The sequence below is a fragment of the Pongo abelii genome, chromosome 16 (genome assembly GCF_028885655.2).
Source record: "Pongo abelii isolate AG06213 chromosome 16, NHGRI_mPonAbe1-v2.0_pri, whole genome shotgun sequence".
Taxonomy (NCBI): Eukaryota; Metazoa; Chordata; class Mammalia; order Primates; family Hominidae; genus Pongo; species Pongo abelii.
Window position 1 is genome coordinate 78,061,699 of NC_072001.2, and position 101,381 is coordinate 78,163,079.

Sequence of the window (101,381 nt, forward strand, 5' to 3'; positions counted from 1 at the left end):
GAGGGAGAGAGGAGGCAGGAAGGAGAGAAGGATGGGTGTCCAGATAGACGTGCCATCCATGCTGGGGGACACAGGCAGAATGTGGAGGCCTGTCTTCCTAACTGGGAGGGGAGGCCAGGGCTGCTGAAGGATGGGGCCCAACCCTGGGCAACCCCCCTCCCCCCATCCCCCCCTCCCCCCCTCCCCCACATCCAACTGCTGGAAGTGGTGGGAGACAGAAAGATGGCCTGAGTCGGGAGCAGGGGCAGAGCTCAGGTTGTCGAGGGGTCCCGCTGCCCACGTCAGACTGGAGGTGAGGGACGGGCGGGGCCTGACAGCAGGCCTGGAAGGAACAGGATGTCTACGCTGGAGAGGGAGGGAGAGGACAGTGCCAAAACCCAGCTCCTGGCCAGTCCCCAGCTCCTCCCTGCCTGGCCCTATCCCAGGATCCCCTCCCCAGCCTCCCAGCTATGATGTACCCCAGGGCCCAGACTTCAGGCGCCCTCACAATGCCGGCGGTCAGAGGTCCAGGTCCCTTGTTCTGCCTTGTCCTCCTGCTCCTAGACCCCCACAGGCCTGAGACGGGGCGTCCTCCTCTGCGCAGGTTTGAGTACAAGCTCAGCTTCAAAGGCCCAAGGCTGGCATTGCCTGGAGCTGGAATACCCTTCTGGAGCCATCATGGAGGTGAGGGGCAGGGGTGGGGACCAGCCATGCCCAGGGTCCCTCAAAGTGCTGGAGGGGCTGTGACTTGGTGGGGAGTGGGTCTGTCACAGCCATATCTCTGTCCAGGGTGGGGCAAGGCCTGGAACAGTGCCAGGCACCCCAGGACCCCTTCCAGGCTTGTCTGCTGCTCCACCCCCTCAACACCCCCCACCCCTGCCCAGGCTGTTTCTCCTCTGCCTCTCTGCTTCCCTGCCCCAGGACTTCTCTCTTCTCCTCTGCCTCTCCTTGGACCCCTGCCCTTCCTCTGCCTCTGACCTGTGAACACACAGACACATGCTCACACACTAAGTCTCAGGCACACAGAAGGCAATGTGGACCAGCACAAACCTCCACTGTCCCGGCTCCATCCCAGCAGGCCTGTGGCTGACCATGAGAACTGGGGGTTACCTGGAGGGAAGCATCCTCATCCCAGGCGAGTGAGCACCAGCCCTTCCCTGTATGTGTGTTGTGAGTGGAAGCAGGCATGAGAGCATCTTAGCCCATAGGTTTGTGTTCAGGGACTTCCAAACCCAGACCTACAAAGAGTGTGTCTTCTACCAGATCTTGTTCCAAAAAGGATTTGTGATGATGGAACTACACGATAGAGGGAGTGAGCAAGAACAATGAGGATTAGAGTGGAGCATGAAATAGTCTAGGAGCAAGGCTTCCAAAACATATGCTGTGAGGTCTGTCCACCTCAGAGTTGGGCCATGGATTTAATTCTGAGCCTCTTAGCAGGCAAAGCAAAGATAGAAAGCAGATCGGCTGTGGATTTCTGTCTATAAAATGTGAGTTCTTGGCCAGGCACAGTGGCTCACGCCTGTAATCCCAGCACTTTGGGAGGCCGAGGCGGGTGAATCACAAGGTCAAGAGATCGAAACCATCCTGGCCAAAATGGTGAACCCCGTCTCTACTAAAAATACAAAAATTAGCTGGGTGTGGTGGCATGCGCCTGTAGTCCCAGCTACTCAGGAGGCTGAGGCAGGAGAATTGCTTGAACCTGGGAGGGCAAGGTTGCAGTGAGCTGAGATCCCACCATTGCACTCCAGCCTGGGCACAGAGCCAGACTCTGTCTCAAAAAAAAAAAAAAAAAGATGTGAGTTCTGAGAAATGGCACGATTCCTAACGATTCCTAACTAAAGCCAGGACAAAATATCCCTCTTTTTTTTTTTTTTTTTTTTTTGAGATGGAGTTTCACTCTTGTTGCCCAGGCTGGAGTGCAGTGGTGGGATCTTGGCTCACTGCAACCTTCACCTCCCGGATTCAAGCGATTCTCCTGCCTCAGCCTCCTGAGTAGCTGAGATTACAGGTGTGTGCCACCACACGCAGCTAATTTTTGTATTTTTTTTTTTTTTTTCGAGATGGAGTCTTGCTCTGTTGCCCAGGCTGGAGTGCAGTGATGTGATCTCGGCTCACTGCAAGCTCCGCCTCCTGGGTTCATGCCATTCTCCTGCCTCAGCCTCCCCAGTAGCTGGGACTACAGGTGGCTGCCACCACGCCCAGCTAATTTTTTGTACTTTTAGTAGAGACGGGGTTTCACCTTGTTAGCCAGGATAGTTTCGATCTCCTGACCTCGTGATCCGCCCGCCTTGGCCTCCCAAAGTGCTGGAATTACAGGCAAGCCACCGCGCCCAGCCTAATTTTTGTATTTTTTAAGTAGAGACGGGGTTTCACCATGTTGGCCAGGCTGGTCTCGAACTCCTGAGCTCAGATGATCCGCCTGCCTTGGCTATCCAAAGTGCTGGGATTATAGGCGTGAGCCACCGCACCCAGCCCAAAATATCCCTTTAAGATGATAGGCCCTGTCAGTAGGGTTTCTTCCAGTCCTCCTTCATAGAGACACAGGAAGTAACAAAAAAGTGGGCTGTTTCTCACAGCACCAAGCTGGGCCCTGCTTCAGGACCAGGATGGCAAAGCTTATACAACACTCACTGCTCTGGGCCTTGGCAAGTCTGGGTGTCACAGATCATGTGAGGGAGCAGAGGCACCTTCTCCAAGATCACCCAGTGATGTGTGCATTGTCTGTTCATTCATTCGTTCACCCTGATGCTCCTCTGTGCCCAGCCCAGAGATACCAGGCAGAGTCAAGCTGAGGGAGCCCATGGTCTGGGGCAAGGTCTCACCCACAGGCCTCGTAAGGCTGAAAGCCTTCTGCAAGGATTTCAGAGGCAGTGACAGCTTCCAGAGGCCCTGGGACTTGTGGCCTTGCAGCTCTGAGCCTCCCTACCCCCATCCCTGGCCTTTATAGAGCAAACAGTCTGGATTAGCAGCCTCCAGAACGTCCTGGCAGAGTCTGGGCCCTGGGCCAGGTTCCAGGCTGGCAGGTTGGAGGGTGGGGAGCGAGCTGGAGTAGGGCCTCTGAATTCCCTGCCCCCAGTTCCTGCCAAGACTGCCTCAGTTTCTCTCCCATTCCTTCTTCCTACCATGCAGGGCTCCTTCCTCCCCGCCCCACCACCACCAGTGACAATTCTCACACACACACTCCATCCTGCACTCTTTCATCGCCGTCCTGTGGGCTGGTTCTCACCTTCACACCTTTGCTTTCCTGCTTTCCTCACCTTGGAATGCCCCCTAGGTCCTGTCCACCAGGAAGCTCTGGCCTCATTTGGCCACAGCCTAGAGTCTTGGGCCTTCTTGCAGTTACTCCCTCCTAAAGTGCTCTCCTGTGTTCTGTGGTCTCAGGCACTTCCTTTTTTGTCACAAGGCCTCAGTTTCCTCATCTGAGAAATGGGAAGAGTTAGACACAAATCTCTCTCATGGTGGAAAAAGCTTGTGCTTTGCAGTCATATGGAGCTGAATTCCATCCAATCCACTTAGTTCCTTAACTTTTCTGAGCCTCACTTTCCTCATCTGTTAGATGGGTTCTTATAAAAACAGACAACACACACTGCGGTGAGGCTTCGCTGACGACGTGGATGGTGCTGGCATTCACTGCCCTCCCCAGCAAAGGCCCCTCCAGCTGTGCTGGGCTCTGACTCCTGCTTCCCTGGCTGGCCGGTTATTTAATGGCAGGCCTTGTCGTTGTCTCCTCCTCTTCTGGGAGCCTAGCCCGGGCCAGTGAGAGAGTGAAGGGGGAGCTGGGGTGTAGTGGGGCCTGGGGCTTGAGCTGCCCTGGTCCACAGACGCCATCCTGGGCCTGGAGGAAGTGCGGCTGACGCCATCCATGAGGAACCGGAGTGGCGCCGTGTGGAGCAGGGCCTCTGTCCCCTTCTCTGCCTGGGAAGTAGAGGTGCAGATGAGGGTGACGGGACTGGGGCGCCGGGGAGCCCAGGGCATGGTGAGTGTCCTCTCCCAGAGCTGACAGAGCGGGGTGGGTCAGGGAGGCGGGTGATGAGCCCCGGGGTCCCAGTATCCCACACGGTTCCCTGAGCTGAGGGGCTGGGGACCTGCAGGCCGTGTGGTACACCCGGGGCAGGGGCCATGTAGGCTCTGTCCTTGGGGGGCTGGCCTCGTGGGACGGCATCGGGATCTTCTTTGACTCTTCGGCAGAGGATACTCAGGTGCGTAGTGGTCTCCTGCCTGCCAGCCTGCCTGCCCGCTCACACCCTCCCCCTCCCGCCATGCCCGCGGCTCAGGCTGCTTCTCACCTCCCTGCAGAACAGTCCTGCCATCCGTGTGCTGGCCAGCGATGGGCACATCCCCTCTGAGCAGCCTGGGTAAGGGCCTGTCTGGACTGACCACTCACCTCCATTTTTGCATTGGAAGGGGCCCGTCCCCCCGATTCGAGCCCCTGCCCCAGCCTCCTCCAGCAGGGGGCCCACCCTCCCGGGCCGCCATACTTGCTGGACTCTCTCACTCAGCCAAAGTCCGCCCCCCTGGGGCTTGATTCCTTCGACCCAGCAGCCCCAGGTGAAATGACACAGGCTGGGGCCTGTGATGAGTATCTTTGCTCCCGTGATCTCATCCCATCTCCAACACCCTCCATAAGTGGGGGGTTATTCGTCCCATTTACAGGTCAGGACATTGAGCCCCAGAGAGGGGAAGGGATGTGCCGTGCGCAGAGCTGAACTTTGAGCCCATACTTACCCCGGGAGGGTCCCCGCCCTTCCCTGCATAGCTGTCCCTTCCCTTTCCCCTGATGATTTGGCTTCTGTCCCTCCCCGGCCCCGCTGCCTCCTCAGTAGCTGGGCCTGTTTGTCAGTGTCTCTCAGCAACCTTCTCTCGGCTCATAACAATTAGAGTAATTGCGTTTATAGAGTGAGCTGATTGCATGCCAGGCACAGCACCAAGCCCTTCTCATTTATTGTCTTAGTTAACCCTCATAACATTGTTATGAGGTCGTTCCAATTACCGTCCTCGTTTTAGAGATGGGAACACTGGGGTTTGGAGAGATGAGATGGCTTGCCCAAGGTCACACAGCTCGGGGCACGAACCCAGGTGGCTGCTCTGGTGCTGGCTTCTCCTCTGCTCTGTGCTGCCTCCCTCTTGGCGGAAGGCGGCACTGTCAGACGCTCTGCTGTGAGTAGCCTGAGGTGTCCAGAGACACTCAGCGTTTAACACTCTTCTCCTGATTCCCCAGAGCCTGCCGAGCCGACCTGTCAGGGAGGCAGCCTGGTCACATTGTCCTTGGCTGCCGGGACATGTCCAGGTCATCCGTCCTGAGTCAGCTGCATTCTGAGCCTTGGCAGCTGGGAGAGGAAAAGGAAGTCAGAGGCACAGGGGACTTGGACTTTAAAAGAAGGAGGAGGGAGAGGCCAGGCACAGTGGCTCACGCCTGTAATCCCAGCATTTTGAGAGGCTGAGGCGGGCTAATCACCTGAGGTCAGGAGTTTGAGACCAGCCTGGCCAACATGGTGAAACCCTGTCTCTACTAAAAATTAAAAAAATTAGCCGGGTGTGGTGGCAAGCACCTGTAATCCCAGCTACTTGGGAGGCTGAGGCAGGAGAACCGCTTGAACCCAGGAGGCAAAGGTTGCAGTGAGCCGAGATCGCGCCACTGCACTCCAGCCAGGGCAACAGAGCAAGACTCCATCTCCGAAAAAAAAAAAAAGAGAGAGAAGAAGGAGGGAGGTAAGGGTGATAGGACGAGGGTGATAGGTGGGTCGGGGGAATGGAGGGCAGAAACTGCATTGTTGGTCCAGGCCTTTGTCCCCTTAAGGAAGGGCCACAGGGAGGCCCCTGGCCCCTTCTGTAAATCCAAGTCCCAACATTCCGTCAGGCAGGGCTTGCTCCCCCTGCCCTCTTCTGCCAAGGGAGCAGGCTACAACAAGAGAGACTCAAGCTAGACAAGGTACATGTCCCATGCCAGCTCGCCCAGCGGAAAGGGAGGTGGCACAGCAAATCTGGGCAGAGTGGCTTCTGGGACTGCCCTCACTGTCCAGGCCTTGAGTCCTGTATATCCTGGCTGGATTCCAACTGCCCACAAGGGCCAGGCATGGTGGCTCACGCCTGTAATCCCAGCACTTTGGGAGCCAAGACAGGTGGATCACTTGAGGTCAGGAGTCTGAGACCAGCCTGACCAACAATGTGAAACCCCATCTCTACTAAAAATACAAAAATTAGCTGGGCATGGTGGTGCATGCCTGTAGTCTTAGCTACTTGGGAGGCTGAGGTGAGAGGATCACTTGAGTCCAGCAGGCAGAGGTTGCAATGAGCCACAACTGCACCATTGCACTCCAGCCTGGGCAGCGACTCTTTCTCAAAAACAAACAAGTGAACAAACTGCCCACAGGGATGGAGCCAGCCAAGCGCTGGGCTCCTGTCATCGGGACTTCCGGAACCAGCCACACCCCTTCAGAGCACAGATCACCTACTGGGGTCAGAGGCTGCGCGTGAGTCACCCTTCCTGCTTCTGACAGGGCTCTGAGTTACAGAGCTGCTATGTGTGCGTGCCCACGGCCCCAACACACCAGTGCCTGTGACACCACGTGAGGTCCCTGGCGCACACGGGCCAACATCCACAGGGGATCCTACATCCCTACACAGAATCCTAACACTCACCCAGAGCACATACATGTAAGGGCTCACATGAGACCAGGAGTGCGGGTCACCTCCATGCCATTCTGATACCAAGCCCTAGGGCCACCTGCCGTCCCACGGCCAGGGGAGCCAGGGAGTCAGAGGTAGAGACATCCCCCCACTGCTCACTCCCTCCGTGTCCCTCAGGTGTCCTTGAACAGTGGCCTCACTCCCAGTGATCCAGATGAGTTCTGCATGGATGTGGGGCCCCTGCTTTTGGTCCCTGGAGGTTTCTTTGGGGTCTCAGCAGCCACCGTCACCCTGGCAGGTGAGGATCCCACTGGGCAGGTAAGAGCAGAAGGGCAGTGACGAATAAATCACCCTCAGCACACCTTCTAAAGAGCACTGGGGTGGCGTCAGCCACTTCGCCACGGACCTGGGCCTCCATGACCCTTCGGAAAAGTAATGTCTGCCTTGAGACTTGCAAGTCTCAAATGGGATAAAACAAGAGAAGCTTTGATTTCAGTGCTGGCCATATAAGTACTCCTAGCTGTGAGCTGCAGGACAAGTGGAAGACAGACAGCAAGGAGGGACATTTAGGAAAATGGAGCAAAGAGATGTGACACCATGGAGAGTCCACGGAGGGTCCCACAGCGGGAAAGCCAAGGGCAACCAGAGCGTGGGAGTCCTTGAATGCCAGGACCTTGGTCTGGCTTCTGAGGAGGAGAGTGACATGGTCAGAGCTATGCTGGAAAGGTGGCCACGGTGCAGTTGCTACTACCAGTAGCAGCTGTGCTCTGGGGGCCTAGAGAGTGTCCGTTGGTCTGCTGCCATGGCTCTAGCCCGGGATGTTTTGGGATCATCCAGTTCTGCCACAGGGGCCTGCCTCTGACTGAGTGTGAGGTTCAACCCTCACCACCCACCCATCTACCTGTCAACCCTCACACCTTCCTATGAAGTGAGCAAGACAAGCATCAGACGGTGGCCCAAAGTCTCCCCTCTTGCCTCGGTGGGATATCATGGCAGTGAGGGTGAAGGCTGAGCGAGGGGGCTGCTGGGTGGAGGGGTCTTACTTCTCCTTCATCTGTCCCCTTCCAGACGATCATGATGTCCTGTCCTTCCTGACCTTCAGCCTGAGTGAGCCCAGCCCAGAGGTGATGCCAGCCCTGGCCTACCTGAGAATGGCAGCCCAGGGACCCTGCCCTCACCCATGTCATGGTGCCCTCAGACCTACCATTCCAGCCCTTACCTCCACCTGGCCTCTGAGCTCTGCTCAGGCCAGACCTTGTGTAGGGCAGTGCTGCGGGCCAGGCCCGGTCTGCGAGTCCTCGCAGGCTGGCTGGCTCAGGCTGTGACATTACAGTTCAGAGCAATCAGTGCCAGGTCTCAAAAGGTGCAGGGGGCTGTGGGAGCACAGAGGAGGGGTCCCAACCAGCCAGTGGCTCAAGGAAGGCTGCCTGGAGGAGATGAGCTTAAAGGAGCCACGGATCAGCACATACAGGCTTGAGGCCACAGCAGGGAGAGAAGACGGTGGGGATCTGCGTGAAGGCAGAACTCAGAGGGCTGGAAACTACAGGGCCAGATGGCCAGGGAGGAAGGCTGGGCTCATGGGGAAGCCTGTGGGAAGGCTCCCCTCACCTCTGGATCTCCCATGGGTTTGGGGCCCGACTTTCTGTCTTCCTCCCCTAGGTTCCCCCTCAGCCCTTCCTGGAGATGGAGCAGCTCCGCCTGGCGAGGCAGCTGGAAGGGCTGCGGGCAAGGCTGGGCTTGGGCACCAGGGAGGATGTAACTCCAAAGTCAGACTCTGAAGCTCAAGGAGAAGGTAGGGACCGAGAGATCGGGCAGATGGCACTCATCTGAGTGTCACAGCATCCTCCACCCTTATGACCAGGAGTCCTTTAATCAGTAGGGAAACTGAGGCCTGAGGAGGCCACATCTAAGCAGGCCCTGGACCCAAGGGTTCTGTCCTATTCCCACCTTACCACTCAGACTCATTTTCCAGGAGAGGATCTTGGAGGCAGCAGCCACACCTTCTGGCACCCCTCTCCAAGAAGCCCCCCCAAAGATAAGATAGGCTGTGTTACCCCACCATGGCTGGCTGCCTATCCCAGCTCTGCCCTAATCCCCAGGGGAAAGGCTCTTTGACCTGGAGGAGATGCTGGGCAGACACAGCCGGATCCTGCAGGCTCTGTGGGGTCTCTCCGAGCAGCTGGCCCAGGCTGAGAGACAATGGAAGAAGCAGCTGGGGCCCCCAGGCCAAGCCGGGCCTGATGGAGGCTGGGTGAGAAGCCCCACAGGCATCCAAGGCTCCACCTGCGGGCCTGAAAGAGGAGCAAGCACTGTAGTCAGCAACTAGTCGCCCCTAAGGCCTGGAGGGAAAGGAGGGCAGGGATGAAGTGCTGCAGGTCACAGGATGGGGCAGGGCAGCATGCAGGATGGCATCTCTGCACAAGCAAATGCGCATGGGGCTGGGGCTGAGGCTGAGGCTGAGGCTGAGGCTGAGGCTGGGGAGAGGAGATGCCAGATATTTGGAATCAGCTCTGTAGATGAATGACAGAAATAGACTAGGTGCTAATTTGCATGTAGCTTCACATGCGATTTGCATAGGGCTTGCTTAATGCTCAGTTGCACCAGAAGCCTCATTTCATCTTCATTGCCATCTGGCTCCTCCCCCAGGGAGTCATGCTTCGGGTCATGCCCAGCCTGGGGGCCTGAGAGCTAAACTCAGCCAAGGTGTTAGATACTGGGCAGAGGAGGCCAGCAGCTCTTGTGGGCTTTGCTGGGCTCTGACAGCTCGAGGTTTTAATCTTGTGTCAGAGCAGCTTAGGCTGGGCTGCTAGTGTGTGTGGGGAAGAGGGGAAGGGACTTACACTCCAGGGCCAGGCCTCTCTCATCCTACCCCCAGGCCTTGGACTCTTCCTGCCAGATTCTATCCACCCCAGGGAGGGGTGGCCACCTCTCCATGTCACTCAATAAGGCAGGGATCCAAACACTGGGTGTTGACCAGCACTGGCCCCAGCTTGGCTGGTGCTCTGGGCGAACCGGGGCAGAGAAGACTGGGCTGGGCCTCTGCCTCCTTCAGGGGACAGAACCACTTTTAGAAGGGAGAGGTATTTTGGCTTGGCGTGGTGGCTCACACCTGTAATCCTAGCACTTTGGGAGGCCAAGGCGGGCAGATCACGAGGTCAAAAGATCGAGACCATCCTGGCCAACATGGTGAAACTCCGTCTCTATTAAAAATACAAAAATTATACAAAAATTAGCTGGGCGTGGTGACGTGCATCTGTAGTCCCAGCTACTCGAGAGACTGAGGCAGAAGAATCACTTGAACCCGGGAGGCAGAGGTAGCAGTGAGCTGAGATTGTGCCACTGCACTCCAGCCTGGCTGCAGAGCAGGACTCCATCTCAAATAAATAAATAAGAAGGGAGAGGTATTTTGAGAAAACCCTAAAGTGGCCACTGTCAGGAGGAAACAACCACCCCTGGGGAGAGAGGTGTGAGTGGAGGGAGAATGCAGAAGCCCTTATGGATGAGGTCAGAGAAACACAGTGCGTCCAAATAAGGAGGCCCTGGTAATCTGGGAAGGCCTCTGGAAGGAAGAGGCTGCAGTGCCACTGGGAAGGTGGGCTCTGAGAAGAGAGGGGCTATGTCCTGGGCCCTAGACAAGAGGCTGCCCCTCCTGCAGGACTCTGCCAAGGTCGGTGCCCTGCTCCATGGACAGTGGACTCTGCTCCAGGCCCTGCAAGAGATGAGGTAAGGGACTGGGTGGGGACCCCTCCACCACCTTGTTTCTCTGCCTGAAGTTCCTCCATTAGCCCTTCATCCCTTCCATCATTTCCTGAGCGCCAGCACACAGCCTGTCAATTGGAAGGGCTGGGGGTGGAGTTAGGTTTGTTGAGTTGACTTGAATTTAATTCAATCAAGTTCAACATTTTGCAAGTCCTAGTTGAAAAGCAATTCTCTCCCGGAGAAGCCCATCATGAAGGCCCCCTCAGACACTCCCACCCTCAGGAGGCTTAAGAAATCTGAGCATTCCTTCAATGGAAGCTCCTGGGATGAGGGGCATTTTGATGGGGGCTTTGGAGAGGGAGCACAGCCAAGATCAGACCAGTTGGAGGAGACAGTCCCTGACTTGGTTTTGTGCCCCGATTAACTTCCCGGTATCCCACTCTAGGCCGGGCCTCTGGAGCCCTGGGGGCTGGGGGTGTCCTGGGGATGCTGTGGAGGAGGCATGCATCCCAGCCTGAAGCCTAAAGCCCCTCTGTACACACACAGCTAGATGCCTAGGGTTGGGGGTGGAGAGGCACCTAGATGAGAAGAAGGAAAGGAGTTAAATCCCCAGGGACTGGGGATGGAAGGCAGAGCTGGGGAGCCTGGGGTTGACACAGATAGCTTTAGGGAGATCTTTATCTGAGCTAAAGTCTCAGGATCTAGGAAGAAGGTTGGAGGTGAAAAGACCAGCCCCCAAGAAGGGGCCCCATGGATGGTACCTGTTCCCCATCCATGTGCTGCCCCTGGGGAAATGGGAAATGATTAGGCCATTTGGGTGGAAGCAGAAGAGGTAATGAGTCATCTTACTTGGTTTCCACCCCTGATTAGGGATGCAGCTGTCCGCATGGCTGCAGAAGCCCAGGTCTCCTACCTGCCTGTGGGCACTGAGCATCATTTCTTAGAGCTGGGCCACATCCTGGGCCTCCTGCAGAAGGAGATTCGGGTCCCGGCAGTGAGGGGGAAGTAGTGGGGAACATGGGGTCCCCAACCTTGGCATCTGGGATCAGCCACCCTTCTTCCAGCACTTCAGCAGCCCCAAGCCCTCCTGCCTTTGCCCGCCCCTCCCAGGACTGCTGGCAAGCACATCTGTGCCTGCGTCAGTGTCTGTGTGTGCATGCATACGTGCCAGCACACATCTCATCTTTTCTCTGTCCTCTGTCCTCTCTGGAGAGTCCCACAGACTCAGCACCAGCAGGGCCCTGGACACCCCTCGATCCAATATCCAATGACCAGAGGGGAAATGGGGTGGGCTGTGTCCAAGATCATTCAGAGTCCAGTGGTGGAGTCAGTGCTTCCCCATGCCCTGTCCCATCCTCGTTCCCTTGCTCTCACCTTGCTCACCCTATCTTTGGCTTTCTACTTCTCTCTTTCTCTTCTCTTGAGCCCTGGGCCCCTTGATGATCCCAGGCCCCAGGCCTTCCCAGCTGTTCCCACAGATGCAGCCATGGGAGCTGGGGTGGGGGAGGCAGCTTTGTACACTGCCCCCTCTCCAAGTTCCCTGGATGAGAGCCAGGACGCCCCAAGCCTGGGGAAAGAAAACGGAGCATGCACATGGCCTAGATTCCAGGTCTCCCCCTCCTTCTGGGTAAGAAGCTAAGCTAGGACCTTAGACTTTCCCCTTTCAGAAGGCAGTGGCCAAGGCCCCCCGCCCACCTGGCCAGCCCCCAAGGGCCTCCTCGTGCCTGCAGCCTGGCATCTTCCTGTTCTACCTCCTCATTCAGACTGTAGGCTTCTTTGGCTACGTGCACTTCAGGTGGGCCACCCCGTGAGCAGGACTTCCCACAGCACTGGCATCTCTTGGTTCTCAGCTATAGCCATTGGATTTAGGAGAGGGGACACTTCAGCCCAGAGGGGACCTGCCGAGTCCCCAAATCACAAAGAGCACAGTGCAGGATAAGGCCCATTCTCTCACCAAGCACTACTGACCACCTCTCTCACCAAGCACTACTGACCACTAACCCCATCTGGGTCCTGCTCTCACGGAGCTCACTCACACAGGTCTAACTGACCCTGTGTAGTCAATGCCATGATGTCAGGAAGCTGAGGGGCTATGAGAGTGCAGGAGAACACACTTGACCCCCCTTGGTTAGGGAATCAACCTGGAAGGGACATTTGATATGGTCATTAAGGTGACTACGAGTTTTCCACCCTGACAAGATAGGTAAAGGCATAGAGGCAGAGGGAACAGCATGAGAAAAGGCAGGGAGGCATGAGAAAAACATAATATTTTAGAGAAAAAGTGGCAAGTTCAGTAGTTTTGGAGCAAAGGGCAGGACTAGTTTGTGAAATTGGGCAAAGAGATCTAAAAAAGTGAGAGGAGGTCACTAGTTTTGCTTGGTGTGTGTTTGCTGAATGAACGTGCACCATTTAGAGATGTGGGGTGTGCTAAAGGCTTCAGCAATGAGACTGACAATCTTTGTTGGTGGAATTTCAAGACAAGAAGAGTCCGTGTGGGCTGGGATGGTCCTGGAGGAGGAGTAAAATGAGCTAAGCTTTAAAAAGCACAAGGTGGAAATGCTCACAGGCTTCAGCGCATGCACAGGAGTGCAGTGGTGGCAATCAGCCTGGAGCCACTAGGGCAGACCTTACATGCCCAGGGGGAAAGTGTGGACCATATGCAGCAGGCCAAAGGAGCCACAGAAAGTCCAAGAACAGCGGAAGTTGTGGTGCAGTGAGTGTAGCAAGGCAAGCATGAGAGTCTTGGTTTTTCAAAAGCCCATAAAGAAGAGACGCAAGTAACCTGTAACCTTCTCTCTGGCAGCAGGCAGGAGCTGAACAAGAGCCTTCAGGAGTGTCTCTCCACAGGCAGCCTTCCTCTGTGTCCTGCACCACACACCCCCAGGGCCCCGGGGATTCTGAGGAGGCAGCCTCTCCCTGCCAGCATGCCTGCCTGACCCACCTCAGAGCCTGCTTTGCATCACTGGGAAGCAGGCAGTGTCTTGGGTGGGGGCTTGGTCAGTATCCTCTCTGTCTGGGTGCCCAGCTCCCACCCACACCTGAGCTTTCGGCATGCTCCCACCTTATTAAAGGTAATTTCCCTCTCCCCATGCTGTGATATGCTGGTCTTCTTTCCAGCCTCACCCTAATCTCTGTGAAGGCTTCCACCCCTTCTGAGTAGCTGGCTGGGAGTGGACTCCAAGCAGGCAAGGAGGCCAAGGCCTGGCTTAACCTCCAAAAGACCAGATACCCCACAGGCTTTGAACCTTCGACTATGGAGGGAAAGAGAGCCATGACTGTATATAATGCTGTCCTCAAATTCACCCATAACAGAGAGCAGTGTCTCCCAATGTCCCTCCTGGCCCAGCTCAGCCAGCATCACTGAGCAGCTCTCTCCCTCCCCATTCCTAGCTGCTCCAGGGGCAGCAGGGGAGGCGCGTGACAGAGCAACCCTGAGAGGCCAACTCGTGGAACCATAACTGGGATTCCCGCTCACGCCCTCAGGTCTCCCTTCCTTTTCCAGCGTCAAGCTCTTTGGGCAGCTGCTGGGTTCAGTGACTTGGGTGGGTAGGGAGAATGGGGGGCGCCCAAGGCTGGGTTTTTACCCCTTGCTGCTACCTGGATCTCCCAGCTGAAATCCCAGTTATTAGTGGCCCAGGAGAGGAGAAAGTTGGAAGAGGCTACGGAACAGGGTTCCGGGAGTGTATGAGCTCAACCCCTCTCCCGGGAGAACGACCCCACCACCGCAGGCCCTAATCCGCTGTCAGCAGTGCCCAGCGGAGCTCGGCGTTGAAGGAGGCACGTGGGGGAGGCGGGAGTGGGGAGCGGGCACGTGGTCCAGCCTTCTCAGCCCCGTGCTGCCCCCCGCCCCCCGTGAGGAGGGGTTTGGGGAGGTGGGGGCGGGCCCGGGCGGGGGCGGGGGCGGGCGGCGGGCGGCGCCAAGCGTGGGGCGCGGGCCCGCGGCGGGAGCTGTCCGTGAGTCCTAGTGCTGAAGTAGGCGCGGACGTGCCCGGTGCCTGGCGCGTGGTAGCAGGCGCCCAGTGCCCCGGCCGGCGAAGACCATGGCGTTCATGGTGAAGACCATGGTGGGCGGCCAGCTGAAGAACCTCACTGGGAGCCTGGGAGGCGGCGAGGACAAGGGGGATGGGGACAAGTCGGCAGCCGAAGCTCAGGGCATGAGCCGGGAGGAGTACGAGGAGTATCAGAAGCAACTGGTGGAAGAGAAGTGAGTGGGATCCCTTCCTGGCTCCAACGACCTCCCCTCCCCACCCCCACAGCTGCTCAGTCCATCCCCGGGCCAGCCTTAGGTCCCAATCCCTTCTCCCCTACTTTCCTAGACACGGTAAGAGACCGGGAGGTGTCCTCTACACTGCCCCCAGACCCATCCCATCTCAAACCCGAAACCCCGCTCCAGCTTCATACTCCGGCCAAGGGGGAGTGGGGGGGAGGGGCGAACGGACGAGGGACGGACCCGAGCTTGGGACGAGGAGGGGGGTGCACGTGCGTTTCTGACGAAACAATAATCCCTTAATCCGATCTGGTCCCAGCCGCCTATGTCTTCCAACTGGGGCTCCTCTGAACTTGAGGCTCTGAAAAAAGTGGTGCAGCCGCTCAGAGTCGCGGAGGCAGACCCTGAGATGGGGGCAACTCACAGACATTGAGCACTTGTGGGCCCGCGGTGCTGGGACAGAGTTTGGGGCTGGACTCTGCTGCTAGGCTACTTGGGTTCAGAGCCTGGCTTTGCCTATTAGCTGGATAACTTTAGGCAAGTTACTTAACCTTTCTGTGCCTCTGTTTCCTTTTCTGGAAAATGGGGATGGTAATCATAATACATGCCTTGTATATTTATGAAGATTAAATGCCAATGCATGTAAATTGTTTAGCACAGCACCTGGCACATGATAAAGTCTCATAAATGATAGCTATTATTTCGCTCAATCCTGATAACAGTTTTGTGAGTTGCAAAATTTTATCCCTATTTTACAGAAGAGGAAGGTAAGTGACTTACCTAAGGATATACCTAAAATGGTAGTGGAGCTGTGAACCCAAGTTTGGCCTAAATACTTTTCCCCACATGACATAGCTTGTCAGTGAGGGAACAGCAGACCAAGTTGGAGGCCATGAGGGACAAATAATTAGGATCTGCAGAGACAGCCAGACAGACTGCCACCTTGGCTCCCTAGTTTCATCCAGTGGCAGAGATGACAAAGGGCACTGTGATGGGAAGAGGCAGCAGAAACCTGGATGTCCAGGTTGGAGCGCTTTTGCTACACACAAGGTCCAATGCAGCAGCTGCCAGGTCTCAGAACCCCTTCTGTCCTTCCCTCGAAGACTTCAACCCCCTTCTCTCAGCCCTCGTGGTGACTCTGCCCCCGGTGACCCTGCAGGATGGAGCGGGATGCACAGTTCACACAGAGGAAGGCAGAGCGGGCCACACTGCGGAGCCACTTCCGAGACAAATACCGGCTACCCAAGGTAAGCTGGCCCCGGCTGCGAGGCACATCTGGGACCCTGAGCTCTGGGTTCTGGACTCCTTCGCCCCATTCTGGGCACCACAGCCCTCAGCTATAAGACTCACAGCGTGTTTGGTTAGATCCTTCCTTCTCATTCATTTGTTCTTTTATTCATTCACTCACTCATAGTTAAATCTGTGCCCACCAAGGGCCAGGGCTTTGTGCTGAGGGGACCCCAGTCCTCATGAGACTGACAGGTCTGTATTTCTGGAGCCAATCTAAGCCTTTTCTCTCCTCCACCCCCTGTACCCCCACCAAACCTGGGCCAGGCCTGGGCAGAGGAAGACACAGCGGAGGTAGAAATCAGTAGATTCGACTGCAGAGGTGAGTGCTCTGGGGGTTTCTCAACCTACTGAAGGGCAGAACTTAAGGTGGGGGAGAGAAGCCCTGTGTGTGCCAAGTACTTGACCTTCATGTCCTCATCAAACCCCCAATAATGCTGCCAGGCAGCTATCACCCACAGCGACAAAAGATGAAACTGAGGCTCAGAGAGATGGAGGGACTTGGCTAAGATCATACAGCCAGTGAGCCATGGAGCTGGGACCAGCCCTCAAGCCGGTGAATATGAGCCTGCCTTTGCTCCAGGGCCCCAGGCTGCTTTCCAGGGTATGGAGTCTGCCCGTAGAGAGCCAAGTACCCCCTTGGCCGGCCAAGCAGCCAGAGAGTATATCTCAGGAGATCCTGCCCCCACGATCCCCTGGGCAGTGCAGCACCAGAAGGGCATATAAGTGTGCTGCTCCCGTTGTCTAAGGAGGGGACTGAAGCACAAATCTCTCCCAGAATATCACCCTAGTGCATCCAGAACTGTGCTGGACTCAGGGAAAATAGCACAGGGCTATAGCGCTCCTGATTTTGATCTTCCACTTGAATTGAATGACCAAATGTATGAACATCACATTCACTCATTCAACAAATATTTACTGAGTCCCCAGCTGCTTCTGACTCCCCACAGGGCACCAATCTTTTGGAAATCTGTCACGGGGAAAAACCGGTCCAGAATGCCTGCCTCACTGCAAACTCTCCTAGGAATAAAGTCATTCCTCAGATGCTTGCGCTAGGCATATAAGAGACACCTGCCATCAGGGAAGTCAGAGTTGAGCAGAAGAGCCAAGACTTGGATGCAACTGAGTAGGACATAAGGCGCCCCCCAGAAGAACAGTGAAGGGCAATGGCCATCGTAGGTGCCATGCAAAAAAACATAGATGTTGGAATCAGTGACATAGGTTTGAATCTAGCTCCCCAACATCCTACCTGTGTGATCTTGAATAATTTAAGTTACTTAAGTTGGTTAAGTAACTTAAATTTAAAGTAAGTTACTTAAATCCTGTAAGCCTCAATTTCCTTGTTTGTGAAGTGGAAATAACAATACCTACCTACCTCACAGGGTTATTGTGAGAATTAAAAGCACCCAGCTCAACATCTGCCATGTAATAGATATAATAGATGTTTGATAAATGGTACCCATCACTATTTTTGGTTACACCCTTAAGCATAACAAGAGTCAAAACATGACTTAGCTGACTGTAACAGTGTGACTCATAGGTATTTTCATTTTGTCTTTACTCACTGTGCTGGTCCTTCAGTATCTCAGAGTGAAATAAGGTAATATGAAAGGTCTCCATGTCCAGGCATCAAACGCTTGATCCTGGGATGTGGGGGTGGGTGCTGAGCTCACTGGAACATGGGGCTCAAGAATCTAGGGGGCCAGGCACGGTGGCTCATTCCTGTACTCCCAGTACTTTGGGAGGCCAAGGTGGGCATATCACTTGAGCCCAGGAGTTTGAGACCAGTGTGGGCAACATAGGGAGACCTCGTCTCTACAAAAAAAAAAAAAAAAAGAATCTAGGGGCCTGGAACCCAGTCCAAGCCTTCTGCCTGTCCTCTCAACTCTGGGTCCTCACAGACTTCTACTCCACCCCACCCTCTCTTCCCTTCAGAACGAGACAGATGAGAGCCAGATCCAGATGGCAGGTGGAGATGTGGAGCTGCCCCGGGAGCTGGCCAAGATGATCGAGGAGGACACGGAGGAAGAGGAGGAGAAGGCCTCAGTCCTTGGGCAGCTGGCCAGCCTTCCTGGCTTGGACCTGGGCTCACTCAAGGACAAGGCCCAGGCCACACTGGGGGACCTCAAGCAATCAGCTGAGAAGTGTCACGTCATGTGACCACTTCCCCAGGGTTACCCACTGGGCTGGGCCCCCATGAGGGCTAAGAGTCTGTCAACTTCCAGGGACCCACACTCCATTTGGGGCTTTGTTTTCCTTGCCCCATCCTAGTTCCAAGACCTTTCCCATCCATGCCCCAAGCCTGTCTTCTGGTTTCTTCCTCTGCTGGGAGTAAAGTCCCCATCTTCACTCTACCCTTCAGGACCCTCCCCACCAGCTCAGCCTGTGGAGGCCTCCTAAGATTGTAGGAATAGGCCCATCCCTCTCTGGCCATGGCCCCAAGTTCCTGCACACAGGAGCACCCACAGAGAGACACACACAGGACACAAAAACCCTGGCACGTTCAGAGACAGAAGCCACAGATGCATCCCGGCACACACAGACACGCATGCACAGGCCAGCTCCCTTGCATGTCCAGCCCCTCCAGACACCACCACTCAGAAACTCTGAGAGAGAACGTGGGCAGATACCCTCGGCAGACAGAAGGCCTGAGTTCCAGTCTCCACCTTTATTGTTCTTGAAAGCCCCTGCTCTCTCTCAGCCTTATTTCATCATCTGTAAAATGGGAATGGCCTGAATGACTTTTAAGGCTCTTTCTGGCTTGGCCTCTCAGAGCCAAGCCCACACCCCTCCTTGGGCAGGGCAGCAGCTGCCGCCACAGCCTCCAGTGGCTGCCACTGTGGGCTCTGGGAGCCGGAGCGATGCTGTGTGAGAGGCAGAATGCCAAGGATGAAGCTGGCACTGAACAGTAAGCGGCTCCAGGCCTCCTCTGGGCCCAGGGCCCAGCCAATTTCTGTTCTGTTCCTGTAGAACGCTCTCTGGATTCCATAGCTGGAATCTCCTCTCTTAGCTCAGTGAAAAATAAAAATCCCAAATGGTGTGCCTACCTTCCCACTTCTTACTGGCTTCCAGGAGTCTTGGAGTTCACAGCCCCCCGAGCCTGCCTTAAAGGGGTGTCCTCCACCCCCCACCTACAGCTTCACAGGAGGGGAGGAGGCATCCAGTGCTAGGAGTGGAAGTGTCTCCAGCTCTGTTCTCTTGGGGCCCTGGGTGAAGGTGGGGTCTGGGGCCTATGAAATAGGTCTGGGCTTTGAGGAGGATGGAGCAGCCTCATTATGTGAGGAAGATGGGGCCTCTGGGGCATCACTGAGACCACAGGTGGGGCCAGGGCTGGACCGCAGCTGTCTTGGGTGCCTATGCCTACACCCCTCCTCACCCTAGAGACGGAAGATGTGCAAAAAGAAAGAAGGTAGGGCAACTGCATTCCAGCCCCACACTGTGATGACTTTGAGCCTGTCCTTTCCCTCCTTGAGCCTGTCTTGCTTGTCCCTTGTAAAATGAACAGTCCCCCTCTCCCCCAAATAGTAATAATACGTTTCAAAGGGTGACCATTTATAAAGCATACGACAAACCATATCAATAAATGTAACTCATTCTTTTAAAAAAATGAAGAGCCCAGATCTCATCCCGCTCACCTGTGGCAGGGGCTGAGGGGCAGGGGTCAGGGGAGGTTTAAGAAACCAGCCAGGAAGCTCCCCAAGCAGGTCGCCCCCGGGGCCCAGGCAGGAGGAAGGTGCTATGGGGCCAACCCCAGGTGCCCCACCCCGAGGTCCAGGGCCCGGCCTGTGGGGAAGCCAGCCAAGGTTCACAGGAAGGAGCGGCTGTCTGAGGATTGGGTTTCAAGGGCAAAGTTTCCATGAGGTCTCCTTTGTAAAATAAGAACAAGGCATATAGAACCTGTACAGGAGGTCATGCGGGGCTGGAAGAGGGGAGACAGGGCAGGGAGAGACACAGGCCCAGCCCTGGTATCTGCTGCTGAAGCTGTCACTCTTGGTCTCACTCTCCTGAGTGTCCCCAGGGAATGGGCCTGGGCCTCTGAGCTGCTCCTGGGCTGCCCCCAGGCCAGGGCCTCCTCCTGACCTTCTCAGAGCTGAAGGAGACCCAAGCCAGAGCCCCAGGCCGGGTAGGGGGGTCATGGGCTGCCTCCGCAGCATCAGCAGCAAGGCCCACGTCAGCACTCCGCCCTCCGGGGCCTTCTGCCTAATGGGATTCGACAGACCCCTTCCCCCTCAGTGCTTCGCAGGGCTGAGAGGGAGAGGCAGGGGTGGTGGGCAGTGGGGGCTGGGGGACTTGCACTCGCTGAACCCTGTCAAAGCAAGGCTGGTTGGAACCTGGATTAAAGATAGGGAGGGAGGTGAGTCACCACATTAGTTTCCCCTTCACCCTGGGAGCGGAACTCCAAGAAGCCCTGACCGGTTTGCACTATCCCTGGAATGGGGTGGAGGAGGCTGTGGGGCTCAGATAAAGATGGACAATGAGGGTAGGCTGAGGGGTCCCCAGCTCTGTTGGACATGCCTGCCCTCCCTTCTTCCTCCCCCCTCCCCATCAGCCCTGCAATCTGGGTCTCTGTCAGTCTGCACCCCTCTCACCTGTGTGCCCTCACGGCCCGCTGCTCTGCTGGCTCAGTGCCTGTCCTATATCTGCCCGCAGCTGGGGGCTGACTTGGCCCACCTGGAGCTCCTCTTCTGCACCTGCCCCCAACTCCCAAGCCCTCAAGCCCTGAATACATCAACTACTACTCTCTTCCCAAGCTGTTCCTACCCTCTCTTATTTAGACAATCCAATGTCTAACTAGGATATTTACATATTTGTCCTATAACTGGTCCACCCACCTGGTGTGATGTGAGGGCCACAGAGTCATTTGCCACCAAAACTTCCCATTTCACCCTCTGCCTAGAACCCCATTAGTACCCCGTAGTTAGGACTCTGATGTTTCAGGCCTGCTCCTTCCTTCCCTCCCTCCCTCCTTTTCTTTTCCCCTTTCCTTTCTCCTTCATACCCTTGCAGGAAGTCTGAGCATACACGAAATGTTAAAAGGTAGTTAAGACAGCCCCTCCAACTTCCCCAAACCCCTTCAGCAGGAGGGAAGAGGCAGAGATGGTTGCCTGTCCCACCAACTCTCACCCTCAGGGGCTCTGGTTCCACAATGCAAAAGATTTCAGGGAAACCCTGCCCAAAGAGCCTGCAGTCCCCTGCTCCTACCTTCTACCCACCCGGACAGCTCAGGCCCAGTTGCCAGCAGGAAGAGGGTGCCAAGAGAACAAGTGACTTTCCCAAGGCCAGCTGGTCCCCAGGGAGGAACTGGGGAGGGTGACCAGGGTTTGGAGCATGGAGGATCTCCTGTTCCCTCAACAGCCAGATGGTTCCTCCTCAGACACCGGAGGCCCCAGGCAGGCGCTAAGGACACCTGGGACATGCTTGTTAGCTGAGCCGAGCTGCTGACATTGCCTGTTGACCCAGCTGACACTCAGCCGTGAGGCCGGAGCTTCTGTCCTCTATCCCACAGACCTGAGGTGGGGCTGGGGGTGTAGTTACAGGGTCCACTGCCGTGCCTCCAACCCAGTGCCTGCCAGGCAGAGCTGTCCCCAGAGGCCATTTGAGGTTTGAGATCAGGGGAGCAGCAGCAGCACTGAGGCAGCCTCAGCCTCATTCAGCAGGAGCTGCACCTGCATGTGTGCTCATGAGCGTGTGTGTGGGGCCTGCGGGGGTTTGTGAGCCTGCACACGGCTGTCTTGTGTCTGTGGGATCTGCTGTGTGTAGGTGCAGTATGAGTTCCTCTGGGGAAGCTGTCATTGGTGTGCTCCTTCCCTTGGGCCCCAGCCTCGGTGTTGGGCCACTGCCTTTTCAAGGAGGGCTGTGACAGCAACCCAGCCTCTGGGGACAAGAGGCCCCTTCTAGATGACCTTCCGCAGGAACAAAGGTTCTATGTCCTTTCCCATATCCCAGGTAAAGAGGGTAAAGAAAGGCCAGCTGGACACCTGGGTCCCTCTATCTGCTTCTGAGGCCCATGTGCGTCTTCCAGGGCTGGCCCCGTGGGAGAAGACTTGGGTGCTTCCCCTAGTTTGGCCCAGGGCTGGCTCTGTGCTTAGGTGACTGGGATGGAGGTAGGAGGACAGGGCAGTCCCCTGAACGTTGCTAGGAGGTAGCCATCCTGCTTTGGGCACCTACAGAGTGTTGAAAGTGAGAGGCAAAAACAACTCTGTCTCCTATGAAGGAAAACATGACCTTTGGAAAGTGGATCTGCTCGTTTCCTACAGGCCTCTGCCGTTAGAAGCAAGCCCTGTTCCCCTCGCCGCAGCCTCCGACTGGGCTGCCTCCCTGCTTGGCAGGCGGCTTGGACACAGGACCAACCTAGAGACCATCTAGATGTTTTATTCAAGAAGGGCCCCCTCCCAGGGGCTCCTCCAGCAGCCTCAGTCTCCAGGCCTTTCGAGTACTGAATCCTCCCTGTGGGGGCCCACTGCTCTCCACACCTACTTGCCTAAGAACTTCAGGCCTCTGTTCTCAGCCAGCCAATATAGTGATCACAAATAAGCAACTGGGGTCGATGGGCCAACCCTTTCTCTATTGCCCTTCAATTCTCTCTAGTCTTCCATCTCGTCTTCCATTTCCACTCTTCCTCCCATCTTTTTTTTTTTTTTAAGACAGAGTCTCGCTGTCACCAGGCTGGAATGCAGTGGCCCGATCTTGGCTCACTGCAACCTCCGCCTCCCAGGTTCAAAGTGATTCTTCTGCCTCAGCCTTCCGAGTAGCTGGGACTACATGCGCCCGCCACCACGCCCGGCTAATTTTTATATTTTCAGTAGAGGTGGGGTTTCACCATGTTGGCCAGGCTGGTCTCCGTCTCCTGACCTCGTGATCCACCCGCCTCGGCCTCCCAAAGTGCTGGGATTACAGGCGTGAGCCACCGCACCCAGCCCCTCCCATCTTCTCAATTCATCCACTCAACCAGGTCCATTCATTCCCCTCCTGTTCCCTCACTTTATATATTGAGGCTTTTTTTTGTGGCCCATTTCCAGAGATAATCTGAAGTACATTCCTCTCCTTAGATCTCAAAGTCACATTTTATTGTATTCTTACTGTATGCCATGCCCATGTGCAATATCTCATTACAAATTCCCATGGGGCCCTTATCCTCAACCTCATTCTATGAAGAAATAGGCTAATCGATGGATCCCAAACTTCAAGGCCAAGTAGCAGAGCCAGAATTCTAGCAGTTCCTCCAGCCCTCTGGGACTCTGCTCCACACTGCCCCCCGATGGCCAGGCCAGGGGCTTCAGGGAGAATAGTTCCCAGGGTCTGTTCCCGTCCAGGTATGGGAAACCCCGGGATGACTGAGCAACCCGGGCGCATGGGTAAGTCTAAGGAACTGCTCCCCTGCTGGCTGCCAGGGGATGTGCTCCCCTCCTACTCCCAACAAGTGCTGATCAGATTGACACCTGGGGCGTACGTGGGGTTGGGAGAAGGCCAGGGTACAGAGCCTGCTGGAAATGGAGTCCCTGGGGGCTGGGTGTGAGCATGATACCTCAAAACATGCCCTTTCCCCCAGTCCAGCTCACTGCTCCCTCAGTGGCCCAGGGTAAGGGAGGGAAGGAAGCCAAGAGATCCTGTCTGGGATGAGACAGTGCGCGGTGTGGAGGGCAGAGCATTGTGGAAGATTGCACTCCTGGAGCTGAGCCTTCCCAGCTCCCAGGCCTGCGCTCCTCTCCCCACCGATCGCCTGGGTGTGGGCAAGAATGACCCTGGTCAGCCCTTCTCCTGGATCCCTGGGGGCTGAGGGCAGTGTGGCTATCATTCTCAGCATTCCCCTCCACCTCGCGACCTCTCCGGCCCTACCTCAGCTTCCCCAGCTTTTGTTGCAGTCCTTCTTGCCCTAGCCTGTGGGCAGCGGCCACCTCTCCTGTTGTTCTTAAGGCAAGAAGAGATGCGCAAATAGAGAAAATAATTTAATAGAGAAACAATGAATGATACTCTTCACACTCAGCCTCCTGCAGGGAGGACAGACAACTCTTGCCCAAGGAAGCATTTAAGGGCAGAAGGGCTAGAAATCACCAACACCCGCTGATTATTTAAAAGAAATTCTCAAATACATTCTTTTCCAGGTTAAATTCCTTCGTCCTCATAAGTGCCCATGCTGTGGGCTGTGAAGGTATCAGCCCCATTGAAGAGATGGGGAGACCCAGGCCCAGAAAGGGGAAGGGGCTTGCCCAGGGCTCCACAGTGGCAGAGCAGGCCTAGAAGTGGGTAGCCTGGAGTGCACTGGGTCAGACCGTCTCCAAGCCTCCCTCTCTGTCCCAGGCTCAAACTCCAGCACAAGGCCTGCACTGTGGCTAGTGTGGGGCCCAAAGAGGAATGGAGGTGGGAGAGATGAGGACCAAGGAACCCTCCTGAGTGCTCCCTAGGCCAGGACAGGAACAAGGCATGGGCTTCTTAAACCACAAAAGACACAACTTTCATGCTTGAAGGATTAACTTAAAGTACCAAGATGGCGGGCAGGTGTGAGTTCCCAGAAAGACTGGTGGGTTCTGTGGGGCCGTGTGCGTACTGTGGGGAGGGTGGTCCCTGAGGGGTGTTGGAGTGCCCCATTCCAGTGCAAAGAGGAGCTAAGTTGGAATAAGGGGTCCCGGGAAGGGCAGGCCAGGGGCACAGCTGCCTGCTGGCAGGGCGAGGGCAAGCACAGAAGTGCCCTGCAGAGGCCCCTTGCCCTCTTCTCGGAGCCAAAAACGATAGACGGCTGCATGCCCCAAAACAGACAGGCACAGGACCCAGTAACCACCAAGTAACAAAGGTCTCATGAAAGAAGTGCTGTTCTCCCAGAGTCCTGCCCTCCCCTCCAGTATACAGCACAGCCATCAAACCATCTGTGGGGTGCAGAGTAACCTGAGGGAGGCTGGGGACTCTGGGATGTGGGGGTCTCAGCTCTGTCCATCTAAGAAGCCTGCTCGCCAGGGCTGCAGTGGGCCACTTCATTCTTGGCGTCAGCCTGGGTTAGTGTCCCTCTGCTCCAGATGGCTCACGTCTGTCCAATCATTCTTCTAGGGTCACTGAAGGGTGCAAGCTATGTGGGGAAGGGGGACAATGGGGGAGGGTCAGTCTCAGGTCTTTGGTAAGGGAAGCAGAACCCAGGGCCCCCAGCCTTCACCCCTCCTTGGATGGAGGATCGACCCCAGGGCAGGACTCACAGCTACGAACAGATTCCGACAGTCCCTCTTTGTCCAGGGTGTCAGCTTCCCAGCGAGATTCCCTCATCTGTGGGATGTGAAGGCAGCACAAGGGATGAGAGGCAGACACACGAGCCACAGCGCACAGTGCCGAGCAAGTGAGAGAGTGAAAGACGGGGACACGAGCCACAGCGCACAGTGCCGAGCAAGTGAGAGAGTGAAAGACGGGGACACGAGCCACAGCGCACAGTGCCGAGCAAGTGAGAGAGTGAAAGACGGGGACACGAGCCACAGCGCACAGTGCTGAGCAAGAGAGAGAGTGAAGGGCAGATACAGGGACAGGGAGGCCTGCAGAGGAGGCGGGAGAGCAGACATACACCAGCAGGGTGGGGACGACAGCCACAAGCAGAGAGCAACAGAACCCACAGACCCTAGCCCCAGCATGGCCCCCATGTGTCCACCTTGGCCTGCTCCTTCAGGTATTCAGCTCGGGCCATGAGGTTCTGAACCTGCCAAGGAAAGATACGCCCTTGGGTGTGGGGGAGAGTGGTGGGGGCTGGGTTTCAAAGGGAACTCCTCCTCACCCCTGATGCTCTCCAGAACCCTCTGCCCCATCAGAACAACTTGCCTCCTGAATCTCTTATCTGCTCCTTCCTCCAGGAAGCCTTCCCAGACTTTTTGCTACTGGGTTCCCAGATCCCCCACTGCCCTGTCTGAGCACCCCAGCCCTATGGTTTGACTTCCAGACTTGGAACACCCTGAGAGTGGGACATTCCAGAGGGAACCCAAAGAGGTCTCCACAGGTAAGGGCAGAGAAAGGGGAAGAGGAAGCCCCCCAACCCTCTCAAGCTGAGTGGGCACCTCAGTGTGAAGCAGCTCTCGCCTCCGGCCTGGGGGCTCCGCTGTAAAGAGAGGGCGTGTGGTGAGGGCAGGGCGGCCAGGGGCCCTGTGGGGGGCAGAAATGGGGGCCCTCACCTGCCAGCAGCAGCAGCAGCTCCCCCAGGCTGTGCTGGTACAGGTCCAGGGCATCCTGCTCCCCGCCAGCGGCCTCCTCCTGCAGCCACAAGGACACCAGGCTGCTTAGGGTCATGGCCTGGGTATCTCCCCACCCTGCCCTGACCCACCTGGACCCCTCCCACTGGCACAAACCTTGGCCATGGCAGCTGAAGCCACTTCCAGGGCAGCTAGGAGGCGTGGCTTGTCCCGGGCCATCTCTGAGATGAGGGGAAAGGCTCAGGGTGAGGGAAGCAACCTGCCTGTTCGCTGCAGGATGCCTCTCCCCACCCGCCTCCCCCTCAGGCTGTGGGGAGGTTTCCTGGGGGCACTGGGGTCAGCCAGAAACCAGAGTCTACCTCTGAGCAGGTCTCGGGCGGAGGTCCCCTGCCTCAGCAGGGCCTGATTGGAAGAGGAGACGATGGCCTTGAGCTCCTCAGCCCGGGACACGTACTGCCCCACCTGTAGCAGGGAAAGGGCCTGAAGAAGGGCTGTCTCACCTGCTACCCTTGCCAGAACCCACCTCTAAGTTCTCTCTCTGCATTGTTAGTGACTGCCTCAAGCTATAAACATGTCAGGGGGCAAAGGAGGCTGGCCTGACCCATTCCCAGCTCTGTGTTGCAAGAGAAGAAGTTCCAATTCTAAGAGAGCCATTCCCCAGGGCCCCCCGAGATCTCCGAGCCTTACCCCCTGCCCCCCACTTCCTCATGGGGACTCTCACCCACCTTTGCCTTAATTGCCTCCTTCCGCTGGGCATCCACTTCATCTGCAGAAAGTGAGGTCATATGAGGAGTCTGGGCGAACCCCTGCCCCACAATGAACCCTCTGAAATCCCTCAAAACACAATATTCCAGGTTTATGCTCTGCTTTATCGCCTACAAAATTCTAGATAGAGAACTTCTGGAATCCACCTACTGCAGCCACAGATGACTCCCATCCCTGCCGCACCCACGGGCTTCAGGCATGGCCTGGGACTCACAGTGCAGGGCAGGTACGAAGAAGTCCAGAGCCTTGCAGTAGAGTGATAAGGCGGCTGCTGCATCCCCCTCCTGGTCTTTCTTCACAGCCTGCACCACCAGGGCGGTCTGGGGATGGGCAGATCAGGGGTCAGGTCCACCTCCCTACCCTCCCACGCTCACCAAGATGGGAGATCAGCTCCCCTGAGCCTGCCCTCTGTCTCTGTTGGGTGAGTCACCAATTCACCACCAACGGGGGCAACGAGACCTCCAGCCCACCCTCAGCCCACCCCAGCCCCAGCCGTCTGCTCACTGCTCGCCCCAGACTCTCCCCACTGGGCATGTGCTCCAGGTCCACCCAGGGGTGCGCAAAGAAGTCCTGGAAGGAGATGCGACGGCTGGGGTCCCGCTCCAGGAGCCGCTGCAGTAGGTCCCGGCAGTCTCGGGAGAGCAGGGGCCGCAAGGGGAGCTGCAGGGAAGGGAACGGCAGGGACAGATCACACTGGGCTCCAGCCCCTCCACCCCTACCCCTAGCCCAGGGGTCTGCGAGGAACCCAAGAGGTACGCGTTGGACAGGTGGGGAACCTGAGACCGAGGAGGAACAGGATGGGTCAAGATGATGGAGCCAGTGGGGAGCCAGGCCTCCATCCCTGAGCTCCCGGTGCACCCTCGCCGGAGCCCTGAGCTGAGCTAGAATCGTGTTTCTGGGTCCTTATTTCCCTCCCTGGACTATGCTCCTGGGAAGGCTGGGCCTGGCTCTGCTTTGCATTCTCCCCACAAGGGCCTGCAAAATGGGCACTGTGATGCCTGCTGTGGGCTGACCTGAGGCCCTGGGACAGCCTGGCACCTCGACTTCCAGCCTAGAGCATGCCCCTCCATCACAAAGGCAGCCTGTAGCCCATACTCCAGTCTCTGCAGGTCAGAGCGAGGTCTAAACCCTCAGGGCCCTGACTCCCTCTGCAACCCCAATGGTCACTAAGGCCCTGCTAGACCCACCTCAATGACCCGGTTGCTACGGATCTTCTCTTCCAGCTCTGAGAACGACCTGGAGGCAAAGGGGGGCTGCCCGAAGAGGGCTTCTGTGGAAGGGAGGCAGAGCGAAGGCTGGGATGGAATGGGTCAAGCCTGGCCTGACGCCCCTCAGCAGGGGCCCTGGGCCAGCAGTCAGTTTTCATCAGAACCCTTCAGAAGTGGCCTAGAGAGGCCTTGCCTGAGGAAACAGTGTAGGCCTCAGGGTGAGAAGCAGGGAAAAGAGGTCTCACCATACAGGATGACCCCCACGGACCAGAGGTCCACGCGGGCGTCATACTGCCGCTGGCACACCATCTCGGGGGCCATGTAGAGGGGGGAGCCACGGAGCACGTGCTTCTCATCCCACGGGGACATGTGTTGTGCGAAACCAAAGTCTGCAGGCAAGAGGCGAGGCAGCAGGGCTTGAATTCCAGTTGCTTCAGCTCCTGGCTTGTAAAGCCTCACCCCAGGCTCCTCTCCACCCTCCAGACCCGCCAGCATCAACCCTATTTCCAAGCCTCTGCTCATCATTAGGCTGGAACACCCTCCTATATCTGTCTCTGGGGTATAAAACCTACCCATCCTGCACAGCTGCCTTGGGCACCTTTTCCTAGGAAGCCCACCTGATCACACCAGCTACATGCGTAAGCCCCCACCCTCTCACTGTCCCCCCAGGCTTAGGTTCTATCACAGTCTCTGGCTTCCAGTGTCAATTATTACCCAAATCTTATCAAGGGTCACCACCTCCTACTCCCCCGCCACACACCCTCCTATGTGGCCACAGATGGAGTCACAGACTTGAGCCCCAATTCTGATGACAGACCAAGTCCTGTCCCTGCCCACAGAGGGATCCCTGATGCTGGTCACACACTGAACCCTGGCACTGTTCCCAGACTGACCCCTAAACCTGGACACACAGTGAGTCCCAACTCTGGCCACAGACTGAGCCCTAACTCCACCCATTATGCTGCTGGACTTGAGCATGGGTAGCCTGAGAAAGGTTCCACCTTTTGATGACAGGGCCCAACCCCAGACTTCACAGCCTGTCACTCTTTGAGGACTCTATAGAGGGCTCCATAAGAACCAGGGCTGCTGAGTGAGCCCAAGCAGAGGGAGGCCTCTGCACTCTCCAAACCTCATCCCTGCTGTTTCAGACACAGACCTGCCAGTTTTAGGTGGGGCTTCTCCAAGGAGCTCAGTAGAATGTTCTGTGGCTTCAGATCCAGGTGAGAGATACTCCGTTCATGCAGGAATTGCAGGGCGCTAGCTGAGGAGTGGGACCCACGAAGAGAGACAGTTCAGAGCCCATTCCCACCTGCCTCTCGCCTCCCCGGCTCACATCTGCCTCCTCAAGCCTGCACAACCCCAGTTCCTGCCTGGCTGGTCTAATGTTTTCCATATAAGTACCAAGATCACACCACTTCTAGGAGTTTGCCACCCCACCCGAGTGCCCACCCTCCTTCCCTCTGCCCCTTCACAAGTCTCCCCGCCTCTCAGAAGCTTCTCTGGATGCCCCAGCCCTTGAGATCCTGCTCTTTTCCTTGGCACAGCACTTGAGTCCTACCTACAGGACTCTGGAATGTTCTACAAGGTCCTTATATTATGTTCTGTGTATGGAAGCCTGAACACCCCACAGACGGGGGTTACTCCCGCATCTCTCCCACAGCGTCCTTGAGCAAGGGTTGAGTGTATGAGATAAACAGGACTCTAAAATTTCAGGCTGTGCAGGAGGCAGCTGCAATGCGTGCCAAGGCTCGAAGCCTGGGGGAGGGGTGGGACGGTGTGGGGCAGAGAACAAGGGACGGAGTGTCAGTCTGGGGTCACAGGCCTTTACCTAACTGCTGCATGAAGACACGCGCCACCTTCTCAGGCAGAATCCTGCGGGTATGGATGAAGCGAGACAGGTCGCCCCCTGCGCAAAACTCCATGATGAGGTAGATATTGTCACTGTCCCACTGTGTTTAGAGGTAGAGAGGCGGCCTGAAGAGAGTGTCCCTTCTCCAGCTCCCTTTGGCAGCGGGCCCCGCCCCAGGCTCACACCTGAAAGTCTTTCAGCTGCACAATGTGGGGATGTCGAATGCCCTTGAGGATCTCAATCTCCGTGAGGAGGTTCTCCACCGATGCCTTGTTCAGACTTTTCTTGGCTACACACTTTATGGCTACCACCTCACGAGTGTCCTTCTGCGGGACAGGAGATTTGGGGACTCTGCCTTGAGGGGGCCAGGACCCTTGTCTGACTGGAAAGGCTCTATCTGGTACCCTCTGTTCCCCGACCCCGCCCCTCCCCGGGTCTACCTACTGCACACCAGCACCGGGCTTCCCAGCTTTCCCTTGTGAGGCCAGTGAGGAATGCTGATTCTGGAATCCTGGCTTCCCGACACAGCCTCAGCCTGGTCTTCTCCAACCCTCGGCTAGATGATCCATTTCTTTGCATTCTGGAGTGCTCCCGGCAGAGGCATGTCACTCAGGGTTCTAGAACCGCCCACTCTGCCTCCTAACTGGCTCCAGTCCCAGACTCCTCCCAGCCCACCAGGTAACCTGTTTTGAGCCTGTTCTTCAGCCACTGACCCTGCAGGTGGGTGCAGGTGTGCTCTTTAAGACCTAAGCGTGGCGGTCGGCTCCAACCTCCGCCGAGGGTCAGGCTGGGGTGAGGCTGGCCTCCCGCCCCTAACTATTCCCACACTGTCGCTAACCTCTGGGAGTCTCCCCGGCCGGCACTAGCCGGGCTAGCTCGGGGGGGGCACGGGGCCACCGGCCGGCACCCACCTTGGCGTAGGCCTTGTACACCGTGGCGTACGTGCCGCTGCCCAGGCGCTCGGTGAGGATGAAGCCGTCCAGGCGCGGGGGACCCCAGCCGGGCCCCGCCATCCCGGCCGCCTGCGCCCGCGCAGGCGCTTCCTCTCTGCGGGCGGCGGTTCCGGCGGGTTGGGGGGTGGGCCGAGCACGGGGCGGCTCCACGCTGCCCCCAGCGCCGCCCGCCGGAAATGCAGCGCGCATCGGGGACGCGGATCCGCCCCGCTCCCGGCGCCCCTCCCCTGTCCCCGGGCCTCGCCGGGTCACGCGCCCCGCCAGTTCCTGCAGGGCCCACGTGGGGACACGGAGGCCCCGCGAGCCTAGAAGTTAACAGAGGACGGCCGGCGTGGTCTCCGGGGACTCCCAGCGGGCGCAGAGGCGTCTAGAGATCGCCCACGTGAGGGCGCAGGCGGCGGAGCCCGGCGGAGCGGGCGTGTGTTGGGGCGACGGCGTCCGGGAGGCTCCCAGGGCCCCTCCCCAGGACCCGCAGCTCTGAAAGGAGAGCTACTGGCACGAGAAGGCGCCTTTGGAAGAGGCCGCGTTGGCTTCCCAGGCCTCCCAGCTGCTTTTCACTTTTCTGAGGAAGGGCCTTGACGACCTATTTATTGCGTCTTGACTGTCCTCCCTCTCCAATCTTAGCAGCAGCGCCCAGCCCTTAATCCTGTGGGCTTGCCCCATCCTCCCAAGTCCACCAGACATGTGGACCAGTGTTGTCTGAAAATGTTTTTATTTTTATTTAAGCACAAAAATTGAGACGTAACATATACATTTGTACATAGAGGGGAAAAAATACCAGAAAGGAGTTTATAAAACCCCAGCCGCTGCCAGTATCATTCAGTGGCTGGGGCCTGCGGCTGCCTCGGGCCCAGAGCTGGAGGCTAGTTTTGTGGGAAGGCCCCCTAGTCCCCACACCCACTCGGCAGCCTCGAGGGACAGGGTGCTGGTTTTAAGGGTGGACTCCTAGGTGTCCATCACAGTGACACACCCCCCGGGGTGTGAGCCAGTCTCCACTGGGTATTAGGGGGCCCTCCGAGAGATGGCTCATCAGTCCCCGCTGAGGGATGCGGTTCTGGACTGGCTGGCCCTGCCCTTCCTGAAAGTCTGGATGCTGCTGATGGGGAGCATGGGCGGGGCAGGTGGCATCTGAGGCAGAGACAAAGGCAGCCGTCCCTCGGTGGGGGGGGGGGAGAAGTCACAGCAAACAAGGCCAAACCAACCACACCAGGACAGGCAGACCCCACCCTCCTAGAAGACGCTGGGCAGGACAGCTTGGGATCAGTGTCCTTGGTCCCTTCCAGTCCCCAAATCCCAACCAACGGCATTGCACATTCAGAAAGTCTGAAGAGAGTAAGGCTCAGCAAGGGAGGGCTCCAGAGGGCTCAAAGTGCCATCCCCTGCAGGAGGGTGCAGGGGGCGAAAGGGCTATGAATCCGTTTCTGAGGAACACGAGGCAGGAAAGAGCTTAAGGCAACCGGCCTTCTCTGGATCCGTTTATGAGGCAGAGAAGAGCTTGAGGCAACCAGCCTTCTCTGGAAGCCTGGAGACCACTGGAGTGACCTGGGGAACAGATCTGTCCACCAGAACCTGTGAGAGGCTTTTTCCCAGCCCGGGCAGGAAGGGCTGGGCTGTGTCTGAGAAGCCAGATTCAGGCCAGGCCTGCAGGGTGGGGGAGTCAAGGCCCAGGACCCTGGTAGAAAACTCCAGCTGGGGTGGGCCCAGGTCAGCCTGTGATCCCAACTGTGTGGGGGTGTCTGTGTGTGCACAGGACGAAGGGAACTTCAGTCCCACTGCTTCCAGAGACAAAAGAATCCTACCAAACCATCACCAGAGAAGGAAAGAGAGCTTTGTTTTTTTTGTACATAGAGGGGGAAAAAAGTTCCTGTCCCTCCCGTTCCAGGGAGAGCTGGTCGCTGAGGGAGGAGGAAGAGCCACGGCAAGAACCCTGCCAGGTCTGTGCTGGGCACAACCACCACCACATAAGGCACCCACGGAAAGTGCAGCTCAGAAGGCAGGTGAGAGAAAGGCTGAGGGGGAGAGAAGAGAGAGAGAAGGACTAATTCCCCTGGAAGGCTCCTTGGGCAGCAGATGAAGCAGCTCTGTGGAAGGTTCTGCTGCTGAAGATGCCCTGGGAAAACTCCTCCTGGGCCTGCTGGAAGCTGGCCCCTGTCCGGCGGTAGAGGGAGTGCACCTGGCGAAGAGGGGTGGGGTGAGAGAAGCCTGCCCTTTGGGCCCACCAGGAAGCCAGCCATCGAGGTTATACTCCCAAAGGGGTCACCAGAAGCCCGGCACTGCCTGACCCCCCACTCAGATCCCTGGAGAAAGGTACTGGACCTTTGGGGGCCTAGGAGGCCCAACTGCAGTGGTGAAAAACATCTCGTGGCAAGGGCAGGAAACAGTTGCCTGCTTCCTCCCATTTGCTGTCAGCCCTGCCCACACCACTCACCCGCTGCAGGAGGAAGACTGAGAGCACGGCACAGAGGGTGAAGAAGCCAGCCACCACCATCATGATGACTGATATGGCCAGGGACTGATTATCCAGTGTAGACAGGGCTGCAATCCAACCGCTATAAAGGGAAGAAGAGGCCAGAGGGAGCAAAGTGGGAGTGGACTCCAAGAGTCAGCATAAGGGGCTCTTCTCCAAGTGGCCGCTGTGTCCTGACCATCACCTTGGCATCTCCCCACAGCACAGGGAGCCCTATGAGCCAGAAGCCCTTGGCCTGTGAGACCAGACCTCCGTGAAGGCTGACAGGCCCACACTACCCCATTCACAAGAATCTTCTGGTTATGTGAGGTCTGAAAGGGAGGATGTGGTTGCTGCCTTCACAGAGTCAGAAGTAGCACTGGGGTGGGTGCTATGGCTCTCACCTGTAATCCCAGCACTTTGGGAGGCTGAGGCAGGAGGATCGCTTGAGCCCAAGAGTTCAAGACCAACCTGGGCAACAGACGGAGGCCCTGTCTCCATAAAAAATAAAAAAAGGCCAGGTTCGTGCCTGTAATCCCAGCACTTTGGGAGGCCGAGGAAGGCGGATCACTTGAGGTCAGGAGTTTGAGACCAGCCTGGCCAACATGGTGAAACCTTGTCTCTACTAAAAATACAAAAATTAGCTGCACGTGGTTGCACATGCCTGCAATCCCAGCTACTCGGGAGACTGAGGCAGGAGAATCACTTGAACCTGGAAGGTGCAGGCTGCAGTGAGCCGAGATCATGCCATTGTACTCCAGCCTGGGTGACAGGGCGAGTCTCAACTCAAAAAAAAAAAAATTAGCTGGCTGTGGTCATATATGCCTGTGCTCCCAGCTACTTGGGATGCTGAGGTGGGAGGATCACTTCACTTGAGCCTGTGAGGTTCAAGGCTGCAGCGAGCTGTGATCACACCACGGCACTCTAGCCTGAGCAACAGAGTGAGACCCTGTCTCAAAAAAATAAAAAAAAAAGAAAAAAGAAAAAGGGCTGGGCACAGTGGCTCACGCCTGTAATCCCAGCACTTTGGGAGGCCAAGATGGGCGGATCACGAGGTCAGGAGATCGAGACCATCCTGACTAACACAGTGAAACCCCATCTCTAGTAAAAATACAAAAAATGAGCCAGGCGTGGTGGCAGGCGCCTACATAGTCCCAGTTACTCTGGAGGCTGAGGCAGGAGAATGGTGTGAACCTGGGAGGTGGAGCTTGCAGTGAGCAGAGATCGCGCCACTGCACTCCAGTCTGGGCAACAGAGACTCCATCTCAAAAAATAAATAAATAAATTAGTTAATTAATTAAAAAGGTAGCACTGGGCCAGGCCTTTTTCTGCTGCTTTGGGGGTGGGGAGTATGGAAAGCGTGGCTGCTCACTCCTGAGGACCCACCTTCTGGGAAGGAGGATCACTGGCCAACTTGCTGTCACCTGTCTGAGCCCCATGTCCTCATCTGTAAAAGGGATATCCTCATATTTCTTGACATCAAAACTTACTACAAAGCTACAGTCACTAAAATAGTGTAGGACTGGCATAAACATAGACATATAGATCAATAGATCAATGGAATAGAACTGAGATTCCAGAAATAAACCCATACACCTATTGTCAGTTAATTTTTCTTTTTTTCTTTTTTTTTTTTTTGAGATTGAGTCTTGCTCTGTAGCCCAGGCTGGAGAACAGTGGCGTGATCTCGGCTCACTGCAACCTCCGCCTCCCGGGTTCAAGTGATTCTTCTGCCTCAGCCTCCCGAGTAGCTGGGATTATAGGCACCTACCAATGCGCCTGGCCAATTTTTGTACTCTTTCTAGAAACGAGGTTTTGCCATGTTGGCCAGGCTGGTCTCAAACTCCTTCCTGACCTCAGGTGATCCACCCACCTTGGCCTCCCGAAGTGCTGGGATTACAGGTGTGAGCCACCGCGCCCAGCCGGTCAATTAATTTTTGACAAGGGCGCCAAAACCATTCAAAGAGAAAGAATAATCTCTTCAACAAATGGTACTGGAACAACGATATCTACATACAGAACAATGAAGTTAAATACTTATTTCAACCATATACAAAAATTAACGTAGGCCAGGCATGGTGGCTCATGCCTGTAATCTCAGCACTTTGTGGGGACAAGGCAGGAGAATCACTTCAGGCCAGAATTTGAGACCAACTTGGGCAACATAGCAAGACCCCATCTCAACAAAAAATTTTAAAAATTAGCCAGGCATGGTTGTGCATGCCTGTAGTCCTAGCTACTCAGGAGGCTGGGGCAGGAGGATCACTTGAACCTAGGAGGTCAAGGTTATAGTGAGCTATAATTTTGCCACTGCACTCCAGCCTGGGTGACAGAGCAACACTTTTTTTTTTTGAGAGAGAGTCTCACTCTGTCGCCCAGGCTAGAGTACAGTGGCACAATCTTGGCTCACTGCAACCTCCACCTCCCAGGTTCAAGCGATTCTTCTGTCTCAGCCTCCAGAGCATCTGGGATTACAGGTGCCCACCAAAACACCCAGCTAAATTTTTTTGTATTTTTTGTAGAGACAAGGGTTTGCCATGGTGGCCAGACTGGTCTCGAACTCCTGACCTTAAGCGATCCACCTGCCTTGGCCTCCCAAAGTGCTGGGATTACAGGCGTGAGCCACTGCACCCAGCCAACTCAAGCCTTCTGATGCCCAGTACAGGTGCAAACGGCAGTCATGAATCACAGCTTTTCTAGCAGGGTCTTACTTAGGTAATGAGTAATGAAATTGGGTCACTGGTCGAAAGGGACCAGATTAACAACAGCAGGGCAAGAAGCATGAGGGGTGGTGGGAGGGCAGTGTGCCCTTGTTTGGAGGGCAAGGGGAGGCAACCTTTCTCTCCCCACTGCTCTGGACTTGCCAGCTCTGCCAGAGGGAGGGGACCAAAATAGCACCACCCTTCCAGGCTCAGGCTGTCAGCCAAGTGCCAGTCTGACCTTTCTGCAATGCTCCCTGTGCCCTGGGGCAGAAAGGAAAACATCAGCCATCAGCTTTTCTTTTGAGATTAATTTTGAGCTGAGGACTGAGGTACCCTGGAAACTCAAACCAGCCGTATGCCCAAAGAGGGCGGCCAGAAGAAGCCTGTCCAGGGGAGGTGAGGGACCCGTCTCCTTAAGTTACAAGGCATCTGGAAAAAGTCGCAGCTCAGAGTCTGCAAAGGCCTAGGCATCCATCAGCTTCCAGGAGGGTGTGGCAGGAGAAAAGGAAGAGGCTGCAATCCAGTGCAGGACACTGTCATGGTAGCCTAAAGAGTAAAGCCAAGTTCACCCACAACACCCTGGAAAGTGGAGAGCAAGGAAAGATAGTGTCTTTTTTTTTTGATACAGGATCTCACTCTGTCACCCCGGCTGGCGTCCAGTGGTGCAATCACAGCTCACTGCAGCCTCAACCTCCTGGGCTCAAGTGATCCTCCTGCTTCAGCCTCCCAAGTACCTGGGACTATAGGTGAATGCCACTGCACCAGGCTAATTTTTTTTATTTTTGGTAGAGACAAGGTCTTCCTGTGTTTCCTAGGCTGTCTCGAACTCCTGGGCTTGAGCAATCTGCCTGCCTCGGCCTCCCAAAGTACTGGGATTCCAGGCATGAGCCACTGCACCTGACCAATAGTGAGTGTCTTTTGATGCCTTTAGTATCAAGGAGAAAAAAAAAAAGTGAGTGGCTACTGATGAAGAACTGGAGAGAAGGCCCAAAGCAGATCTGAGCTGGCCCACTCACCCACTCCCCGCCATGGGAAAAGCAGGGCACTGCCAGGGCTCTGTGGGAGCTAGAAAACAGGGCAAGAGAGGCTGAGTCCCATATCCAAAGCCTAATTCCCTCTGTGATACCCAGGTCTCACCTGTCCCCCAGGCCAGGGATGCCAACCAACTGGATGATGTAGATCCCTATTTGACAAAAAAACACAAAGAAGAACACAAAGAAGCTGAAAGAGTTGTCGGACCTGTGGAGAGATAGGGAAATGAGAAGTCACAAGAGGGCTTGGGCTGTGTTCCTCAGCATCCTTACTTGGTGTGACATCCCTCCTCACTAGGAGCCAGGAGGCAGCATGGGCAAGAGACAGAGCTCCAGGAGCCCAGCCACACCATCCATAAGGACACACACACACCCCCCACCATAATCAAGAAGAGCTTGCCTTTCACTGCCTTCCAATTTAAGGGGTCAGTGCTTGACCTCTTCCTCAAAGAGCTGATAAAGTTGCTCCCCCAAAGGACAATATAAAGAGCCTAACACTCCTGCAGTGAGCCAAGATCACGCCACTGCACTCAGCCTGGGTGAGAGTAAGACTCTGTCTCAGAAAAATAAGTAAATAAAAAATAAAGAACCTAACACTCCATCTCCTGGAGTACTTGCGTTTCATAACAGGCAAGAAAAACTAAGCCAAAGGTGTAAATCTCTTAATAATAAAACTGTATGAGGCCAAGAATTTGAGACCAGCCTAGCCAACATGGCAAAACCCTGTCTCTACTAAAAACACAAAAATTAGCTGGGCGTGGTGGTATGCGCCTGTAATCCCAGCTACTTGGGAGGCTGAGACAGGAGACTCACTTGAACCTGGGAGGCGGAGGTTGCAGTGAGCCGAGACTGCGCCATTGCACTCCAGCCTGGGTGACAGAGTGAGATTCTGTCTCAAAAAAACAAAACAGGCCGGGCACGGTGGTTCACGCCCGTAATCCCAGCACTTTGGGAGGCCAAGACAGGTGGATCACTTGAGGTCACAAGTTCAAGACCAGCCTGGCCAACATGGGGAAACCCCATCGCTACTAAAAATATAAAAATTAGCCAGGTGTGATTGTGTGTGCCTGTAAGCCCAGCTACTCTGGAGGCTGAGGCAGGAGAATCACTTGAACCCAGGAGGAGGAGGTTGCAGTGAGCCAAGATCCCATCATTGCACTCGAGCCTGGGCAACAGAGCGATACTCCCTCTCAAAACGAAAAGACAAAAACGATAGAACTTGAGGATACGTGGTAACAAAGAACAATGAGAAAAAAACAAAACCTGTACATCTGACTGGAAGAAAAAAATATTTGGGAAACAGGGGACACCAGACAAAACTCTCTCACGAGCTGAGGACTTCCATCTCTGTGTCCTTGAGAGCTAGATCACAGTGAGGGTTCAGGGCCTCCAATGGTACAGGGATGGTTCAGCCACTACCCTAACCCCTCTTCCCAGGGCCTGCTGGGCTCCCAGCCCTGAAAGCATAAACCCTGAGGTAAAATTCCAGAACCCCTGGGGGTCTGTAAGGTGTATCCAGCTATGTTCCCAGTATCTAGCTTAGGTGCTGGCACTCTGAGTTATTGGGAAGCATCAATAGTCATGGAGAAAGAGCTCTGGAGAGCACTCATCTGACACTACCAGAGAAGCACACCTTAGAGCCTGAGAAGGGAGTTCCCAAAGAGCATCCCCTCCCTCTTCCCAGTAACAGCATCAGCCAGACTGGGAGCAGTGGGATGGCAAGTCCCTTCTCTAGGTCTCCTGTGCCTGGTCCAAGGACAGGGCCCAGAGCAGACCTCAGGTACAGAAACTGAGGAACAGGGCCCCCAGTCTCTGCTCTGGGTGGGAACAGAGGAACAGAATGTAGGGAAAGTGGATTTCCCTACATTCTATTCTGCTCTAAGACTTGGATGGGGTCCCAGGGCCTATAGCCCTTAGCCTGCTACCTGGGATGCCAGCCATAAAGTCTCACCCCTTGCCCCGGCCTCACTCACCTAAAGGCCTTATAGATGGGTCGGTACCAACAAAGGAAGGCACAAGGAGTGAAGATCAGAAACCACAGGATGGAGAGGCCAAAGTCCACTCCCTTGGAGCTGTTGCCCGAGAACCAGGCCAGGCAGGCAAGCAGGTTCAGAAACAGAGTCACTGAATGCACTGGGGAAGGGGACAGGACAGAGTTAAGACTTGTGCCATGGTGGCTGAGGGGTTCCAATGTGGCAGCCACGCCCTAGGAGAGGTGAGGTTCATGCTGCGAAGGCAGCTGCTGAGACAGAGGAGCCCGCTCTCTACTTAGGCAGGGATAGTTCCCAAATCCTGGTTTTCTGGGACCTCAAAACCAGGGATCAAACTACGTTCCTGAGAGGTGATGGGACAGCCCGGGTATCTGAGGGGTGTGGAGGGAGGATGCAGCCCCAGGGCTGGCCCTTGGGGAAGGAAGTCTTTCTCCTAGCAATGCTTTTTCCTGGCCCTGGATGACTTCTGACGGAGTGGCAGGGGGAGTCTTCTTCCTCACCCCTCAGAGTCCACAGGCCTGTGGGAAGGGAAGGCCTTCACCTAAGGAGGGCCTTTTAGTTCAGTGAGCTCTGAAGGAACTTGGAAGCCTCTAGTTAGTCCCACCCTCCCTGATCTGTGGTCTGGACTGCCCCTTTCAAGGAGGTTTCCAGACAGCGGGCAGCCTGTGGGCAGAGGCATCTCCCCAACCCAGCCCAGGCACCGAGGAAGGCTGGAGTCTGCTGAAAGCCTGTATACCAGGGAGGAGCAGCCAGGGCCAAGATGGGGCTCTCAAGTCACACCCAATTCGCCCTTGCACTTGGAAGGCAGGAGTGGGACTCACACATCCACAGATAGTAGAGCATCTTGCATATCCGCTGGTAGTCGGCAGGGATCTCTGTGGAGAAATCTTGATAGAAGCAGGGCTTCACAGGGCACCACGAGGGCAGGGGGGGCCAGTTGTTCTGTCTCACTGGGTAGGGGAAAAAGAGTGACGAGGTAAGGGCCCAGCCTCAGAAGGGGCATCGAGGTGCGTGCACGCAAGCATAGTGTATGGGCCAAACCAGGGTTCCCAGAGGGGCTCCAGCAAGCAGGGCTTGGAGTCTGCATGGAGCATGGAGTGGGACAGAAAAGGATAATGGAACCCAAAGAGATACCAACAAGCTCACATGGAGATAACAGACCCCAAATGCACTGGGAAATACAGAGAGCTAAACGGCCTACAAGCAGTCCGTAAGTGTAAGAACTCAGTTCATCATCATTAGCAAGGAATTGTGGGACCAATGCCCCTATGCTATCAAAGAATCAAGGAATTTTAGAGCTAGAAAGGAGTGCAGAAGTAATCTACAGCGATTACAACTACACTGCAGGTCTCCTGACTTGCAACTTACTGCTCTTCCCAGGACCAGCGTCCTGCGATGAGAAGAGCCCCACAGAACTCTAAGGCAGCTCAGGGTGAACGCTGGGAGGCCCTCCGCACAGGGTTCAGGATACTCTTCTATGCCAGGCAGGGCAGCCCCAGGCCCCAGCAACCTCCCTTACCCTGCAAGTTGGCTACAGTGTTCTGCAGCTCCCGCTCCTTGCGTTCCAGCTCGGCAGCTTTCCTGTCCAGTTCTTCCTGCTGCCGGAGCAGGCCTGCCTGGGCCGCAGACACCACAGCCTGGAGAGAACAGGGGAGGTACAGGGACAGCCAGACACAACAAACAGAAACAGTGTCAGCCTGGGTAGGCAGGCAGAGAGGCCATGCCCCAGGCAGGGGCAGCCAGCAAGGAGTCCCAGAAACAGTTACCACCCCACAGAGTATCTTAGGTACCAGAGACCACCTTAGAGAGGCCAACCTGTCTTGCACTGCCCCCACACCTTCCTGACCCTTTGGCCATGACTAGGCTCTCCTCCCCTCATCCCTAAGCTTGAGTTGGGAAAACTATCCCCAGTGGCTTCTCCACCTCTTCCCCGTACTGTATCAAGGCAGAGCTCAGTGATTGTGACCTTTGGGAAAAAGACCTCACAAGAAACTAAACTATAACAAGAAACCCACAGACCCAAGCCTCATTTGAAGAGCCTGGTGTATGTGTGAGAAGGAAAACAGTGCAAGCCTGCTAGCAGTGAGTGGAAAGGGGAGACATGTGAGGGCAGATGGCGTGTGCCTGAGCCTCAGGATCTGTACAAGCACCCTGCCCCATGGCCTGCCCCCAGGAGCTGCCTCCTGAGGTCCCCCTAAACTACCACTGGCTACACCCCAGGATAGCCCCTTAGGTGTGGCCCTGCCCTGCCTGGCTTTAGTGGCGTGCAGAGTCCACACTTATCTCCTCTCCAGGTGGGGTAGAGCCTCTGAGTAACAGTAAGGGACTGACTGTATGTGAGGCTGAACAGACCTGGCCCCATGGCCCTGCACCTGCTGGCAGCTGCTGCCATTTGGGCCAGGTTCCTCCTGAAGGATGAGACTACAGTCCTTTTTAGGGACAGATCTCAAACTGGTCATCTCACAGGATGACAAACCAGGCACATGTGTACACACACACATGTATACACACACCAACCTCTCCAAAAGCTCTTCAAAGACCTAAGGCTGCCTTGGAGAGGCAAGTTTCAGGCACGGGGGGCAGAAGCAGGAGCAGAACTGACCCCGCTGTGCCACGCTGGGGGTCTTGGCCTCCTCCAAATCTGTGACGTCAGTTGAGAAGGACCCAGCTCCCTACAGCCCACCACCCAGCTGCACAGAAAGGCACCTCCGCATGTAAGGCCTGCCTCACCTCCACAGGCTCTGGGGCCTGGGAGGGGTGCGGGGCAGGCTCCGGGTGCCCTGCCCTTCTTCCTGCTCATCTACACTAGGCCTACCTTCGGAAGCTTTCGCATGTAGCTGTCTCTGAGAATACTTTCTCCTCCTAGGAGCATCTGCCTCTCTGAGAGCTCGCTCACTGCCAGGAATTGGGCAGGCGGGAACTTGCTGGCCTGTCTAAGCAGGAGCTGCAACACACAACTCCACCATGGGTCACGCTCATAGGGGCAGCGAGGAGCGCGGCGGGAGGGCAGTGAGGCGGTGCAGTGGAGCACCAGGCACAAAGCAGGCAAGATCCACAGTATTTGGTGAAGGGACAAAGGAAGACAGGAAGGAAGGTGAGAAGTAATGAAGTTAAAAAAAAGAGAGATTCTGGGCCCCAAGGAAGAGAGAACAAGCCAAAGGCCCGAGGAGGACCTGGAGGGGTACAACAGGGACAAATGCCCTCTCTGGAGGCACCAAGGAGCCCGGCCTGGTGAGTAGAGCTTATTTCTCAGTGGTGGTGGTGGGTGGGATGGAGGGAGTAAGGATATTAATTGGCAGAGCAGCCCCTCTACTTGTAGGTGACCAGCTCCGAACAAATTAGCAAGAGGGCCCTTAGGGGGCCAAAGCTGAAAGCTCTCTGCTTGCCCCCAGCCTCAGGGCTCAGCTACTGGTCTGGGTGATTCCCTCACTGGAGAGAAAAGGCCAGAGTTCTTTATCAGCAGTACCTGGGGGGTCGGCTGGGTTGGTTCCACTGATGGCTGGAGAACCGCTGGCTGCGAGGACCCAGGGAGTTGTGTGACAGGAACTGTTGTCGCTGCATTTGTCTACATGGAACAAATCAAAGGACACAAGTGAGTGGGACTCCATTAGTTGGTGACGAGGGGGCAAACCCACAGCAGGATGAGTGATGTGCCCCTGCCCGTGAGGGGACTCCCTCGGGGCCTGCACTGGGCCTTCCCCTGTGGCTTCCCAGCCAACAAGCCTCAGGTTCAAGCTATCTGATCCCTAACCCAGCACCCCTGGGCTCGGTGGGTCCAGCACTCTTGGGCACTGCCCTGACCTCCTTGGGGAGGGGCCCCGGTCACAGATCCCACGGGGAGAATTTTACAGAGCGTTTGGTGGCTTTCCCATCCTTACCCTGCCTCCCAGGTTCATGTTAGTACTGTCCCTTTGAGGACTGCCGCTTCTCAGAGCTGCTTCTGTCCTTGCCAAGGATCCCTGCCCCGGAGACCCCAGACCACCCCAGAGGGCCATGGGACTTGGAAAGAGGGCCTGCTCACCAACCTCTGAGAAGGGGTTGAATTCCGCCAGGCCGCCCTGCGGGGCATTGGTCAGCTGGGTCACAGAGGGATCCTGAGAAGGTGAAAAAGAGCCCTCAGACACAGTGGAGAAAACCCGGGCCAGGGGCCGGCGGGTGAGCCGGTGACGCCTGACTGAAGCAGGGCAGCTGATCACCCTCCCGGGACCCTGAGAAGCCTCTCTGGAAGGGTCCTGTGCCTGCCCCTGCCACACCACAGCTGCAGTCCCTTCTCCCTTCCTGGAAAAGGTTCAGCCCAGAAGAGACCCAGAGCAAGCTTCACCCAGACGCTTGAGAGTACACACCACACTGGCTCCTGTTGGTGCCCCATACAGATTCAAAATGGTTCATAGTATTTACCTCTAGGGAGTGGCTTTTTTTTTTTTTTTGCAGGGTGGGGTGCTGAGGGGCAAGTGAATGGGGTGGTGAGGGTAGACTTATAAAGTCAATAGACTTTAAAACCTTTCTGTACTGTTTTACTTATTATTCATTTATTCCTCTTATTTTATATTTTTTTATTTTTTCAAGACAGAGTCTTGCTCTGTCACCCAGGCTGGAGTGCAGTGTTGCAATCTCGGCTCACTGCAACCTCCGCCTCCTGGGTTGAAGCGATTCTCCTGCCTCAGCCTCCCGAGTAGCTGGGACTATAGGCGCCCGCCACCACACCCGGCTAATTTTTGTATTTTTAGTAGAGACAGGGTTTCACCATGTTGGCCAGGATGGTCTCAATCTCTTGACCTCGTGATCCGCCTGTCTCGGCCTCCCAAAGTGCTGGGATTACAGGCGTGAGCCACCGTGCCTGGCCATTCCTCTTATTTTGTAAAAGACAGTCTAAGGTAGCCGGGCGCAGTAGCTCATGCCTGTAATCCCAGCACTTTGGGAGGCCGAGGTGGGTGGATCAGGAGCTCGAGACCAGCCTGATCAACATGGAGAAACCCTGTCTCTACTAAAAATATAAAATTAGCTGGGCGTGGTGGCGCATGCCTGTAAATCCCAGCTACTCCAGAGGCTGAGGCAGGAGAATCACTTGAACCCGGGAGGCAGAGGTTGCGGTGAGCCCAGATCGCGCCATTGCTCTCCAGCCTGGGCAACAAGAGCAAAACTCCATCTCAAAAAAAAAAAAAAAAGATAGTCTAAGATTCTAGAACAAAAACATGCTGCTGGCTGCCAGTACTGATTTTATTAAATCAGGCACACTTGCTAAGAGCAGAGATATGATGAGCTGAGGTGAAAATCCAAGAAAGTGTTTTTGGGTTTTGGGGGTTTTTTAAAGTCTTTTCATAAAATCCAAGAATGTCCTCAGAACACAACCTTGTCTCCCTTTCCCATCTGATCTCTGCATGGGGCTCTGCCATCCTCTTTACTGTGCCCCTGTTGGCCTGGGGCAGTTGTCTTCACCCTGCCCCGCCCCAAGGAGAGCTCCTCCACACCTCCCCTTCCTGGTAACAGATGCAGGGCTCAGGTCCAGCTTCACAGCCATGCCTGGGCTCCATGAGGAACAGCCCTGTGGGTGGCCAAATTCAGGGCTGTTCCTGCCTGTGGAGACACCACTCGGGTTCCACACCTCACCCCACACCCCTAATTATTAAACCAGATGCTCCCATACTTCAGGCCCAGCCTCACCTCCACCAGAAGCCTCTGTAGAGCCAGTTCTTTTTTTTTTTTTTTAAGACAGAGTCACGCTCTGTCACCCAGGCTGGAGTGCAGTGGCATGATCTCGGCTCACTGCAGCCTCCGCCTTCTGGGTTCAAGCTATTCTCGTGCCTCAGCCTCCTGAGTAGCTGGGATTACAGGCGCCTGCCACCACGCCTAGCTAATTTTTGTATTTTTAGTAGAGATGGGGTTTCACCATGTTGGGCAAGCTGGTCTTGAACTCCTGATCTCAGGTGATCCGCTCACGTCAGCCTCCCAAAATGCTGGGATTACAGACGTGAGCCACTGCACCCGGCCTCCAGTTCTTTTTTTTTTTTCTTTTTCTTTTTTAGAGACAGGGTCTCACTCTGTTGCCCAGGCTGGAGTACAGTGGTGCAATCATAGCTCATGGTAGCCTCAAACTCCTGGGCTCAAGCATTCCTCCCACCTCAGCCTCCAGAGTAACTAGGACTACACACATGAGCCACCAGGCCTGGCTGTTTTTTAAAGTTTTTTGTAGAGATGGGGTCTTGCTTTGTTGCCCAGGCTGGTTTTGAAGTCCTAGGCTCAAGTGATCCTCCCACCCTGGGCTCCCAAAGCGCTAGGATTACAAATGTGAGCCACCTCGCCCTGTCTAGATCCAATTGTTAAATACAATGCTAATATTAGACGTACCCACAGAGTGACCCCCTCAGTTTACAGATGTAGAAACTGATATTCACCATGATCCTAGGACCCAAAATGGGAGCTCTCTCCTTACTCTGAATATTTATAGAGCTGAGGGTCAGCACTGAATATGTTCTCTGGTTTTATCACAGATACTTCCTCTTATCTCTTATCTTCCCACCTGAGCCACGAGTTCATAGAGGGTATGACTGTCTGACTGCCCCCAGGCATACAGCCAGAACTCACTGTGTCTGGACGGGCCTCATACTACAGCCTCCACCCCTTCCAACCTCCTCTGAGACAGACTGTGGCTATGTCCTTCCTGCTGAACACCACCTCTGCCCTGATGGCTCCTGCAACTTGGACAAAGTGACAAGGTGAAGTTCAGGAGGCTCTGTGTTGCTGAAGAATTGGCCCTGAGGTTATTTCATGCCTGAATGACCAGTGGTTTACTACCAGAATCATCTGGCTTCCTGCAAGGAAGATTTGGGGCTTGGTATCTGTTCCCCTCTCAGACTCAGCAGACACCTAGCCACCGCTGAAGTCACTGAAATCGGATCTGCCTTCCACAGAACTGGCTCCTCGAGTCTGAGTCACCAGAGGACAGAGGAAGAGGGGCCGCTCTGGTAGCAGTTTCAGGTAATGGCATACAGACATCTGGCCAAGGTGCACATGTTTAATAGGTGATCTCCAGGCCCACAGAGAAATGCCATTTCCTTTATGAATGGCAGACAGAAGGGGACTGTGATGGGGATCATAGGGTGACTGCCCTGTCCACTCTGATCCCTCCCTTTTTCCTAAAATCTTAAAGACATGGCCTTGGACCCCTCGCCGGGCTCCTCATTAACAAATCTGATCTCCATTAGTAAGTTGGAAACTCCCTGCAGCCATGTGCATCTGTGTCTAGTTCATATTTTAGTTCCTTGGTGCTTGGTGAAGGGCCTGTGGCAGCACGGCAGCTCAGTGGTTTGAGAAGACACGCAGCACACTGCAGGGCCTCCCTCTTTTTAGGAAGCACTGCCCAAGTGCCAGGGCATAGCAAACAGGAGGCACCTGCATCACAGCAGTAGCCCAAGGGCCTGGAAGCACATTGCCTAGGAAGAGCAACCTAAAACGCTGAGACAAGTGGATATTTTCCCATCTAAGAAAACCTAGGCTCTTTCTGAAAGATGTGCGTGGCTTTAAGACAAGCTGAGCCCTGGCAAGAAAGGGAGGGAGGAGGAGGGACTGGGGAAGGAAGCTGACATTTACTTAGTGTCTACAGTGTGCCAAACTCACCACACAATGATGCTACTGTGAAATTCTAGTCACCCCAGAACTAGCCACTGTGTCGAGTTGTCAGAAAAGAGGGTTTTACTGGCCTTCCTTGACCTGGTTCTTCAAGAGACTTATGACCCCCTAATCCACTATTTATAATGACTTGACTTCTCTCCTGGTACCTAGGGTGGTACTAGTTATACTCCATACTTGAGAGAGCTGAGAGAGTCACTCCAATCAGCTTCTCTGTCCTGTGGCTCAGCTCAGGACCCTGGCTGAGAAAAGCTACAATACAGCTCCTCATTTAACCCTCACAACAGCCTGATGAGGGAGGAATATTTATATTTTGCAGCTGGAAAAGCTCAAGCTCAGAGAGGGGAAGTAGCTTGTCTTAAGATCTCACGGGTAGTGGCTCAGCCAGATTTTGAATCCAAGTCTGTCTCCAGGGACACAAGATGGTAAAGCTGAGTGGGCAAAGCATCTTGAAGCCTGGTACAGAGCCTGACAAATTGAAGGTGCTCAGTGAATATGTGGCGGGATGAATGAGCCCCACTCCAGGAGGACACTGACAAGGGCTTCTGCTTGTTTCCTTGCTTCCTTCTTTCCTTCAAAGAGCTGGTTCTTTTTTTTTAATTTTTGTTTTTTGAGACAGAGTCTTGCTCTGTTACCCAGGCTGGAGTGCAGTGGCGCGATCTCGGCTCACTGCAAGCTCCGCCTCTCAGGTTCACACCATTCTCCTGCCTCAGCCTCCCCAGTAGCTGGGACTACAGGCGTCCGCCACCACGCCCAGCTAATTTTTTTGTATTTTTAGTAGAGACGGGGTTTCACCGTGTTAGCCAGGATGGTCTCGATTTCCTGACCTTGTGATCCGCCACCTCAGCCTCCCAAAGTGGTGGGATTCAGGCATGAGCCACCATGCCCGGTCCTAACTGGCTTTTAAATGGGTCAAGTAGGATGGTGAGGGCTAAGTTTCACCTACAAGGAGGAATAACCTAAAACTCCCCTGCAGTGCCACTCAGACTGGCTATTGCCCTTTACTGAATTTATAACAAATAAAAGGCTCTTAACCTCCGTTCTTTTCATTCAGCAACCAGCTACAGTGTGAGGAACACACCACAATGCATAAGACACAGCTCTCGCCCTTCTGGAGTCCACAATCTGGTATCTGAGACAAGTGGACACCCCCTGAAGGGGTGCTGGGGACCACGGCAAAGTGCAGAGCAAAAACAGGAAGAAGGGGAGACACCTCGGTGGGCTTCAAGAAAGGCCAGGTTGCAGAAGGAAGACAGAGAGCAAAGGCCCAGATCAGCAAGGCCCCCCACCACTGCAAGGCAGGGGGGCACTTCCACATAGCTGGGGGATAAAGGCAGTGAGGGAAGAGAGGCAGGCAGAGTTAGGCTGCAGCTCTCCCGGGAAGGGCCATGAAAACCACACTTTTTTTTTGAGATGGAGTCTCGCTGTGTTGCCCAGGCCGGAGTACAGTGGCGCAATCTCTGCTCACTACAATCTCCACCTCCCAGGTTCAAGCAATTCTCGTGCCTCAGCCTCCTGAGTAGCTAGGATTACAGGCACATACCACCATGCCTGGCTAATTGAAAACCACACTTGTCACTGGTTTGGAAACCTCATTCCATGTGTTTCACAGGTGCTGGCTGTCTGAGCTCTCTGTGACTTTTCCTTGCCTTCCCTTCCTGTATTCCACCCAGGCTCCCAGTGTGAGGTTTATTTCAGGCTCCAAATAAACACATTAAATATCTTATCTCATGGACTAAAAAAAATTCAGGGCCAGCCAGGCACAGTGGCTCAAGCCTATAATCCAGCACTTTGGGAGGCTGAGGTGAGAGGGTTGCTTAAATCCAGTTTGAGATCAGCCTGGGCAACATAGCGAGACCTTGTCTCTTTTTTTTCATATTAAAAATAAAAAATAAGTTTAGGCCTGGCGCAGTGGCTCAGGCCTGTAATCCCAGCACTTTGGGAGGCCAAGGCAGGCGGATCACCTGAGAACAGGAGTTTCAGACCAGCCAATATGGCCAACATGGTAAAACCCCATGTCTATTAAAAATACAAAAATTGGCCGGGTCTGGTGGCTCACACCTGTAATCCCAGCACTTTGGGAGTCCAAGGCAGGAGGATCACCTGAGAACAGGAGTTCTAGACCAGCCAACATGGCCAACATAGTGAAACCCCATCTCTATTAAAAATACAAAAATTGGCCAGGCGTGATGGCTCACGCCTGTAATCCCAGCACTTTGGGAGGCCGAGGCAGGTGGGTCACCTGAGGTCAGGAGTTTGAGACCAGCCTGGCCAAGATGGCAAAACCCCGTCTCTACTAAAAATACAAAATTAGCTGGGCGTGGTGGCAGGTGCCTGTAATTCCAGCTACTTGGAAGGCTGAGGCAGGAGAATCACTTGAACCTGGGAGGCGGAGGTTGCAGGGAGCCAAGATTGTGCCATTGCCCTCCAGCCTGGGAGACAGAGGAAGACTCCGTCCAAAAAAAAAAAAAAAAAAGCCAGGTGTGGTGGTTCATGCCTGTAGTCCCAGCTACCTGGGAAGCTGAGGCAGGAGAATCACTTGAACCCAGGAGGAGGCTGCAGTAAGCCAAGATCGCAGCACAGCACTGCACTGCAGCCTGGGCAGCAGAGCAAGACTCTGTCTCAAAAAAATAATAAACAATAATAATAATAAATAAATTCTGGCCAGGCACGGTGGCTCATGCCTGTAATCCCAGCACTTTGGGAGGCTGAGGCGGGTAGATCACCTGAGGTCAGGAGTGTAAGACCAGTCTGACTAACAAGGTGAAACCCCATCTCTACTAAAAGTACAAAAATTAGCCAGGCGTGGTGGCGGGTGCCTGTAATCCCAGCTACTCAGGAGGCTGCGGCACGAGAATCACTTGAACCCGGGAGGCAGAGGTTGCAGTGAGCCAAGATCGTGCCACTGCCCTCCAGCCTGGGCAACAGAGCGAGACTCAACTCAGGGAAAAATAAATAAATAAATTTTAAAAAATTAAAAATTCAGGGTCATGCTAAGAGGCAGAGAGTCAGCAACACTCTGGAACCTCTGTGAAGTCCTATTGGCTTTGGAGATGAGGCTGAGTGTCACAGAGCAAGAAAAAGCAATCATCCCCAGAATGGCTAGCTGGGTCCCAGTGCACAAAGAGCCACAGTTGACCTTGGTGCTCTCTGACCTGATACCTGAGAATCTGTCCTAAGAAAATATCACAAAAACATGTAAAAATCTGTACCTGCAATGATATTCATAGGACCAGGACTTACAATAGGAGAAAAAAGCAGGAAACAAACATCCAATGACAGAGACCACAGGTATGTTTTGGTACGCATCCCTTTGAAGGCCCACAATGCCACTAAGCATCACAGCTATGAAGATGGTGCAGCAATACAGAAAAGGCTTTCTGGTCAGGCATGGTGGCTCACGCCTATAATCGCAGCACTTTGGGAGGCCGAGGCGGGTGGATCACGAGGTCAGGAGATCGAGACCATCCTGACTAACATGGTGAAACCCCGTCTCTACTAAAAATACAAAAACAAAATTAGCCGGGCGTGGTGGCGGGCGCCTGTAGTCCCAGCTACTCTGGAGGCTGAGGTGGGAGAATGGTATGAACTCAGGAGGTGGAGCTTGCAGCGAGCTGAGATCGCGCCACTGCACTCCAGCCTGGGCGACAGAGCAAGACTCTGTCTCAAAAAAAAAAAAAAGAAAAGAAAAGGCTTTGTTACATCAATACCAAATTATGGGCCAGGCCCGGTAGCTCATGCCTATAATCCCAACACTTTGGGAGGCCAAGGCGGGCGGATCACTTGAGGTCAGGAGTTTGAGACCAGCCTGGCCAACAAGGTGAGAACCCCTGTCTCTACCAAAAAAAAAAAAAATACAAAAGTTAGCCAGGTGTGGTGGCATGTGCCTGTATTCCCAGCTACTTTGGAGGCTGAGGCAGGAGAATCGCTTGAACCTGGGAGGTGGAGGTTGCAGTGAGTCGAGATCACATCACTGCACTCCAGCCTGGGTGACAGAGACTCTGTCTCAAAAAAAAAAAAAAAATACAGGCCGGGTGCAATGGCTCACACTTATAATTCCAGCACTTTGGGAGGCCAATGTGGGCAGATCACTTGAGATCAGGAGTTCAAGACCACCCTGGCCAACATGGTGAAACCCCTCACTACTAAAAATACAAAATTTAGCAGGGTGTGGTGGTGCATGCCTCTAATTCCAGGTACTTGGGAGGCTGAGGCAGGAGAATCGCTTGAACCCAGGAGGCAGAGGCTGCAGTGAGCCGAGATCACACCACTGCACTCCAGTCTGGGGGACAGAGTGAGACTCCATCTCAATAAATAAATAAATAAATAACAATGGTTGCAAATGACTGGTAGAAATATGGAAGACTTATTTTCTGTTTTCCAAATTTTCTATAATGTGATCATGTTATTTTGATTTTAAAAACACACATACATAATCCCAGCTACTTGGGAGGCTGAGGCAGGAGAACTGTTTGAACCCGGGAGGTAAAGGTTGCAGTGAGCTGAGATCATGCCACTGCACTCCAGCCTGGGTGACAGGGCGAGACTCCATCTCAAAAAAAAAAAAAAAAAAACACCATACACACACATACACACACACACACACACAAACACATTTTTAATAAGAGAAAGAAAAAAAAATAGGCTGGACACATGGCTCATGACTGTAATCCCAGCACTCTAAGAGGCTGAGGCGAGAGAATCACTTGAGCCCGGGAGTTAAGACCAGCCTGGGCATCATGATGAAACCCCGTCTCTACAGAGAATACGAAAATTAGGCTGGGCGCAGTGGCTTCTACCTGTAATCCCAGCACTTTGGGAGGCCGAGGTGGGCGGATCACCTGAGGTTGGGAGTTTGAGACCAGCCTGGCCAGCATGGTGAAACCCAGTCTCTACTAAAAATACAAAAATTAGCCGGGTGTGGTGGCAGGCGCCTGTAATCCCAGCTACTTGGGAAGCTGAGGCAAGAGAATCACTTGAACCTGGGAGGTGGGGAGATTGCAGTGAGTCGAGATCACGCCATTGCACTCCAGCCTGGGCAACAGAGCGAGACTCCATCTCAAAAAAAAAAAAAAAAAATCAGCCAGGTGTCGTGGTGGGTACCTGTGGTCCCAGCCTGTGGTCCCAGCTACACCGGAGGCTGAGGCAGGAAAACTGCCTGAGCCCTGGAGATCGAGGCTGCAGTGAGCCATGATTGTGCTACTGCACCCTGGCCTGGGTGACACAGACAGACCCTATCTCCAAAAAAAAAAAAAACAGTAAGTGAGCAAGGTACACTCTCAGGCCTCGCTCCCTGCCACCGGCTGCAATGTGTGGAACCCTTCAGAAAAGCAAGTCTGAGTCATCTGACCTGGCATTCAAGGCCTTCCAGGACCTGGCACCACTCCTTTAAAGGAATCTACCCTCAAAATGGGACACTTACTATCTCCTCCCACCTCTGTGTAGTCTCTCCATACACAAACCGTTCCATGCCAAGCACTGGGCTAGGGAAACTAAGAAAAAGCCTTGATTCCTGCCTTCGAGAAGCAAATAGTACAGAGAATCACACAGAAGCCAGGGCAAGAGGTGATGGCACATGATGAGCACTGTAACAGGGTGAGGGCAGACACAGGGTGAGACACAATGTGATCATAGAGGAGAGAGTAATTAAGCTGTCTGGGAGAGTCAGGGAAGGCTCTACTGAGCTGGAATCTGAGTTGGATCTTGAGAGATGAAAGAAACCTAGCAAACAGTAAAGAGGAAGGCAAGAACCACACTTGCAAAGCCACAGAATCTTTATTTATTTATTTATTTTATATATATATATATATATATATATATATTTTTTTTTTTTTTTTTTTTTTTTTGAGACGGAGTCTCACTCTGTCGCCCAGGCTGGAGTGCAGTGGCGTGATCTCAGTTCACTACAACATCCACCTCCCGGGTTCAAGTGATTCTCCTGCCTCAGCCTCCTGAGTAGCTAGGATTACAGGTGCGTGCCACCATACCCAGCTAATTTTTTGTATTTTTAGTAGAGACAGGGTTTCACCGTGTTAGCCAGGATGGTCTTGATCTCCTGACCTCGTGATCCGTCCGCCTTGGCCTCCCAAAGTGCTGAGATTACAGGCTTCAGCCATTGCACCTGGCCGACAATCTTTAAAAAGAGCTTGCATGTGTTCAGAAGAGAGAAGGTTATGGAGGCTGTGGAGGGGTGTGTGGAGAGAAGAGTCTGGAGTATCAGGGAACCAGTCTGAAGAGGGTGGGGCCAGACTGTAGGACTTTGGATGTTGCTCTACAGGCAATGGGGAACAACTAGAGATTTGCAGCAGGGGTGACATGATCATTGTAACAGCAGTGAAGGGAGTGCAACAGCATGGGAGGACAACAGCGGGAAGACTGGCTAGGACACAACTGTCAACATGGGTGAAGTGAGGACCAAATTGAGGGACAGCAGCTGGGGATGGAGAAAAGGAACAAGAGGGAATTCAGAGACCTTCCTCACATCAATCCCACAGGCTCAGCAACTCTCTGGGTTGGCCTGGGAATGGAAAGACTACAGGGCAGGAAAGGGAAGGGAAAGAATAGAGTTGAGGCCAGGCACAGTGGTTCACGCCTGTAATCCCAGCACTTTGGGAGGCTGAGGCAGGTGGATCACTAGAGGTCAGAAGTTCGAGACCAGTCTGGCCAACATGGTGAAACCCCGTCTCTACTAAAAATACAAAAATTAGCCGGGCATGGTGGCACATGCCTGCAATCCCAGCTACTCAAGAGGCTAAGGCAGAAGAATCGCTTGACGAGGAGCGCCTCTGCCCGGGCGGCTCCGTCGGGGAAGTGAGGAGCGCCTCTGCCCGGCCGCCCCGTCTGGGAGGAGAGGAGCGCCTCTGCCCGGCTGCCCTGTCTGGGAGGTGTACCCAACAGCTCCGAAGAGACAGCGACCATCGGGAGCGGGCCATGAGGATGATGGCGGTTTTGTTGAAGAGAAGGGGAGGAAGTGTGGGGAAAGGAAGGAGAGATCAGATTGTTGCTGTGTCTGTGTAGAAAGGGGTGGGCATAGGAGACTCCATTTTGTTCTGACTAGGAGAAGTTCTTCTGCCTTGGGATGCTGTTGATCTCCGGCCTTTCCCCCAGCCCCGTGCTCTCTGAAACATGTGCTGTGTCAACTCAGGGTTAAATGGATTAAGGGCGGTGCAAGATGTGCTTTGTTAAACAGGTGCTTGAAGGCAGCATGCTCTTTAAGAGTCATCACCACTCCCTAATCTCAAGTACCCAGGGGCACAAACACTGCAGAAGGCCGCAGGGTCCTCTGCCTAGGAAAACCAGAGACCTTTGTTCATGTGTTTATCTCCTGACCTTCTCTCCACTATCATCCTATGACCCTCCCATATCCCCCTCTCCAAGAAACACCCAAGAATCATCAATAAATACTTCATAAATTAAAAAAAAAAAAGAAGAATCGCTTGAACCCAGGAGAGGTGGAGGCTGCAGTGAGCTGAGATCACACCACTGCACTCCAGCCTGACTCTATCTCAAAAAAAAAAAAAAAAAAAAAAAAAAAGGCCAGGCACAGTGGCTCATGCCTGTAATCCCAGCACTTTGGGAGGCTAAGGCAGGTGGATCACCTGAGGTCAGGAGTTTGAGACTAGCCTGGCCAACCCAGTGAAACCCCGTCTCTACTGAAAATACAAAAATTAGCCGGGCGTGGTGGCATGCCATGCACCTGTATTCCCAGCTACTTGGGAGGCTGAGGGAGGAGAATAGCTTAAATCCGGGGGGCAGAGGTTGCAGTGAACCAAGATAACACCACTGCACTCCAGCCTGGGTGACAGAGCAAGACTTTGTCTCAAAAAAAAAAAAGAAAAGAAAAGAAAAAAGAAAGAAAGAAAGGAGTGCCCAAAATAAGTGACTGTGGCAGAGGAGGAACAGGTTTTTCAAGGGTGGGTGTGGTGGGGTAGGGAGAGGATCCAAGAAGATATTGAGTCAGGTTGGAGATAGCTGTGGAATATTTCTGGATGGAAGGATTGGGAAGGTGCAGGTGTGAGTTTGAAACAGTGGTTTGAGCTCAGGAGGAAGCTGAGAACTAGAGATCTAGATCTGGGATCGCTGAAATGTGGATGCTATTCTGAAGCCATAGAAATGAAGGTATAAAGTGAGAACAGGGTAATCCCAGCACTTTGGGAGGGTGAGACAGGATTGCTTGAATCCAGGAGTTCGAGACTAGCTTGGGCAACAAAGTGAGACCTCATCTCTCCAAAAAAAAAAAAAAAAAAAGCCAGGCATGATGGTGTTTGCCTGTAGTCCCAGCTACTTGGGAGGCTGAGATGGGAGGATTTCTGGAGCCTGGGAGATTGAGGCTGCAGTGAGCCGTGATTGTGCCACTGCACTTTGGCCTGGGCAACACAGTGAGACTCTGTCTCGAAGGAAGGAAGGAAAGAAGGGAGGGAGGGAGGGGAGGGGAGGGGAGGAAAAGAAAAGAAAAGAAAGAAAAGAAGAGAAAGACAAAGTTTAAGTTCTGAACTTCCAATAGCATGAATAAAAACAAAAAAAGAACTCTGGAATACTCCTAAATGTATGAGACAGGAAGTGAAAACAGGCTGAGGAAGGTGAGAATGATCAGGATAAAAGAGGCCAAGGATGGAGAGAATTTCAAGAGACTGGCCAAACAAGCATGTGAGTCACAAGCAGCAGACGCATCCCAGGCCCATGACTCCCCGAGAGACCATTAAGATCTAAGAGTGAGGACATGCCCGGGGGTGCAGGGGTGAGAGTGGACACAGGAGTACAGGGATGACAGCAAGCAGGAGCGACTTTTGGTTCTTGGCACTCCTTCACCCAAAAATACTCTTTTCTGGCCGGGCGTGGTGGCTCACACCTGTAATCCTAGCATTCCGGGAGACCGAGGTGGGTGGATTACCTGAGATCAGGAGTTTGAGACCAGCCTGACCAAGGGGGTTGAAACCCCACCTCTACTAAAAATACAAAAATTAGCCAGGCGTGCTAGTGCACGCCTGTAATCCCAGCTACTTGGGAGTGAACCTCTGTCTCAAAAAATAAATGAATAACCCTGTTTTCCCATCTGCCAGGCTTTCTGCTTTCAGCCCAAGCCCTCTGTGCCATAGGGCTCTGGCCCTTCCTCCTGAGAGCCCTCCCAGCTCCTTTGGACACTGCCCTGATCCCACTTGTGATGTGCTGTCACTCTCAGTGAGCATTTATTTTCTTTTTTTTTTTTTTTTTTTTTTTTGAGATGGAGTCTCGCTCTGTCATGCAGGCTGGGGGGCAGTGGTGCAATCTCGGCTCACTGCAACCTCTGCCTCCCGGGTTCAAGCGATTCTCCTGCCTCAGCCTCCCGAGTAGGTGGAACTACAGGCGCCTGACATCACGCCTGGCTGATTTTTGTATTTTTAGTAGAGATGGGGTTTCACCATATTGGCCAGGCTGGTCTCAAACTCCTGACCTTGTGATCCGCCCGCCTCGGCCTCCCAAAGTGCTGGGATCACAGGCGTGAGCCACTGCGCCCCGGCCTCAGTGAGTATTTCTTAGCTCTCCTGCCAGAAGCCATTGATCACATACTGTGCTTATTTACCATGCTCTCCTGCACAGGCCTGCAGAGCAGCATGACCTCAGTGATGTGCAGTAACACGAACATCTCAAAGCAGCACTTGCTGGATGGGTCACAGCTTGCAAATGTGCACAGCACTCTTCTCTGAATGAATAGCAAGTACCCCTTGTTTGTCCTGGTTAAATATTACCATTTCTCTGAACACAAGATTATCTTACCCCAAGTGTTTCCAAAGAAGACTTAACAGAAGAGTCAAAGTTCACCTATCTCTCTACCCAAGTTTTAACACCCAGCCTGGCTCCAGGTGCCAACCATAAAGGCAGGAATCCTCCTATCTGGGCAGCTGTCTGCAGTCACAGTGAAGCTGTAAGAACCCTGCCATTTTCAAATTTCTTGAGACAATGCTCTGTTACACAGGAAAGTTCTACCAGGTCCATCTGGTTGTTCCAAGAATTCCCAAAGTTATGGTCAAGCTGGGGCCAACCCTCTCTGGGAAGGTCCCAGTGTCTGCACAGGGAAATTCAAGTAACTTTGTTCACACCCAAATCACGTTTCTGCCACCACTTTCTCCTTCCACAGGAGAGAAATATTTCAAATCCTTGGGAAGCAGCCACAACACCGAGATTATCTTTTAACTGCGAGGAGGCAATGTGTGAAAGTGATATTGTGTGACTTGGCAACATACAAACACTGAAAGGTTTTTTCTGTTCAATGCCACCACCTATTCCACTTCCTCTCCTTGAGATCAATGCTGTCTGCCTGGGATAATCTGGCAGAAGTGCTGAGTGGGAAAGCAGCCCTAGGCACTTGCCTGGGTGGTCTGATTTTTAGCGGACTGCTGAAAAATGGATGGTACAATGACTCCCTTTAGCTTTCCACCCCTTCATCACCTGACAAGACTTAATGAGAAACTTTTGGGAGCAGACACCCTGGATCATTCCGAAGCAGAGACTGAAATACTCAGAAGGTACAAAGCAGCTGCCATAACCAACAGAAGAATTAGGGTGTGCCAGTGGAGGCTGTGAAATCAACAACACTTGGCTTGCAGTTTCCTGCTTCCTCCTAGGAGGTGGGCAAACCTCTGTGGCACACTCATATCTTAACTTCCCATTCACAGCTCTTTCTGTGCAGGAAGTTTTCTAATCATCCCGATTATAACCACACACAAGGAAGAGGTCATAAAAGCACATGCCCACAGTGCGGGGTGGAAGCAGGCACTTAATAAAGAACCTTGGATGAGGAAGTCAACTAAATGGTGCACTGGAAGTTTCAAAGGACATAACGAGTGAGCAGAAAACAGATTCCATGGTAGAATAACTGTGAGAAATGCTTGGTCAAATAAAGCTGAGCCAATGTCTTTTTGTAGGATTTCTCAGAGCCTTTAACAAACTAACAAGCCTTGTGAATCTTTATTTTGGTTTGTTTGTTTTTTGAGATAGAGTTTCACTCTATTACCCAGGCTGGAGTGCAAAGGCACTCCTCACCTCACTGCAACCTCCACCTCCCAGGCTCAAGTGATCCCCCTGTCGCAGCCTCCCAAGTAGCTGAGCCCACAGGTGCATGCCACCACACCCGGCTAATTTTTTGTATTTTTTGTAGAGACGGGGTTTTGCCATGTTGCCTAGGCCATTCTCAAACTCATGACCTCAAGTGATCCACCTGCCTTGGCCTCCCAAATTGCTGAGATTACAGGTGTGAGCCACCGTGCCTGGCCAAGCCTTGTGAATCTTTGAAAAAATAAACAGGCTGGGCACAGTGGCTCATGCCTGTAATCCTAGCACTTTGGGAGGCTGAGGCGGGTGGATCACCCGAGGTCAGGAGTTCGTGACCAGCCTGGCCAACATGGTAAAACCCTGTCTCTAGTAAAAATACAAAAATTCTGAGCGTGGTGGTGGGTGCCTGTAATCCTACCTACTCGGGAGGCTGAGGCAGGAGAATCGCTTGAACCCAGGAGGTGGAGATTGCAGTGAGCCAAGATCGCACCATTGCACCCTAGCCTGGGCAAAAGAGCGAAACACCATCTCGAAAAACATAAACAAAGAAACAAAAATGAAATAGGTAGCAATTCTCAAACCTATTTGACCACAGAACCATGAGCACCTTTCAGGACTGGCATTACTCAGAATATATATTGCTTTAAAGAACTGTCTTAAAAAGCCCAAGAATTGTTCTCCAGTGGAAAATAAAAATAAAAATAAAAAATAAAAAAATTAAAGAACAAAAGCACAAGATCTGTATTATTCCATCCCCTCACACTGGAGAAAAAAGGTAGCTTAGCTAATACTAATTTGTTACTTTCACCACTCCCGGTACTCTCAAGAATGGTGACAATGTGATGATGTTACATTCCATTCTTTCCTTAGCCAGCCTAAAATAGCCCCAGTGCAGTTTAACACCAATGTCTGAGCTTCAAAACCTTTAAAACAGCCCAGTCCTGGGAATGAGACCCAGGTCAGCACCTTCCTGCTGCTAAACAACTGATGACTCTGGCACATACCATCCAAATTGAGGTCTTGGTTTCCTCATCTCTAAACTGAAGAGGTGAGAATAGAGTTCTAAGAATGTTCTCAGCTCTTAACAGTCAACTATGGGCTCTGAACACTAGGTATATTTTTGCAATCCACCATTACACTGCATGACGGAAATAAAAACGACTGTTCTGGAGTGTGACTAGGTGTGACAGTTTCTGAGTCTATCGCCTCTCCACCTGCTCTCTCCTGAGCTTGGTGCCAACACCCTGAGTAAATGAAGCTGGGCTCACACCCAGGCACCCAAGGGCTACACCTCCCAACGTCCTAGCCCTGGCAGTCAAGGAAGCAGACACCACCGTCTCAAGGAAAAGGTGGGCAGCTCTGACCAGGAGAAGGTTCAGAGGCCTCACATCCAAAGCTGTTTCATCCCAAACCACTGTGTGCCAAGAGGAAAAGCCCAGCCCAGGATGAGGAGGAGCAAATCGCAGCCAGCCAGCCAGCTCTCTTCTTCCCACCTAGGACTCCCCACCAGATGTGGCTGGTTGACAGGACCACAGCTGCTTCCTGTCATGCCATATCCTGGGGCTTCCTGATGGACAGACTGTCTCGCTAGAATGCAGAAGTTACTTATACCACAGTTTGCACCGTCATTTTTGGAGCCAGAGATGAGGTTTAAGACTTTCAAGCAGCTATTAATACAGGGTAGAACTATCTTGCCCTCTGCTAACACTGGAGCAAAGCTCTCTGCATCTTTAGACAACTGACTTCCTCTCTGTCAGACAGCAGCAGACTTTTTATTTCTGATTCTGAGAGGACAAAAAAACACACATAAAAAATGGAAAATCATCACATACGACATACACCATAAGGCTACAAGATCCTACTAAAAAACCCAAACCCCAGTATTATACAGCAGTTTTGTAATTAAAGTCTGTTACCAGAAGACATTGGCAGAAAAAAAAAATGCAAATCTTCTTTCTTTACTCAATCAATAGAGATGACTGTTTGCCTTACATAAGAGACAAGGTCCTTGCAAACGCTCTGTCAAGAAACATTAAGCTTCTGAACATTAAGAGGAATGTTCAGAATTCCCTGATGTTCTAAGGAACAAGCTATCAGAATTTGCCCTGAGGGCTCCTGTTGGCTAAGACACCTTGAGACCAAGAAAGAAGCAAAACATTTTCACTCTCCTGACAGCGTATAATTATTTAGTTCAAGTCTCCTTTGATTTTGCTCTGACCCTTGAAGCAATTCAAAGTGGGAAAACTCATGCTGTGAATGACAGGAAGGACTCCTTCAAGGACTTCTCTGACACCTGCAGGAAACTTAAAAGCTGCCAATGACCAAAATAAAGGACAAGCAGGGTGAGTTAATGTGCCTGGTGACATCCAGACAGAGCAGAATATCAGGGCTCATAATTCACCAGTCAGCACAAACAAGCTTCCCTAGAACGGGTTTTGAGCAGACGTGAAACAAGAGGCATAGGAGCTCTGGAGGTAACAGTTCAGCCCCTCATGGTGGAAAAAGATCATCCCTGTGCTCTCAGCTTAAAGGCAGAAAGGTGTGGGCTTTAAGTAGGAAGACTGTCCTGTGGCTTATGCCTGTAATCATAGCACTTTGAGAGGTTGGGGCCAGAGGATTGCTTGAGACCAGGATTTCGAGACCACCTTGGGCATCACAGTGAGACCCCTTCTCTACAAAAATTTTTTTAAAAAGGAGTCAGGCCCAGTGGCACATTCTTGTAGTCCCAGATACTCAGGAGACTGAGGTAGGATTCAAATAATCATTTGAATCCTGGAGGTCAAGGCTGCCATGACCTCCACTGTGCTATAGCCTGGGGGACAGAGTGAGACCCTGCCTTAAAAAAGGAAGAAAGAGGGCCGGGCGCAGTGGCTCATGCCTGTAATCCCAGCACTTTGGGAGGCCGAGGCGGGTGGATCATCTGAGGTCGGGAGTTCAAGACCAGCCTGACCAACGTGGAGAAACCCCGTCTCTACTACAAATACAAAAACTGGCCGGTCGTGGTGGTGCATGCCTGTAATCCCAGTTTCTCGGGAGGCTGAGGAAGGAGAATCACTTGAACCCAGGAGGTTGAGGCTGCAGTGAGCCGAGATCGCACTACTGCACTCCAGCCTGGGCGACAGAGCAAGAATTGTCTTAAAAAAAAAAAAAAAGGAAAAGAAAAGCAGGAAGACGGTTTCTTCCTCGATTGCTGTTCAAAAGGTCAGGCCAGGCGTGGTGGCTCACACCTGTAATCCCAGCACTTTGGAAGGCCGAGGCGGATGGATCACCTGAGGTCAGGAGTTTGAGACCAGCCTGGCCAACACGGTGAAACCCCGTCTCTACTAAAAGTATGAAAATTTGCTGGGTGTGGTGGCACACGCCTGTAGTCCCAGCTACTCGGGAGGCTGAAGCAGGAGAATTGCTTGAACTCGGGAGGCAGAGGTTGCAGTGAGCGGAAATCGTGCCAATGCACTCCAGCCTGGGCGACAAAGCGAGACTCAAAAAAAAAAAAGAGTCAGGCCAGCTTACACGTCAGTGCATCTCAACTATGTTGCTACCACACACAGTTCCATCAGACAAACGTTCCCTGTGGGTCCAGACTTTTTCACAGCCCCCCGCACCTCTCCTCCCTCCCTAACCCGGGCTCTCCTATCTGGTCAAAACCCACTCCAAACTAGACCCATGGCCAAAATGTGGAATTCTTATCAAGGCCATTTTTCAACTTGGGCTACCTTCCCGCCCTCTCCCATCTTTCTTTCCTTGACAAATCTCAGGGGCTCTCCTGTACTTTATACACTAGTTTGGCTGGTGGTGGAGCGGTGGCAGGTGTCCTGGGCTTTTCCCACATTTTTCCCCTCCCCCAGAGGCTTCACCACATCCTCATATGTTGCTGTCACCCCCTCTTCTAAAGTGACTCAAGACAGGTGTCTATCCAAGAATGAGGGAATGAGATAGCCACATTTCGCTTCTCCCTGACGCTAGAAGACTTCCCTAAGGGTCCGACCGTACCTGCTCCAGTCCCCTTCCCTAGCACACCCCAGCCTCCGGGTGCTAGAACACCCTCCCTACTCTCTCCAAGACTTCAGTGCCCCGCCTCCTCTGCAGTTCCACCTGCTGCTAGTCGCGCCCCTCACGCGTTACGATAGGCCAGGCCTCAAAGCCCGCTCTCCCATTGGGCAGATGACCCGTCCCTCCTACGCCACGTCTCCCGGCTCTAGCGAAAGAGGCCCGGGCGGCGGCCGTGGGCCCTAGGGAAATCTGAGAGCTGGATGGCGGGAGAGGGGCTCTACCTGGAAGGGGTTTACATCCACTGGGTCCGCGAAGGGGTTGGTGTCGAAAGCCGACATGGCGATCGGGGGCCAGCGGGCGAACTCCGCGAACGCTGCTGCCTCCGGGCACCCAGACCCAGCGGCTCTTCGTGTAGACCCTCCACTTCCGGGAGCGAGGCAGCGGTTCTGGCGCAGGCGCGGTGCCCTCCCCCGAGGGCGTGGCCCTATGACGTCACCGAGGTCCGCTCCGCCCCCTGCCCAGCCCACAATAGTGCGGTGGGTGGGCATTCGGCTTGCGTCCGCATCTTCGCTCTGCTGGGGATTCAGGGGTCTTGACTGCGCGGAGGGTCTACGGAGCCAGAGGCGTGGCCGGAGTCCTTCCCAACTGCCTATCAATCTGACACCTTCCAATTTTATGTTTCTAAAGCAAACTCTCAAAAGTGGGACAGGAAACAGCCCCTTCACTTCTCTGTAGACCAAGTTTGGGAAGAAGTCCAAAGTGATCCCTGGGCAGAGGACAGGGGTGACAGGTGAGGCCAGAGGCCTTGGGAGAACTAGGAAAGCGCTTCTTCTGCAGAACGTGCTCGGGGAAAGAGAAGTGCCAGGACCATCCAGCAGTCCTCCACCCGAGCTGAGCCTGCTTCTTTTAGGGCTGCTCGCCCTCTGATGTCGTTTCATCGTTTTAGGGACGAGGGTTCCTGGGCCCATCAGCTTTGGGACCTGAATTGAGACTTGAACCTGGACATCAAGCATTTATAAAGTGAATGAAGGGATTCAGCAACAAAGCCTCAATAATGGGGGAGGTGGCTGCTTCACTCTCCACAGCTCCGCTTTTTTTTTCCCGCCGACAGGGTCTCACTGTCGCCCAGGCTGGAGTGCAGTGGCGTAATCATGGCTCACTGCAGCCTCGAGCTCCTGGGCTCAAGCAATCCACCCACCTCAGCCTCCTGAGTAGCTGGGACTACAGCTGGTCACCACCATACCCAGCTAATTTATGGATTTTTTGTTGAGATGGGGATCTCACTATATTGCCCAGGCTCGTCTCAAACACCTGGGCTGAAGTGATCCTCCCGCCTTGGCTTCCTAAAATGCTAGGATTATACTCATGAACCACTGCCTGGCCAAATCCACCTTATTTATTTGGATCTATCTGGTATTATTCATCTCTGCTGTCACCGAATCCCAGCCACTGTCATTTTTACCCTGGATTAATACGGTGCTGTTAACTGGTCCATTGTTCTTCATGTTGTAATCAAAGATCTGTTTAAAGGGGGCAAAATTATCACAGAACTTTGTTAAAATTTTTCAATTAATTTCCATAAAGGGCTGGGTGCGTGGCTCATGCCTGTAATCCCAGCACTTTGGGAAGCAGAGGTAGGAGGATCACCTGAAGCCAGGAGTTCGAGACCAGCCTAGGCAACATACCAGGACCCTGTCTCTACCAAAAAAAAAAAAAAATTATATATATATATATATATATATATATATATATATATATATATATATATCACACACACAATTAGCTAGGCATGGTGGCCTGCGCCTGTACTCCCAGCTACTTGGGAGGCAGAGGCAGGAGGACTGTTTGAGCTCAAGAGGTCGAAGCTGCAGTGAGCCATCTTTGCACCACTACACTCCAGCTGAGTGACAGAGTGAGACCCTGTCTCAGTTAAAAAAAAAAAAAAAAAAGGCCAGGCAAGGTGGCTCATGCCTGTAGTCGCAGCACTTTGGGAAGCCAAGGCAGGCAGATCACCTGTGGTCAAGAGTTCGAGACCAGCCTGGCCAACATGGTGAAACCTCATCTCTACTAAAAATACAAAATTAGCTGGGTGTGGTGGTGCACACCTGTAATCCCAGCTACTTGGGAGGCTGAGGCAGGAGAATCGTTTGAACCTGGGAGGCAGAGGTTGCAGTGAGCTAAGATTGCAACATTGCACTCCAGCCTGGGCAAAAAGAGTGAAACTCTGTCTCAAAAAAAAAAAAATTCATAAAGGCCCAAATTCTTAGTTTGTCTTCAAGGTCCTAAAGGATCTGCCCCTACCTTTCTCTCCTTCTGACCCCTTCTAGCACCCAACCGCCACCCGCTGTTCCAGCCATGCAAGTTCTTTTCAGTTGCTCAAACCTTCCTTGTGCCCTCCCGTCTCAGGGCCTTTACACATGTGTTCCCTCTACCTGGTATGCACTTAACCCATGCCCCACTATCATCCTCTGGTTAACCTCTCCTTACCCTTTAAATGCAAGTTCAGATGCCTTTCTTCAGGAGTAGCTTCCCTTCACTCTCTTGGTTACATCATCACCTCACACCCAACATAAGCTCTCCTATTACCCTGTAGTTCTCCTTCACAATACCTATTGCAGATTGTAATTAATACAAGTATAGGTGGTTCTTTATGCCTGTATCCTCCACTAGACTAAAAGCTCCATGAGGGTAGGGCTGAGGTCTGTTTTGCTCACTGTTGTGTTTCTGTCACTAACATAGTATAAAGCACATGATACACATTTATTTATTTATTTTTTGTGGGTTTTGGGTTTTTTTTTTTTTTCCAGACAAAGTCTCACTCTGTCACCCAGGCTGGAGTACAATGGCATGATCTCAGCTCAGTGCAATCTCTGCCTCCCAGGTCCAAGCGATTCTGCTGCTTCAGCCTCCCAAGTAGCTGGGATTACAGGCACTCACCACCACACCCAGTTAATTTTTTTTTTTTTTTTTTTGTAATTTTAATAGAGACTGGGTTTCACCATGTTGGCCAGGCTGGTCTTGAACTCCTGATTTCAAATGATCTGCTCGCCTTGGCCTCCCAAAGTGCTGGGATTACAGGCGTGAGTCACTGTGCCCAGCCCACATGCATGATACACATTTAGTAACTATTTTACTGTTCCCCTGCATCCATTTATTTTGTTTGTTTATTTAGAAACAGGGTGTTACTTTGTTGCCCAAGCTGGTGTTGAACTCCTGGCTTCAATTGATCCTCCCACTTCGGCCTCCCAAAGTACTGAGCCTACAGGTACACACCACTGCCCCTGGTCATCTGTTTCTTTCACCTTCCTCTCCCGTCTAAATCCTGACTATCCTTTAGGGTTTAACTCAGCTTTACTTCAGGAAATATCTGCACACAAGTGGGAGGATGGGGAAGGATCCATTTTGTATCTCCTTAGAAACCGCCTGTCCCCAAGCCTCTATGGCCACCCCTCCAAGGGCAGCAGACTGATCTTTGCTGTCTGCTGTCTGCAGCCTCAGAGGAGAATAGTCCACACCCCACAAGGCAGTCCTGCCTGCTCTGGGTCTGCTGCAGCCAAGTACAATGCTGGGCTGGAGAAGAAAGAATGAAACTTAATTACAACCAATGTAGTGGCTGCCCATCTATCTGTCTAATTCCCTACGAGAGACATCATTCATTTATTCTACAAGAGAGGAGGTATAGAGAATGCAGCTCTTTGCTTTTGAACCAGTTATTTCACCTCTCCAAGACCCATTTTTCTCATCTTGATCTTGAAACCACCTTTGCAAAAATTATAACTGAGGAAATTATGACAGTGGAAGAGATTAGACCTAACCTACTCCATCTTGCTTCTGACCTTTAAGTGCTCCTTGTTCATTCCTGGGTGTAGGCTGAACGAACCTTGGGAAGGAATTTATAGTTTAACTCTGAAACAAAATTGATTATAGCCCTTTTCCAAAAAAAAAAAATCCCTTCTTGCCTGGGGACCAGTCTGCCTTTCTGGATTAATAAATTAGCTACAAGATTAGAAATTATGGTTTAGGGCCATGCAGCCTTCAGCTGTGAGTCTGAACCTCCCCAGATTGCTCCTGAGAATAACATCACTATTGTAAAACCTAAGATCAGTGCTTGAGATATTTTGCAGACCCTGCACTGGATGGATCAGCTGACACCACCTCCAACAGTAATGTAGCTCAGACAGTTCTGCCATCCCACTCAGGAACAGAAGACAGCAAGAAAAACTCACTTCGACCCCCTATGATTCCATCTCCAACCCGACCAATCAGCACTCCCTACTTGCCTAGCCCCTACCAGCCAAATTATCTTTTTTTTTTTTTTTTTTTTTTTTTGAGACGGAGTCTCGCTCTGTCGCCAGGCTAGAGTGCTGTGGCATAATCTCGGCTCACTGCAACCTCCAATTCCCTGGTTCAAGGGATTCTCCTGCCTCCGCCTCCCAAGTAGCTGGGATTACAGGCATGCGCCACCATGCCCGGCTAATTTTTGTATTTTTAGTAGAGATGGGGTTTCACTATGTTGGCCAGGATGGTCTCGATCTCCTGACCTCGTGATCTGCCCGCCTCGGCCTCCCAAAGTGCTGGGATTACAGGCATGAGCCACCACACCCGGCCAAGTTATCTTTAAAAACTCTGATCCCAGAGGCCGGGCGCAGTGGCTCACACCTGTAATCCCAGCACTTTGGGAGGCCAAGGCAGGTGGATCATAAGGTCAGGAGTTCAAGACCAGCCTGGCCAAGATGGTGAAGCCTCGTCTCTACTAAAAAATACAAAAAAAAATTGCTGGGCATGGTGGCAGTCGCCTGTAATCCCAGCTACTAGGGAGGCTGAGGCAGATAATTGCTTGAACCCAGGAGGTGGAGGTTGCAGTGAGCTGAGATTGTGCCATTGCACTCCAGCACAGGAGACAGAGCAAGACTCCGTCTAAAATAAGTAAATAAATAGGCCGGGCACGGTGGCTCACGCCTGTAATCCCAGCACTTTGAGAGGCTGAGGCGGGCGGATCATGAGGTCAGGAGTTCAAGACCAGCCTGGCTAACATAGTGAAACCCTGTCTATATACTAAAAATACAAAAAATTTGCTGGGCATGGTGGCGGGCGCCTGTAATCCCAGCTACTCCGGAGGCTGAGGCAGGAGAATTGATTGAACCTGGGAGGCAGAGGTTGCAGTAAGCCGAGAACACATTGCACTCTAGCCCAGGCAACAGTATAAGACTCTGTCTCAAAAATAAACAAACAAATAAATTAAAATAAAAACTCTGATCCCTGAATGCTCAGGACGACTGATTTGGGTAATAATAAAACTCCGGTTTTCTGCACAGCTGGCTCTGCATGAATTTACTCTTTCTCCATTGCAATTCCCCTGTCTTGATAAATTGGCTCTGTCTAGGCAGCAGGCAAGGTGAAGCCGTTAGGTGGTTACAATCTCACAGGGTTGTCTTGAGAATTGATGAAAAAAGCAGTGTTTTTTTCTCCCTCACAACTACAGACTCCCTCAACAGTCATTCATCACAATACTTCTAACCCCTGACGTGTGTGGGTTGTTTCTCCACACATCAAGCAATTCTGCAGCAAACACTAACTGGGTGTCCTTCAATTTAATTTAATTCCAACACTTTCTACCTGGAGATAGTGTCAGATTGTAACTGCAGTAAGTTCATTGCCAGATATGCAAATCAATACGCTGAGGCACCGGGTTGCAGCAAAGAAAAAGGTTTGTTTAATTGTAGGGCGACCTAAAGAGGGGATGGGAGAAAACCCCAAATCTATTTCCCCAAGGTGTTTAGGGTTAGGGATTTTTTTTTTTTTTTTTTAGATGGAGTCTCACTCTGTCGCCCAGGGGCGTGATCTTGACTCACTGCAACCTCTGCCTCCCTCAGGTTCAAGCCATTCTCCTGCCTCAGCCTCCTGAGTAGCTGGGATTACAGGCGTCTGTCACCGTCCCTGGCTACCTTTTGTACTTTTAGCAGAGATGGGGTTTCGTCATGATGGCCAGGCTGGTCTTGAACTCCTAACCTTAGGTGATCCGCCTGCTCAGCCTCCCAAAGTGCTGGGATTATAGGCATGAGCCACCGTGCCAGGCTGGGTTAGGGATTTTAAAGGTTTTTTTTTTTTTTTTTGAGACGGAGCCTCACATTGTCGCCTGGGCTGGAGTGCAGTGTCGCGATCTCAGCCCACTGCAACCTCTGCCTCCCAGCTTCGAGCGATTCTCCTGTCTCAGCCTCCCAAGTAGCTGGGATTATAGGCGCCCGCCACCACACCCACCTAATTTTTTGTATTTTTAGTAGAGAAGGGGTTTCACTATGTTGGCCAGGCTGGTCTCAAACTCCTGACCTCGTGATCCTCCCACCTCGGTCTCCCAAAGTGCTGGGATTATAGGTGTGAGCCACTGTGCCTGGCTTGGTTTTTTTTGTGTTTTTTTTTTTTTTGAGACAGGGTCTTTCTTGCTCTCTGGCCTAGGCTGGAGTGCAGCGAAGCAATCTGCAGCTTCAACCTCCCAGGCTCAAGCGATCCTCCCACCTCAGACTCCCCAGTAGCTGGAACCACAAGAGAACGCCCACCATGAGTGGCTAATTTTTGTATTTTTTGTAGAGATGGGGTTCCGCCATGTTGCCCACGCTGGTCTCAAGTTCCTGGGCTCAAGCCTTCCTCCTTCCTCAGCCTCCCAAGGTGCATGAGCCACTGTACCTGGTCAGGAGTCTTTAAACTGTTTGGCATCACTTGTTCCCCCAGAATTAAGGATCTGAAAAACATCTTAAGCAATTCTTTTTTTTTTTTTTTTTTGAGACGCCCAGGCTGGAGTGCAGTGGCGCGATCTCGGCTCACTGCAAGCTCCGCCTCCCAGGTTCACGCCACTGTCCTGCCCCAGCCTCCCAAGTAGCTGGGACTACAGGCGCCCACGACCACACCCGGCTAATTTTTTTGTATTTTTTAGTAGAGACGGGGTTTCACCCATTAGCCAGGATGGTCTCAATTTCCTGACCTCATGATCCACCCACCTCGGCCTCCCAAAGTGCTGGGATTACAGGCATGAGCCACCGTGCCTGGCCCATCTTAAGCAATTCTTAAACAAAAGCTTTATGATTCTAATGTCAGACATCCTATTTATAGGAACAGTGTGGATGCAGATGGTCAGTATCTAGGGCTGCAGTGACTTTTGGTTACAGGGAGGTGGCCCTAAGTGCAGCCTGAGTAATGCTTAATTTTATTTTACTTTATTTATTTATTTATTTTGAGACGGAGTCTCGCTCTGTCACCAGGCTGGAGTGCAGTGGCGTGATCTCAGCTTGCTGCAACCTCCGCCTCCCGGGTTCAAGTGATTCTCCTGCCTCAGCCTCCCAAGTAGCTGGGACTACAGGCGTACAACACCATGCCCAGCTAATTTTTATATTTTTAGTAGAGACAGGGTTTCACCATGTTGGCCAGGACGGTCTCAATCTCTTGACCTGGTGATCCACCCGCCTTGGCCTCCCAAAGTGCTGGGATTACAGGCGTGAGCCACCGCACCCAGCCCAGCCTGATTAATGTTTAATTTTAAATATATTTGTCTTTTTTATTTATTTATTTATTTTTTTGAGACGGAGTCTCACTCTATCGCCCCAGCTGGAGTGCAATGGTGCAATTGTGGCTCACTAACAACCTCCACTTCCCGGGTTCAAGCAATTCACCTGCCTCAGCCTCCTGAGTAGCTGGGATTACAGGCATGCACCACCACACCCAGCTAATTTTTGTATTTTTAGTAGAAACGGGTTTCACCATGTTGGCCAGGCTGGTCTCAAACTCCTGACCTTAGGTGATTCACCCACCTTGGCCTACCAAAGTGCTGGGATTACAGGCGTGAGCCACCATGCCCGGCCTAATGCAAATTCTTCGTAAACAACATAGGAACTGCCTCTTCTTTTCCTTTAAAAACCCATTAGTGGCTGGGCACAGTGGCTCACGCCTGTAATCCCTGCACTTTGGGAGGCTGAGGTAGGTAGATCACCTGAGGTCAGGAGTTCGAGACCAGCCTGGCCAATATGGCAAACCCCGTCTCTACTAAAAATACAAAAATTAGCTGGGCATGGTGGTGTGTGCCCGTAATCCCAGCTACCAGGGCGGCTGAGGCAGGAGGATCACTTGAACCTGGAAGGCGGAGGTTGCAGTGAGCCGAGATGGCGCCACTGCACTCCAGCCTGGGCAACAGAGTAAGACTGTCTCAAAAAAAAAACATTAGTAACTGTTGCTAATTGGAGCATATATTAAGGGCAACTTGAATCCATGCTCCTGATCACAGGCCTCAAATTTGGCCCAAATAAACACTACTTATATTAAATTTGTCTAAGTTTCTTTTCTCTTTAGGTCAACAAAAGATATTACAAATGATACAGATAGACAGCCAGATGGAAGAGATGCATGGAGCAAGGCCCGTGGGAAGGGATGTGGTGTTTCCATGCCCTTTCTGGGGGACCACCCTCCAGTGACCTCCAGGGACCATGTGTTCAGCTATCTGGAAGCTTTTTTTTTTTTTTTTTCTGAGACGGAGTCTCATTCTGGGTCCCAGCGATTCTCCTGCCTCAGCTTCCCGAGTAGCTGGAATTGCAGGCACGCACCACCACTCACAGCTAGTTGTTTTTATATTTTAGTAGAGATGGGGTTTCACCATGTTGGCCAGGCTGCTCTCGAACTCCTGACCTCAAGTGATCCATCCGCCTCGGCTTCCCAAAGTGCTGGGATTACAGGGATTACAGGTGTGAGCTACCACGCCCAGCCTTGGTGTTGTTTTTGTTTTTTTTTTTTTTGAGACAGGGTCTGCTTTGTTGTCCAGGTTGGAGTGCGGTGGCAGGGACATGGCTCACTGCAGCCTCGACCTCCCTGGGCTCAGACTAAACTCCCACCTCAGCTTCCTGAGTAGCTAGGACTACAGGCATGTGCCACCATGTCCAGTTAATTGTTGTATTTTTTTGTAGAGCTGGGGTTTCGCCATGTAGCCCAGGCTGGTCTTGAACTCCTGAGCTCTAGTGATCTGCCCACCTCAGCTTCCCAAAGTGCTGAGATTACAGGTGTGAGCTACCACACCTGGCTGACATATGCCCTTGAGTTGTCTTCCAGAAACCCAGACCCCTAGCAGATGGAAAACACCCACTGCTGTCACATAGACCCCAGATAAAGGGGAACTGAGGACTGAACTCTGGCCTTACCTAGTGTATAACTGAGGCAGGATTTTTCTCGGCCCCTTTGTCAGCCAGAGGTCTTCAGCTGGCGACACCCCTGCCCGGGCCTTGCTCAAGCCTGGGCTTGCTGCAGGAGATGCCCCATCTACTCAGGTCACTGGGCCACGCCAGGCTTCCACTCCAATGCAGTTCCCTGCACTCAGCCCCTGGAGGGAGGAGGTGTGAGCAAGTGTGGGGTCTGGCCACCACACCAGGCACAAACACAGGAGTGGGTTCCATGCAGGGCTTGTGGCCGGACCAGGCGTGTTGCACTGAGGGGAAAGTGGTGGTGTATGAACAGGGATGCCTGTGACCCCAAAGCCCCAGAGTGGGTATTACAGCATGCTAATAGCTCTTTTGGTCCCATTGTCTGCAGCCTGATGGACAGTGGCTGGTGTGTTAACAGCTCTGTCAGTCCCATTGCCCCATTCCAGCCTATGGCTCCCGTACTGGCTTGGCCCTTCCACTCCTTCCCATCACATGAGGCACCTGACCTCAGCCAGTGGAAGGCAGAGGACCAGTGTTACAGCCTCTTTTTACCCATGTTCGGTAGTCCCAAGTTCTTGTCCCGTGTCCAAGAAGAATGAGGTTATGTTGACAATTAAAGGGTGAGGGGGACAAAGAGCTTTACTGAGTGACAAAACAGATCTCAGTGGAGAGGAGGATGCGAGGGCTTCCCCCACCTGAAGTTGGGTGGTCTCTTACTCGGTGTGGCTGCGTCTGGGGCTTTTATAGGCTCAGAATGGTGGAGTACATGCTGATTGGTTTGTGAGTATACAAAAAAGGCTAAAACAAAGGCATCACTCAAAGGTGGACACAACAGTGTAAGAAACCAATTAGGGAAGGGTAGGTATATGTAAAATAGGTGAGGGGTGGGGATCAATTAGAGGAAAGTGCACCAAACAGGAAGAGAGGTTCTCAATCCAGTCCATGGATTTACCCAGGACTTGTAGCTTGGCTTTCAGGCTTTAAACTGTCTTTGGTTTGAAGGTTGGTTTTCACCGGGGACCCGTCCCTGTCTGCCTAGGATTTGTCTGCCTCCTGCCACTATCATAACAATAAAAGTTAGCTGCAGCCAGGTGCAGTGGCTTATACCTGTAATCCCAGCACTTTGGGAGGCTGAGGCCAGTGGACTCCTTGGGCTCAGGAATTCGAGACCAGCTGGGCTACGTGGCAAAACCCTGTCTCTATAAAAAATACAAAAATTAGCCAAGTGTGGTGGTGTGTGCCTGTAGTGCCAGCTACTCAGGAGGCTAAGGTGGGAAGATCACTTGAGCTCAGGAGGTGGAGGTTGCAGTGAGCTGTGACCTTGCCACTGCACTCCAGTCTGGGAGACTGTCTCAAAAAAAAAATGCTGCTATTATAGCTTGAACCCTCAGCTGGGCACAGGCAGAAATGTGAAGCTGAATTAGACATATGGTCTAGAAGGGAAAAGAGAGAGGAAAGTGTATTGTCACTAGATAATAGAGTGTGATCAGTTCTACTAGAGATTGTTAACCTAAAAGGAAGAGGCTGAGTCACAAAATTAAAGTTATTTGATTCACAGTGAGACAGCTGTCCATAAGACTCAGACCCAAGTAACCTTGGATATGAGCTCTGTTAGGCCTTTGTTTCAAGTTTTTTTTTTCTATTTGTTTGTTTGTTTTTCCGATATGGAGTCTCGCTCTGTCGCCCAGGCTGGAGTGCAGTGGTGCAATCTCAGCTCACTGAAACCTCCGCTTCCCAGGTTCAAGCGATTCTCCTGCCTCAGCTTCCCGAGTAGCTGGGACTACAGGCACGCGCCACCACGCCCAGCTAATTTTTTTGTATTTTTAGTAGAGACAGGGTTTCACCATGTTGGCCAGGCTAGTCTCGCACTCCTGACCTCGTAATCCTCCTGCCTTGGCCTCCCAAAGTGCGAGGATTAAAGACGTGAGCCACAGTGCCCAGCCACAAGTATATTTTTAAAGGTAAAATGCAGGGACAAGGAGTGGGCTAATACAGTCTTTTGTCAGGAATTCTCATTGGTTTACTGAATTAGCACTGATTAGTGATTGGTGATACATTGCTAAGCTGTAGGGTATGGGTTACAGTGTGCATTGTGGTATTATTAGGTTAATTTATACCTAGTTGTGGCAATAGCAAGCAGTTTCAAGAGATAAATAAATAGCTCAAAAGGAAGGAAGTAGAATGTGGTTGCTGTCTCATTTTAATGTTGTTACTGAATTGACCTCAGGTCTGCTTTCCTAGTGTGCAGAAAAAGCCAAACACTGGCCAGGCACAGTGGTTCATGCCTATACTCCCAGCACTTTGGGTGGCTGAGATAGGAGGATCATTTGAGGCCAGGAGTTCAAGACCAGCCTGGCCACATAGTGAGACCCAATCTCTTAAAATAAAAAATAAAAAATTAGCAGGGCGTGATGGCATGTGCCTATAATCTCAGCTACTCGAGAGGCTGAGGTGGGAGGATCACTTGAGTCTTGGAAGTAGAGGCTGCAGTGAGCTGTCACTGTGCCACTGCACTCCAGCCTGGGCGACAGAGCAAGACTCTGTCTCAAAGTAAAAACAAAACAAAACAAAACAAAAATGCCAAACAGTGACAGCGGGACTTGCAGCAAAAGAAAGTGAGATAATTTATTGCAGGTGCCAAGCAAGGAGAATCAGGCAGCTAATGCTTAAGACCTGAACTCCACAATGGCTTACAAGCAAGGGTTTTTAAAAGAAGGGGCACATTTCAGGAAAGCAAAATTGTAAATCAATACATAGAGGTTACACATTGGTTTGCCCCGAAAAGGTGAGATATCTTGAAGCAGGCGCTCATGTGAATTCAGAGATTCTTTGATTTGTAATTGGCTAAGGAAGCAAGGCTTTGTCTAAAAACTTGGGGTCAGCAGAAAGGAATGCTGGCCCATGGGTGTGACTCTCTCCACATCCCTCAGGAATAATTTGGAACAAAGGATGGTGGTCAGAGTTCAGTCTTCAGTTCCCCCTTATCTGAGATCAATGTGACAGCAGTGGGCATTTTCCATCTGATAGGAGTCTGGAATCCCAGCACTTTGGGAGACTGAGGCAGGAGAACAGCTTGAGCCCAGGAGTTCAAGACCAGCCTAGGCAACATAGCAAGAACCCCCGTCTTTACAAAAAATTTTAAAATTAGTCAGGTGTGGTGGCATGTGCTTATAGTCCTAGCTACTCAGGAGGTTGAGATGAAAGGATAGCTTGAGCCCAGGAGTTCAAGGCTGCAGTAGGCCTGGATGACACAGAGAGAACCCATCTCTGAAAAAAAAACAAAACCAGAAGACATGTCAAGGTGTTATTTGTTTTTAGAGATGCAGTCTCACTCTGTCACCCAGGCTGGAGTGCAGTGGTACAATTACAGTTCACTGCGGCCTCGACTTTCCAGGCTCAAGCAATCCTCCCACCTCAGCTGGGACTACCGGCATGTGCTACCACACTCAGCTAATTTTTAAAGTATGTTTAGAGACAGGGTCTTGCTATGTTGCCCAGGTTGGTCTCGAATTCCTGGACACAAGTTATCCTCCGCCTTGGCCTCCCAAAGTGTTGGAATTACAGGTGTGAGCCACAGCACCTGGCCAAGATATTATTTTAATTTTTTTTTTTAAATAGTAATGAGATCTTGCTATGTTGGCCAGGTTGGTCTTGAACTCCTGGCCTCAAGCAATCCTTCTACCTCTGCCTCCTAAACTGCTAGGATTACAGGCCTGAGCCGCTGCACTCTTTAGTTGTTTTTTTTTTTTTTTTTTTGAGACAGAGCCTTGCTCTGTCGCCCAGGCTTGGGTGCAGTGGCACGATCTCCACTCACTGCCATTCTCCTGCCTCAGCCTCCTGAGTAGCTGGGACTACAGGCGCCTGCCACCATGCCCGGCTAATTTTTTGTATTTTTAGTAGAGACGGGGTTTCACCGTGTTAGCCAGGATGGTCTCGATCTCCTGACCTCGATCTCATGATCTGCCCGCCTTGGCCTCCCAAAGTGCTGGGATTACAGGTGTGAGCCACCATGCCCGGCCCCTATCTTTAGTTTTTATAGAGAACTAAACATCTTGTGACTCTGGCTTACTTGGGTAGCTGCTTAAGTTACTATTACCTTCTTCCTAGTGGGTTATTCATTTACTTCCCTAATTGCTGGGTGCAGGGCTAGCTAGTTCCTGAAATCTCCCTTGAAGGGACTCAAAATTTTCCCTTTATCTCCATACTTGCGGGCCAGACGGGCACCTAAGAAGGGTCTGTCCTCCATATCAATGTCTGTCTGGGCCTGATAATATAAAAGGATGCACATTCCTCAGATAAAATCTCTTTTCTCAAGATAGACCAGCAAGAGGGAAGAAGTAGAAGGTTCTAGGTTCTCCAAACACCCTAGTTTCCCTTACAGACAAGTTTTTCTGTATTGGGGGAGGGTGGCATGGGGTTGGGGGGCGGTCTGTATCTCCCAACAATCTAAGTTCTTCCTTCACTTTGCAGGGATACTATGAGCAAGTAACCCTGACTCTTTTTTCTGTGGTAGTGATAGTGGGGAGTGCTCCAAGAACTCCTTGAGCCTCATTAATCCCTCATTCTTATCTGAGAAGGTTCCTATTGCTTGGTGTATTAGTCCATTTTCATACTGCTATAAAGATACTATCTGAATTGGGTAATTTATAAAGAAAGGAGGTTTGGGCCAGGCATGGTGGCTCATGCCTGTAACCCCAGCACTTTGGGCGGCTGAGGTGGGTGGATCACCTGCAGTCAGGATTTTGAGACCAGCCTGGCCAACATGGTGAAACCCCGTCTCTACTAAAAATACAAAAATTAGCCAGGCGTGGTGGCACGTGCCTGTAGTCCCAGCTATTTGGGAGGCTGAGACAGGCGAATCGCTTGAACCCGGGAGGCAGAGGTTGCAGTGAGCCAAGATCGTGCCACTGCACTCTAGTCTGGGTGACAGAGTGAGACTCCATCTCAAAAAAAAAAAAAAAAAAAAAAAGGAGGCTTGGCCTGACGCGGTGGCTCATGCCTGTAATCTCAGCACTTTGGGAGGTCAAGGCAGGTGGATCACCTGAGGTCAGGAGTTCGAGACCAGCCTGGGCAAAATGGTGAAACCTCGCCTTTACTAAAAATACAAAAATTAGCCGGGCATGGTGGTGTGCACCCAGCTACTTGGGTGGCTGAGGCAGGAGAATCACTTGAACCTGGGAAACGTAGGTTGCAGTGAGCTGAGATCACGCCACTGCACTCCAGCCTGGGCAATGGAGCAAGACTCAATACTCAAAAAGAAAAAATAAAAAAAAAGAAAGGAGGTTTAATTGACTCACAGTTCTACATGGCTGGGGAGGCCTTAGGAGCTTATAATCATGACAGAAGGCAAAGGGGAAGCGAGGCACATCTTAGATGGCAGTAGGAGAGAGAGCGAGAAAGTGCCACACTTTAAAACCATCAGCTCTCGGGAGAACTCACTCACTATCATGAGAAAAGCATGGGGGAAACCACTCCCATGATCCAATCACCTCCCACCAGGTCCCTCCCTCAACATGTGGGGATCACAGTTCGAGATGAGATTTGGGTGGGGACACAGAGCCAAATCATATCACTTGGGTAGTGGAGATGAGGGAAAGGAGTGGTATTCCAAAGCAGGAAGTATTGAGTACATTGTTTTATAAGTCTTGTATTACCCATTTTATTATTCCTTAGTGCATGGTAAAGCTTCCTTTGAAATGCAAGCTGATTTATCTGAGCCAGAGGACCCCAGGGGAGGTGAGATAGATACCCACACCTGGGCAGAGGATTACAGGGAAAACAGCACCCGCTCTTTCCCCTGGACCCATGTGGTAGAGGCTGTGGGAATCAGGGTATTGCAGGGGTGATGAGGGTAGAGTCTATATATTGCAGGGGTGATGAGGGTAGAGTCTATATATTATAGTCTTATAATGAGGACTCCTCATTCCATGTTCCCCGGAGCTTTGACTGCTGTGCTCCTGGCCTCAAGCAATCCTTCTGCCTCTGCCTCCTAAGGTGCTAGGATTACAGGCCTGAGCCACTGACTGTCCTCCTCCTAGGAGGCTGTTGACTGAGAAGGTCTGGATGTCAAAGCCTTTCACCACAGGATATAGCCAAGATTACTGCAGAGCCAAGGCCCAAGGCCATCCTTCCCTATGCACAGCTCTTGGTAATTCCCCTGACTTCTGTGTGTGCAACTTGTAAGCAGCTCAGCCTGGAGTAGGAGTTGGGGTTCTGACTTTCTACAGCACCTGGGACAGGAAGGATCAGAGGAGCACAGGGTGCTGACTGCCTTATAGGTGTCCCTCGTCATCCCATTTGATCCTCCAACAAGCGTGTGAGGCTGGCATTATTCACCCCATTCTACAAAGCTCAGAGCAGTGAAGGGCCTTGCATGTGACATTTACCATCATCATCACTAGTATGTCCCTACTCACATGACAGCAATTTTTGCTCAAATCTCTAATTGCTGAGAGACTCGAAGTAAAACCCAAAGTCCTCACAATAGCAATAGCCTGCAAAGCTCTGCCCCCCGCCTCTCTTCTCTGACCTCCTCACTGTCCCTGTCTTACTCACTCTGCTACAGCCACAGTGGCCTCCTTGCTAGCAGTTCCCTCCCCAACACGCCGGGCACAGTCCCACATTCCCGCCTTGCTCTGGCTTCCGCTGTGGCTGTTTCCTCCCCGCAGAACACTCCTGCCTTCCTCACCGCCAAGTCTGGACTCAAACCTCACCTCCTCAATGAGGCTTGCCCAGACAGCCTTTTAAATTCTGCAAACTGCCTCCCACTCCCACCTGCCCCCTTACTTTTTGTGGCCTTGACCTTTCAACATACTACATGATTTGCTTACAATACTTGTCTTGCCTTCACCAGAATGTAAGCGCTCTACAAAGGCAGAGGGAAGGCTATCTTGCTCTCTGATGTATCCTCCAGCCCTTACAACAGTCCGTGGTACTTAGGAGGTTTTCAGTACATCTGTGCCCGGCGATGGAAAGAATGAATGAATACTGAGACCGACGATCGCGGCCGTAAGCCTCTGGGCATGGGCCTGGCGGAACGCTCAGGGAACTACATTTCCCGTGAAGCTCTGGGCGCAGAGGGCCGCGGGGGCTGCCGGGAAAGGCATACGTGTTTAATCCTGGTGCAGGGGGCGATCATGGCCGCTCCGCGAGGTGAGCCATTGGCCGGGGTGTCGGCGAGTGTGTTGGTGGGGCGCGTCCTGGGGACGACTCCCGGCATGATCGGCCAGGTTGAGTCCGCTCCTGGCGCTCCGCGGAAAGATGGGTGGGTGCCGGGCAGAGGTGGTGCCACCTGCGATAGGGATTGACCTCCAAGGGGAGGGGGCCCTTCTAGACGTCGTGCCGTGGGATAGGTACCTTCTGCTCCCTCCCCGCCACCCTGCCTCAGATCAGCACAAGGTCCTTACTGCTGCCCATCTGACAGTTGGGAACATCGAGGCCTGCAGCGGAGGGGGGTCTCATCCAACAGCCTACAAAACCCCTTATTTGACTCTGTCCCCAGTGAGCACCCCCAGCTCTTGCCTGGTTTCCCGGGACACTAGGGTGGGGCCTGAGGAGTGCAGTGGCAGCTGACCCTGTCTGTGCCCCTAGTATTCCCACTTTCCTGTGCGGTGCAGCAGTATGCCTGGGGGAAGATTGGTTCCAACAGCGAAGTGGCGCGGCTGTTGGCCAGCAGTGATCCACTGGCCCAGATCGCAGAGGACAAGCCCTATGCAGAGGTGAGCCCCGGGCTGTATTTCAGCCCACTTTACCTGCAGGTCAAGAGAAAGGGCCTGAGGCAAGTCATAAGAATCAGCTGGGAAGGGTGAGGCAGCAAGGAGGGAGGAGACCCACTTGGCTCTTCAGGCTAATGGACTAGATAGTGTTATCAAAAAGAAGAGAGATTTTGTCATAATAGGCTGGGATTTCCAGCACTCTCCTTCCCCCAACCACTCTTAGCACTTAGTGAATTTCAATTCAGCCCTCTTTGACAATTAAGTTTTTTTACTTTGACTATTTTTTTGCATTTTTATTAACCTAAAATATTTCTCCTGCCTATTTAGTGGAGAAAAAGCCAAAGCATAGGAAGGCTTTCGCCTCTGCTTCTGAAACTGGAAGATGTATGTTAACCCCTAAAAGAATCATTTGAGAGTCATAGTTTTTCTGCTACCTTGACAGTGCAGATGTCATTCTCCTCTTTGGACAAAGAAGATACATCTAAAGAAGGGAAATAACTAGTCCAAGTCTCCACAGATGGCTAGAGGCCGAGTCTGGACGAGGGCCTGGGTCTGCTGCCTCCCTGTATGTCCATGATGGCATGAACATTTGTATCCAGACCTGGGAGGCCTTTCCCAGGACTCAGTTGCCCTGTGGGGAGCACAGCATAACGGATTGAGACAGGCCAACTCAGGGTGGCAGGTTTCTTCCCCCTTCCCCTCCCAAGTTTCCTGTCTTTCCAGTTGTGGATGGGGACTCACCCCCGAGGGGATGCCAAGATCCTTGACAACCGCATCTCACAGAAGACCCTAAGCCAGTGGATTGCTGAGAACCAGGACAGCTTGGGCTCAAAGGTCAAGGACACCTTTAATGGCAACCTGCCCTTCCTCTTCAAAGTGCTCTCAGTTGAAACACCCCTGTCCATCCAGGCACACCCTAACAAGGTAAAGGACAGAGTGCGGTGCAGAGGTCAGGGTACAGAAGGGCTTATGCTAAGGCCCTCCCATGACTTTTACTGCCACTTTTACCCCACCCATGCCAGGCTCCTGCCCAAGGCCAAATCCAGGCTGACAACTCCCAATTTAGCTCTGCAAAGCCAGATGGTAGTGACACATGCAGCAACTAAGTCTAAGCAAACAGCTCACCGGCCTGTGCCAGGAGAGTTTCTCTAAGCTCATTCCAAGGGGCTTGTTCCTGGTCTTCCCTCACCCAACTCATGTCTATTCATATCTGCCATTTACTCATCTGCTTTCAGGAAGAGTTCAACTTGCAGGGCAGGGCAGGTACCCTCAGCTCCACTCCCATGGAGTCTTCCTACACAAGCCTGAGTCCCATCCTAAGCAACTGTGGATCAAAACTCCTTTTTTTTTTTTTGAGACTGAGTCTTGCTCTGTCACCCAGGCTGGAGTGCAGTGGCATGATCTTGGCTCACTGCAACCTCCTCCTCCCAGTTCAAGCAATTCTCCTGCTTCAGCCTCCCAAATAGCTGGGACTACAGGCACACGCCACCACACCCAGCTAATTTTTGTATTTTTAGTAGAGATGGGGTTTCACCATGTTGGCCAGGCTGGTCTTGAACTCCTGCCCTCGTAATCCGCTCATCTCAGCCTCCCAAAGTGCTGGGATTACAGGCGTGAGCCACTGTGCCCAGCCAAAACTCTTTATTTCTAGATACACAAAGTAAGACCCAGAGAAGGGAGGGATTTACCCAAAGCCACACAGCTTGTTAGTGTCAGAGCTTGGCCTGGTATTTGGGTTTCCTGATTCACAGGCCAAGCCTCCTTAAAGTCTGCCCCAGTTTTTCCCCGGATTTGCCCCTGGGTTGCCCCTGATTTGCCCCTGCCCTGGGTTGGCTGAGCCCCAAGTTTCTGCATCATGCTTTGACTGGGCTCCTTGCTAGAGGTAGGTAGCCACTGCCATCCTGTAACTGGGGAGGGTGGACAGCAGGGGCTAGGTGGCACTGGTGTCCCTGCTAGGTAATGGCTGTACCCTCACCATCCTCCTCTTCCCCTGGCCACCCCACAGGAACTGGCAGAGAAGCTGCACCTCCAGGCTCCGCAGCACTACCCCGATGCCAACCACAAGCCAGAGATGGCCATTGCCCTCACCCCCTTCCAGGGCTTGTGTGGCTTCCGGCCAGTTGAGGAGATTGTAACCTTTCTGAAGAGTAAGTTGGGCAGAATGCTGAAGGCATGCGTATTGGGCCAGGGATACCTGGGGAACCAAGATGATAGGAACAGTGGCTGAGAACAGGGGTCACATGTCACAGGCACTGAAGGGCCTCATGAAGCAGTTTTTGGAGCCAGTGGGCCAGGCCAGTGAGACCAGGCTCAGGTGTGGTTGCCAAGGGCTGGTGGTGAGTGATTGGTTTCCACTGCAAAGTTTACTTAGCATTGCCGGCTCTTTGGTTAGGGCTGGGATGGGAAGGTGTCCTCCAACTCCCCACTTGTGTGGGTTCCATCTTACCATTCCTGATATGGGCCCTGGGCCTGGCCTTCCTGTAGAGGTGCCTGAGTTTCAGTTCCTGATTGGAGATGAGGCAGCAACACACCTGAAGCAGACCATGAGCCATGACTCCCAGGCTGTGGCCTCCTCTCTGCAGAGCTGTTTCTCCCATCTGATGAAGAGTGAGAAGAAGGTGGTGGTGGAACAGCTCAACCTGTTGGTGAAGCGGATCTCCCAGCAAGGTGGGCATGGTTATATTCCTGGTTGGGTGCAATGCTCTGGCCTGGGCTTCCCGGCAGACACCAGACTCTGGGGACAGTTCTCAACCCCCTTGCCCAAGTGGAACACTAAAAGGGGCCCAAATTAGATGACCTGTTGGCAACTTAGCATTGCTTGTCTAGTCTTTGTGGAGCAGGGCCCTTCTTAGTTGAGTGCTGCTTCCCAACTGGTCATCTGCAGATGGTTGGAGGCAGACTGGCATAGAAGACTCTTAGGATGCCTTCCACCTAGGCATTCTGAGATTTTCCCTAGCCCTGCAGCTGCCCTCCATGGATAGACTTGTATCTGGGGGCTAAAGAGGCAGGAATGGGACAGGAGCATCCTCCCTCTCCTGGAAAGGCCTGATGCCTCCAGCACTCAGTCATTTGATCTTTCCTTTACCTGCTGTGTGCCCGACCTTGTGCTAAGAAGAGTTCAGGAAATGACTGTGACGGGTGTGGTCATGTCACCCCAAAGGTGGGGAGTCAACACAAGCAGTAAGAAACCCAAAACAGAACAGACTCCCAGCAATGAGCTTATGTGGTGCAGGCGATGAGGTCTCAGCTTCTTAGCCTGGCAGCCACAGCCCCTTCTCTAGGTGGCCCAGAGCTCTCTTTCTATTTTACCTCTCCAGGTTTCCCATTACCTTTGAGCCTTAGGGCATTATTTATTTTACCCAAACATATTTTTTTCTGATCAGTGTGCGTGTGTGTGTGCGCGTTTTGAGCCAGGGTCTCTTTCTGTTGCCCCAGGCTGGAGTGCAGTGGTGCGATCTTGGCTCACTGCAGCCTCTGCCTCCCGGGTTCAAGCAATTCTCCTGCTTCAGCCTCCTGAGTAGCTAGGATTACAGGCATGTGCCACCACATCTGGCTAAGTTTTTATATTTTAGTAGAGACGGAGTTTCACCATGTTGCCTAGGCTGGTCTAGAACTCCTGAGCTCAGGCAATTCACCTGCCGCAGCCTCCCAAAGTGCTAGGATTACAGGTGTAAGCCACCACGCCAGGCCCTTTGCCTCACTTTAAAGGAGCCTGGCTGGGCACGGTGGCTCACACCTGTAATCCTAACACTTTGGGAGGTTGAGGCGGGCGTATCACTTGAGGTCAGGGATTCAAGACCAGCCTGGCCAACATGGTGAAACCCCATCTGTACTAAAGACACAAAAATTAGCCGGGCGAGGCAGAGGTTGTGGTGAACCTAGATCGTGCCACTGCACTTCAGCTGGGGCAATAGAGCGAAACTCTGTCTCAAAAAAAAAAAAAAAAAAAAATGCTGGGCATGGTGGTGTGTGCCTATAAATCCCAGCTACTCAGGAGGCTGAGGCACAGGAATCACTTGAACCCAGGAGGTGGAGGTTGCAGTGAGTCTAGACTGCACCACTGCACTCCAGCCTGGAAGACAGAGCAAGACTCCGATTCAAAAAAAAAAGAAAAAGAAAAAGAATTTAAAAATTAAAGAAGTCTACCCTTGCCACTCCACCCAGGCTGAGCTCATTTTCCTTTGTCGTTTCCAGGACACATTTTGGCCCTTAGCGCATTCTGCCTCATGCTATCTGGAGCGGACCGAGAGAGATTCTCTGAGACACAGAACTTACTTTCTTTTTTTTTTTGAGACGGAGTCTCGCTCTGTTGCCCAGGCTGGAGTGCAGTGGCGCCATCTCGATCACTGCAACTTCTGCCTCCTGGGTTCAAGCGATTCTCCTGCCTCAGCCTCCCGAGTAGCTGGGATTATAGGCACATGCCACCACACCTGGCTTTTTTTTTTTTTTTTTTTGTATTTTTAGTAGAGATGGGGTTTCACCATGTTGGTCAGACTGGTCTGGAACTCCTGACCTTGTGATCCCCCTGCCTTGGCCTCCCAAAGTCCTGAGATGACAGGCGTGAGCCACCGCGCCCGGCTGAGACACAGAACTTTCAGTGTTAAAAACTAGAAAGTTGCCGGGTGCGGTGGCTCACACCTGTATTCCCAGCACTTTGGGAGGCCTAGGTGGGAGGATCACTTGAGTTCAGTAGTTCGAGACCAGCCTGGGCAACACAGCAACACCCTGTCTCTGCAAATAATAAAAAACTTAGCCGGGCATGGTGACATGCACCTGTGGTTCTTGCTACTCAGGAGGCTGAGGTAGGAGGATTGCTTGATCCTGGACAGTTGAGGCTGCAGTGAGCTATGATCGTGCCACTGCACTCCAGCCTGGGTGACAGCAAGACCCCGTCTCAAAAAAAAAAAAGGGAAAGCTCGGGCATGTTGGTTACCCTTCAAGAAACTCTTTTGAGTTATCTCCCTAGATTCTGAGCTCCAAGGGCAGTGGTTCTCATCCAGGGGACATTCGGCTGTTGTCTGGAGCCATTTTTGATTGTCAAAACCCAGATAGGGGTTGCTAGTGGCATCTTGTGGGTGGAGGCCAGGGAAGCTGCTACACATCCATCAGTACACAGGACAGCCCCCACAATAAAGAATTACCTAGCCCAAATGTCAGTAGCACCAAGGCTGAGAAATCCCATCCTGAAAGGACCATACTCTAGCTCTTTTAGTGGCTAGTATAGTCCTGGGCATATGAATAGTCAAGATATGATGAAAGATGGTATTTATATGGACTGGAGTATCAAGCAAGGCTTGACCCCCAAAGGGTTGGAGGCGTGGCCAGAAGGACAGGGCCACTTTGGCTTCTGGATTCTTGTGGCAGGGACCTTTTCCTAGGACTCCCTGGCCAATATGGGGCTATGAACAGCACTGAGTATCCCCCTAAGTAACCTTGGGGTGCTCTGTGACCCTCAGCGGCTGCCGGAAACAACATGGAGGACATCTTTGGGGAGCTTTTGCTGCAGCTGCACCAGCAGTACCCAGGTGATATCGGCTGCTTTGCCATCTACTTCCTGAACCTGCTTACCCTGAAGCCTGGGGAGGCCATGTTTCTGGAGGCCAACGTACCCCATGCCTACCTGAAAGGAGGTGAGCCTCATTTCAGCAGTGAGCCCCACTGCCATCCCTGCTGGGCCCTGTTTCCCTATCTGGACAAAAGAAGGAGAAGGGTGGTCAAGGAGACCCCCAAGGACCTTGCAGCTCTGACCTCTGAGGGTTCCTGGGCTCAGCAAGCAACAGCGGGTAGGGATGATGAATGCATTTGGCATTGAACACGCCTTGAATCCTGCCACCAACCCTGTGATGCCATGCTACTCTGATTTTAAGTCTTGCCAGTCAGTGTGGGAACCACAATTTGAACGCAGGCTATATTGGATCAAAGCTGTTGTTCTGTCACAGCCTTTGTATGTCTGTCCTACCTATCCAGGGATTTTTACACTAAAATATGCATGTTGCCACAGAAGGATGCCACCTTTTGACTGTTGGCTGCTTATCCACACATGCCTCATGCACAGGATTCTGGGGTAGAAGTGGGAGACTACAGAGTTGGGGCTCCCCAACCCCCAGGGGTTAACATGACTCCCCTCTGACAATAACGGGTAACCTGTCACTTGTTTTTGGTATTTGATATCTTAGCCCCATTCTCCCAGAGAATACAATTCATGGAAATTTTTACCTAACTTGGCATGGGGTTCATGGAGCTCAGGTTAGGAGGCCCAGAACTGGAGAGCTAAGGCATACTTCATCAGCTTAGCACATGATGACTGTCTCTCCAGACTGCGTGGAGTGCATGGCGTGTTCAGACAACACAGTTCGTGCTGGCCTGACACCCAAGTTCATTGATGTGCCAACCCTGTGTGAAATGCTCAGCTATACCCCTAGCTCCAGCAAGGACAGGCTCTTTCTCCCAACACGGAGTCAGGAAGACCCCTACCTCTCAATCTATGACCCCCCTGTACCAGACTTCACCATTATGAAGACGGAGGTGAGTGAGGGGCCATGATGGGTGTCCTTCGTGTGCCATGAAAATCTCTGGCAAGGGTCACAATGTAGAGGACACCTGGGGCTGGGTTTCCTGTCAAGCCCACTTGGCGGAGGGTGGCCCCAGGGCCTGCCCATTCCTCCCTGTACCAGGGACCAGGCCTCTATGCTGACTGAGCCTGGGTTGTGGGAGAAGGTGGCAGAGCTCTCCCTCGTGCCCTGGGGACTGTCCTGGGCCCATGCGCTGATAAGAGCAGAGTCTGAGCTATACTGCCTTATCATTTCTTCCTTTCCAGGTCCCTGGCTGTGTCGCTGAATACAAGGTCTTGGCATTGGACTCTGCCAGCATCCTCCTGATGGTACAGGGGACAGTGATAGCCAGCACACCCACAACCCAGACACCAATCCCTCTGCAACGTGGTGGTGTGCTCTTCATTGGGGCCAATCAGAGTGTCTCACTGAAGCTTACTGAGCCGAAGGACCTGCTGATATTCCGTGCCTGCTGTCTGCTGTAAAGGCCGCAGCCTCCCTAGCTCTCCTCTGCCAGCCACCCTAAATTCCAGCCAGCCTCACCTCCTCGGGCCCAGCTCAAGCCCCCTTCCTTGCTCTGGACCCCTTAGGTATACCCTGGAAGAGCTGGGGTGGAGGAGGAGGGAGCGTGAAGGTAGTGACTCCTGAACACACCCAGGTGGAACCATCTTCTTTGGGGAGGAGAGGCCTGTGTGAGGGGTCTGATACTCCCCTTGTCTTCCCTCTCTACTCCTCGCTACACCTGAGCCAGGCTCTTGCCAACTCTGTTCCAGCCTATGGCTTTAGGCTAGCTGTTAAATATGTGACCCAGCATTAGCTCAGCATCTGTCAGAGCAAGAGACCAGGTAATTTCTAAGAACAGGGTTCTAGCGCTGGGACTGCCCATTTCCTCAGCTGCAGAGGAGGAAAGGGAAAGGGTAGGCTTGTGGACTAACACTGTTCACACCCTCTTGTTCTGTCAAAGCAATTAAAGGTCACTTGTGTTGAGGCTGTGGGGTAATAAGCACTCAGCCTTTGGGGTACCTGTTCCTAAAGTGGGCCAAAAGAGCCCTCCCTGCATGATGACCCAGTTTTTGCTTTATTCCTATTTCATACAGCTTCCCAGGGGGATAGGCAGGCTACACTCCAGAACGCTGGTATGGGAAGGAGTGGGAGAGGAAGCCAGCTTTGGCCGCAGTGGCACACCTTGCAAGCAGGCCTTGGGTCTGCCCAGAGGCACAGCTTGCAAGCAGCCTTACAGAAAAGGTGACTCAAAGGATACACCAGTCACCAGTGCAAGACTCTTTGCTCCTGTTTTTCTTTTTTCTTTTTTTTTTTGAGACGAAGTCTCGCTCTGTAGCCCAGGCTGGAGTGCAGTGGCACGATCTCGACTCATTGCAAGCTCCGCCTCCCGGTTTCACGCCACTCTCCTGCCTCAGCCTCCCAAGTAGCTGGGACCACAGGAGCCTACCACCGCGCCCGGCCAATTTTTTTGGTATTTTTAATAGAGATGGGGTTTCACTGTGTTAGTCAGGATGGTCTTGATCTCCTGATCTCATGATCCGCCCACCTCGGCCTCCCAAAGTGCTGGGATTACAGGCGTGAGCCACCGCGCCCAGCCTGGCTCCTGTTTTTCAGTTGGCCCTAGAGGAGGGGTCCGCAAACCAGGCTGGCAGGCCAGTTCTGGCCATACCTGTTCATTTCCATACTGTCTGGCTGCTTTCAAGCCACAGTGGCAAAGTTGAAGAGTTGCACTAGACTGTACGGCCTGCAAAGCTGAAACTATTGACTGTCAACCACTTCTCTAGAACATACTCAACTGTTGCAGATTACAGGGACTCAGGAACCGAATTAGAAAATTTTCATGGTGAGGAGAAGCCCAGTTAGCTTTCCTAAACCGGCAGGAAGTGTGAAGGAGGGAATCTCCCGATGCCCTGCTCCAGGGGTGGCACACACCTGCAAGAGGCTGTCGGCTGTCTGCTGCTGCTGAGGTTTCTGACCTGCAATCGTAGATCCTGTCACCACAGACTAATCACTTAGTCCACTGGCTCCTTCCTGTGGGATAAAGGTTTAAATTCATACAAAAGAATCTTTCTGGGCTTCTGCCCACACTAGAGCCCCTATACAATGGAGTTCCACCGTCAAAAATCTCCTGGGTTTTTTTGCCTCCAAATTTTCTTCAGCTAAAAAACAATAAAGATGAGCTGGAAAGAAAAGGTCTGCTAAAGGGAACCCATTCTATAGAAGTGACTTGCAAGAGCCTATTTCACTCATGCTGTCCAGTGAAACAGGCCCAAAAGTGGTGCCCAGTGGGAACAGCAGAAAGGGGAAGGAGTTTCCAGAAGGAATTGCTGTAGTCAGCTATTAAGCTATTTCTTCATTTCAGGATATCCAGGATATTCTTAACTTTTATTTTTTTGAGACGGAGTCTCACACTGTCTCCCGGGCTGGAGTGCAGTGGCGCGATAGCTCACTGCAACCTCCACCCACTGGGTTCAAGCGATTCTCCTGCCTCAGCCTCCTGAGTAGCTGGGACTACAGGCGCCTGCCACCACACCCAGCTAATTTTTTGTATTTTTAGTAGAGACGGGGTTTCAGTAGACGGGGTGACAGGATCTACAATTGCAGGTCAGGTCAGGTTGGTCTCAAACTCCTGACCTTGTGATTTGCTTGCCTCAGCCTCCGAAAGTGCTGGCATTACAGGCATGAGCCATTGTGCCTGGCCAAGGCCTTTAAAATCCTACTGCAACACAGATACAGCTCAACTAGTGTGATTGCATTTATTCTTATAAATGTACAGAGCTGTAGAAGTGCAAGCCAAGAGTTCTATAGAGTAGTACATAAACACCATATGGTACCATTCCTGCTGGGAGGTAAGCCTGGATACACCCCTCTCCTCAGGAAACTGTCACCTGCAGAACACACAGCACTCAGAATTAAGGCAGTTTGGCCCTGGGCACATTGGTGGTATTTTGGTATGTGGCCACCAGCCCCAAACAACTGACCATTTCTACCCTGCGTCACTGCACTGTCCCACCAGGTCCCTCCAGCTTTTTCTACAAGGTAACACTCTCCTACATGGGTCAACCAGCTCAGAAATCTCTTCTTCAGGGACAGTTGCAGCTGAATATGCCAGAGCTGATTATTACAACGATGCAGAGGGCCTTGGTTTGGGGTCCTGCCACCCTCACCCCTAGCAGCTGCTAAACACCCAGGCCATTCTTCCCTGACCACACCTCCCCAACAGAGATGTGGGTCTCTACTCACCTTCCACAGCCACCTCCTAGCACACACTGGGTCCCTCTACCCGTGTCGCTGTCTCTCTTTACACTGTGCTACACTTGATCCCTTTCCACATGTGCACTTCACCTCTCAGACACAAGAAAGGCCTGGACATGGTCTCTGCAGATGTGGAAGGGGTTCTGGATGGAAATGTTCTTCAGCTCTACAAGCATTTGCACAAAATGCTCAGAATGTTGGCCACCTGCATAAAGCTGCAGAGTCCCATTCCAGAACAGAGTAACCATCTGCCTCCTCTCTTCCCAAGACCCCAAGCTGGCATGACTCTGGTCTCTGTCCTATCTCTCTGCTGTGATGCTGCTAGCTAGTAGAGTAAGTCAGCCCCCAGATACTGTATATTCCTCTCAACCTTCCATGGTTTGAGAAAAACACAAAGATAGATGTCCATCAAGCACTCACAGGACTACCACTGTGAGGATGGTTGTCAGACAAATAACAAATAAGGCCGTATCTTTTTATTAGACTTTCTCATCTTCTAGTCACCCCTTGTGGTAGAGCGAAAAGAGTGTGTTGTCCCTCTCATGCCTCTAGTGGTCACAGGACACTGAGTAAAGCAAGAGACTGGATACTTTCTCATGTAGAACCTACACCCCCATCTCGACTATTGGGCTGGGAACCCTGTCTATACCCATTCAAAGCTCACCGTGTGGGAGGATTGCTTGGGCCTGGGAGGTTGAGGCTGCAGTGAGCTGTGATTGCACCACTGCACTCCAGCCTGGGTGACAAAGCAGAACAAAGCAAAACAAAGCAGAACGCTCACCATGGTTCTGAGTTAAGCCAAAAAACAAAACCTGTTGGAAAAATTCTAGAAAGAGGCTTGGTATAGAGTATAGCAAGAGATACTCTCCAATTTGCGGGTAGGGGGTGTCACAGCAGAAATTATGCCTATTTCTGCTGTTTGGGCTGGGGGCTGAAAGAGGCTGTGTTACACCCAGAGGTCTGCTTAAAGCCCAATCCTGAGTATCCAGTGAGGCCCATGCTGTGACCAGAAGAATCTGGCAATAGAATGGTCCATGCTGGAGTGAAGGGAGGCCCTTTACACTGGTGGACTGATTTCCTCAGGCAAGGGTCTAGGAGCTGGCTTAGGTCTCTCCTACCCTTCCTGTCTGTAAGCCTCAGTCTAGGACAAAGCCCACACAGCTGTACACCCACTCTCACGAGTCCATTGCTACTTCTCAAAAGTTTAAAAAGTAAACAAATAGGAAGGCACCGGACTGCTCCCTGTAGCTCCCTCTGCTGGTAATAATAAAAACTGCAGGCTTCTGGGGCCAGCCCCAGTACCTTCGACCTAATCTTTAGCTCAAAGACTGGGTGAAGAAACTCGCCCAGACCAAGGAAATACAAATAAATAAATATGAACATGTCGGAGCAGTTTTTCTCTAACTAGGGAAGGGCAAACCAGAATCACTAAACTCACCCGGACAGTTGGACCAGTTGGGGATGCCCCAGGTCCAGGGATTCTGGAGCCAGGATCCTGCTGTGTCATTAAGCAACCTGCTATGATCCCTGTCATAGTTAGACAGGTGCAACCTGAAGAGGGACAAAAGGACTCACTTTATGCTCTCTTGAAGGTCAAGCCTGCAAACCATCTTAGAGCTAGGAAGAATAGAGCAAATGGAATTTCTCGAACTGGTCTCAAACAGTTAAATTCTTTTTTGGATTGCCAGCTATAATAAACCATAAAGTGCTATTTCCTGCCTCCATACAACACTATCTAGCACAGCCTGGGCACAAGAGCTCCCTTTTTGCCTCCCTGAAGCACTATGACAAATACCAGTCAAGCTGTCTGCAAGTGTTTTTCTTAGCCACCTTTGTCACCCACCATAAGAACCAAAATTCTCTGTCCTGCCCTTATTAAAGTGACTTCTCCAAACTCTGCTCCAACAGCAGAGGAAAACTACAGAATTCTACCTATCAGTCCACAGCCCAGATGGGGGCCTCTGGCCTGAGAAGCAACAGGTAAGGGCTACCTGCAGGTCACTTTCTAGGGGTCAGTGACTTCAGTGCTCACTGCACTGTGTGAGCTATGAGTGACCAACAGGGCTCTGTAGGCCTCATGGTGAGCAGGGCCCATCTTGGAGAGTAATGTCTACTGGAGGGTACAGGAGGAAGAGTCCCCAAGACAGCACCAGCAGCAGGAGCACGTTGAAGAGGCCATGGGCTTAGGGGGGATGAGGTCCAAGTCCTCGTCATCTGGAATCTCATCCAGGTGATACCCATCCTGAAGCAGCTGCCGGCTGACATCCTGGTTCACCTGCTAAGAGAAGGAGAGGAGGGAACTATAGGCCAAGATGCAAAGCAGAAATAACTGCTACCCAAAAGACAGAACCACATTCCCTTACCAGGGCTTCCTGTCCATGTCCCACCCCAGGCCAACCCCACACATCCCTGGACTACAGGAGGAAGTACCACCTTCTCCTACTTGTGCCTCAGCCAGCAGTAAGCCTTAGTACTGTCCAGGCTTCACTGTTACTGACCCCCAGGGATCTGTTCTCACTAAATCCTGAGGCATTCATGTAAATATCAAGTTCCCAATTATGTTTCAAAATCAGTGCTCTGACTGTTCCCACTGGGAGCCCAGACTAGTCCCTATCAAGGCTGAAGAATATGGGATAATAACAGAACAATGGGCTAGCGTAGTAGAGCATGGGTTACAGTGGAAGGGGGTGGTGAGCAGCTTTGTCTACACACTGCTGGTTAGACTTATCCTTTGATGCCAACAGAGCCGGATTCCTGCAAAGTGGAATTTGTTGGTTGGTTTCATCAGTTCACTGAACATAAGAAAAATAAGGCTGGGTGCGGTGGCTCACGCCTGTAATCCCAGCATTTTGGGAGGCCGAGGCAGGTGGATCATGAGGTCAGGAGATCGAGACCATCCTGGCTAACATGGTGAAACCCTATCTCTACTAAAAAATAGAAAAAATTAGCTGGGCATGGTGGCGGGTGCCTGTAGTCCCAGCTACTCAGGAGGCTGAGGCAGGAGAATGGCGTGAACCTGGGAGGCGGAGCTTCCAGTGAGCTGAGATCGTGCCACTGCACTCCAGCCTGGGCGACAGAGTGAGACTCTGTCTCAAAAAAAAAAGAAAAAGAAAAAGAAATGAGGCTGGGGCAAGTGTAAGACTGCCTCTTACACACAATCTTTGACACTCAGACATTTAAGGAGGACACAATTTGCAAACTGCTCTGTTCTCTGTGACAGAAACTCAGAGATTAGCCAAGATTTCCAGGAGAGTAAGAAAAGCAAGTGGTGTAGAGTCAGGTCCCTAGCACTTCACCGCTGTCAAAGAGAATGAGCTGCAAATGCCAGGATTTTACATCCCTGTGTTTCTATCTGGGACAGTCACTCTAGAAAAATGTCCACATGGTTATCCCAGGAGTGTTTTAGCCTGAGTTTTCACAGATGGAACAACTGAAGAAACAGAATTTGTTTGGTCTGGAAGAAAGCAAGCTTGGTGGAAGACAGGCAGGGGAGAGACAGAAATGCTGATCTCAGAGAAACTAGAGTTGCTGTGTGACACTGGAAAGCAGGTCAAGGACCAATGGACCCATTCAGATTAATAAGGAAGATTTCTCTAAGAGCTACTCAAAGAAAAAATTTTGTGTGTGTTGAGGGAAGGGTGGGTAGCAACGTTCCTTGGAGGTGGTGAGTACCCAGTTACAAAAAGCATTCAAGTAAGCACAGACTAGTAAACACTTAGCTGGGATCTATCAAAAGGATTCCTTTTCCAAGCTGTGGCCTAGAAGACTTTATTTTAGAGTCTTATTTTAGATACAGCGTCTTGCTATATTGTCCAGGCTGGTCTTAGAACTCCTGGGCTCAAGCAATCCTCCCGCCTCAGCCTCCCTAGTAGCTGGGACTACAGGCATGTACCATCATGCCCAGCTTACATGACTTCTGAGATCATTTCTAGCCCTGAGTCTATATGGTCTCCTTGATTCTCAACAGCCCTCCTTGGTCACCTATACCTCCACTGGGGGAAGAGGGCAGAGTGGAAGATCATAGAACAGACCAGAAGTCTGGCACAGTGCTGTGCTCACAGCGGGCACCAAACAAGCATTTGGCAGTGGTGGTAATGCTGCCTGCAGCCTGGCCCTGCACAGAAAGGTGTTCTGGACTTGCCTCTGCAGATGAATACCCGGAGGAGTATCTGGATTCCAGCTCCCCATCACTAGGAGAAGAGGAAAACAGTCAGTTCCGGGAGGTACCTGTGGCGCACGGCTGTAAATCATCAGGCGGAGAGCATGCAAGGGCATCTGGAAGACTTGTGAAGCAAAAGCCACACACAACAGAACTCAAGTCTGAATAGGCCTTGAGTAATACTGGTTCCCTCAATTGGTTCTGGCAGGGACAGGGTCACTCTCACTAACAGCGCAAACATAAAAGGGCAGGATGATCCCCCGGACATCGGTGCTCCGAATTCTAGAGCAGCATGATTACCTATGAGTCTTCTAACCAAGCCATCCTGGGAAGGGATATTGTTCAGAAGAGAACAGCCCTGGAATATACATGAAGGGCCTTGGAGGAGACAGGGAACAAGCAAAGGCATCAGGCGATCTTCAGTTCCAGCCAGGTTGCTTCCCAAGGGGATATTTCCAAGGGGAGCACTCACCTGTCAGAGTCGAGGGACACCAGGTTTTCATCTGGACTCTGGCTAAGAGCAGTATAGCCCTTGTTAAACTTCACTGACCTGAGGGGAGACGGGGGAGAAGAGACCAAACACAGATGAAAGCATAGGCATTTCACAGGGATAGCCAAAGTCCTCGCCCTGAAGGAGAAAGAATTGACTGCACTACTGACTTGCCTTCTCCCTGGTCACAGCCACCACTGCCTGCAGCTCCATGTACCTGGCTAACAGTGCCTCACAATGTGTATGTCCTCATTCTTTTTTTTTTTTTTTGAGACAGAGTCTGGCCCTGTCACCCAGGCTGGAGTGCAGTGGCGCGATCTCGGCTCACTGCAATCTCCACCTACCATGTTCAAGTGATTTTCCTGCCTCAGCCTCTTGAGTAGCTGGGACTACAGGCGTGCCCAGCTAATTTTGTATTTTTAATAGAGACGGGGTTTCACCATGTTGGCCAGGCTGGTCTCGAACTCCTGACTTCAAGTGATCCACCCGCCTCGGCTTCCCAAAGTGCTGGAATTAACAGTCGTGAGCCACCACGGCCGGCCTGTATTCTACTCCTCCCATAAGTCTTGGAAAAAAGCACACCTCCCCTTGCCTGAACTAGGAAAAGGACCCTCTCCCCACTTATTTAATCAGAGGACACAAAAACTGCAAGTCTTTGGGTAAAAGGTTAGGGTTAACCTTCACTTCTCCGAGTTTCAACCCTTATCTGTAAAAGGAGGCACTGAATAAGGTTCTATGCAGCTCCGAGTTTACTATTCTGTTAAAAACAAACAAACAAAAACAGGTCTAGCCATTCCCACACTGCTCTTCGTCCTCATTCCTGGGGACTCCAGCCACCATTCTCCTCCCTAACAGAGGAGGAGAATGATAGTGAATGAGCCTGTGCACTCACAGAACTCCCTTATTCCGAAGCCCTTTCTCTGATCCTATCACATCCTTAAAGGAAAAGAGGAGATTGTTCCTCTTCCCATTTTAAAGATAGTGAACCTGACAGGTTGCATCAGGGGAATCGCTAGCTCGGCCTTAAACCAGAGCACCCTGTCTCCGTCCTGGGGATTAAAGCCTTCTCTAAAGCTGCTGGCACAGAGGAGGTGGCGCCTGCTGAGACCTTTTCCCTGAAGAGTCTGGGCGGTTCGGCGAGGCCCCCAGCATGCCTTTTCTCCGCAGAACGGCCTTGGCCAGGTCCCGGTGCTTCTCTGGAAGTTAAAGGACCCGGGTCAGCCGGGTCTTCCCCACTCCGCCGCGTCTCCCGAAGGCTGGGAGGCCGCTCTTTCCGAACGGATTTTGAGGGGCGAGAGCAGGCTGCAGCTAACCCCTTCCCTCCGGGGCCGAGGCTCAGCGGAGCTCCGGAGCCCGCCCTGGGGACGCGGCCGCCCGCCCAGGGACAGACCTCCCCCGACCATCGGGCCACACTCACGCAGCTTGGCTTGAATGGAGGGTGCGCGCGTCACCATGTATGGCCCCCGCTTTTCCACGGCCGCAGGGGTGCGCTCCCCCAGACGGAGGGCTCTATTACCGATCTGCCCGGAGGGTGCCCCCGCAGCTCCCGGCGCGCGGTCCCGAGCCCCGCTGGGCCGGGGTCCCGGGGTAGACAACCGCACCGCGCGCCCGCTGGGCTCCGCGGTCGCCATGGCCGGGCCCCGCCCTGCCGGATGGTGCAACCCCGCCCGTGGCAAACGAGTGACAGGCCTTGGGTGAGGCGGGCTCTTTTAACAAGATGGCGGTGCGCAGGCGCAGTTCGTCCTCTTCCGGAGCTCTCCGGTTCGGTAGTCTGAGGACTTGGTCGAAATGTGCCGCCTTCTTTTCGGGGGGCCGGGCCGTTCCGTTCTCGCTTTTGGGATAGGCGGCTTGAGCCTGGTGATGGTTAGGCTCAGTTCTGTCTCTAGAGGAAATTAAATACTGATACTGTTGTGGGGCTGCGCGTGTGCGTCGGTCGGGCGCCCACGGTTTGAGTCCTGGCGCGCCGCACTCCGTGCTTCTCGCAGTGTCTCCTTGGGGATCTCCCCACATATGGGGCTGCCAGAGAGCAGACTTGGGTTAAAGAGTCATATGAGGACAAGCATTGTCAGCGACCTTTTCTAGCAAAAGAAACAGGCCCCAGAAGTTAAAGAACCTTGTGAAGGTGACACATCTAGAGGCAGTGCTTGCGCTGATCCATCTGACGCCAAACCCCACCTTCTTTCCAACACCAAGCGGTGCCTGTGACCTTGGACAGGATCTGACCCTCTCTAGGCCTCAGTTTCCACATTTAAAAATAGAGCCAATGTCACTACTCATTGTACAGTGAGGCAAATAGGCGTTGAAAAGGAGGGTGAAAGTGCACTCTGAGTCTGTGTGTGGTAGGCTATGTGTCAGGGCTCTTGACTTCTCTAGCCCCCAGGGATGTGCTTGTGACTGGCTGGAAAGAAACTCCAGATCCTTGTAAAACTCCCAAATCTCATGAGGCTGTCCCTTGACTAACTTACTGGCCTCAATAGGGTAGGTCAACAGTGTGCAACCTCCGAGCTCCCAGGGCCACGCAGACCGTTGGGTGGCACTATGCCTTGGGAAAGAGAGGTGAAAAGGAAGAATTCAGGGCTGAAGTTTTCAAAAATCAAAAGCACAAAGGAATCCTTACCATTTTGGTAGATTCCCCCCACTCCCCATGATGTTAGACTGTTTTTGCCTCCAGAAACAGCAGGTTCATGTAGCTCAACTTAGTATTTAATCGTTATAACCTCCCAATGAAGCCAATAGTTATTCTTGTTAAACAAATGAAGCTTAGACTTGGTCAAGTTTACCAGTTAAGTGATAAACTTGGAATTTGTATCCAGTTGCCTGTGGACTCCAAAGAAGTAGTTTTCTGGCCGGGCACAGTGGCTCACATCTGTAATCCCAGCACTTTGGGAGGCTGAGGCGGGCGGATCACCCGAGGTAGGGAGTTCAAGAGCAGCTTGGCCAACATGGTGAAACCCCATCTCTACTGAAAATACAAAATTAGCTGGGCGTGGTGGCGGATGCCTGGATGCCTGTAATCCTAGCTGTTCAGGAGGCTGAGGCACGAGAATCACTTGAACCCAGGAGGCGGAGGTTGCAGTGAGCCAGGATCGGGCCACTGCACTCCAGCCTAGTCAACAGAGCAAGACGCTGTCTCAAAAACAAACAAAACAACCACCCCCCAGCCAAAAAAAGAGAAAAAACAACGAAGTGGTTTTCTCCTGGTTATGCTGATGGGGACTTCACCAAGGGCCAAAGAAAATGTGATTTAAACCAGCAGTCTCCAACCTTTTTGGCACTAGGGGTTGGTTTTGTGGAAGACAGTTTTTCCAGGGGGTGGAAATGTGGGGGCTGGTTTTGGGATGATTCAAGCGCATTTATTGTGCACTTTATTATTACATTACAATATATAATGAAATAATTATACAACTCAACTTAGAATCAGTAGGAGCTCCAAGCTTGTTTTCCTGCAACTAGACGGTCCCATCTGGGTGTGATAGGAGACAATGACAGATCATCAGGCATTAGATTCTCATAAGGAGCCCACAACCTAGATCCCTTGCATGTGCAGTTCACAATAGGGTTCATGCTGCTCTAATGCCACGGCTTATCTGACAGGAGGCGGAGCTCAGGTGGTAATGTGAGCAATGGGGAGCCACTGTAAATACAGATGAAGCTTTGCTCACTCATGGACCAGTACCCATCCATGGCCTGGGGCTTGGGAACCCCGACCTAAACCCACTTAATGTCACAAAATCACTAGGAACTTGTAGCAAAAGTGTGAGAGCCTTCATGCACGCTCCTCCCAATCTTCCATCAATAATGCTGTTAACTGCTGAGTGATTGAACATAGACCCTGAAGCCAAATTATTTGCTCTGTTACCTACTGGCAAATTATTAAACCTCTTTATGTCTCAGTTTCTTTAGCTAAGTGGAGATAAGAAAACCCATTTAATGGAAGTGGAATTGTGAAGTTCAGTTGTAAAGTGTTTAGAATGACACCTGGAAAATAGTAAGTGTTCAAGAAATATATGCTATTATTTACACAACCCTTATACAGCATTACAAGGATTTAGTGTTCATTCTCTCATTTGACTTTACACTCCCCAAGGGCAGACTGCCTTATTCACTTTTTAGCATAAGGTTATAGTAATAAGTATTTGTTGAATTAATATCCTATTTCCCCTCTTTTAGTTAACCAGTATCATAGAACTTTGGGGCTGGAAGAGATCTTTTTTTTTTTTTTTGAGACAGAATCTTGCTCTGTTGCCCAGGCTGGAGTGCAGTGGCACGATCTCGGCTCACTGCAAGCCCTACCTCCCAGGTTCACACCATTCTCCTGCCTCACCCTCCCGAGTAGCTGGGACTACGTGCGCCCGCCACCAAGCCCGGCTAATTTTTTTTGTATTTTTAGTAGAAAGGGGGTCTCACCATATTAGCCAGGATGGTCTTGATCTACTGACCTCGTGATCTGCCCTCCTTGGCCTCCCAAAGTGCTGGGATTACAGGTGTGAGCCACTGCACCCGGCCTGGAAGAGCTCTTAAGAGATTATATAAAGTCATTATTAATGAAGAAATTGTGATCTTGTGATAGTTGTGCTCAATGATCCTGGCCTGGATGTGGGCAGTTCCCTTTTCCACTTAAGAAATTATGTTCACTAGGGCTCACGCCTGTCATCCCAGCACTTTGAGAGGCCAAGACAAGTGGATCGCTTGAGGCCAGGAGTTCAAGAGCAGCCTGGGCAACATGGCAAAGCCCCGTCTCCACAAAAAAATAGAAAAAGTTGCTGGGCATGGTGGTGTGTGCCTGTGGTCTCAGCTACTTGGGAGTCTGAGGTGGTAGGATCACCTGAGCCCAGGCGGTTGAGGCTGACCTGACAGGAGGTGGAGCTGCAGTGAGCTGCGATCGCACCACTGCACTCCGGCCTAGATGACAGTGAGACCCTGTCTCAAAAAATAAATAACTTACAATTTAAAAAAAGAAATTATGTTCACTAGGAACCTAAGACAAATAAATACCCACCCCACCACCAAAAATACCCCCAACCAACTCTAGGTTGCAAGGGGATGAGTCTCCAGAGCAAGAATTGCCACAGCAGAAAGGGCACAAAGCCCCTCTTCCTTGCCCCTACTACTCAGACCTTAACCCAGTGCTTGTGCTGGCTGCCTTGCTGGGCCTGGGGCTTCTCAATTCAGCATAGCTTTATTCATCTCCTACTGTGTCACAGGTGCTATGCTGGGTCTTGCAAACCTAATGATGACAAATAAGGTATCTCCCAGTTCCCAGTCTTGTTTCTTTCTTATTGGGGGGTAGTGAGTCCTCGGGGAAAGATTATTGGCTGTTAGGAGCAAGGACTACTACCCTGGCTTTTGGAACCCTCATTGGGCAGTTACTCTTTATCCCTGGCTCTAAATCTAAGTTATTCCCTAAACTTTCTTGGTCCTGGGACAGATACATCTCCATCATCAGTTGAGAATTCTGGTTCTGCTGTTGACGAGCTGAATTCCTTCATACAGGCAAGTATCTGGGGTTAAACATTAAAAGGGATGGAGGACAGAGATTTTTTTTTTATCCTGCTACTTCCCTTTCAAGCTCTCTTCCATCTCAGAAGCCACTGTCTCACCAGGTTGTGGCCTCTAGCCCAAGGAACTTCTCTCATTATTGGTAGAGTACAGATAACTAGATAGGACCTATGAATCTGCAGGTCTTTCTGGATTCCCAGGTTACCAGACCCACCATTGTCCTCACAGTTATATGCAAAGGTATGGCCACCGCTGTGGCGGGCTGCTGTGGTTGTTCTCCACCAAACCCCATGTTTAAATTTGATCCCCAGTGTTGGAGGTGGGGCCTAATAGGAGGTATCTGGGTCATGGGGGTGGATCCCTCACGAATACATTAACGCTCTCTCTGAAGGTGGTAAGTTCTTATTCTATACGTTCCTGAGAAAGCTGGGTTTTAAAAAAAATATCGATTATATATATATATAGTGGGCCATAAAAACTATGTCTGCGGCCAGGCGCAGTGGCTCACGCCTGTAATCCCAGCACTTTGGGAGGCCAAGGCAGGTGGATCACGAGGTCAGGAGTTTGAGACCAGCCTGACCAACGTGGTGAAACCCCATCTCTACTAAAAATACAAAATTAGCCGGGCGTGGTGGCGTGCACCTGTAATTCCGGCTACTCAGGAGGCTGAGGCAGGAGAATTGCTTGAACCCAGGAGGCGGACGTTGCAGAGAGCCGAGATCGTGCCACTGCACTCCAGCCTGGGCGACAGAGCGAGACTCCGTCTCAAAACAAACAAACAAACAAAAACTATCTCTGCTTTCTTGAAGTGTGGATTTAGCCAAGGAGCCAAAAAAACATAAAAACATAGCAGTGGAAATTTACTAATTATAGGGATAGTCTTAGATATATATTTATGTGTGAATGTATATTATCTATATAGATAACTAGGTATTAATGTCACATAAGATGGTGTGACCACACACACACACACAAACACACATGCAGAGAGAGGGAATTCAGCCACGTGGTGTAGGTTGGTTAATTACTTGAGATAAATGAGAAGCAGGCAGGTCTGTGCTGAGCTGTGTCATCAGTGAAGATCACACTTGGAGGTGACATTGAAGCTGATTCCTCAAAGAACCACGAAGGAGGCATGTGGAGACCCAGACAGGGAACATCAGAGGCTCCAGAAAGAGCAGGTCCCAGAAAAGTCTCAGCCTGTTCTTCAGAAAGGAATGACCACTTTGTCTGTGGGGTATAGTGGGAGGCAGAGGTGGAGATGGAGCTGAGATTCAGGGCCTTGGTGGATTCAGAATAGGTCAGGATAAACTGGCCAGGAAAAGGTGGCCCCATCATCTCAAGAGACCTGGATATTAAAGAGCCTGGTATCTCCCCTTCCTCTTGCTTCCTCGCTCACCAAGTGATTTCTGCTCAAGCCTGCTCCCCTCTGCCTTCCGCCATGAGTGGAAGCAGCCTGAGGCCCTCACCAGAAGCTAAGTAGATGCCAGTTCCATGCTTCTTGTACAGCCAAAACAACCGTGAGCTAATAAACTTTTTTTTTTTTTTTTGAGACCATGTTTCGCTATTATTGCCCAGGCTGGAGTGCAATGGCATGATCTCGGCTCACCCCAACCTCCACTTCCCCAGTTCAGGCGATTCTCCTGGCTCAGCCTCCCGAGTAGCTAGGATTACAGGCATGTGCCACCACGCCTACAATTTTGTATTTCTAGTAGAAATGGGGTTTCTCCATGTTGGTCAGGCTGGTCTTGAACTCCTGACCTCAGGTGATCCGCCCGCCTCAGCCTCCCAAAGTGTTGGGATTACAGGCGTGAGCCACTGTGCCCGGCCTAATAAACATTTTTTGTTAAGAGATGGGGTCTTGCCCTGTTGCCCAAGCTGGAGTACAGTGCTGTGATCATAGCTCACTGTATCCTTGAACTCCTGGGCCCAAGCAATCATCCCATCTCACCTTTCTGAGTAGCTAGGACTATAGGTACATACCACTGTAACTGGCTAGTTTTTAAATTTTTTTTTTTTTGTAGAGATGGGGGTCTCAGTATGTGGCCCAGGCCGGTCTCGAACTCCTGGCCTCAAGTAATCCTCCTGCCTTGGCCTCCCAAGGCACTGGGATTACAGGCATGAGCCCCTTTACTTTAAAAATTACCCAGCCCCAGGCCGGGCACAGTGGCTCATGCCTGTAATCCCAGCACTTTGGGAGGCCGAGGCGGGTGGATCACAAGGTCAAGAGATCGAGACCATCCCGGCCAACATGGTGAAACCCTGTCTCCATTAAAAGTATAAAAATTAGCTGAGCATGGGGGCGGGTGCCTGTAGTCCCAGCTACTCGGGAGGCTGAGGCAGGAGAATTGCTTGAACCCGGGAGGCGGAGGTCGCAGTGAGCAGAGATCACACCATTGCATTCTAGCCTGGGCAACAGAGCGAGACGCCATCTCAAAAAAAAAGTTACCCAGCCTCAGGTATCCCTTTACAGCAACACTAAACACCTACTGTGACTATAGTCTAATAGACTCTGCTGCTAAGGACAAGCTCTCTGGCATCAAGTTAAACAAACAGCCAGGAAAAACTGAAGTGATAGTTAGCAAAACTTAGGAGAGAATGACTAGGCTTAAGCCATTTTCCCAAGCAGAACCAAAAAAATGATTGTAACAAATAGGACATAATCTGCTAACCTTTCATTCTTGTTATATCCTTGTGAGGTGGCTCCCATTTTCAGATAAGGAAACGAAAGGACAGGAAGTGTGGGCAACATATACAGTGATATGACTGTTATACAGTAGACTGGGATTTATACACGAGTCTGAATCCAAACCCCATTTTCTCATCTTACTGCTACAATATGCTGCCTTCCATCAGCTAGTAGGTGTATGTAATAAAAAGACATGAGGACAAACTGACATCATGTCCCTCCTGAGGGGATACAACTGGAATTTCACATAGTATTTTTGCCAAAAATATTTAGCTGGATTTGAATAATTAGGAAACAGACAC

General features: G+C 52.3%; 6 protein-coding genes and 1 long non-coding RNA gene across 17 annotated transcripts; 3 read left to right on the forward strand and 4 right to left on the reverse strand.

The window, feature by feature from the left end:
• Positions 1–247: 247 nt before the first annotated feature.
• Positions 248–14,102, forward strand: LMAN1L (lectin, mannose binding 1 like). 3 transcript variants are annotated; one of them, XM_063716220.1, is made up of 13 exons: positions 248–663; positions 3,804–3,958; positions 4,074–4,181; positions 4,279–4,337; positions 6,353–6,452; positions 6,787–6,927; positions 8,269–8,401; positions 8,709–8,860; positions 9,485–9,556; positions 10,265–10,332; positions 11,179–11,302; positions 11,976–12,103; positions 13,115–14,102. In XM_063716220.1, exons 1-13 carry the CDS (start codon positions 450–452, stop codon positions 13,242–13,244), a joined length of 1,584 nt encoding a protein of 527 aa, XP_063572290.1. In that variant the 5' UTR covers positions 248–449; the 3' UTR covers positions 13,245–14,102. The 3 variants fall into 3 exon arrangements, 1 of the variants encoding a protein (XP_063572290.1); XR_008514215.2 differs by lacking the exons at positions 248–663; positions 3,804–3,958; positions 4,074–4,181; ... (6 more) ...; positions 11,179–11,302; positions 11,976–12,103 and having other exon boundaries at positions 9,905–10,332; positions 13,112–14,102; XR_002911491.3 differs by lacking the exons at positions 248–663; positions 3,804–3,958; positions 4,074–4,181; ... (6 more) ...; positions 11,179–11,302; positions 11,976–12,103 and having other exon boundaries at positions 9,905–10,332.
• Positions 4,869–11,871, reverse strand: LOC129050513 (uncharacterized). The gene is made up of 4 exons (XR_008514216.2): positions 11,683–11,871; positions 8,726–8,900; positions 7,829–7,982; positions 4,869–5,309 (listed from the first exon to the last, which is right to left on the reverse strand). It is a non-coding gene; the product is annotated as an uncharacterized LOC129050513 (long non-coding RNA).
• A 103-nt stretch (positions 14,103–14,205) lies between the features above and the next one.
• Positions 14,206–18,841, forward strand: CPLX3 (complexin 3). The gene is made up of 3 exons (XM_009250023.4): positions 14,206–14,512; positions 15,675–15,762; positions 17,738–18,841. The coding sequence occupies exons 1-3, from the start codon at positions 14,349–14,351 to the stop codon at positions 17,960–17,962; spliced, it is 477 nt and encodes a 158-aa protein (XP_009248298.1). The 5' UTR covers positions 14,206–14,348; the 3' UTR covers positions 17,963–18,841.
• Positions 18,842–23,735: 4,894 nt separating this feature from the next.
• ULK3 (unc-51 like kinase 3) lies at positions 23,736–30,878 on the reverse strand. 6 transcript variants are annotated; one of them, XM_024232650.3, is made up of 17 exons: positions 30,690–30,878; positions 30,223–30,358; positions 29,964–30,104; positions 29,758–29,878; positions 29,086–29,190; positions 28,175–28,318; positions 27,909–27,991; positions 27,226–27,381; positions 26,936–27,041; positions 26,682–26,722; positions 26,316–26,418; positions 26,113–26,177; positions 25,939–26,017; positions 25,825–25,865; positions 25,425–25,472; positions 24,985–25,051; positions 23,736–24,860 (listed from the first exon to the last, which is right to left on the reverse strand). In XM_024232650.3, the coding sequence occupies exons 2-17, from the start codon at positions 30,355–30,357 to the stop codon at positions 24,844–24,846; spliced, it is 1,452 nt and encodes a 483-aa protein (XP_024088418.1). In that variant the 5' UTR covers position 30,358; positions 30,690–30,878; the 3' UTR covers positions 23,736–24,843. The 6 variants fall into 6 exon arrangements, 5 of the variants coding, with proteins under 5 accessions (XP_024088418.1, XP_002825719.1, XP_054388885.1 ...); XM_002825673.6 differs by lacking the exon at positions 30,223–30,358 and having other exon boundaries at positions 30,690–30,864; XM_054532910.2 differs by lacking the exon at positions 30,223–30,358 and having other exon boundaries at positions 29,964–30,101; positions 30,690–30,845.
• A 548-nt stretch (positions 30,879–31,426) lies between these two features.
• SCAMP2 (secretory carrier membrane protein 2) lies at positions 31,427–62,645 on the reverse strand. 2 transcript variants are annotated; one of them, XM_054531108.2, is made up of 10 exons: positions 61,827–62,645; positions 42,927–42,995; positions 42,368–42,466; positions 41,717–41,845; positions 40,421–40,538; positions 39,723–39,851; positions 38,884–39,043; positions 37,017–37,118; positions 33,160–33,280; positions 31,427–32,904 (listed from the first exon to the last, which is right to left on the reverse strand). In XM_054531108.2, the coding sequence occupies exons 1-10, from the start codon at positions 62,556–62,558 to the stop codon at positions 32,770–32,772; spliced, it is 1,794 nt and encodes a 597-aa protein (XP_054387083.1). In that variant the 5' UTR covers positions 62,559–62,645; the 3' UTR covers positions 31,427–32,769.
• Positions 62,646–77,766: 15,121 nt separating this feature from the next.
• MPI (mannose phosphate isomerase) lies at positions 77,767–87,179 on the forward strand. Of its 2 annotated transcripts, XM_009250027.4 has the most exons (8): positions 77,767–77,870; positions 78,309–78,436; positions 79,157–79,357; positions 80,439–80,580; positions 80,918–81,100; positions 83,890–84,063; positions 84,750–84,958; positions 85,251–87,179. In XM_009250027.4, the coding sequence occupies exons 1-8, from the start codon at positions 77,855–77,857 to the stop codon at positions 85,467–85,469; spliced, it is 1,272 nt and encodes a 423-aa protein (XP_009248302.2). In that variant the 5' UTR covers positions 77,767–77,854; the 3' UTR covers positions 85,470–87,179. The 2 variants fall into 2 exon arrangements, with proteins under 2 accessions (XP_009248302.2, XP_054388888.1); XM_054532913.2 differs by lacking the exon at positions 84,750–84,958 and having other exon boundaries at positions 77,793–77,870.
• A 550-nt stretch (positions 87,180–87,729) lies between these two features.
• Positions 87,730–94,576, reverse strand: FAM219B (family with sequence similarity 219 member B). 2 transcript variants are annotated; one of them, XM_002825677.6, is made up of 5 exons: positions 94,309–94,576; positions 94,000–94,087; positions 92,874–92,951; positions 92,384–92,432; positions 87,730–90,520 (listed from the first exon to the last, which is right to left on the reverse strand). In XM_002825677.6, exons 1-5 carry the CDS (start codon positions 94,520–94,522, stop codon positions 90,353–90,355), a joined length of 597 nt encoding a protein of 198 aa, XP_002825723.1. In that variant the 5' UTR covers positions 94,523–94,576; the 3' UTR covers positions 87,730–90,352. The 2 variants fall into 2 exon arrangements, with proteins under 2 accessions (XP_002825723.1, XP_009248303.1); XM_009250028.4 differs by having other exon boundaries at positions 87,730–90,517; positions 94,309–94,574.
• Positions 94,577–101,381: the final 6,805 nt, after the last annotated feature.

What these genes read in the sequence shown, in the direction of transcription:
- CPLX3 (XM_009250023.4), top strand. Translation starts at nt 14,349, where the DNA reads ATGGCGTTCATGGTGAAGACCATGGTGGGCGGCCAGCTGAAGAACCTC. An exon ending in AAGCAACTGGTGGAAGAGAA is followed by an intron (nt 14,513 to 15,674) that starts GTGAGTGGGATC and finishes GTGACCCTGCAG; the next exon opens with GATGGAGCGGGATGCACAGT. An exon ending in ACAAATACCGGCTACCCAAG is followed by an intron (nt 15,763 to 17,737) that starts GTAAGCTGGCCC and finishes TCTTCCCTTCAG; the next exon opens with AACGAGACAGATGAGAGCCA.
- ULK3 (XM_024232650.3), bottom strand. Translation starts at nt 30,357, where the DNA reads ATGCAAAGAAATGGATCATCTAGCCGAGGGTTGGAGAAGACCAGGCTG. An exon ending in GCCCCACCTAAAACTGGCAG is followed by an intron (nt 28,319 to 29,085) that starts GTCTGTGTCTGA and finishes TCTTGCCTGCAG; the next exon opens with ACTTTGGTTTCGCACAACAC. An exon ending in GGGAGAGTCTGGGGCGAGCA is followed by an intron (nt 27,042 to 27,225) that starts GTGAGCAGACGG and finishes GCCCATCCCCAG; the next exon opens with ACCGCCCTGGTGGTGCAGGC.
- MPI (XM_009250027.4), top strand. An exon ending in GATTGTAACCTTTCTGAAGA is followed by an intron (nt 80,581 to 80,917) that starts GTAAGTTGGGCA and finishes GCCTTCCTGTAG; the next exon opens with AGGTGCCTGAGTTTCAGTTC. An exon ending in CCATGCCTACCTGAAAGGAG is followed by an intron (nt 84,064 to 84,749) that starts GTGAGCCTCATT and finishes CTGTCTCTCCAG; the next exon opens with ACTGCGTGGAGTGCATGGCG.
- SCAMP2 (XM_054531108.2), bottom strand. Translation starts at nt 62,558, where the DNA reads ATGCTTGATGTCCAGGTTCAAGTCTCAATTCAGGTCCCAAAGCTGATG. An exon ending in CAACCCAGCCGACCCCCCAG is followed by an intron (nt 41,846 to 42,367) that starts GTACTGCTGATA and finishes TGTGTGTTGCAG; the next exon opens with CTCCTGCTTAGACAGGCCAG. An exon ending in CACTGTAGCCAACTTGCAGG is followed by an intron (nt 39,852 to 40,420) that starts GTAAGGGAGGTT and finishes TCCCCTACCCAG; the next exon opens with TGAGACAGAACAACTGGCCC.
- LMAN1L (XM_063716220.1), top strand. Translation starts at nt 450, where the DNA reads ATGATGTACCCCAGGGCCCAGACTTCAGGCGCCCTCACAATGCCGGCG. An exon ending in CCGGGCCTGATGGAGGCTGG is followed by an intron (nt 8,861 to 9,484) that starts GTGAGAAGCCCC and finishes TCCTACCCCCAG; the next exon opens with GCCTTGGACTCTTCCTGCCA. An exon ending in TTTGGCTACGTGCACTTCAG is followed by an intron (nt 12,104 to 13,114) that starts GTGGGCCACCCC and finishes CTCTGGCAGCAG; the next exon opens with GCAGGAGCTGAACAAGAGCC.
- FAM219B (XM_002825677.6), bottom strand. Translation starts at nt 94,522, where the DNA reads ATGGCGACCGCGGAGCCCAGCGGGCGCGCGGTGCGGTTGTCTACCCCG. An exon ending in CTCCATTCAAGCCAAGCTGC is followed by an intron (nt 94,088 to 94,308) that starts GTGAGTGTGGCC and finishes TTTAACTTCCAG; the next exon opens with AGAAGCACCGGGACCTGGCC. An exon ending in GTGTCCCTCGACTCTGACAG is followed by an intron (nt 92,433 to 92,873) that starts GTGAGTGCTCCC and finishes CTCTTCTCCTAG; the next exon opens with TGATGGGGAGCTGGAATCCA.